The sequence below is a fragment of the Mastigoproctus giganteus genome, chromosome 8 (genome assembly GCF_048544385.1).
Source record: "Mastigoproctus giganteus isolate SK-2022 chromosome 8, ASM4854438v1, whole genome shotgun sequence".
In the NCBI taxonomy this organism is placed as follows: Eukaryota; Metazoa; Arthropoda; class Arachnida; order Uropygi; family Thelyphonidae; genus Mastigoproctus; species Mastigoproctus giganteus.
The window spans coordinates 4,658,784-4,778,292 of NC_143582.1; the positions used below are offsets into that span (position 1 = coordinate 4,658,784).

At 37.8% G+C, this 119,509-nt stretch overlaps 2 protein-coding genes across 2 annotated transcripts in view; one reads left to right on the top strand and one right to left on the bottom strand.

Moving 5' to 3' along the window:
- Positions 1-45,239, bottom strand: part of LOC150081214 (rab-like protein 3) — a 103,034-nt gene extending 57,795 nt beyond the window's left edge. Inside the window, exon 1 of the mRNA XM_090379428.1 lies at positions 45,048-45,239. Coding sequence (XP_090235554.1) covers positions 45,048-45,093 — 46 coding nt within the window. The 5' untranslated portion in view covers positions 45,094-45,239. The remainder of the gene's footprint in view (positions 1-45,047) is intronic.
- A 9,354-nt stretch (positions 45,240-54,593) lies between these two features.
- On the top strand, positions 54,594-110,738 carry TfIIEalpha (transcription factor IIEalpha). The gene is made up of 6 exons (XM_090378977.1): positions 54,594-54,742; positions 58,669-58,964; positions 77,085-77,440; positions 91,271-91,496; positions 105,086-105,320; positions 110,563-110,738. The coding sequence occupies exons 2-6, from the start codon at positions 58,689-58,691 to the stop codon at positions 110,736-110,738; spliced, it is 1,269 nt and encodes a 422-aa protein (XP_090235103.1). The 5' UTR covers positions 54,594-54,742; positions 58,669-58,688.
- Positions 110,739-119,509: the final 8,771 nt, after the last annotated feature.

The following is a 119,509-nucleotide window of genomic DNA, read 5'->3' on the forward strand; positions in this document are numbered from 1 at the left end:
CTGCACAGAATTTAAAAAACTGTCTGAGACCAATGTGGTCACCCTTATGAAAGCAAAAGCTTTCCCTTTACCCTTAACAGCAGTTATGTCTTTAATAAAATTCCACATTAATACAATGTGATCACAGCCACCCAGTGGATTTTATTTACAAATTCTTAATGCTTGTAAAATCACTGCTGATAACCAGATCAAGAGCTGCTTCCTCTTGTTGCCTCTCTTAACAAACTGACGAAGGATTTATTTGCACTAGTAATACTAAAAGATGACGAGTAATTGCATACCTGTTGTATGTCGTTTCTGTACAAACTGTGCCTCCCTTATGTCTGAGTGTCACCACGTCTCCTATATATCCCCACAATGTCTTCATTTGATGAATTAACCAGTACTTCAAATTTATTTACTATGCTCCTAGCATTAGTAACGGCCGCATGGTGCAAGAAAGCCTATGGCTTATGCTGCACCAGCCAAAAAAAAAAATCCGAACAAAACAATGATAAAAACAAAAAAAAAATAAAATAAATAACTAAATAATAATAATTAAAAAAAAAAAAGGAAATTAAACCTATCATCCTATGCACTTCCCTTACCCGAAAGTACTATCCAGATGACCTTTGAATTTCCCTAAACTGTCTGCCTCTACCACCCATGAAGGCAACTTATTCCAGTAATTTATAACTCGATGGTTAAAATAAAACTTCCTGCAGTCCAATCTAAACATTTCCCCCCGTAACTTGAATTTATGTCCCCTAGTTCTAGCATAATTTATAATCTTGAAAATTTTGTCCTCATTCATTTTACTGATGCCTCTCAGAGCCTTAAACACCTCAATCAAATCTCCTCTAAGGTGTCTAGTTTCCAAACTCTGCAACCCACATATTCGAAGTCTTTCTTCATAAGGACGCCCTTTTGCCGATCTCACCAGGCGAGTTACCCGTCTTTGTACCCTTTCAAGAAGCTCGATGTCTTTCTTTAGGTGCGGTCTCCATACTTGAACACAGTATTCCAAGTGTGGTCTAACATAAGCCTTATATAATGGGATTATCCCGTCCCTATCTCTACTTGCAAAAGTTCGATAGATCATCGATAGAACACCATGGGCCTTCCTTGCAACCTGTTTACAATGCTCAGAGAATTTCATGTCTGACTGTATTGTAACACCCAAGTCCCTTTCCTCCAGTACTGGGTTTAGTTGAACTACACCAAGTGAATAAGTTATTTTGGGATTACTGTTTCCCAGGTGTAATACCTTACACTTTGTTGGATTAAAGCATAGCTGCCATTTTTCTGACCATTCCTAAAGTCTATCTAGGTCTCTCTGAAGAAGCTCAGCCTGACAGTGATCATTAACTACTCTACCAATTTTAACATTATCTGCAAATTTAGAAATCACGCCCTCTATCCCTTCATCAATGTCGTTTATAAAAATTAAAAACAACAGTGGTCCCAATACTGATCCTTGGGGAACCCCACTTCTTACATCAACCCAATCTGAGGAATAGCCATTTATCACAACCCTCTGCCACCTGCCCTGAAGCCATCCTTCTATCCATCTAAGGATTTTCCCAGTGATTCCAACCTGTTCCAGCTTATAAAGCAACTGCTCATGTAGGACTGAGTCAAAAGCTTTGCTGAAATCTAAATAAACAATGTCAAAATTATTCCCTAAATCCAGCTCGTGAGTGACCCTTTCGAAATAGCGAACCAGATTTGTTAAACATGATTTTCCCTTTACAAAACCATGCTGAGTATCCTTGAGAAAGTGTGTGTGCAAGTATACATACACCTGTTCTTACTCACCCTAATATATCCCATGTATTTCCTTGTACAATGACCTACAGCATGGTCCTTGAAATCCACTTCACCTTGCTTTCCAGGCTGCTAATGCATGTACCAATAGAAGCAGTGCCAAAATCACTCTCACTTCTGCCTGTGGCTTTAGTTAACCTATTAGTTTGTGTATCCCTCCAAGGTATCAGTTTTCTGTCCCCACCTAAGCATCATTGACTGCTCTTGCATCCCTTCTATTTAAGTCTATACCATTCCTGTAGAAACAGTCTCTCCTGTTAACAATCCTAACTCATGACTTTTTTTTGTTAAGTAAATCCTCAGATCTCCTACTCCTAAGATCATTAGTGCAAATATGTATGATAATATCACCTTTTGTGCCTTTAAAAGGTGATAATTAAAAGTTAATGCGATTCACTGGCTCACTATTTCTGTGCATAGTTGTCTGTTATAACACATTCCTACTCATAATTATGTTTTCCTAGTGATTATGCCACACCAAACTGCCCCTCTCCTGTCCTGACTGTCCTTTCTGTACAAACTGCACTACCCATATTCAAATTATGCCTCTTATGTCTGAGTGAAACACCATGTCTCTTATATCTCCATAATGTCTTTTTTAGGGGTAGAATTTTTTTCAGCCTGGACTGTACTTGTTAACAGGAGAGATTGCTTCTACAGGGATGGGATACACTTAAATAGAAAGGGTGCAAGAATTTTTGCTGATGCTGTCGAGGCAGTGTTAGGTGGGTCGGAAAACTGCTAGTTGGGGGGGATACAAGGACTAATAGATTAACAGTAGCCACTGGCAGAGGTGGAAGTGATTCTTGCACTGCTTCTATTCAAATGAGCAGAAGTCTGAAAAACAAGATGCAGGATATTTCAGAGACTGCTGGTAGTCATTGCGTTACAAGTAAACACATGGGTTGTGTTAGGGTAGCTAAGAATAGAAACAGGTGCATGTATACCTGCGTGTACACCAATGCTAGGAGTTTGGTAAATAAATTTGATGAATTTGAGGTATTGCTCAAAACATCAAAGGCAGATATTGTTGGGATATCAGAGACGTGGTGTCACACAGATATAAGTAATGGGGAACTGGAATTTGGGGAATACAATGTATATAGAAAGGATAGACAGGACAGGAGGGGAGGAGGGGTTATGCTATTAATTAAGAAACACAAAGTCAAAGGAAGTGAAGCCAGTTGACATCGATGGACAGGGCAGTGTCGAGTCAGTTTGGTGTGACATAAGCATAGGGAAATCAAAATTGAGAGTAGGAGTGTGCTATAGGCCTAATGACTCTGATGAGTATAATAATATATTGTACAAGGAAATAGAGTGGGCCAGTAAATCAGAGTCTTATAATGGGGGATTTTAATTTCCCAGATATTGACTGGAATTTGTGGGTTGGTCACTCGCACACTAGCAAGGCTTTTGTGGATTTATTGGATGATTGTTTTCTACATCAGCATGTTCGTGAGGCAACAAGAGGGAGCAATACTCTTGATCTGATTATCAGTAGTGATTCTTCATGCATTAAGAACCTGCAGATAAATGAACCACTAGGTGGCAGTGATCACAGTGTGTTGAAGTGGGATTTACTCAAGGAGGTAACTACCATCAGAGGTAAAGGGAAGGGCTTTTGTTTTCGTAAAGGCGACTATGATGGTCTGAGACAGTATTTAAATTCTATACAGTGGGACCAACTGATGATGTTACCAACAGCAAACTCAAAATGGGAAGCATTCAAGGAACTAATCTTGGTGGCTACCAGGCTTTACATACCAACTAAGAAATATTGTTCAAGGTTTAGGCCTAAATGGTTGTCAGATGGACTAATGAGACATGTGGCAGAGAAGAAAAATGCATGGGATACATACAAATTAATGGGTGACATGGAAGCCTATGATAGATATAAGTTGGTCTGTAACCAAGTCACAAAGGAGATTAGGCAGGCAAAGGCAGACTACGAAAAATCCTTGGCAAAGGATGCAAAGAAAAACAGAAAGGAGTCCTTTACATACTTGAACTCGAGAAGGAAAGGGATGAATCAGATTGGTCCACTGGATATTGATGGTTCAACAGTTGAGGATCCTGCTCAGGTGGCTAACAATCTAAACGAGTATTTTGCATCTACATTCACGCATGAGGAGTTATTCAGGAAGGAGAATGATGTAGGTAAAGTAAACATTGGCAGTGAGCTGGATGATTTTGTAATAACCGAGAGGAAAGTGGAGGAGAGATTGTTGAGGATAAACATAAAAAAGGCACCTGGGGTGGATGGGATCTATCCAGTTATATTAAAGGAGGCAGCAAAGGAAGTATGCAAACCCCTAGCCATAATTATGAGAACTTCTTTGGACTCAGGGGAGGTACCCATAGACTGGAGATGTGCAAATGTAACCCCAATTCATAAAGGAGGATCAAAGGCTGACACAAGTAATTATAGACCTGTTAGTTTAACTTCTGTTCCAGGTAAATTAATGGAGGCACTGGTTAAAGAAGCACTGCAGGATCATCTAGACAAGAATTCAGTTATAGCTCAGACGCAGCATGGTTTTGTTAAGGGCAGGTCTTGCCTGACCAATTTGATTGGATACTATGATGTAGTCACAAAAGACCTGGATGCAGGGAATAACTTTGATATTATATATTTGGATCTTAGAAAGGCTTTTGATACTGTTGCACATGGAAGACTGCTGCACAAATTGGAGCAGTGTGGCATTGGAGGCAAATTGCTGCTATGGATAAGGGGATGGTTGAGTGGCAGAAGACAGAGAGTGGTAATCAATGGACACTGCTCAACGTGGACTAATGTTATTAGTGGAGTTCCTCAAGGTTCAGTGTTGGGTCCATTGTTGTTTTCGGTGTTTATGAATGATATTGATGATGGGATATCAAGTTTAATGTCTAAGTTTGCAGATGATACAAAGGTTGGCAGGGTCGTTAAGGACACTACTGACGCTATGCTGCTGCAACAGGATCTGGAAAGGTTGAACAGATGGGCTGAGAGGTGGCAAATGAAGTTTAACATTGACAAATGTAAAGTACTACATATGGGTAACAGTAACCCCAGAGCAATGTATCAACTCTGAGGTACTACACTGACAGTGGTGGAGAATGAAAAGGACCTGGGGGTAATTGTGCAGGCAGATATGAAGTTCTCTGAGCAGTGCAGACGAGCTGCAAGAGTAGCTCATGGTGTCTTGTCAATGATATACAGGAATTTTTCTAGCAGGGATAAGGAGGTGATTATTCCCTTGTATAAGGCAATGGTTAGGCCACATCTTGAGTACTGTATACAGGTCTGGAGGCCTCATTTCAAGAAGGATGTAGAGCTGCTGGAACGGGTACAGAGAAGGGCAACAAGATTAGTAAATGGAACAAAGGGTTGCTCTTACGAAGAAAGGCTTAAGTTTTGCAAATTACAGAGTCTGGAGACTAGGCACCGGCGAGGTGATCTGATAGAGGTGTATAAGGCTTTGAATGGTTTGAGCATGCTCAATGCCAATGGGATTCTTCATCTTTCTCAGAATAATCACCTCAGAGGGCATAAATTCAAATTGAGGAAGGACGGATGTCGGATAGATGTGCGGAAATTTGCCTTTGGCCAGCGGGTGGTTGGTTGGTGGAACCGACTTCCATCACTTGTTGTTGAAGTTGATAGCCTAAACAAATTTAAAGCTCCACTGGACAGGTATTTCGAACGAACGGAGGGGTGAAATGGGAGAGGGGTTTTTTTTTTTTTTTTTTTTTTGGCTGATGCTGAATAAGCTTGCTTTCTTGCATCATATGCCTCTACTAATGCTAATGCTAATGTTTGACAACTTAATCAGAATTTCCCATTCATCAAATTTATTTACTGTGCTCCAAGCATTAGTGTACATGCAAGTATACATGCAACTGTTCTTAGCATTAGTAGAGGCATATGATACAACAAAGCAAGCTTAAATAGCATTAGCCAAAAAAAGAAAAAAAAAAAAAAAAAAAAAAAAAAAACTTTCCATTTCACTCACCCATTCACTCCAAATGTTTGTCTAGTTCTGCCTTGAACTTCAATTTCAGTTTTTAACCTCCACTACAACAGATGGAAGTTTGTCCCAACTATCAACCACCTGCTGGCTAAAGGTAAATTTCCATGCATCTATTCTATAATAGTCTTTCCTCAATTTGAAAAGATGAGCAATCTGAGCAAGAGGAAGAATCCCATCAGCATTGAGCTTGCTCAAACCATTCAAGGTCTTAAAAACCTCAATTAGATCACCTCACAGGTGCCTAGTCTCCAGACACTGCAATTGCAGAACTTAAACCTTTCTTGGTAACAGCAACTCTTTGTTCCACTCAACCTTGTTGCCCTTCTCTGTGCTCATTTCAACACACTACATCCTTCCTAAAATGAGGCCTCTAGACCTATATGCAGTACTCAAGGTGTGGCCTGAACATTGCCTTACACAAAGGGACAATCACCTCCTTATTCCTGCTAGCAAGATTCCTGTATATCATTAACAACACACCATGAACTACTCTCAGGTCCTTTTCATTCTCCACTACACTGAGTGTAGTGCGACTCAGTTGGTACATTACTCTGGGGTTACTGCTACCTATATACGGTACTTTACATTTCTCAACGTTAAACTTCAGTTGCCAACTCTTAACTTTTCCAGATCCTATTGCAGCAGTGTACTATTATTAGTGACATTAACAAGCCTGCCAACCTTCGTATCATCTGCAAATTTGACATTAATCCTGATATACCTTCAACAATATCATTGAGAAAACAACAATGGGTACAACACCAAATCATGGGGTACTCCACTAATAACATTAGTCCACGAAGAGTAATGTCCATTGATTACTAATCTGCCTTCTCCCATTCAACCATCCTTTTATCCATTGCAGAAACTTGCCCTTAATGCCATTCAGCTCCAATTTGAACAATACTCTTCCATGTACAACGGTATCAAAAGCTTTTCTAAAATCCAAGTACATAATATAAAAATTATTTTTTCATCTAGTTCCTTTGTGACCACATCATAGTATCCAATCAAATTTGTCGGACAGGACTTCCCCTTAACAAACCCATGCTGTGTCTGAACTATAACCGCAAATTCGTCTAGATGATCCTGCATTGCTTCTTTAGCATTAGTAGAGGCATATGATGCAAGAAAGCAAACTTATGCAGCATCAGCCAAAAAGAAAAAAAAAAAAAATGCTCCCATTTCTCCCCTCCATTCATTCCAAATGCCTGTCCAGCTCAGCCTTAAATCTATTTAGGCTATTAGCTTTCACAACAAAAGATGGAAGCCTGTTCCACCAATCAACTACCCGCTGGCTAAAGGCAAATATCCGCACATCTATTCTACAACTATCTTTCCTCAATTTGAAACTGTGCCCCCTCATGTTCTTAGTCTGAGCAAGAGGAAGAACCCTATCACCATTCAGCTTGCTCAACCCATTCGAGTCCTTATACACCTCACCGGTGACTCCATTATTTTTCCTGGAACAGAAGTTAAACTAACAGGTATGTAATTACTTGTGTCACCCTTTGATCCCCTTTTGTGAATTGGTTGACACATTTGCACATCTCCAGTCCATGGGGACCTCCCCTGAGTCCAGGGAAGCTTTCATAATTATGGCTAATGGTTTGCTTACTTCCTTTAATATAACTGGATAGATCCCATCCACTCCAGGTGCCTTTCTTATGTTCAATTTCAACAATTTCTCCTCCACTTTGCTCTCAGTTATTACAAATCACTTAGCTCCCTGCCAGAGGTTGCTAAGCTTCTGGCATCAACTTTCTTACAGACTTCCTTATGTGTGAATGTAGATGCAAAATACTCATTTGGTTTGTCAGCTACTTCAGCAGTTTTAATTAACAATTGAACTGAAGATGTAAATTGGACCAACCTAATTAATCCCCTTTCTTCTAGAGTTTACCTAAGTAAAGAAGTCCTTACTATTTTTCTTTGCATTCTTTGTCAAAGATTTCTTGTAAACTGCTTTTGCTTGCCTAACATCCTTTGTAACTTAATCACAGACTATCTTATATTTACAATAGGCATCTGTCTCTCCTGATAATTTGTTTGTATTGTTCTTCTCTGAAACAAGTCTCATTAGTTCATCTGACATTAATTTAGGCCTAAATCTTGGACAGTATTTCTTAGTTAGTATGAAAAGCTTAGTAGCTTCCAAGATTACTTTCCTGAATTCCCATTTAGAATATTCTGTTGGTAACATCATCAGTTGGTCCCACTGTATAGAATTTAAAAACTGTCTGACACCACTGTAGTCACCTTTATGAAAGCAAAAAAGTTACGTCTTTAAGTAAATTGCACATCAATACATTGTGATCACTGCTGCTATTTTGTTATTTGGTTTTTTTTTTTTTAGGAGCATTAGCAACTAAGGCCATATTGCTCCGGGGATATGCGGTGGTCATTCCCTGACCTTTCCGCATCCTCCATATTTGGTGGTCACGGGCTCAAAACCTGGTCTAATCAAGAAGTGTGTGCTACGCACTACTGCTCCTGCCCACCTGGATACAGAGGCAGCAAGTGATCACTGCAACCTAGTGTTTCCTTTATCTGCAGATGCTTAATGCATGAAGAATCGCTGCTTACTCTTAGTTACCCTAATACATCCCAATTATTTACTTGTTCTGTGATGATACACAGCTGGGATTGAAATCCCCAAAACTGTATTTTCCAGGCTGCTGTACCTTCCAGAAGCAGTGCAAGAATCACTTTCATCTTCTTCCCCCCCCCCCACATGTGGCTGTTGCTAATTTATTAGTCTGTATAATATCAGTGTAGATGCACATTAGTTTTTTTTTTTTTTTTTATGTAAACCCCAAACACGAGAGATATTAGAACCTAGAGTACTTAGTACCGTGCTTGGGTTGGAGATTGGGAAGACAAAAGAAGATACTTGTTGATACTGGACTTGAACTTCTGTACTAATTTTCAGGAAATACGTATGAAGGAAGGTTGTTCCAGAAAACGGCAGTTGAATGAATAAACGAGGAAGATGAAAAATTGGTTCTGTGAGTTTGAAGTCGGACAGTAAATGGATGTTGGCTGGTGGCTGCACATGTTCGGACTGTTTTGCAAGAGAGAGCGGGAATTATAGAAGCCAATTCACAAGAACAGTGCCCATGGTTTGTTTGTTTTAGAGTTTTATGGCGCATTAGCATCTAAGGCTATAATGCGCAAAGTCAAAAGGATGTAGAATATAAAATTATTTGTATATTATTGTAAAAAATATATACGATATAAAACGTTCATATAGCATAAAACTATAAAAATATTCTAGATAGAATTATTTAGATTAATAAGTTGTAAAAACTTAAATAGCTGACACGTTGTCATTGTCCAATAAAATCTGTCTGAGTGTATAAGGTTCAGACAGACGGCTAAAACATAAACGGTGGTCATTATAAAAAGACGGACATTCAATTAAAATATGACAGACTGTTAAAATGGTGTCACAATTTCTACACATAGGACGATCGTCTGCCCTCAGCAGATAGCAATGTGTCAGGTGACAATGTCCTATGCAGAGTCGAGAGAGAGAGAACAACTTCCTCTTTTCGGTTCCTGCGCAGACTAGACTGCCAATGTTCAATTACAGGCTTAATCTCATATAACTTGTTTGTAGTCTGTCCATGCCATGAGTGTTGCCACTGGGATACCAGTTTTTTTCGGATTACTGGCCTGTAGTCTGTATAGGGGACTGACAGGCAAGAGTTAAATAGGTTCGCTGATTTGGCTGCAGTGTCTGCCAAATCATTTCCTGAGATCCCAATGTGGCCTGGGATCCAGCAGAAACAAACATCAAATTTGAATTCTGCAAGGAAGTGCAGCTTCTGCTGTATCTGGGTCAGGACAGGATGAGGGTTGAACCTCATTGATGATAAAGCCTGCAATGAACTCAGAGAATCGGTATATATAGTATATTTTTTGTGGTGGGTGGTTTGTATACGATCTAAGGCTAACTCAACCGCATGCAGCTCTGCAGTGAACACACTGCATTCGTTGGAGATCTGCTCAGATACCGTGGTGTCTGGGAAAACAGCTGCAGATCCGACAGACATTTCTGACCTCGAGCCATCTGTGTAGATGGGCAGGAAGTCAGCATGTTCCAAGCGCTCAGTTAAAAAGAGCTGCAGGTAGACAGTGGATGAAGTATTGTCCTTTCTCCAATTATTAAGGGAGAAGTTGCAGTTTGGGACACGAGCATGCCAGGGTGGAAAAGGTTGCCCTGGTGATGGGGCAACATTGTCTAATGTGATGTTCAAATCATTGAGTAGCCTTTGGATACGAATACCGAATGGTTGATTGGCAGTCTGGCGAATGTTGTACAGATTTTCACAACGTGGCTGAAAAACAGGTGTTCACGTCGGATGGTCTGGCAGGGATTTCAGTTTCAAAGCATACTGTAGAGACAACTGTTTCCTGCGAAGCGATAACGAGGGCTCATTCACTTCGACATAGAGGCTATGGACAGGAGAAGTTCGAAATGCTCCAGTGGCAATACGGATCGCCTGATGGTGGATGGGATCCAGCCATCAGAGTACGCTGAGTCTAGATGATGCGTATACCTGGCACCCGTAATCTATCTTAGATCGTATGAGTGCACGATAGAGGTGCATGAGGGTACATCGGTCAGCGCCCCAAGAATGTGAGGAGATTGCACGTAGGATATTCAAACCTCTCGTGCACTTCGCACGTAGTTGACAGATGTGTTCTAGAAAGGTCAGCTTTTTATCGAATGTAAGCCCCAAAAATCTAGTCTCAGGTACTACTGGGATAGCATTTTGTCCAAGCCTTAGTTCAGGTTCAGGGTGAAGATTGCGCTTTCTGCAAAAATGCATGCAAACAGTCTTTTGTGGAGAGAACCTGAACCCGTTGTTAGTTGCCCATGAGTTCAAATGGTCAATGGCACGTTGCAGTTGCCTCTCAATTACCCTCATGTTGCAGGAATGACAAAATATGCTAAAATCGTCAACATAGAGGGCACAGTTTACAGTTGGAGGAAGTTGTTCTGTGATGGAATTCACTTTAATGGCAAAAAGCGTAACACTTAAAACGGATCCTTGAGGTACTCCCTCCTCTTGGCTAAAAGAGCGAGAGAGAGAGAGAGAGAGAGAGAGAGAGTAGATCCTACACGGACTTGGAAAGAACAGTGACATTAAAAAGTTTTTAATAAAATGGGGAGATTACCTCTAAGGCCGATGCTGTAGAGGTCTTTTAAAATTCCAAATCTCCAAGTTGTGTCATACGCTTTTTCCATATCGAAGAACATTGACACCAGGTGTTCTCGTTTTAAGAAGGCATCTCGAATGGAAGTTTCAGGCCTGATTAAATGGTCCAAAGTTGACCTATTCCTACGGAAGCCGCACTGAAATCTGGAGAGGAACCCATTAGCCTCCAAATACCAGATAAGGCGGGCATTGACCATTCTCTCCAGAATTTTGCACAGACAGTTAGTCAGAGCAATAGGACGGTAGTTCATTGGGATTTTAGGATCCTTTCCTGGCTTAGGAAAGGCAAGCACGATTGCCTTATGCCAGGAATCTGGAAACTGCTCTTCTTGAAATATTCTGTTATATAGAAAAAGCAGTTGGTCCGTGGATTTTGCAGACAGATGTTTGACCATATCATAATGGATAAGATCTGGTCCGGCAGCACTTGCCTTGGTAAGAGTTAGAGCTGTTTCTAACTCTTCCATGGTAAAGGGCCCGTTATAGGGATAAGACTTTTTTGATTTAAAGTTAATTGGCTGCTTTTCACATTTATCTTTCCAGACCAGAAATTCTGGGGAGTAAGCAGATGTTGACGAGATGGCAGAGAAGGTCTCCCCAAGTACATTGGCTATTGCAGTTGGGTCTGCAATAACATATCCATTATACTTCAGGACCGATGAAGGGTGTGATGTATATTTACCCTTCATTTTCCGGATTTTGTCCCAGATAGCTTCACTGCTGGTTGACTGAGTAATGGTGGATGTAAAGCGGACCCACGATTCCTTATGGCTCTGACAACGAATATATCGCACTTTCGCACGTGCACGTTTGAGGGCTAAGAGATTGGCTGTGGTAGGATATCGTCGGAATATCCCCCAAGCTTTATTTTGTGCCTTTTTTGCTGCTGTGTATTCAGCATTCCACCAGGGTTTTGGAAATGGCGGAAACCAGGTAGATGTTTTCGGAATTGTAGCTGCAGCTGCATGGACAATTCTTTCTGTGATGTACGCCACTGCATCATTGATAGGCTCCCGACTGACTGTACTGATGTTAAAGGCTACCAGGTGTTGAAAGGTGTTCCAGTCAACCTGATCTTTGCATCGCGGTAACCTAAAAGGTGAGCATGGCATCCCTTTAAGTAGGCTGGTTATCACGGGGAAGTGATCACTTCCATAAAGATTCTCCTCTACCTTCCGGTTGATTGAAGGAAGGAGAGAGGGGGAGCATGTAGAGAGGTCGATAGCAGAGAACGTACGGATAGGCACGTGGAAAAAGGTGTTAGTTCCCACATTTAGGAGGGACAGGTCATTGTCATTGAACGTATGCTCCATGACACGTCCCCTTCCATTAACATTTGCACTATCCCACAGGGTGTTATGTCCATTAAAATCGTCCAGGAGTAAGACAGGAGTAGGCAGGCACAATGAGATCATCAAGGTCTGTCTGGGAGATATCAACCCCAGGTGGTAAATAAACTGAGCAGACTTATTAAAAAACCTACCGTAAGATGAACCACTACTGCTTCGATGTTGGTGGCGAGCGCAATAGTTTGATATGGTTGCCCAGAATTATAGCAACACCCCCATGAGCAGGTCCATCCTCAGTTCTGTCCTTTCGAATGATAGTGGTGTTACGAAGCAAAGGGTTTTCATTTGCCTTCAGGTATGTCTCTTGTAAGCAAAAGCAGACTGGCTCATGCTTTTGCAGAAGGGCCTTGATGTCATCATTGTTTCGCCGGAATCCACGACAGTTCCACTGTAGGAATTTAGCCATTATTTTGGCTTAGCGGGTCCATCAGGCGGCTTCCGAGGTGCTGAGGGCTTACCTTTTTCAGTCTTGGCTTTATCCTTCCTGGGGAAGTATGGACGCTGACCAGTGTCCATTTCCTCCTCAGCAAAGAGCTCCAAACCTGAATCTTCGGGTACCTCCTCTTGCTCGACATCCATGTTTTCTTGGGTACTAGAGGGTACTTCACCTTTCTTATTCTTTTCTTTCGCAATTGCTTTTGTTACTTGTGGAGCATTAGGAGGTACCGATATAGGAGTGGCAGCTGATTGGTCTTTCTGTGCAGGTTTTTGGGAGCTTAAAAGATAACGTGCGATGGGAGTAAATGATTCTTTTGGAGGGATGGACATGTCCGTCTGAGTTCCAATGGAACATCTCCCTGCTACCTTCTGGGCGTAGGTAGGTTTGTTGATGTTGGGAGGTTTAACCGCTTTCCTTGCCTCCTGGTACGATATGTTTAGCTCTGCCTTCAGCCGTTGAATTTCTTTTTCTTCTTTCCACCTCTGGCATGCTCGTGAGTAGGCTGGATGTTCTCCCTCACAATTAATGCAGGTGGGTTTTGCGGTTGAACATGCTGTTGTTTCGTGGTCCTTTGCACCACATCAAGCGCATGCAAGGACTCCACGGCAGGCCATTCGAGAATGTCCATATTTCTGGCATTTAAAACACCGTAAAGGATTTGGAACATGTGGACGTATGGACAGTTGATGTAGCCAGCTTTAATCTCATCAGGAGGTTTGGGCGAGTTAAAAGTCAGGATAATGCTCCTGGTTTTAACAAGTTTCCCATCCCTACGCGCACTAATTCTCTTCACGGCAATAACTCCCTGTGGTTTCAATTCTAAGCAGATTTCCTCCTCGGTTACGTCGAGAAGGTCCCATTCCGAAATGACACCTCTCGATGAATTGAATGTTCTATGTGGTGTCATTGTTATGGGTACTCCTCCGATTGATGTTGCATGGAGTAGTTGCTCAGACTGCCTGTCAGTTAAGGAGACCTCAATTAAGAGGTCTCCAGAACGGAGCCTCTTAACTGATTTGGGTGACCCTGCTAACCCATCTAACCCTTTCTGTATGAAGAAGGGCGACATTTTCCAATCGGTTTTTCAGTGGTGGAATGAATAATTAAAAATTTTGGAACAGGCCCTGATGATATTTCTGTTCGCTGCCTCTTTGTAGCAATAATGCTATCAGTATCGTTTTCTATAGTTTCAGATAGGGACCGAGTTGGGGCCCCTGAAGAAGTAAGTTTATCAGGATTCATGGAGTTTTTTAAATTGTTCAGTGCCCGGGCTCCCCACCCACCACGGAGCCCAAAGGGACGCCCACTACCCGGCATGCAATAAATGCGCTCGGGAGTGAAACGCCAGGGCTACCCAGACACTATACCCGCACCGCCGCCAGCCTGAATCCTGTCCTTCGGACCATGAGGGTAGGGGCGTGGCACTGACACGGTTGACCCTCGCCGGCGAGCCTACTAGCCGATTGATCCTAGCCGGGCCTTCCAGGACCTCCCGTCTTGTCGAAGCAGGGGCCAAAGTGGTGTATTGAAGCTGGGCCCCTCAACCACCAGGATCCCCCTTTCCGAATTTCCACGGGTCGCAGCACATGGCAAACACGCCGGATTCCATTGATGTAAGCCTGGAACCTGGACTGTGGGCGTTGGATCCCAGTGATGCTAGTCTGGAAGTCCAGCAGCATCGTGGGAGGTCCCCTCATCACGTACAGGTGCCCACATCGAGGGGGGGGTGCCCGTGGAAGTATCTGTAGAAGAGGCATGCAGCTGAAACAGTACGTCTATGAGACAGCGAGTGGAGAGAGACTGTTAGAGAAGAATCATTAATTAACCTAACTGCCCTCTTCTGAATGGAATCAAGAAGCCTGAGAGAGGTTTTGGGGGCACCACCCCCAAAACCTCTCTCAGGCAAACAATATTTCATGGTAGAGCAGATTTGCAATTTATACAGAGTGAGCAGCTGTTTGAAAGAAAAGTAAATGCCAAGAGCGAAAGAGAAAACCAAGTTTTTTAGATGCAGAGGAAGAAATATTTGTAATGCGCTTGTGCCAAAAGAGATTAGAAGTCAGGGTAATCCCCAAAAGAGATATATCATTTTGCCTAGAAATCGGATTGTCACTAAAGATAAGCATAGGAGCAGAAGAATCCTTTTTTGCGAGATATAAGACATAGCTCGCTAACTCAAGGTTAGAAATGATAGGTTAGAATTCGAATCATCAATTGATAATAATTCCAATCGCAACATCAGGTGGACTTCAATAAATATACAATAATAAAAATGAGGTAAAACAAGTCAAGTATGTGATTTTATCAATTACTTTCAAATATTTATACAATCCCTCTGCTGTGTACATTTCTGTATAATCCTCAATAAATCTAAAATCTACTTGGATAACCTGGAGCACCTTTTGACACTATATAATTTTGTCACAACTACGCTCTCAGCTGTTAAATTTAGAGTGTCGCCCATTAATGAGGAGAAAATTTCCAAAACAATGTGAGTTGGTGATAGCACTTCAAAAAGAATAAGTGGCAAATATAGTATTAGTAGTAGCAAATGATGCAAAAAAGCAAGCTTATAGAGCATCAGCCAAAAAAAAAAAAAAAAAATTCTCATTTCACCTATCAATTTGATCCAATAGTTTGTCTAATTCTTCCTTGAATTTATTCAAGATATCCACTTCCACATCACCAGACTCTGCAAATTGCAGCATCTGGAGACTAGGCACCTACAAGGTGATTTGATTGAGGTGTATAAGGCCTTGAATGGGTTGAGCAGGCTCAATTCTGATGGGATTCTTCCTCTTGCTCAGATTACAAACCTCAGGGGGGCATAAATTCAAACTGAAGAAAGACAGTTGTAGAATAGATGTGCAGAAATTTGCCTTTAGCCAGCAGGTAGTTGATTGCTGGAACAAACTTCCATCTGTTGTTTTTGTGGAAGTTGATAGAGATTAAATAAATTCAAAGAGGAACAGGACAAACATTTACTTAGACTACTGTATTTAACAATGATTCATTTTCTGCTTTAGATTTTCCATATAATTTAATATCATCCATGTATAGCAGATAGGAAATTTTTCCATCCTGCTTTGATAATTCATTATTATTGTTGTTGTTATTTTTATATTTAAATATTTTTTTAATGGTAGCTGTTACCTATGCTTATTTCCTTGATATTTTTCTATTATTTTAATGGTAAAACTAAATTGAATGTGTAGAACAGTGAAAGCATCACTGATTATTCCATTATCAGTCAGATAATGGAATAATCAGTGATGATAGTGGAGACGGGTTGCCAGAGTAGGTCATGGGGTTTTGTCAATGATATACGAGGATTTTGCAAGCAGGAATAAGGAGGTGATTATCCCTTTGTATAAGGCAATGGTCAGGCCACACCTTGAGTACTGCATACAAGTCCAGAAGCCTCATTTTAGGAAGGATGTAGAGTTGCTAGAACGAGTACAGAGAAGGGCAACAAGACTGGTGAGGGGAAAAAATTGGTGCTGTTACGAAGAAAGGCTTAAGTTTTTTTTTTTTTTTTTTTTTTTTTTTGATATGGAGGTTTGATGGCGCATAAGCTACTATGGCTATAATGCGCCTATTCATTTATAATAAAAAGAAATGAAAAAGTTTCATAAATTCAGAATTGATTAAAAAGTCCAGTTTGCTTTAAGAAGTTGAAAAATTCGGAAATATCTGCGTCATCTCCAATGAGATTCTCTAAAGTTATTGGTCTACGAAGATTAACCAGTGATAGCAGGGTTGAAGTTCTGTCTTGTTCATAGTAAGGGCAGTCAATGAGAATGTGTTTAATACTCAGATTTATATTACAAAGTGGACACTGTGGCGGGTCATTCCCTGTGAGTAAATAAAGGTGGGTCAGGTAAGTATGTCCTATTCTTACCCTTGAAAGGACTACCTCTTCTCGTCTTGATGTGCAGACACTGGAGCGCCAAATTTTTGTATCATGTTTAAATTGAAATAGTTTATTATTAATTTGAGAGTGCCATATTGCTGTCCATTTTGACAGGCATGCAGCCTGAATGGTTAATGCATAGTCTGATGGCGGAACAGGGATATCAGTTAAGTCGAAGCTAGTTGGATTTTTTGCAGCTTTATCAGCCAGTTCATTGCCCAAAATGCCAGAATGAGCTGGAATCCAGCAGAAGGTGACCAGTTGATGGCGTTCTTCAACTTTTAGTAATATGCTTTTTATTTCGTCTACAACAGAGTGTACTTTATTTAAGGAGTTACATAAAGCCAAGATTGAGCTGAGGGAATCAGTGTAAATAACATATTTTAAAGCACAGTCAGAAGAGAGATTCTGTAAAGCTAGTTTGATAGCATATAATTCAGCTGAGAAGATACTGAATTCAGATGGCAAGGATGCTGAAATAACGGTATTTGGAAACACTGCAGCTGCTCCAATGTTTGAATTAGATTTAGAGCCGTCTGTATAAATTGGAGAAAAGTCAAGATTAGCATTAGCATTAGTAGAGGCATTTGATGCAAGAAAGCAAGCTTATGCAGCATCAGCCAAAAAAAAAAAAAAAAAAAAAAAAAACCACTTCCACTTCACCCCTCTGTTCGTTCAAAATACCTGTCCAGCTGAGCCTTAAACTTATTTAGGCTATCAACCTCCACCACAAGGGATGGAAGTCTGTTCCACCAACCAACCACCCGCTGGCTAAAGACAAATTTCCGCACGTCTATCCTACATCTGTCTTTCCTCAATTTGAATTTATGCCCTCTCAGGTGATTATTCTGAGCTAGAGGAAGAATCCCATCAGCATTGAGCATGCTTAAACCATTCAAGGCTTTATACACCTCTATCAGATCACCTCGCTGGTGCCTAGTCTCCAGACACTGTAATTTGCAAAACTTAAGCCTTTCTTCGTAAGAGCACCCCTTTGTTCCATTCACTAATCTTGTTGCCCTTCTCTGTACTCGTTCCAGCAGCTCTACATCCTTCTTGAAATGAGGCCTCCAGACCTGTATACAGTACTCTAGGTGTGGCCTGACCATCGCCTTATACAATGGAATAATCACCTCCTTATCCCTGTGGGAAAAATTCCTGTATATCATTGACAATACTCCTTGAGCTACTCTTGCAGCCCGTCTGCACTGCTCAGAGAACTTCATATCTGCCTGCACAACCACCCCCAAGTCCCTTTCATTCTCTACCACTGTCAGTGTTGTACCACAGAGTTGATACGTTGCTCTGGGGTTGCTGTTTCCCATGTGTAGTACTTTACATTTGTCAATGTTAAACTTCATTTGCCACCTCTCAGCCCAATCTGCTCAACCTTTCCAGATCCTGTTGCAGCAGCATAGTGTCAGTAGTGTCCTTGACAACCCTGCCTACCTTTGTATCGTCTGCAAACTTGGACATTAAGCCCGATATACCATCATCAATATCATTTATAAATACAGAAAACAATAATGGACCCAACACTGAGCCCTGAGGGACTCCACTAATAACATCAGTCCACGATGAGCAGTGTCCATTGATTACCACTCTGTCTTCTCCCCCTCAACCACCCCTTTATCCATAGCAGCAATTTGCCTCCAATGTCACACTGCTCCAATTTGTGTAGCAGTCTTCCATGTGCAACAGTATCAAAAGCCTTTCTAAGATCCAAGTATATAATATCAAAGTTATTCCCTGCATCCAGTTCTTTTGTGACTGCATCATAGTATCCAATCAAGTTGGTCAGGCAAGACTTCCCCTTAACAAAACCATGCTGTGTCTGAGCTATAACTGAAGTCTTGTCTAAATGATCCTGCAGTGCGTCTTTAACCAGTGCCTCCATTAATTTTCCTGGAACAGAAGTTAAGCTCACAGGTCTATAATTACTTGTGTCAGCCTTTGATCCTCCTTTGTGAATTGGGGTCACATTTGCACATTTCCAGTCTATGGGTACCTCCCCTGAGTCCAAGGAAGCTCTCAAAATTATGGCTAAGGGTTTGCTTACTTCCTTTGCTGCCTCCTTTAATATAACTGGATAGATCCCATCCACCCCGGGTGCCTTGTGTTTATCTTCAACAGTTTCTCCTCCACTTTACTCCCAGTTATTTCAAGATTCTGTAACTTACTGCTAGAGTTGAATACACCTCTGGCATTCCCCTCGCTGAATAACTCCTCATGTGTGAATGTCGATGCAAAATATTCATTTAGTTTGTTAGCCACCTGAGCAGGATCATCAACACTTGACCCATCAATATCAAGTGGAACAATCTGATTCATCCCTTTCCTTCTAGAGTTTACATAAGTAAAGAACTCTTTGCTGTTTTTCTTTGCATCCCTTGCCAAGGATTTCTCGTAATCTGCCTTCGCCTGCCTAACCTCCTTTGTAACTTGGTTGCATATCAACTTGTATCTATCATAGGCTTCTGTGTCATGTGTTAATTTGTAAGTATCCCATGCATTTTTCTTCTCTGCCATATGCCTCATTAGTTCATCTGACATCCATTTTGGCCTAAACCTTGAACAATATTTCTTAGTTGGTATGTAAAGCCTAGTAGCTTCCAAGATAAGTTCTTTGAATGCTTCCCATTTTGAATTTGCTGTTGGTAACATCATCAGTTGGTCCCACTGTATAGAATTTAAATACTGTCTCAGTCCATCGTAGTCGCCTTTACGGAAGCAATAACCCTTCCCTTTACCCCTAATGGTAGTTACTTCTTTGAGTAAATCCCACTTCAGCACACTGTGATCACTGCCACCTAGTGGTTCATTTATCTGCAGATTCTTAATGCATGAAGAATCACTGCTGATAATCAAATCAAGAGTATTACTCCCTCTAGTTGCCTCCCGAACATGCTGATGTAGAAAACAATCATCCAATAAATCCACAAAAGCCCTGCTAGTGTGTGAGTATCCAGCCCCCAAATTCCAGTCAATATCTGGGAAATTAAAATCTCCCATTATAAGACACTCTGATTTACTGGCCCACTCTATTTCCCTGTACAGTTCCTTATTATACTCATCAGAGTCATTAGGCCTATAGCACACTCCTACTCTCAATTTTGATCTCCCAATGTTTATGTCACACCAAACTGACTCCACACTGCACTGTCCAGCGATGTCGACTGGCTTCACTTCCTTGGTTTTTATGTGTTTCTTAACTAATAGTATAACACCTCCCCCCTTCCAAACTTCACACTCAAAGATATCTTTGAGTGTGAGCTTCGTGAAGTTGTTTGATATTTGATGTTTGTAAAGTGTTCTTTCCCCACTGAGAGAGGTAAGAGTCACAAGTCGGTATAGGAGGTGGTACCCATGGTGGTTGAGTAGAAGTTGTTACCTGTTGTACGGAAAGGATGGAAACATTCCAAATTTGCATCAGTTCAAGAAGGCGAAGACCAGCTGACTTTACTATGCTTGGTTTATTTCTGAAAAGGTTTTCTAATGGTGGATTGACAGGTATGACTGAGTCGGATGCATGGCACAGCTTTGTATCTTGACAGCATAGTTCAATAGCAGTGTTTTCCTATGTAAAGATAGTGGGGGTTCATGGGCATCAATGTAGAGACTATGTGCTGGTGATGTTCTGAAAGCACCGAGTGAAAGTCTCAAGACACTGCGTTGAATTGGATCAAGCCAGCGAAATGCACTCAATCTGGCTGAATCGTAGATGGGAGCTCCATAATCAAGACGGGATCTGATTAATGCCCGATATAGCCAAAGCAGAGATGTGCGCCCCATGTTTGGGAGGATAAAGCTCTGAGTATATTTAACTTTTTTTTAAAGCTCTGAGTATATTTAACTTTTTTAGACAGGAAGTACGTACATTTTTTATGTGGTCTATAAAATTTAACTTATTATCAAGTGTTAATCCTAGAAATCTGATGCTATTAGTAACCGGGATGGAGACATTATAAATTTGAAGTTCAGGATCCGGATGAAGTTTGCGCTGTCTACAAAAATGGATGGCAACTGTTTTCTGCTGCGAGAGTCGATAGCCATTGAGGCTGGCCCACTGTTGTATTTTATTAAGTGATATCTGGAGCTGCCGTTCAATAGACTTCATGTTTTGGGAATGGCAGGAGATGGAAAGATCATCTGCATAAAGGTAGGTCTCAACTGTATTTGGAAGCTGATTGGTGATGGAATCTATTCTAAGAGCAAACAAAGTGGCACTCAGTACTGATCCCTGTGGTACTCCTTCCTGTATAAACGTTTTGGAGAGGGCATGTTGGTACTGAACTTGAAACTATCTGGTACGTAGGAAGTTCTGAACAAATATAGGGAGGTTGCCTCGCAGACCAAGAGAGTAAAGATCACTAAGTATGCCATGCCGCCAGGTAGTGTCAAAAGCCTTCTCGATATCTATTGAAACCATTACAAGATGTTCACGTTTAACAAAGGCATTTCGAATGGCGAATTCAGCCTTGACCATAAGATCTAAGCATGACCTATTTTTACGAAAGCCATATTGGCTATGGCTCATTAGATGTTGTGACTCAATGATCCATACAAGACTTCTGTGGACAATTTTTTCAAGGATTTTGCTCAGGCAGCTTGATAGAGAGATCGGTCTATAGCTATAGGGGTTAGTTGGATCTTTCCCAGGTTTTAGGAATGCCAAAACAGTAGAGTGATGCCAAGAAGTTGGAAAAGCATAAGCTCATACATTTGCTTTCTTGCATCACATGCCACTACTACTACTACTACTAAAAACGTTTTCTAAAAATATACGATTGTAAAAAACCAGAGGCAGGCTTAAAGCTTTGTCATCGAGATGTTGAAGCATGACATAATAAATCCCATCTGGCCCAGCAGCACCATTAGTGTGCTAATGGCATGCAGAAGTTCAGAGTGTTGCAGAGGTTTGTTATATGGAAGAGTACGTGCGGTTTGAAATTTTATGGCATGCTTTTCTCTAGTGTTTTTAATTCGTTGGAATGATGTAGAATATGCTGATGCTGCTGATATTTCAGCAAAAGTATTGCCCAAAGCATTAGCAATATCTAAGGAACTGGATAGATCTTGCCCTTTCCAGGAGAGGATTGGAGAAGGTATAGTAGGAAACTTACCAGATAACTGTCTAATTTTTTTCCATATAGTTTTGGATCAGTGTTTCTGTTAAAGGTCGATGCAAAACGGGTCCAGGATTCTTTCTTGGCTTGCCTTTGTACAAATCGTGCTTTTGCTCTTAGCTTCTTATAATTAATGAGATTGTTTGTGGTTGGACATTGCCGAAATAAATTCCAGGCTTTGATTTTTTCTTTCTTTGCTTTTGTGCATTCGTCATTCCACCAGTAATTATAATGCTTGCGACCAGGGAGATTTGATAATGGAATTGTGTCCTTGGCCACTTTTAGGAGATGTGATGTGATGTAATCTGTTACATTATCAATATTCTGGAGCTGGGTTTTTTCCTCGTCAAGAGAGATTGATGATCGAAATTTTGCCCAGTTTGCACGAACAAATTTCCATTTCCTGCGGAGTTTGTTTGAAGGAGACTGTGATATTAAAAAATTGCATATGATTGGAAGGTGGTCACTGCTCATAGGATCATTTAAAACATACCACTCTATGGTTGGGAGGAGTAATGGAGAACAAATTGAGAGATCTATTGGTGAGGTGTGTCCAGTTGGGAGTTGTATGTGAGTGTGCGCACCAGTATTGAGTAAAGTGAGGTTTTGTGACTCTAGAAAGCTTTCAACGAGTCGACCACGTGTGTCTAGTTTAGGATCGTCCCATAAGGGGTGGTGTCCATTAAAATCCCCTAAAATACAGAGAAGTGGAGGTATTTGTATGAGGAGATCTTCAAGATCTTTTAAACAGTAAGTATGGTTTGGTGGTAGGTATATTGAGACAAGTGTTATTGAAATATGGAGAGTTATATGAACAGCAACAGCTTCTATTTCAGTTTGAAGTGGAATATGTTTAGTTGGGATCTTTGAATTTATTAGGATTGCTACACCACCATGGGCAGCATTTGCTGTATTACGATCTCTTCGATAAAGACAATAGTTCTTTATTGAAGGAGAAATTTGCGAGGTTAGGTAAGTTTCCTGAAGACAAAGGGCAACTGGAGAATATCGGTTAATTAGATCACAGATATCATCAGTGTTGCAACGAAAGCCTCTGCAATTCCATTGTAAAATACAAGGCATTATTTGTTTGATTGATGGAGATGTATCTGATTGCTTTTTGAAGGTTACTGGCTTATGACGTTCTAATTTAGCATTAGAATTAGTAGAGGCATTTGATGCAAGAAAGCAAGCTTATGCAGCATCAGCCAAAAAAAAAGAAAAAAAAAAAAAAACACACTTCCACTTCACCCCTCTGTTCATTCAAAATACCTGTCCAGCTGAGCCTTAAACTTATTTAGGCTATCAACCTCCACTACAAGGGATGGAAGTCTGTTCCACCAACCAACCACCCGCTGGCTAAAGGCAAATTTCCGCACGTCTATCCTACATCTGTCTTTCCTCAATTTGAATTTATGCCCTCTCAGGTGATTTTTCTGAGCTAGAGGAAGAATCCCATCAGCATTGAGCATGCTCAAACCATTCAAGGCTTTATACACCTCTATCAGATCACCTCGCTGGTGCCTAGTCTCCAGACACTGTAATTTGCAAAACTTAAGCCTTTCTTTGTAAGAGCACCCCTTTGTTCCATTCTTTTAGATTTATCTTTTTTGGAGAAAACTGGCCGACCTGTGTCATTTCTTCTTCTGCATGGATTTCTAGAAGGGGATCTTCCTGTATGGATGTGCCATCTGTGTCCATGGTTGTATCTTGAAAATTTTTCACTACATTTGTGTTTGAACTATGAGATATGGTATCTATGACTGGAGCAGGAGATGCCACTGGTATTGTCAGAGGAGTATTATTTGCCTGGTCAGAGAACTTGGATTGTTGCTTAGAAAGAACATTTCTAGCCCAGTCAGAAATTGATTTGTTAGTGGGAACTGTTACATCAGTTTGAGTGGAGACTGTCTGAAATTTTTTTACAGCATTGGCATAGGTCATATTTTTGGTTATAGTAGGAGCGACTAATTTTCTCGCTTCTGGGTAACTTACTTTGTTCTCAACCTTGTATTTTACTATTTTTTTCTCGGTTTTCCACTTTTCATATGTCTTCGAATATGCAGGATGCAATTTGGGCAGGTCATTTTTGTAGCTGTACAATTACTTTGTATGTGATCTGAGGATCCACAATTAGGGCAGACAGGAACTCCTCTGCATACAGTTTGTGAGCTCTCCATACTTTTGGCATTTGTAACACCTTAAAGGGTTTGGAATGTAAGGTCGGATGCGGCAAAGTAAATAACCTGCTTTTACAGAGGAGGGTAAGTTGGGTGTATTGAAGGTGAGAATAATATTTCTTGTAGGTGTCAGTTGATTATCTTTTTTAGTCATTATTCTTTTTGCTTCAATTACATTCTGTCCCTGCAGTTCTTGGGTTATTTCTTCCTTGGTGACGTTCAGTAAGTCCCAACTGGATATCACACCCTTAGATGAATTTAGGGTTGTGTGTGGAGATATTTTAACTGGAATGCCAGTAAAACTTGTAAGTTGTAACAGCTTCTCGGAATGTCTGTGGTTGGTGGTTTCTACTAGTAAGTCTCCTGATTGCAGTCTCTTCACCGTCTTGGGAAATCCTGCAATACCCTCCAGATGTTTTTGTATGACAAACGGAGACAATTTATTAATGGGCTGACTAGTAAGGGAGTGGATGATTAAGAACGACGGGCAAGGTTGCTCCATCCGATCAGTCTTTTGTCTCTTTGGATTATCGTTCTCAATATCCTGATGGTCTGTGTTATCCATGATTGCTCCTTTTAGCCCTTGGCAAGTGGACTTGCTTGCCAAGATTTCCGGCCCCGCCACGGGGAGGCAGGAGCAGTGCCGCTAGGAGGCCAAGCGGTTAAAGTGTTAGTTGATTAGTGACCTAGAAAAATGAATAAAAAGAAAGGTTGTTTTTCTTTCTCTGTTCTAACTTGTGGCTTTTCAAGTGTAGAACGATTTTAAAAAAATAAGGCTTTTGATAAATGTATAAACTTAAAAATAACTTTAATCGCCTTTGAAGAGCACTTTATAATCTCACAAATATCGCTTGGCCTCGAAATACGCTTGGCACCCGGGGCCGGCTTAAGTTTTGCAAATTTCAGCTTCTGGAGGTGATCTGATTGAGGTATATTAGGCCTTGAATGGATTGAGCAGGCTCAATGCAGATGAGATTCTTCCTCTTGCTCAAATTACAAATCTGAGGGGGCATAGATTCAAACTGAGGAAAAACAGTTGTAGAATAGATGCATGGAAATTTGCCTTTAGCCAGTGGGTAGTTGATTGCTGGAACAGAATCTCATCTATCATTGTGGAAGTTTATAGCTTAAATAAATTCAAGGAGGAACTGGACAAACATTTAGAGGGAATGGGTGTGTGAAATGGGTTTTTTTTTTGGCTGATGCTACAATCTTGCTTTCTTGCATCACATGCCTCTACTACTACAACAGATGGAAAGTTGTTCCTCCAATCAGCCACCCACCCACTGCAAACTTCCATCCTCAATTTGAATTTATGTTCCCTCATGTGCATCTTCTAAGCAAGAGGAAGAATCCCATCAACATTGAGTCTGTTTAATCAATTGAAAACCTTACACACACACTTCAATGAGATTAGCTCGCAGGTTCCCAGACTCTAGATGCTGAAATTTGCAAAACTGAAGCCTTTCTTGGTAAAAGCAGCCTATTTTCCACTCACCAATCTTGTTGCCTTTCTCTTACCCATTTCAGGAGCTCTACATCGTTCCTAAAATGAAGACTCCAGACCAGCATGCAGTACTCATGATATGGCTTAACCATTGGCTTATACAATGGGATAATCTCCACCTTATCCCTGTTAGCAAAATTCCTGCATATCATTGACAAAACCCCATGAACTATTCTGGTAGCCTGACTGCACTGCTCAGAGAACTTCATATCTGACTGCACAATTAACCACAGACCTTTTTCATTTTCCACTAACCTCAGAGTAGTAACACACAGTTGGTATGTGTTACTACTCTGAGTAACTGAGTAATTCAGTAACTCTGAATTCCCTCTTTAAATATGTACAAGGCTAAGTGTTTACCTTTTTCTGTGGCAGATTACTCTGTGACTAAAGACAAATTTTCTTACATCCAGTCTACAATTATCTTTTCTTAATTTGAATCTGTTTACCTTACCTTATATGTCAACCTAGAAAGGGAAAATATAAATACATCAAGTTCACTCAACCCTTGTATGGCTTTAAATATCATAATCAAATCCCTGCAGATACCTAGTTTCCAAGCCTAGCTTACAAAACTGAAATCTCTACCTGTGTGAGATTCTTTGTGCCCATTCAAGCAAGTCAATAACTTGCTTGAAATAGGCCACCAGATCCACACATGCAGTGTTCAAGATACAGTCTGACTATTGACTTATACAACAGGACAATTACAGCAGACGCTCAATTTTCCGGAATAGATGGCAAAAAAATATTACCGGTTTATCCAAAAATACAGTAAGTCCCCGACATAGGAAAGAGATATGTTCTAGGACTTCTTAAGTAAGTCGAGTTTTACGTAACTCAGGAATAATTAATAAAATATTGCTACTATATTTGATATGCCAGAATTATAAAAAAAAAAAAAAAAAAAAAAGCACATAATATACTCAGAAGAATGAAGAAAAATAATTATATATATATTTTAATTGGTTCAATTAAAAACTTTTTTTGGGGGCAGCAGTGAAGTAGCTGGAGGGGCACCTAAGAAAAGAAGACAAAAAAGGAAGGAAAAAAAGCATGTTATTGTACTGTAAAAACTGATGATTTGTATTTCAAAGCCCTGGTTATTATAGTTGACCTCATTGGTGTTGATCGCTTCACAGCTTCTTGTATTCTGTCTTTCTGGTTTATTATTGTGTTCATTGTTGCCACTGACAAACCTGAATTCAGCACGATACTTGTTAATGTTTGGCCATTTTCAAACATCCTTATTATTTTAACTTTCTGATCCAACTTGATCGTTTCCTTTTCTGGATAGATTTACCAGTACCGCTAGTCGGCACTGTGATAACGGTCAAAATTAAATTTTCTGTAAAGAACTTTACAGGGTTAAGGCAAAAACTCACTATTATCACCCCATGCAAGCTCACATTTTACTAAAGCACATTTCTGGAGGTCACTACCATAAAACAATAAAAACAATTTGCACTTTCTGGGTTACCATTAGTAAAGGCACATGATGCAAGACAGCAAGCTTATATAGCATCAGCCAAAAAAAAAAACCTTTATTTCACCCATCCACTCGCTCCAAATGTTTGCAAGTTCTGCCTTGAAACTATATAAGCTATCAACTTCTACGACAGATGGAAGTTTGTTCCACCAATCAACCACCCACTGGCTAAAGGCAAACTTCTGCACATCTATCCTAAAACCATCTTTCCTCAATTTGAATTTATGCCCTCTCAGAGAATTATTCTGAGCAAGAGGAAGTCTCCCATCCGCATTGGCATGTTCAAACCATTCAAGGTTTAAGACACCTCAATCACATCACCTCTCAGGTGCCTAGTCTCCAGACACTGCAATTTGCAATACTTAGGCCGTTCTTTGTAAAAGCAACTCTTTGTTCCATTCACTAATCTTGTTGCCCTTCTACTCGTTCCAACAGCTCTACATCCTTCTTAAAATGAGGCCTCTAGACCTGTATAAAGTACTCAAGGTGTGGCCTGACCATTGCTTTATACAAGGGGATAATCACCTTCTTACCCCTGCTAGAATAATTCCTGTAAATCATTGACAAGACACTATGAGCTACTCTTGCAGACCATCTGCACTGCTCAGAAAACTTCATATCTGCCTGCACAATTACCCCCAGGTCCTTTTCATTCTCTATCACTGTCAGTGTGGTACCACAGAGTTGATACGTTACTCTGGGTTTATTGCTTCCCATATGTAGTACTTTACATTTGTCAATGTAAAACTTCATTTGCCCCACTCAGCCCATCTGCTCAACTTTTCTAGATCCTGTTGCAGCAGTGTAGTGACATTAACAACCATGACAACCTTCGTATCATCTGAAAACTTGGACATTAAGCCTGATACACAATCATCAATATCATTTATAAATACAGAAAACAACAATGGACCCAACACTGAACCCTGAGGGACTCCACTAATAACATTAGTCCACGAAGAGCAGTGTCCTTTGATTACCACTCTGTCTCCTCCCACTCAACCATCCCTTTATCCATAGCAGCAAATTGCCTCCAATGCCACACTTCTCCAATTTGTGCAGCAGTCTTCCATGTGCGACAGTATCAAAGGCTTTTCTAAGATCCAAATATATGATATCAAAGTTATTCTTTGATTTGTGATTACATCATAGTATCCAATCAAATTAGTCAGACAAGACTTCCCCTTAACAAACCCATTCTGAGTCCGAGCTATAACTGAAGTCTTGTCTAGATGATCCTGCAATGCTTCTTTAACCAGTGCCACCATTAATTTCCCTGGAACAGAAGTTAAACTAACAGGTCTGTAATCACCTGTGTCTCCCTTTGATCCTCCTTTGTGGATTGGGGTCACATTTGCACTTCTCTAGTCCATGGGTACCCCCTCCGAGTCCAGGGAAGCTCTCATAATTATGGCTCAGGGTTTGCTTACTTCCTTTGCCACCTCCTTTAATATAACTGGATAGATTCCATCCACCCCAGGTGCCTTTCTTGTGTTTATCTTCAACAATTTCTCCTCCACTTTACTCTCAGTTATTACAAGATTATCTAGCTTACTGCCAGAGTTGAATACACCTCTGGCATTCCCCTCCTTGAATAACTCCTCATGTGTGAATGTAGATGCAAAATATTCATTTAGTTTCATAGCTACCTGAGCAGGATCATCAACAAGTGGATCAATCTGATTCATCAACTTTCATCTAGAGTTTACATAGGTAAAGAACACTTTTCTGTTTTTCTTTGCATCCTTTGCCAAAGATTTCTCGTAATCTGGCTTCGCCTACCTAACCTCCTTTGTAACTTGGTTACAGACCAGCTTATATCTATCATAAGATGATAGATATGTGTCACATTAACATGTGACACATAGGCTTCTGTGTCACATGTTAATTTATATGTATCCCATGCATTTTTGTTCTCTGTCATGTCTAATTAGTTCATCTGACATCCATTTAGGCTTAAATCTTGAACAATATTTCTTTGTTTGTATGAAAAGCCTAATAGCTTCCAAGATTAATTCTTTGAATGCTTCCCATTTTGAATTTGCTATTGGTAACATCATCAGTTGGTTCCACCATATAGAATTTAAATACTGTCTCAGATCACCGTAGTCACCTTTACGAAAGAAAAACCCTTCCCTTTACCCTTTGGTAGTTACCTCTCTGAGTAATGGTGGTTATCTCTTTGAGTAAATCCCACTTCAGCACACTGTGATCACTGGCACCTAGTGGTTCCTTTATCTGCAGATTCTTGATGCATGAAGAATCAGCTACTGATAATCAAATCAAGAGTATTACTCCCTCTAGGTGCCTCCCGAACATGCTGCAGTAGAAAACAATCATCCAATAAATCCACAAAAGCCTTGGTAGTGTGTGTGTGTGTGTGTGTGAGTGACCAATCCACAAATTCCAGTCAATATCCAGGAAATTAAAATCCAAAAAATTTTAAGACACTAATTTACTGGCCCACTCTATTTCTCTGCACAATTGCTCATTATACTCATCAGATTCATTAGGCCTATAACACACACCTACTCTCATTTTTCCTTTCCCAGTGCTTATGTCACACCAAACAGACTCAACATTGCATTGTTCACCCACATCAATTGGCTGCACTTCCTTACATTTTATGTGTTTCTTAACTAACAGCATAACCTCTCCTCCCTTTCTGTCCTGTCTATCCTTTCTGTACACATTGTACTCCCCAAATTCCAGTTCTGCACTGCTTATGTCTGTGTGACACCATGTCTCTGATATCTCAACAATATCTGTCTTTGATGTCTTGACTAGCACTTCAAGCTTATCAAATTTATTACCTAAACTCCTAGCATTGGTGTACCGGCTTTGATGAAATATCTCCTGCTCTGCTGAAAAAGGTCCTTAACTCAATTCTAACACCACTGAAGTATATTTACAATCTTTCCGTTCAATCTGGTAAATTCCTGTCTCAATTCAAAAAAGCAGTCATTGTTCCTGTTCCTAAGGGGAAAAATTGTAACTCTATCAACAATTTTCGTCCAATAGCTCTACTCTCAGTTTTTGCAAAATTATTCGAAAAAATTCTTCACGGCAGACTCATGGGCTTCCTGGAAGTCAATCAGCTTATCCATCAACAACAGTATGCTTATCGTTCAAAAAGATCCACTGACCTGGCAATTGTTGACTTCTGCTCCAGGATCACGGACTGTCTTGAAAAGGGTCACTATGCAATAGCACTGTTTCTAGACCTATCAAAAGCTTTTGACTGCATAAATCATAATATCCTACTCAACAAGCTCAACAATCTTGGCTTGAGAGGGAAAATTAACCTTCTCCTTGAAGACTACCTTAGTGATAGGCCATTTGTCGTTAAAACAAACCAGTCTTTTTCAGACATTTCTTATTTCTCTAGGGGAGTACCTCAAGGCTCACTTCTCGGACCGATCCTATTTGTTCTTTACATTAATGAATTTCTCTCTCATCTTCCCACCTAGTAGCGTATGCCGATGACATTTCCATTCTAATCACTGATAAAGACCATAACCAACTTCAATGCAAGATCTCTGCCCTGCTCTCTGAAATGCATAGTTGGCTTCAAAAGAATCAGCTGATACTAAACCCAGAAAAATCCAAATATATGGTGTTTAGGACAAAAAATAAACCATTGAATATTGATTTCGAAATAACATACAAAGGAAAACAACTGGAAAGGGTGAATGATACCAAGTTTCTAGGAATCTGGCTAGATGACAAGCTGAGTTGGGATAAACAAATGATCACCTTACGAAAGAAAACTTCGTCACTAGCAGGAATACTCGCCCGAGCCTCTGCCTGGGTACCTCCTTCCCTTCTCAGACTAGTATTCCTTTCCTTAATACAGCCTCACTTCACATATGGAATTATCTCATGGGGTACGACCAGTCAATATAACCTTACGAGAATCAATTCAATTGTCAATCGATGTGTTCGTTCAATTTTGGGCCTTCCCTGGAATGCATCGGTGACTTCGAGATATAAGGAAGCGAGACTCTTAAGGATCTACCAACTGATACAAAAAGCTGAAGTGGTCTTTGTCTACAATGCTTTGAAAACACCAAACTTTCCTCCTCTCTTCAGATCCTTTTTTATAACAATAGAAGAAGAAGGAATAAGATATAATTTAAGAAATGAAGCGAACCTGAAGGTTCCGCTTTTCAGAAAAGCCATAGGCCAGAAAAATATAAAATACAGAGGCGCAAAAACCTGGAATAATCTATAATTTAAGAAATGAAGCAAACCTGAAGGTTCCACTTTTCAGAAAAGCCATAGGCCAGAAAAATATAAAATACAGAGGCGCAAAAACCTGGAATAATCTTCCTGAAAACATCAAAAATGCCATTTCACTAAAGTTCAAGAAGCTCCTGACTGAACACATCACCAGGGAGGTCTGATCTAAATCACCTTCCACTCAACTCCTGAACTTTCCACAATGCATACCAGTTTGGAAATTGTGTAAACAAGTTGAAGGAATAGCTGTCATAAATTGTAACATTCTATGCAATTATTTCATAATTTTTCTTTCATACTTGTTATTGTAAAAGTACTCACAATGTAATTATAAGTATGTACTGTTGTTAACCACGCGACATGTGTGGTTGGTTTACGTAGTCTCGGTAATGGAATGTAGAAACATGTCCGATTCATGATGTATCTGTTTTTATTGTTATCTTTTTCAAAGGGAATACCCCATAAAAAGCCTCTGGCTTATGGCTTATGTGTTCTCCCTCCCTTCTTGCTGTTATCTCCCAACAATTGTAACACAAAATAGGGATAAATAAATTATCAATTATCAATGTCTGTGTGACACCATGTCTCTGATATCTCAACAATATCTGTCTTTGATGTCTTGACTAGCACTTCAAGCTTATCAAATTTATTACCTAAACTCCTAGCATTGGTGTACATGCAAGTATACATGCACCTGTTTCTACTCTTAGTTAGCCTAAAAAATTGGGCTTTCCTGTTAATACAATTCATTATAATCGGTTAATGCAATTCATTATAAATCGAGTAAACTTGATTTTATTGCATTTGCCATAATATCGATAGCTGGAATTCTATGGTTTTTTACTTTATTATGGTGAATTATGTGTCCCCCTTCACTGAAATCTTTAGTCATATAAAAAAAAATATATAAATAACGTAATGTAAGTCCAAAGCTACGTACGTAAGTCGGGGACTTATTATACCCAACAATGTTCAGCAACATACGTAAAAAGTATGGCGATAGATAAAACTACTCGCATGTCCAATATGTTTCCTTTTATTTTTTACAATGTCGCATATGGTTTGGTCACCACCATTATAATCTTTCTTTAGAGATTTAACGAATGCACCGTTTTCAAACTTTCGAACAGTTTCAAGTTTTTGTTTAATTGAAAGCACAACTCTTGAGTTTGCCCATCATTTTCATGATTTCTAAACAGAAAAAAAAAAAATTCCGACAGCCCGGACATACATAACAATAAAAAATTTGTCCTTTTGCGGTGTAATGGAACACAACAATTGACGCAATGCACTAAAACAAACCAAACATTTGGATTTTTTTTTTTTTTTTTTTTTCCCTGTATATTACTAAAAGTATATTCCTGTACATTAATTGGGTGATGGAATTCTATCAGGGATAAGTAGCAATATCTCTCTTCTGGGGAAGTGCTGCTTATTTGAGGTTTAAGACTAGGAAACTAATTGTAAAGAAATACGCTATAGTGCTAACTTTGCAACCTTACTACACATTTGGAAAAACCATAGAGCAGTGCCACCGTAAGAAAACCATTTTTTTGCATCCCATAGTGAGAACAAAAGAGAAAAAAAACACATTGACTTTGACAGGATGCAGTAATGTCTTAACTATCACAGCATTTTGTTATTTTTATGATGCAATTACATTTCCAAACACTCCCTAGCATTAGCATTAGTAGAGGCATTTGATGCAAGAAAGCAAGCTTATGCAGCATCAGCCAAAAAAAAAAAAAAAAAAACCACTTCACCCCTCTGTTCGTTCAAAATATCTGTCCAGCTGAGCCTTAAACTTATTTAGGCTATCAACTTCCACGACAAGGGATGGAAGTCTGTTCCACCAACCAACCACTCGCTGGCTAAAGGCAAATTTCCGCACGTCTATCCTACATCTGTCTTTCCTCAATTTGAATTTATGCCCTCTCAGGTGATTATTCTGAGCGAGAGGAAGAATCCCATCAGCATTGAGCATGCTCAAACCATTCAAGGCTTTATACACCTATCAGATCACCTCGCTGGTGCCTAGTCTCCAGACACTGTAATTTGCAAAACTTAAGCCTTTCTTCATAAGAGCACCCCTTTGTTCCATTCACTAATCTTGTTGCCCTTCTCTGTACTCATTCCAGCAGCTCTACATCCTTCTTGAAATGAGGCCTCCAGACCTGTACACAGTACTCTAGGTGTGGCCTGACCATTGCCTTATACAAGGGAATAATCACCTCCTTATCCCTGCTAGAAAAATTCCTATATATCATTGACAATACACCATGAGCTACTCTTGCAGCCTGTCTGCACTGCTCAGAGAACTTCATATTTGCCTGCACAACCAACCCCAGGTCCCTTTCATTCTCTACCACTGTCAGTGTAGTACCACAGAGTTGATACGTTGCTCTGGGGTTGCTGTTTCCCATGTGTAGTACTTTCCATTTGTCAATGTTAAACTTCATTTGCCACCTCTCAGCCCATCTGCTCAAACTTTCCAGATCCTGTTGCAGCAGCATAGTGTCAGTAGTGTCCTTGACAACCCTACCTACCTTTGTATCGTCTGCAAATTTCGACATTAAGCTTGATATACCCTCATCAATATCATTTATGAATACAGAAAACAATAATGGACCCAACACTGAGCCCTGAGGGACTCCATTAATAACATTAGTCCGCGACGAGCAGTGTCCATTGATTACCACTCTCTGTCTTCTCCCCCACCCAGCCACCCCTTTATCCACAGCAGCAATTTGCCTCCAATGCCACACTGCTCCAATTTGTGTAGCAGTCTTCCATGTGCAACAGTATCAAAAGCCTTTCTAAGATCCAAGTATATAATATCAAAGTTATTCCCTGCATCCAGTTCCTTTGTGACTGCATCATAGTATCCAATAAAATTGGTCAGGCAAGACTTACCCTTCACAAAACCATGCTGTGTTCGAGCTATAGCTGAAGTCTTGTCTAAATGATCCTGCAGTGCTTCTTTAACTAGTGCCTCCATTAATTTTCCTGGAACAGAAGTTAAACTCACAAGTCTATAATTACTTGTGTCAGCCTTTGATCCTCCTTTGTGAATTGGGGTCACATTTGCACATGTCCAGTCTGTGGGTACCTCCCCTGAGTCCAAGGAAGCTCTCATAATTATGGCTAAGGGTTTGCTTACTTCCTTTACTGCCTCCTTTAATATAACTGGATAGATCCCATCCACCCCGGGTGCCTTTCTTCTGTTTATCTTCAACAATTTCTCCTCCACTTTACTCTTAGTTATTACAAGATTCTCTAGCTTACTGCTAGAGTTGAATACACCTCTGGCTTTCCCCTCGCTAAATAACTCCTCATGTGTGAATGTCGATGCAGAATATTCATTTAGTTTGTTAGCTACCTGAGCAGGATCATCAACAGTTGACCCATCGATATCAAGTGGACCAATCTGATTCATCCCTTCCTTCTAGAGTTTACATAAGTAAAGAACTCTTTGCTGTTTTTCTTTGCATCCCGTGCCAAGGATTTCTCGTAATCTGCCTTCTCCTGCCTAACTTCCTTTGTAACTTGGTTGCATATCAACTTGTATCTATCATAGGCTTCTGTGTCATTTGTTAATTTGTAAGTATCCCATGCACTTTTCTTCTCTGCCATATGCCTCATTAGTTCATCTGACATCCATTCTGGCCTAAACCTTGAACAATATTTCTTAGTTGGTATGTAAAGCCTAATAGCTTCCAAGATAAGTTCTATAAATGCTTTCCATTTTGAATTTGCTGTTGGTAACATCATCAGTTGATCCTACTGTATAGAATTTAAATACTGTCTCAGTCCATCGTAGTCGCCTTTACGAAAGCAATAACCCTTCCCTTTACCCCTAATGGTAGTTACCTCTTTGAGTAAATCCCACTTCAGCACACTGTGATCGCTGCCACCTAGTGGTTCATTTATCTGCAGATTCTTAATGCATGAAGAATCACTGCTGATAATCAAATCAAGAGTATTACTCCCTCTAGTTGCCTCCCGAACATGCTGATGTAGAAAACAATTATCCAATAAATCCACAAAGGCCCTGCTAGTGTGTGAGTGACCAGCCCCCAAATTCCAGTCAATATCTGGGAAATTAAAATCTCCCATTATAAGACTCTCTGATTTACTGGCCCACTATTTCCCTGTACAGTTTCTTATTATACTCATCAGAGTCATTAGGCCTATAGCACACTCCTACTCTCAATTTTGATCTCCCAATGCTTATGTCACACCAAACTGACTCAACACTGCACTGTCCAGCGATGTCAACTGGCTTCACTTCCTTGGTTTTTATGTGTTTCTTAACTAATAGCATAACCACCCCCTTCCTATCCTGTCTATCCTTTCTGTAGACATTGTACTCCCCAAATTCCAGTTCCGCATCCCTTATATCTGTGTGACACCACGTCTCTGATATCCCAACAATATCTGCCTTTGATGTTTTGAGCAATACCTCAAATTTATCAAATCTGTTTACTAAACTCCTAGCATTGGTGTACACACAAGTATACATGCACCTATTTCTATTCTTAGCTACCCTAACACAACCTATGTGTTTACTTGTACCGCAATGACTCCCAGCAGTCTCTGAAATATCCTGCATCTTGTTTTTCAGGCTTCTGCTCATTCCAATAGAAGCAGTGCAAGAATCTCTTTCACCTCTGCCGGTGGTTACTGTTAATCTATTCATCTTTGTCTCCCCCCAAACTAGCAGTTTTCCGACCCACCTAACACTGCCTCGATAGCATCAGCAAGTATTCTTGCACCCTTTCTATTTAAGTGTATCCCATCCCTGTAGAAGCAATCTCTCTTATTAACAAGTACAGTCCAGGCTGAAAAAAATTCTACCCCTTGAGCCTTGCACAATCTTTCCAGGGCCGAATTGATCGACAAGGCTCTCATCATATACTCCCCCCTATCGTGTCTGGGCAGAATTGCAGACACTTTCAAATTCAACCCTAATTCTCGGCTTTTGTTCAACAGTGACCTGTACTTGTTAAGTAATTCTGCCGGTCTCCTACTTTTAATATCATTAGTGCCAACGTGTACAACTATATCACCTTTTGTGCTCTTAAATCACCTTTTGTGCCCTCTCTAGTTCATTACACAAATATACATGGTCTCAAGTCTAATCTCAATGATGTCCATTTCCACTTACAGTCAGCTAAACCAAATGTACTTTTTCTGACAGAATCTCAGTTATCGGTTGATTCAACTACTGCTCATCTCAGTTGCCCAAATTATTCGCTATATGATTCCTTTTGCCTCAAAGGTGGTATTTGTGCATATGTCCATTCCAACATTCTCTGTCAGTCTTGTTAATTTGAAATCTCCTCTTTTCGATCTTCTCTGGCTTAAAATCTCTCTACCTCATTCTGTTGTCTCTACCGTTCTTCCAACCCCACTAATCACTTGGAACTCTTTGACTTCCTCTCTTTGCAACTTGACTTTCTCCAGTCCAACTTTCCTAACCATGAGGTAATTTTCCTTGGTGATTTTAATGTTCACAACTCCAGCTGGCTTCTGTTTTCTAGTCACACCGACTCAGCTTGTCGAGATGCTGAGGCTTTTGCAATTACTAATGACCTTGCACAGATTGTTCATTTACCTACAAGCATACCGAACAATCCTAACAATACAGACAACACGCTTCATATTTTTCTCTCAAACAACCCTTCTAAGTACACGGTCGAAGTGAGTGGTCTTTTAGGCACCTCAGCTAACAACTTGGTGATTGTCTCTTCTCCAATGGAGCATTTATCTTATGGCTATTCCCAACCTCATGTTGTTTGGCATTACAAGAATGCAAAATGGGATGACCTGAGAGATTTCTTCTTTTCCTTGGTCGGATTACTGTTTCAAAACTTCTGATGTAAACGTTTGCTCAGATCATGTCAGTAAAATTATTCTCGTAGGAATGGAATTCTTTATCCCACACTCCACTTTAAAATCTTCCTTTATCTAAACCTTATAATAGTGTGTAGTGACGAATCCACAAATTCATTTATTGAATTTGTGGATTCGTCAATCCACAAATTCAATAAATGCCTGAGCACATTTGCAATAAATGTGCTCAGGCTGTTCAAGAGAAGAATGTTGCATATCGTAATTGGCTTGTTTCCAATTCTTCAGTTTCATTGTCTGCCTAAACAAAAGCTGCAACAATTGTAAAGCAGTTATTAATCAGGCCAAACTAGATTTTGAACAGGCTAAGAGTAGAAAACTTACTTCTTGACCTAATGGTAGCCGAGCATTCTGGTCTCTTGCCAATGCTATTGGCCGCAACTTTTGCCCATCTCTGCTCCCACCTCTGTTAAAAACAGATGGTTCAGTTGTCACTTCAGCAAAGGATAAAGCTGACCTGCTAGCATCCCGTTTTTCTTCCGACTCATGTATTAATGATCTTGGCAAAACAGCTCCCACCATTTTCAACACGCTCCATTCAATGTCTCCTGTGGTCTTCCATCAAAAGGATGTCAGAAGGATTTTGACAAATCTTGATGCAAAGAAAGCTCGAGGTCCTGATGGTATTTCCCCACTTGTTCTCAAAACCTGTGTTCCTGAACTTAGTCCTGTTCTTTGCTGCTTTTTTCACTTTCTTATTCCAAAAAAAAAAAAAAGATGATTTTCCTTCTGCTTGGAAATTTGCTCATATCCAGCCAGTTCCTAAAAAGGGCAACAAATCCCTCCCACCCAATTATCGTCCCACTGCAATTACTTCTACTCTTCCTAAAGTAATGGAGAAATCAATTAACCGCCAACTCTTATATCTATCTAGAAACCTTGCATCTGATCAAAGATCGCCAGTATGGATTCCATCAGTGTTGATCCACTGGTGATTGTCTGGTTTATGTTACCCATTTATGAACAAATTCAATGGAAAAATTCGGTGAAACAGAAGCAGTTTCTCTTGACATCTCAAACGTTTTTGATCATGTTTGGCATAAAAGGTCTTCTAAACAAGCTTCCATCTTATGCTTTGCCAACTGTTTTTTATAATTGGTTATCAAGTTTTCTCTCTGATTGCTCACTGATGGTAGATGGCTCTCTCTCTTCTAACTTCTCCACTAATGCTGGTGTCCCCCGAGGTTCAGTTCTTTCCCCCACTCTTTTCCTCTTGTATATTGGCGCCTCCGTAGCCAGGTGGGAAGGAGCACACGCTTCTTGATTAGACCGGGGTTCGAGCCCGTCACCACCAAATACGGAGGATGCGGAAAGGTCAGGGAATGACCACCGCATATTCCCGGAGCAATATGGCCTTAGTTGCTAATGCTCCTAAAAACCAAAAACAAAAAACAACAACAACCTCTTGTATATTAATGACCTTCTTCCATTGACTGGAAATCCTATCCATAGTTTTGCCGATGATAGCACATTGCATTCCACTTTCCATTTTGAGAAATCTTACCCTGCTCACTCAGCTTCAACTTCTTGAATACCTGCTACAAATTCCTTAAATGCCAATCTCCAGGTAATTCTCCAGTGGAGCAAAGACAACTTAGTTGATTTCAATCCTTCTAAAACTCACTCTTATCTTATATCTTGCCAAAAGGATTCTTCTGCTCCTATGGTTATCTTTGGTGACACTCCAGTTTCTAGGCAAGATGATATCTCTTTTGGGGATTACCCTGACTTCTAATCTCTCTTGGCATAAGCACATTACAAATATTGCTTCCTTTGCATCTAAAAAAACTTGGTTTTCTCTTTTGCTCATGGCATTACTTTTCTTCCAAACAACTGTTCACTCTGTACAAATTGCAAATCCGTCCTATCATGGAATATTGTTCCCACATCTGGGGCGGCGGCCCCAAAACCTCTCTCAGGCTTCTAGATTCCATTCAGAAGAGAACAGTTAGATCAAATAATGACTCAACTCTAATAGAGTTTCTCCACTTGCTGTCTCATAGATGTACTGTTTCTTCTGCATGCCTTTATGCAGATACTACTTTTCTTCTGAATGGCTTCTATAATTCCAGCTCTCTCTCAAAACAGTCCGAACACGTGCTGCCACCAGCCAACATCCATTTACTGTCCAACTTCAAACTCACAGAACTTTTCATCTTTCCGTTTATTCATTCAACTGCCATTTTCTGGAACAACCTTCCTGCATACGTATTTCCTGAAAATTACAGTCTACAGAAGTTCAAGTCTAATGTCAACAAATACCTTCTCTCTTCTTCTCGACCTCTAACACAAGCACAGTACTAAGTACTATAGGTTCTAATACCTCTCGTGTTTGTTTCATGACAGGAAAGTGGAAGAGGTATTCCTCTTCCACTTTCCTTTCAGTCATTTAACTCCCCAATGCAGTTTGATAAACTTCTGACATCCCCTCCCTTAAAGAATTCCTCCTCATTTGTGATTTTAGAGGCAAAATATCTATTCAATTTGTCAGCAGCTTGAGCAGAGTTATCAACAGTTAATTTCCAGATATTTCTCATAATCTGCCTTAGCTTGCCTAACCTCCTTTGTGATTTAATTACAGACTAATTAGCATTAGCATTAGTAGAGGCACACGATGCAAGGAAGCAAGCTAGCTTATGTAGCATCACACAAAAAAAAAAAAAAAGCTCAGATTTCACCCCTCCATTTGTTCCAAATACCTGACCAACTCAGCCTTAAATTTATTTAGGCTATTAGCTTCCACAGCAAAAGATGGAAGCCCATTCCACTAATCAAATACCCACTGGCTAAAGGCAAACTTCTGCACATCTATCCTACAATTTTCTTTCCTCAATTTGAATTTATGCCTCCTCAGGTGATTATTCTGAGCAAGAGGAAGAACCCTTCAGCACTGAGCATGTTCAAACCATTCAAGGGTTTATACAGATCACTCAGATCACCTCGCAGGTGCCTAATCTCCAAATACTGTAATCTGCAAAACTTAAGCCTTTCTTCGTAAGAGGAACCTTTTATCCCATTCACTAATCTTGTTGCCTTTCTCTGTACTAATTTAAACAGCACTACATCCTTCTTAAAATGAGGCCTTCAGACCTGTATACAGTACTCAGGGTGTGACCTGACCATCACCTTACACAAGGGGATAATCACCTCCTTATCCCTGCAAGTAATATTCGTGTATATCATTGACAATACACCATGACCTACTCTTGCAGACAGTCTGCACTGCTCAGAAAACTTCATACCTGTATGCACAATTATCCCCAGGTCCTTTTCATTCTCTACCACTGTCAGAGTAGTACCACAGAGTTGATATGTTACTCTGGGGTTACTGCTTCCCATATGTAGTACTTTACATTTGTCAATTTTAAACTTCATTTGCCACCTCTCAGCCCATCTGCTCATCTTTTCTAGATCCTGTTGCAGCAGCATACTGTCATTAGTGTTCTTAACAATTCTGCCAAGTGTCGTATCGTATGCAAACTTGGACATTAAGCCTGATATACCACCATCAATATCATTTATAAATACATAAATCAACAATGGACCCAACACTGAACCCTGAGGGTCTCTACTAATAACATTAGTCCACAAAGAGCAGTGTCCATTGATTACCACTCTCTTGTCTTCTCCCCCTCAACCATCCCTTTATCCATAGCAGCAATTTGCCTCCAATGCCACACTGCTCCAATTTGTGCAGCAGTCTTCCATGTTCAACAGTATCAAAAGCCTTTCTAAGATCCAAATATATGATATCAAAGTTAATCCCTGCATCCAGTGCCTTTGTGACCACATCATAGTATCCAATCAAATTGGTCAGACAAGACTTCCCCTTAACAAACCCATGCAGTGTCCGAGATATAACTGAAGTCTTGTCTAGATGATCTGCAGTGCTTCTTTAACCAGTGCCTCCATTAATTTCCCTAGAACAGAAGTTAAACTAACAGATCTATTATTATTTGTGTTGCCCTTTGATCCTGCTTTGTGAATTGGGGTCACATTTGCACATCTCCCATCCATGGGTACCTCTCCTGATTCCAAGGAAGCTCTCATAGTTATAGCTAAGGATTTGCTTACCTCCTTTTATATAACTGGATATATCCCATCCATCCCAGATGCCTTTCTTATATTTATCTTCAACAATTTCTCCTCCACTTTCCTCTCAGTTATTACAAAATCATTTGGCTCACTGCCACAGTTCAGTTCATCTCTGGTATTTCCCTCCCTGAATAACTCCTCATGTGTGAATGTAGAGGCAAAATACTTATTTAGTTTGTTAGCCACCTGAGCAGGATCATCAAAAGTTGAACCATCAATATCCAGTGGACCGATTTGATTCATCCCATTCCTTCCAGAGTTTACATAGGTAAAGGTACTCAGGGCTCAGTGTTGGGTCCATTATTGTTTTCTGTATTTATAAATGATATTGATGATGGTATATCAAGCTTAATGTCCAAGTTTGCAGACGATACAAAGGTTGGCAGGGTTGTCAAGGACACTACTGACACTATGCTGCTGCAACAGGATCTGGAAAGGTTGAGCAGATGGGCTGAGAGGTGGCAAATGAAGTTTAACATTGACAAATGTAAAGTACTACACATGGGAAACAGCAACCCCGGAGCAACGTATCAACTCTGTGGTACTACACTGACAGTGGTAGAGAATGAAAGGGACTTGGGGGTGGTTGTGCAGGCAGATATGAAGTTCTCTGAGCAGTGCAGACCAGCTGCAAGAGTAGCTCATGGAGTATTATCAATGATATACAGGAATTTTTCCAGCAGGGATAAGGAGGTGATTATTCCATTGTATAAGGCAATGGTCAGGCCACACCTAGAGTACTGTATACAGGTCTGGAGGCCTCATTTCAAGAAGGATGTAGAGCTGCTGGAACGAGTACAGAGAAGGGCAACAAGATTAGTGAATGGAACAAAGGGGTGCTCTTACGAAGAAAGGCTTAAGTTTTGCAAATTACAGTGTCTGGAGACTAGGCACCAGCGAGGTGATCTGATAGAGGTGTATAAAGCCTTGAACGGTTTAAGCATGCTCAATGCTGATGGGATTCTTCCTCTAGCTCAGAAAAATCACCTGAGAGGGCATAAATTCAAATTGAGGAAAGACAGATGTAGGATAGACATGTGGAAATTTGCCTTTAGCCAGCGGGTGGTTGGTTGGTGGAACAGACTTCCATCCCTTGTGGTGGAGGTTGATAGCCTAAATAAGTTTAAGGCTCAGCTGGACCGGTATTTTGAACGAACAGAGGGGTGAAGTGGAAATGGGTTTTTTTTTTTTTTTTTGGCTGATGCTGCATAAGCTTGCTTTCTTGCATCAAATGCCTCTACTAATGCTAATGCTAAAAGAACTCTTTGCTGTTTTTTTTGCATCCTTTGCCAAAGATTTCTCATTATCTGCCTTTGATTGCCTAACCTTCCTTGTGAGTTTGTTACAAACCAGCTTATATCTATCGTAGGCTTCCATGTCACCCATTAATTTATATGTATCCTATGCATTTTTCTTCTCTGCCACATGTCTCAGTTCATCTGACATCCATTTAGGCCTAAATCTTAAACAATATTTCTTTGTTGGTATGTAAATCCTAGTAGCTTCCAAGATTAATTCTTTGAATGCTTCCCATTTTGAATTTGCTGTTGGTAACATCATCAGTTGGTCCCACTGTATAGAATTTAAATACTGTCTCAGTCCATCGTAGTCACCTTTACGAAAGCAATAACCCTTCCCTTTACCCCTAATGGTAGTTACCTCTGAGTAAATCCCACTTCAGCACACTGATCACTGCCACCTAGTGGTTCCTTTATCTGCAGATTCTTAATGCATGAAGAATCACTACTGATAATCACATCAAGAGTATTACTCCCTTTAGTTGCCTCCCAAACATGCTGATGTAGAAAACAATCATCCAATAAATCCACAAAAGCCTTGCTAGTGTGTGAGTGACCAACCCACAAATTCCAGTCAATATCTGGGAAATTAAAATCCCCCATTATAAGACTCTCTGATTTACTGGCCCACTCTATTTCCCTGTACAGTTTTTTATTATACTTATCAGAGTCATTAGGCCTATAACACACTCCAATTTATAACTACCATAGCTTTTGAATCACCCAGTCATTTATATGCATCCCATGCATTTTTCTTTTCTGCCACTTGTGTCAATAGTTCATCTGATGCCCATTTAAGTGTAAGCCTTGAACAGTATTTCTTTGTTATGAAAAGTCTAAAAGCTTCTATGATTACTTCCCATTATGCTTTCTGGCAGTAAAGCTTAACTGCCAATGTTTAAGACCAGTTATATAGTTTGTCTAAAAATCGATTGCAACAACATTCCCTGGTTTTCCTTGTTAACAACTTTGTCAAACTTAATATTATGAGCAAATTTTAATGCAAAACATGAAAATACCAACACCAAGGTCAATCCTAGGGCATGCATGTAACATCTAAGAGATGTCACTTCTTAAATTTATTTTTTTATTATTTTTTTTTTTAATTTTTAGAGTAAAATCAAATCCTCCCATATACCTTTCCTCACCAATATTCTCTATATGATGATTCAGTATTTTCTGTTTTCATTTTACTTTACTAGAGTTATGAGAATAACTGTTTGTCTTGGCATCTGATAGATGCCAGACCAGCAAATATGATTCCCACCCATTCCCATCCCCCAGAATTAGTAGCAGCATGCAAGCAGCACTCGTCCCACAACTATAATTTGTCCTCCCACTTTACCCTGAAAGATGGCATGTGGTATAAATTATGGGTAATACATCTGCACTAGAAGCATGTAATATTTTATATCTTTTTATCCATCATGTATATTTTTCAAGCTGGAAATTTGGGGATATAAAATGGAAGACAAATGAAAAAAAAAAATCTCAATAAATTTCAATAAATCTAAAAATTGAATTTTTATTTAGAAAAAAAAAAAAAAAAGTCTGCCAGGTGCCAAACAACAGGATTTGTTCAATTTTTTTTTGGAGGTGACAGGTCAAGGGTTAATAGAAAAAATAAATAAAAAATTCAGAATACTGTCCAATTATCACCAGTCTTCTACAAGCTATACATCCCTTTATCCACTATAACACTCTGCCCTCACATTTTTCCAATTTATGCATAGGCCGTTCATACTGTGATAAAAGCCTTTCTAAAATCTATATCAAACTTATTCCTGGAAACCAGTTCCTGTCTAATTACCATAATACTTTTGCAGACTATCAGAGACAACATCTTGATCTTCCCTTGTTTTGGCTCTCACAAAAACACTACTATGGAGGTGGTCATGCAATGCATTTATAGTTTCTTATGGGGGTACATAATAAATATGGTGAATTTCGGTACTTTATTTGCAAACTTGAACATATGTAGCAACCAATTAACCAATCAAATTCTCTCCAAAATCACAAAGCCCTCACTCCCGCATTTTTTGTAACCACCATCCTTCACTTGATTTCCTAAACTATGGAAATTCAATTTTCAATGCCAACAAGTTTCCTCTGGTTTCTTTAATCATTTACAAGTTCAACAACCTTTCCTGTAAGATTGCAAGTACTTGTTTATTTTGGAAATAACAGACCCAAGCACGTTGATAAAACTGAAAAACAAAATAAAAATGACAAAAAATTATTTGCTAGCTAATCTTTAGTAGTCCGTATTTCAACGTAATAGTAAAAAGAAAAAAAAAAAAAATGAAAACCCGGAAAATTTCAATAAGAATATTATCAGTAAAATGTTTCCACCCTTAAAATAGTACAAAGAAAACACTAGAAACAAATTCTAATCATTATCTCCACTTCTATGATACTCAAATCTGTTTATTAAAATAATACTAACCTGAATCTCCAACTACAATAATTTTCACTTTATCGATAGCTGCCATCACCAAATATTGTAAACAACAACAGCGTGTTTAGTTGACTTTAAACATTCACTAATGTATGGATGTATTTGCACATTTCATGTACGAATCAAGTCGAAAGACATATTAAAGAACCACGAAACTACTGAAATCATTTCAACAATTCGTTTATATTAGTTAACACGTTTTTTTTTTTTTTTTCTTGAGAAACAAACTTGCATACAAGAAGCATTAGTACCAAAATCACGCTGTAGGTAGGAGGGACTTGCCAATTTTATTATTATTATTATTATTTTTTTTTTAACTCAGTTCTAAGAGTCTGTCAAAAAGAAACCGAAGAATATACTACACAGGATAATTTTATTCCCTTCCTGTGTTTAAAAAAAAAATAATAATAAATAAGTTGTCTGGATATATCCGAAGATGATTAGAGAAATTCACAGATGTTTACAAATTGAAACTACCAGAATTGTAAGTGGTAATCCTCAAGAATCGCATTTCTGGTTACAACCAATTGGTAAAGCAACCAAGACTGAGATATTTATAGTTATCTGGCTGTTCTTCAAGAAATAATACTAAAAGAATTTAATATAATATATATTTTTTATTCAATTTTCATAAGTGATAAAATTAACAACCATTAAAAACACATCCCTTCCGTTCTTCGAAACCTAGGATGTGCTACCATCCAATTGGTATGTTATTCTCGAATTACTGCGGCTGCTTACAAAGTTGCGAAAGGACCATACCGCTAGGTCAGCCACCGGAAGGGGGGGTGGGGTTCGAGGAGTAAGAGTACCAGACACCGATTTCGAATAGTTGTTAAAAGCCAAATGGGGTTTTGCCTTATAGTTTTGCCACTGCATGAACAGTTCCTTGCATTTCACAATGCTAAAATCTACACTCAGTGATGAGTGAACAGTGAATTGTGGCCATTCATATTCGTTATCGACGATGACACATGGGGCAGTATAAAAATGCCGAGTAGCTTCGTAAGCTACAGCAATTTAATTAACGTCCTTTGGTGTAAGTCAATGCAATAAAGTACAAGTTTTAGGGCCCAGCAAAGATATCACGGAGTATCAAAAGGGCGTGATTGTGGGAACTTGCTTCCGATGCTTCCATATCCGAAAGCACATCTTGTCGGTTGCTCAGAGCCCACTGTGATTAAGTTATACAAAGGATGATGTAAAAAGGATCAAATTATATCCCGCAGAGAGAACTGGAAAGGATTACGCAAGGCATGTTCGTGGTGAGTGTAGAGAGCAGCTCATTGTAGGGGCTCAATGTTCAACAGTTGAAATCGCAATACAATATTGGGAAATCCAGCGATAACATCCCAAATGACAACCCTTTGTTCCACTGACTAATCTCAACCCCTTCTCTGTATTCGTTCTAGTAGCTCAACATCTTTCTTAAAATGAGGCCTCCAGACCAGTATCCAGTACTCAAGGTGTAGACTAACTATTGCCTTATACAAGGGGACAATCACCTCCTTGCCCCTGCTAGCGAAATTTCTATAGAGCATTGACAAGACCTCATGAGCTACTCTTGCAGCCTGCCTGTACTGCGCAGAGAACTACATATCTGACTCCAAAATTATCCCCATGGCTTTTTCATTCTCCACTACCCTGTGTCTAGTACTGCACAGTTGGTATGTTACTTTGGGGTTTCTGCTGCCCATATGCAGAACTTTGCATTTGTCAATATTAAATTTCAGTTACCACCTCTCAGCCTATCTGCCAAACTTTCTATATCGTGTTGCAGCAGTATACCGTCCATACTGTCATTAACAACCTACGTATCGTCTCCAAACTTGGACATTAAGCCTGATGTACTTTCATCAATGCCATTGATAAGTACAGAAAATAACAATGTGCCCAACATGGACCCCTGGGGAACTCCACTAATACATTAGCCCATGAAGAGCACTGTCCATTGATTACCACTCTCTTCCTTCTCCCACCCAACCATCCGAAGTACATTAATTTCCTTTTTCTCCCGAATTTTCGACAGTTTGTTAATTCCAAAACACGGACGTAATAGTCAATACAATCGAGTGAAAAAACAGTTTTTGTGACAAAAAGTATGAGTTTATCGTGTTTATGTACATTGAACAAAGTGAATATTGGTTCTTTAAGTATTTTATTGTAGATTGCATCAACAAAAGATTGAAACAATGCAATTGCATATTATTTCCATTATTATTCTTTGCGTGATTTTTCTTATACGTAGTATTGCAATTATCGTGCAAAAAAAGAGGCGAGCAAAATTGATTGCACATATGAAGTTTGAACGCTGAAAAATAGTCAGAATTTTCTAGTGCGAATGCGCTTATATCGTGGTGTGATTTTTGAACCCCGAGCATCGCGTTATAACGTTTTCACCAATATGTTAGTTAAAAAACACATAAAATCAAAGAAACTGCATCCAATTGATGTTGGTGGACAATACAATGTTGGGTCTGTTTGGTGTAGGCACTAAGAAAGGAAAAATAAGAGGAGGTGTGTGTTATAGGCCTAATGAATCTGATGAGTATAATGAGCAATTGTGCAGAGAAATAGAGTGGGCCAGTAAATCAAAGAGTCTTATAATGATGGTGGCAGTGATCACAGTGTGCTGAAGTGGGATTTATTCAAAGAGGTAACTACCGTCAGGGGTAAAGGAAAGGGTTTTTGCTTCCGTAAAGGGGAGTACAGTGGTCTCAGACAGTTTTTAAATTCTGTACAGTGGGATCAACTGACGATGTTACAAACAGTAAATTCTAAGTGGGAAGCATTCAAAGAATTAATCGTGGAAGCTACTAGACTTTATATACCGATTAAGAAATATCGTTCAAGGTTTAGGCCTAAATGGTTATCAAATGAACTAATGAGACTCGTGACAGAGAAGAAAAATGCATGGGATGCATATAAATTATCAGGTGACGCAGAAGCCTGTGGCAGATATAAGCTAGTCTGTAATCAGGTCACAAAGGAGGTTCGGCAGGCGAAGGCGGATTACGAGAAATCTTTGGCAAAAGATGCTAAGAAAAACAGCAAGGATTTCTTTACTTATATAAACTCTAAAAGGAAGAGGTGAATATGATTGGTCCACTTGACATCGATGGTTCGACTGTAGATGATCCTGCTCAGATAGCAAACAAACTGAATGACTATTTTGCATCTACATTCACACGTGAGGAATTATTACAATTTGAAAATGGAAGAAGGTTATCAAATTGTAGCAGTGTGCTTAATGATTTTGTAATAACTGAGAGCAAAGTGTAGGAGAAATTGTTGAAGTTAAACACAAGAAAGGCACCTGGGGTGGATGGGATCTATCCAGTTATTTTAAAGGAGGCGGAAAAGCAACTAAGCAAACCCTTAGCCATAATTATGAGAGCATCCTTGGACTCAGGGGAGGTTCCCACGGACTGGAGATGTGCAAATGTGTCCCCAATTCACAAAGGTGGATCGAAGGGTGACACGAGTAATTACAGACCACTTAGTTTAACTTCTGTTCCGGGTAAAATAATGGAGTCGCTGGTTAAAGATGCATTGCAGGATCATCTAGACAAGACTGCAGCAATAATTCAAACACGGCATGGGTTTGTTAAGGGAAAGTCTTGTCTGACAAATTTGATTGGTTATTATGATGTGGTCACAAAGGAACTGGATGCAAAAAATAATTTTGATATCATATACTTGGATTTCAGGAAAGCTTTTGACACTGTTGCGCATGGAAGACTACTGTACAAATTGGAGCAGAATGGTATTAAGGGTAAGTTGCTACAATGGATAAAAGGATGGTTAAGTGGGAGAAGACAGAGGGTGGTAATCAATGGGTGCTGCTCTTCGTGGACTAATGTTATTAGTGGAGCCCCACAGGGTTCGGTGTTGGGTCCACTGTTGTTTTGTATATTTATCAATGATATTGATGAAGGTATATCAGGCTTAATGTCGAAGTTTGCAGATGACACAAAGGTTTGCAGGGTTGTTAATGACAGTAATGGCAGTGTGCTACTACAACAGGAACTAGATAATTTGGGCAGATGGGCTAAGAAGTGGCAACTGAAGTTCAACCTTGACAAATGCAAAGTACTGCATATGGGTAGAAGTAACCCCAGAGAAACGTACCAACTGTGTGGTACTACACTTAAGGTGGTAGAAAATGAAAAAGCCCTGGGAGTAATTGTGCAGTCAGATATGAAGTTTTCTGAGCAGTGCAGACAGGTGCTAGGGCGGGTCATGGGGTTTTGTCAATGATATATAGGAATTTAGCTTGCAGGGAAAAGGAGGTGATTGTCCCTCTGTATAAGGCAATGGTCAGGCCACGCCTTGAGTACTGCGTACAGGTCTGGAGGCCTCATTTTAGGAAGGATGTAGATTTGCTTGAGCGTGTACAGAGAAGAGCAACACGATTGGTGAGGGGAATGAAGGGATTCTCTTACCAAGAGAGGCTTAAGTTCTGCAAATTGCAGTGGCTGGAGACTAGGCACCTGCGCGGTGATCTGATTGAGGTCTATAAGGCCTTGAATGGGTTGAGCACGCTGAATTCTGATGAGGTCCTTCCACTTGTTCAGATTACCAACCTACAGGAACATAAGTTCAAATTAAGAAAGGACAGATGTAGAATAGATGTGCGGAAATTTGCCTTTAGCCAGCGGATGGTTAATTGCTGGAACAAACTTCCATCTGTCGTTGTGGAAGTTGATAGGTTAAATAAATTTAAGTAGGTACTGGACAGGCATTTGGAGGGAATGGTGTGATTTTTTTTTTTTTTTTTTTTTGGCTGATGCTGCATAAGCTCCTACACTTGCTTTCTTGCATCATGTGCCACTACTACTACTACTACTACTACTACTACTACTTCTAATGGGGGATTTTAATTTCCCATTTCCCAGAGATTGACTGGAATTTGTGGGTTGGTCACTCACACACTAGCAAAGTTTTTGTGGATTTATAGGATGATTGTTTTCTACAGCAGCATCTTTGGGAGGCAACTAGAGGGAGTAATACTCTCGATCTGATTATCAGTGGTGATTCTTCATGCATCAAGAATCTGCATATAAAGGAACCACTAGGTGGCAGTGATCACAGTGTGCTGAAGTGGGATTTACTCAAAGAGATAACTACCATCAAGGGTAAAGGGAAGGGTTTTTGCTTTCGTAAAGGTGATTACGGTGGTTCTCTTCAAGACAAGGCGTCTTGAAGAGAACCACTCTACAGGTTTGTTGCCACCTAAGTGACGTAACAGGGCTTACCATCGAGAAGGTTTGCATGAGTGTATTTTAGGGAGGCAGTCCAACCGGACTTCTCCTAAATCTTCTGTAATAGAGAGATATTGGATCCATCAGTGTTTTTGGCTGAGTGTCTGATAACACACAGGATACCTGTCTCCCTCTAAGCTACTAGGCTTTTCATACCAACTAAGAAATATTGTTCAAGATTTAGGCCTAAATGGATGGATGGATGTGAGATGAACTAATTAGACATGTCACAGAGAATAAAAATGCAAGGAATACATATAAAATAACAGGTGACACAGAAGCCTATGATAGATGTAAGCTGGTCTGTAACCAAGTCACAAAGGAGATGACAGACATTTGGAGCGAGGGGATGGGTGAAATAAGTGTTTTTTTTTTTTTTTTTTTTGGCTGATGCTGTATATGCTTGCTTTCTTACATCATATGCCTTTGCTAATGCTAATGTGTTGTCTTAATTATTTTCTTCGTCCATTTCCTTTACTTCTTAATTATCTGCCCAAGTAGCACAGTTGCATCGTCACAGTCCTTCCCACACCGGATGGAAAAGGCCCGAGTTCGAATCCCGTCCATGACTCGCGGAATTTTAATGGGCTTTTTTCACTCTGTGGCTGAGTTAATCGGTCTCAGGATTGGACAGCAAAGTTTTTTCGCCAAGAAACTGGAGTTTTTTCGTCCAGCGAAACAGGCAAATTTACTGAGAGAAATATGTGTTTATGTATTGAATTACGGGTAAAGCTAATATAATTTTTTTTTTAACATTTCAGTAGTTTGCGAGGGTAGCACAGTGATATCGTCGCCATTCTCCCAACTCCGAGTGGAAAAGGCACAGATTCGAATCCCGTCGACGACCCAGAGGAACTTTAAAAGTTTTTTTTTTCACTCCGTGGCTGAGTTAGTCGGTCTCAGGCGTAGTTGGCAAGGGTTTTTCCCCCCAGAAACTGGGGGATTTCAGCAAAACAGGAAAATTGACCAGAGAACACCCGCGATTTACGGAGAGATAATATGTTAGAAATTATGAGGGGCACTAATACAGTATAATAATTTGAATTTTTTTTTTTATGTCTTAATCGCTGATCAGATTGGTCAGACAAAATCGCTTTTTTGCAAGCCAATGATGTGATTATCGTATAACTTTCCTGTTAAGATGACTTTGCATTACTTTGATTTTCTCCGGAGCAGAACTCAAAGCATGCTTACTGGTCTCTAATTAATCTCTTGGTGAATTGCTTCCCCTCACCTACTGTGGGAACGGCGGAGACACTTAGTATTAGTAGTGGCAAATAATGCAACAATTGTTGTTATTTAGTTTTTAGGAGCATTGGCAACTAAGACCATATTGTTCCGGCGATATGCGGTTGTCATTCCCTGACCGTTCCGCATCCCCTGTATTTGTTGGTCACGGGCTCGAACCCCGGTCTAATCTAGAAGCCTGTGCTACGCACTGTTGCTCCTGCTCAACTGGCTACGAAGGCTCCGGATTATAATAATGCAAGAAAGCAAGCTTATAGAGCATCAGCAAAAAAACAAACAAACAAACAATTCGCCATAATCAATCTGTAGGTGCCTCCACTAGCATTCTAGGAACCCAGTGATTCACACTCAAAATGGTGCTTTGGGTTTGTTTGCCTTCTTTGCTGCTTAATACATTCACTGGCAAAAAATTCGAAATCTTTTGCAATTGGGTCAACAGATAAAAAAACCACGTCGTATGCAAATGTCATTGTCACATGATATGATCACAATTTCCTTGGTATCCGATAAATATTGTACATTTTCCTGTGGCCTTCTTAGATGATCCGTTCATGGAGAAGAAAGGTTATCTTCCCAATTTTGAAAAAGGTGCTTCTATTGAAACACGTTTAGGCAGCGCCACAATGGAGAAAAACAAAATAAATCGCTGGTGTGTCGTAAACGACAATATCAAAAGAATATATTAAATGGATGACGAATCATCATCGTTGTCATCAGCCATTTTCAATCCACTGCAGGATGAAGGCCTCTCCAGCAACTTTCCAGTTGCTTCTCTTTTGAGCAATTACCATCCATATACTACCCACAAACTCATGAATTTCATCTGTCCATCTCCGTCGTTGTCTTCCAGGTTTTCTTCTAGCTCCTCTTGGGTACCATTCTGTTATTTTCTTAGTCCATCTGTCATCGTGTCTTCGAGCTATGTGTCCTGCCCAAGACCATTTTAGCTCTTTAGTTTTGATAAGAATGTCTTTTACTTGTATTTGCTGCCTAATCCATTTGTTTCTCTACTTATCTAACAGTCTGATTCCCAATATAATTCGGTCCATTCTTCTCTGTGTAGTCTCAGCTTCTCTTCCATTCTTTTGGTGAGTATTCAAGTTTCACTTCCATGAGTGATGTTGAGTAATATACATTGGTTCATTATTATACGTTTCCGACAAATTGGGATATTGCTCCTCTGTATGTGACTATATTTCCTGAATGTTATCCCTCCAAAATTTATTCCTCTCTTGACTTCCAGCCATTTATCATTATTACATCTAATGACTTGTCCCAGAGAAGTATATGACTCCACCTTTTCAATTACTGTTCCTTCAATCATTATTTCCCTTTCTATGGCATACTTGTTCATCATTACTTTTGTTTTAGCCATATTCATCTTTATTCCAAAATCCTTATTAAGTGTGCATTACTGATTAAGATTTTCCTCTAATTCTTTGGGATCGTGGCTTATGACCACAATTTCATCTGCAAATCGTAAATGGTTTAGGTACTCTCCATTCACATCGACTCCTTTCTGCGACCAGTCTAATCTTCTGAAAGCTACCTCAAGGGCAGTAGTAAACAACTTCGGAGATATTGTGTCTCCTTGTCGAACTCCTTTCTCAATTTTAAATTTCCTACTGTTTTTGTCTAGTCTACTAAAGGACGTAGCATTCTCATATATTTTCTTCAAAATCATAATATATGGAGTATCTATGCCTTGTCTTTCTAGTGCCCGAAACATTGCCTTATGCTGTATGGAGTCAAATGCCTTTTCATAATCCACAAATGTCAGTCATAATGGTATTTTATATTCATTTGCTTTCTCCATTAGCTGTGACATTACATGAAGGTGATCCACAGTTGGGAATCCTAAAGCCAGCTTCCTCTTTCGGTTGATTCTTATCAAGTATTAATTCTAATCTGTTAGTAATGATTCCTGTGAACAACTTGTAGGTGTGGGACAACAAGCTAATTGGTCTACGATTTACAATTTCTGATTTATCTCCTTTCTTATGCAGCAAAACTATGATTGCATTAGGCGTCATGCCTTTCCTAATATATTTTGTCTTGCCAGTTTTTGAAACTCTTGTCTTGAAACTCTTGATGATGTACTTTTGAATTCCAAAATGTTGGTTTTTTTCTATGGACAAGAAAGCCAACTCCACCTTCGCTCTTTTCATTGTTTCCAGTGATGTACAGCAGTATTCCACTTGATAAACCTATAAGTGATTCATTTCTTATTCTTGTTTCATCCAAGCCATCACGTTTTTTAATTCCGTTTCCAGTTCTAATATTTTTTCTTTACCGATGAGCGATGTTACGTTGTAACAGGCCAAGTTCAGTTCCCGTGCGTGGCAGTCTGGTCATACCTAGAGATTCTTAGCACCCTCTGCTTGCACTCTGATCCTCTCGCTGCCATAAGAGTGGGAGTGAAAGACGCTGGGGACTGAGAGCCATTTGTTTCGTCGTGTTGTGATGTGCTGGAGAGGTCTTTTCCTCTTCAGGCTGTTCAGGCGTCTTGAAGCGAACCGTTCTGCACGTTCGTTGCCATCAAAATGATGTAACAGGGTTTACCATCGAAGAATGTGACTCCAAGGACGAGACCGCAGGAATTTAAAACCAAAAGTTGTTCGTCAAAGCTGATGGTCTACTGTGCAGCTAGTGACGGAAAAATTCATTTTTGGCAAAAAAATATGAATTTCCAACTGAATTATGCGGGAGGGGAGCATTCAGAATAAAAATAGCTGACTCTTGCATAGAAATCTTACGTTTTCTTTTTTAATTGCCTGTTTTCTTTTTAATTAATTTTTTGTCCTTTTTTTTTTTTTTTTTTTTTTTTGAGAGTAGGGGCATTTATTCAGATGGCGCCTTAATCACTAAACGTTGTATTCAGTGTTGCTGGACTCCAGTATATCTGTGGTTTGTCATAGTTTTGTTTCGGTTTTTAGGTGATGATAAGTAGCTTTTTTGTTTTGAAACATGAAAAATATTATGACTAGGAAATTATAATGACATAGTTATCTTCTAAAGTACGTGTTTTATGGTTCGTCTGATTTTTTGTATAAATGGTTTCGAGGTAATTGTTTGAAATGTTTTGGAAATAGGTAATTAGTATGAGAAAGTCGTATACTTCCAGCATTCCATTCTGAACTTCCACCCATTTTCTTAAAAAGAAAAAAAAAGGTAACGATTTAAGGTTTTTCTTTGAATTAAAAAAAAAAGTGCTGTAAATACATAACGTATAAGTTGATCAGTGTATAACTTTTTTTTTTTTTTTTTTGGCTGATGCTGTATAAGCTTGCTTTCTTGTATCATATGTCTGCTAATGCTAATAACTAATCAACTTACACTTGGTTAGATTTAGTGACTAATGAAAAACATTTTCACTAATTCACGGTGCCCACGAAATCTGAGAAGATAGAAGTGGCCCGCAATAACTGCTATCAGACGGAAAGCTGTAACAAAAACACATATTTATTTTACTGTCGATGTGTTGCCAGACTATGGAATACCTTGTAGAATATTAAGACTAAGGCGCATTTAGGGCTAGAGCCTCAAGCTGCGAACAAATTTAGACTATGTATATAAAGTGCTTAGCATCATAATACACAGCCATTTCTGAATAAACAGAAAATTTTTAAGGTGGCATCGTTTTAGGTTATATCTCATATTGTGAATGCCTTCACAACGAGTTGCCATGATATTGCACTACTTCGAATAAGTAACGCTTCACCTAAGGAGAAGACTAGTGTTACTTATTCTCAGATAGGTACCACCACCCAGACAGCACTGTTTCAGGGCTATTTGGCCCTTCGTCAGTGAGTGGGTAGGTGCATCACTTGGGTAGGTGCATCACTTGGGTGCACCCAAGTGCATCACTTGGGTACCTACCCACTCACTGACGAAGGGCCAAAAGCCCTGAAACAGTGCTGTCTGGGTGGTGGTACCTATCTGAGAATAAGTAACACTAGTCTTCTCCTTAGGTGAAGCGTTACTTATTCGAAGTAGTGCAATATCATGGCAACTCGTTGTGAAGGCATTCACAATATGAGATATAACCTAAAACGATGCCACCTTAAAAATTTTCTGTTTATTCAGAAATGGCTGTGTATTATGATGCTAAGCACTTTATATACATAGTCTTGTAGAATATTTTAACTGGATGAAATTGACATGGACTTATATGAATGCTTGCATTAATTGGAGCGGTTATTAAATTTAGTAGTCACTGCATAAGTGACCAAATTTTTCATTACAATAGAAAGTTCATTTCTTCCACATGAAGCCTATGTTGCTGTTGCACCAGTAAACCCAAAATCAAATGAAATCAAATCAAAATCCTCCACTTGATTAACTCCAGTAATATCTTCTTTACTTTCCAATGCCTACCAACTGATAGTGATACTGAGGCTTTTGCTGTTACCCATCCTTAAACAATTTGTTTATTTGGTAACTCTAGTATCAGGTAATTCTAATTGCTGAACTAACACTCTTGATCATTTTGCATGCAAGCAACTCTACCATTAACTTTCTCATGAAGCCCTGTAACTGTTGGCTACCACTTCTCATCTTCCATATGTGATAAAGGCCTTGTTTGAGCCCTGGGTAAAATTCCAGTTTATGGCGGCACTTTGTACTTTGGCGAGGAAGAAGGTGGTTATTGACAGGTGAAGGCACCTCCCACGCACTGCTTTCCCCTTCTCCTCAGCTGCACATTACAGGCGGATGTCACGTGACATCAGTATGTCAGAGCTGAAATGAAGAAAAGAAACGGCAAAAAAGAGCAAAAAATAGGTGAATATAAATGCGATTTTTTTTTAAAACGGGTAGCAAAAGTTAACACCAGACACAACCACTGATACTCTTGCCTGTACATTAGACGATTCTGAGTGCAATAACAATGAGAATTCCTCTTTGTTGCACAAATGTCAACAAAAATGCCATTTTTTTAAATTTTAAAATAATGCACATGGAATTTTAAAAATTCCATGTGCATTAAAAATTGCTCTTTGTTAATTTTGTTTATGCACAAAATGTGTACAAAAATGCTTATTTTCAAAAATTTTTAGGGATTTCTAGTAAATTGGTATCTCTAGTGATACCAAAAATGCTATTATCTGGTGATACCAATGTTTCAAAGTCTGATAGTCAATTTAGTTAAGTCTTTGATACCACATTTAGTAATTACTTCACTGTTCATTAAATTCTTAATGCAATGGATGAGCTTGATAAAATGATACCGGTTTCCCAATGTCTGGTTTAAAGTCACTTAGCAGTAGCCTTAAATCACCATGTTTAATAATGTGCAGTTGATTTCTTTGCTTAAAGAGAAGTTGGATGACCACACTAAAACTACAGTTCCATGAAATGTGATATTGGAAATGCAACAAGGAGATTGCATTTCCATCATAAATACACATAACCAAAGGAAATAGCTTTAAAAGCAATAATAGCAGTAAAACTTTAAATACAAAGTGAGTTGGTGTTTTATCCTAGGCCCCAGCCTGGCCGATCGTAAATAAGTGATCAGTGGAGGATAAGCTATATATATATGTATGTTTTAAAGGAAGCAACAGTTTAAGATATTATTAATAATAATGGCTTGTGGACCTGGGACACTACTATATGCAGAAAGTACCCAACGACCATAACTTCTATATATGTTAGTTGTCGAGAAAGGCAATGTGCTAACGTTACGGTACTAGTAACGCTAAGTATGGAGAACAAAGGGTGAACGGAACAGAAATCACTATCATGGTGAACAAAGAAGAGTGCTAAGATAAAGGAGAAGTAATATAAGAATAACTTAGTGCCGTTTGTCCTGTGACTTCAGCTCCTTTTTCAGGGGCCATCTGCTGAAATCAGAGGAAGCAGCAATAAGTGGGTAAAGCCCCTGTTTCTGACAAGAAATACGCGCTGTACGTGAAAAGTAGGTAAAGTTAGTTAAAAAAAAAAAAAAAATTATTTTAATTTTAATCATGAGGCATGCGTATATTTCATGGCTGACCCGACAGAGGCTGGAAGTAAAGATTAAAAGAATAACAAGAATAAAAAGCAAGAAGTGGGATAACTTACTAGTGCCACAACCTATACCATGTCAGTAAGTTATCCCATTTCTTGCTTTTTATTCTTGTTATTCTTTTAATCTTTACTTCCGGCCTCTGTCGGGTCAGCCATGAAATATACGCACACCTCATGATTAAAATTAAAATAAAATTTTTTTTTTAACTAACTTTACCTACTTTTCACTTACACCACGTGCGGCATATATTTCATGTCAGAAACAGAGGCTTTACCCACTTATTGCCGCTTCCTCCTTTGATTTCGGTGGCTGGCCTCTGAAAAAGACGCTGAGATCACAGGACAAACGGCACTAAGTTATTCTTATTAATTCTTATTACTTCTCCTTTATCTTAGCACTCTTCTTTGTTCACCATGATAGCGATTTCTGTTCTGTTCGCCCTTTGTTTTCTATACTTAGCATTACTAGTACCATAATGTTAGCACATTGCCTTTCTCGACTACTAACTTATATATATATATATATATATATATATATATATATACACACACACAATAGGATTAAATATGCCAAAGAATGAAAGTATTTTATCTCACAATGGTATTCACCTCTATCAAACAAGTAATTAATTGCATTCTGGAATAAACTTTAATTGGGTCTTGTGGAAGTGAGAAGATTATGTAAATTGTAATAAAATAAATAAAATGAAGGATATATTTACATAAGAGTTAAGCCTTGCAGGACTTCCCCCCCCCCCCCTTTTTAATGCTATACAAGCTTGTTTCTTTACATTATTTTTTCAGCTCTAAACTAGGGGATATTGAATGAAACAAAAAAAAAATGAATGAAAGATGCAAGTGTTGCAATCAAGGATATTTTTATTTATTTATTTATTTTTATTATTATTTTTAATTATCTTTTTAAGGATAAAACTATATGAGCTTTATTCTCTTTCATGAGTTATTTTTTTATTTTTCAATCTTGGCAACTTCTAGGTTTAAAAATGTTGCTTGTGATTATCATATTTAAAGAAAAAATGACAAATTTTAATTGCAGATCCATTAATTATTCATAATTTCTTTCTTAGGTTCTGCATCCAGAATTGTCATGGACAGTAACGTAGTGACTGAAGTGCCATCTTCATTAAAAAAATTAGTTCGAATGGTAATGCGTATTGAATATAGTTTTGTTGTCGATATGCTCATAAAAAACCCATGCATGAAGGAAGATGATCTTGTTGATCTGCTGAAATATGAACGCAAGCAACTACGAGCTGTGATGGCACAGCTAAAAAATGATCGCTTCGTCAAAGTACGCCTCAGAATGGAAACCGGACCAGATGGAAAAGCAACTCGTCAAAATTATTATTACATCAATTACAAGGCGAGTAAATGAAGTATATTTTAATTAATAAAATTTACCCAAGGAAATTTTCCAAAATTCAGTCTTAAGGTCTGAAGGAAATGAATACTGAGATGCTATTTTATAATGTAGGATAGCCTTTCCTGTCCTACGTTATAAATCACAGCATTCATGAAAGTTAGTTATACCACGTAAAACCTCACTTTGAACTATAAAAAGCTAAGCATAAAACCAAAATTCTGAAATACTAGTCCAAAGCAATCAGAAACATTTGAGTTCATTAAAACAAACCAGACCATATTACAAAAACTTAAAACTAACTTTAAGAAAAATGACATTCTGACTGATATTCAAAAGAGAATCATTGTAATGGGAAAAAGCATTTTGGCAGAATTGCCTTTGGATAACTGTGTTTAGTTACATTCAGTCTTCCATAACAAATAGGTGGACAAATATTTTTTTACACTAATATAAGTGAGAGATGGGGGTAGAGGATGAAAATTGATGGATGGGGAAAAAGTACTTGTAGTGTCACATTGCATGATTAAACTTACCGCATTTACTGTACATGGGATGGCAGAAGCATTAGTTCTGGATGTAGCAAAGAGCAAACTAAATTGCTACAGAATGCATTGATCTCAATGTGAAATCTTTGACAGACAAGTAGTCCTCTTTAATCTTTTTGAACCACAAAAAGCCTTTGAATGACATATTGTAACTTCAAAAGCTGTTTTTAACATTCTGTGGGTGCCTTCCACTTTCCCTAATTTGAAACAACATTTGATGCATATTCGCTGCTCAGTAAAATCATTTTAAAATGCGAGAAAATCTTCCATTCGATGCATGCTAATTCAGAGTGACTGCAGATAAGCCGGTAAATCATACATTACTATGTCTAGATGGGTCAACTGAGTATGTTATGACAAGTTACAACTTGCTATGATACTGCAGTTTCAAAATAAAAAGTTAGTTCGTGAACTTTTTGATCTCACCTACTATAAAAATGAAAGATGTTGCATGATATGGTCTAAACCAACTGTTTTCAAAACCAGTAGCTTACAGTCTGTTGGGGAAGGACATAACATAGCAAATAAATTATACACAAAAGACTAACCTCTCTGGGACTATTATTGGGGTCACCAGGATGGTGACCTCCATAATAGTCACATGGAGAGGCTAGAGGAAATGACCCATTAAAGGTATTTTATTGACTACCTTTAATGGGTCATTTCCCCATTAAAGGTAGTTAATACATTTTTTTTAATTGGCTAATACAGGAGCAATTTTTGTTTATTCGAAAACAAAAATTTGTTTTTATATAATGAATATTTAATCTTACTTGTATTATTACATTATTGTGTAAAAATATAAGGACAAATATAAGGTAAGAATTTGCTTTTAGAAGTACATATGAAAGTATAATCAACGCTTGCTAAGATGATCTCTCTCTCTCTCTCTCTCTCTCTCTCTCGTGCTCTCTCTCTCTCTCTCGTGCTCTCTCTCTCTCTCTCGCTCTCTCTTCTGTGAGTTGAATTTGAAAATTCAGTGATCTATTTTTTTTTTTTTTCATCTTATTTCACAAATCTGGCATTTTCAAAGTGCAGAAGAAACAAGATCGTCTTAGCAATTTTGTATATATGTTTATATGTGCTCTCGTTGTATAAATCGAGTAGATAATATATTTTGTTTATATCAAGTGCTTAGTCTTTAAAGCACTTGCAACTTCTAACACTAAACCATGGCACTAACTTAATAGCTAATACTTTAATTTACATACTGTCTTGTAGATTATACATATTATGCGAATGGTTACAGGGCATTTCATAATGTGGTCTGTTCCCGTAGTCAATTCTGGATCTGAAAACAACAAAAAGGATTTATATAAACATGCATCTGATTATCAATGGTTATATATCTATGGCTGTTTCATTAAAAAAAAAAAAATGGCTGTAGAGTTTTCAGTCATAGAATAATATAATAATAAGAATAAACAGACACATACCTAGTAAAATGTTTATTCATGCTAGGTATATGTTTGCCTTTTATTTTTGTTATTATCTTATACCATTAAAAACTCCATAGTTTTTTTTTTATTCGAACATTCATAATTTCATAATTGTACAGACTCAGACACATGTTTATGTGAATTATTATTATTTATTTATTTTATTTTATTTTTTTCATTGTTTTCAGGTCCTGAATTGATCCTGAAAGTACTACCTACATGTTATGAAACACCCTGTTATCAATATCTTGATAATAGGGTGTTTCATAACCATATGGGGTAACAATAAACACTGGACAAATACTGACAGTGCTGAACATGATAAGAGCACAAAGTGCTGAAATGGTGGGGTATCTCTGATTATATATTTTTATTTATATTATTGGGGCATTAGAATATGTTGATTACCCATATTAACTCTTTCATGAGGGAGTTTCTGAAATGTTTGTGTGGTTTTTTGATAAGAATGAAATTTTGAAGTTCTGTAAAAATGATCTTTTTATATAGATGTTCTTAAATATTAATTTATTCTTATTTTGACACATTAAAATGAAATTATTGTCAAAAATCAAAAGCAGAATTAAAAAAAAAAAAAAAACAAAATTCGTAAAAAAAATATATATATAAAATAAATAAATAAACTTCTGCATCTCAATTACAGAGAAACTGCCTTTTTAAGCCGAAAATCGGCAAATATAGCCGACAGGTAACAATGTCTTCCTGCTCTTTTTTTTGCTGCCATCTATTAATACCATGTCTACTATTAGTTGAAAGCACTAATAAGAGACTGCAGCACATACTGGAAAAGTTCATAAGTAAATGACTGCATTGAACTTTACTCGCAATAACCTTCTGTATACTGTGCCTAGAGCCCACATGTGAAAAACATAAATCAGTGTATTCTTGCAAAAGGGTTAAAGAGAAGCAGCAATGCATCAATGTATCATTGCCTGGGGCACCAGATTACTTCAACCATTTCTATATATGTGTGCCGGCTTTTAATGATGTAAAACAACTTGGTTTTTATGTTGCTAAAAGTATCATGTATACATTTTTGTAAGTATTGTTGGTCACGCGATCTGTCATTAAAAGAAGTATTTGGCAAAATTATTCAGGGAAACAAAGCTTATAGTGTAAGCAAAAAAATAAATATTTTGCACTTCATTTGCTCATTATATCTAATAATTTGTCCAAACCTTTAAATTTATTCAAACTACTCACTTCCACAATCCTAGATGGAGAAAATAAATAGTGGGCTAATTCAAAAACTAGCAAATACTAAATGGTGGAAAAGAAAAAGTTTCTACAAACTCTCTAACAGTTGTAACAGTTGATTGTGAGAAATCATTGGCTAAGAAAGCAAAGAATAGGGCCAGGGAATTTTTCGTGTATGTGAATACATGAAGAATAGAATGTGTCAGATCAGATTTTTTCATAATGGTGGGTGTGGAAAATCTTAGATCTGATGCTGCTCATGAATAGAAAGAATACTTTTCTTTGAACAGCTTTACAGCTAAAAGATCCTTTCTAATGATAATAAGTTATGTCATGAGAGCTTCCTTGGACTCAGGGGAGGTACCCATGGACTGGAGATGTGCAAATGTGACCCCAATTCACAAAGGAGGATCAAAGGGCGACACAAGTAATTATAGACCTGTTAGTTTAACTTCTGTTCCAGGGAAATTAATGGAGGCACTGGTTAAAGCAGCACTGCAGGATCATCTAGAAAAGACTTCAGTTATAGCTCGGACACAGCATGGGTTTGTTAAGGGGAAGTCTTGTCTGACCAATTTTATTGGATACTTTGATGTGGTCACAAAGCAACTGGATGCAGGGAATAACTTTGATATCATATATTTGGATCTTAGAAAGGCTTTTGATACTGTTAAACATGGTAGACTGCTGCACAAATTGGAGCAGTGCAGCATTGGAGGCAAATTGCTGCTATGGATAATGGAATGGTTGAGATGGAGAAGACAGAGAATGGTAATCAATGGACACTGCTCTTCTTGGACTAATGTTATTATTGGAGTCCCTTAGGGTTCAGTGTTGGGTCCATTGTTGTTTTCTGTATTTATAAATGATATTGATGATGGTATATCAAGCTTAATGTCCAAGTTTGCAGACGATACGAAGGTTGGCAGGGTTGATAATGACACTAGTGACAGCACACTGCTGCAACAGGATCTAGAAAAGTTGAGCAGATGGGCTGAGTGGTGGAAAATGAAGTTTAACATTGACAAATGTAAAGTACTACATATGGGAAGCAGTAACCCCAGAGTAACGTATCAACTCAGTGGTAGAGAATGAAAAGGACCTGGGGGTAATTGTGCAGGCAGATATGAAGTTTTCTGAGCAGTGCAGACATTTAGATCATTTAATCAATGATATTTAGAAATTTTTCTAGCAGGGATAAGGAGGTGGTTATCCCCTTGTATAAGGCAATGGTCAGGCCACACCTTGAATACTGTATACAGGTCTGGAGGCCTCATTTTAAGAAGGATGTAGAGCTGTTGGAACGAGTACAGAGAAGGGCAACAAGATTAGTGAATGGAACAAAGGGTTGCTCCTATGGAGAAGGCTTAAGTTTTGCAGGTTACAGTGTTTGGAGACTAGGCACCTGCGAGGTGATTTGATTGATGTGTATAAAGCCTTGAATGGTTTGAGCATGCTCAATGCTGATGAGATTCTTCCTCTTGCTCAGAATAATCAACTGAGAGGGCATAAATTCAAATTGAGGAAAGACAGTTGTAGGATAGATGTGTGGAAGTTTGCCTTTAGCCAGCGGGTAGTGGATTGGTGGAACAGACTTCCATCTTTTGTTGTGGAAGTTGATAGCCTAAATAAATTTAAGGCTGAGCTGGACAGGTACAGGTAGTTCTCGACTTTACGAGTTAATTCTTTCCTAGCTCATAAAGTGGGAATTTATTTCACATAGACATAAGGTTAAAAATAAGAGTTACGTTCTGAACAATGAAATTAGTTAGCTAATTAGTTTATGTTTAAACAATGATTGATTTATCCAAAGAAATGAAAACATAGCCTGTAAAATCAAGCAAATTATAATAACAGAGAAATTATTTATGACTTACAAATGTTAAAGAATGTTTATTCTTCATCATCATCGACTAAATGCATACTCGTTGATCACTCATTATTGGCTCGGCACTCGTTGGTTTGTTGCACAAGGAGTCGTCTTCTTCAGAAATGTTTCAAGAGTCATTTTTTTCCAAGATAATCTCTTTTAATTTGCGAAAATAATTTTAATTAGAAATTTCACGGTTGCATGCATAAGCATTTTTTAACGCCACACACAAATTGCAACTGAGATGATTCGCACGGAGTAACAAGTTTACGGAGCTTAAAAAGCGGAATGAAGAGGAAGATTCTGAAAATGTATTTATGTTTTTTATATGATTGAAGATTTCATTTCATCATAATACCATAAAAAAACCACACAATTCCAGCTATCGGTATTTTCGCAAATGCAAGATCGAGTTTACTACCTGTTTATAATTGCTTGCATTAACAGAAAAGCCCAATAAACCGACAAGTGCAAACTGTTTTTTATTGTTTTATGATCGTGACCTACAGAAACATTCTTCAGAAAAATATCACAAATCCATTCAAAATTGGTTCTTATAACATATGATAATGATGAAAGTGTAGTGCATTTAAGGATTTGAATCTGTAACTAATACAATTTACAAACCATGCTCACGACCTCTCTAAAAATGACGTTTTACATAGATAAATAGCTTAGTTGCACAGCGAAAATTCCAACTTCGAGATCTTGGAATGAATTACCAAAAAACAATGTGTTATTGGGTTCACATTACAGTATTTTAATCCGTCTCTGGAACGGATTAATATTGTAAAGCTGGGTACACTGTATTTGTATACCTATGCATGCTTTTCGTGGTGCACCATAACCTTGCTGTTTTTGCGCGACAAAAAATTAAAATCAAATCAAATCAAACCTGTGCACGTGGTTTGAAATGCTGTATTTATGAATGTTTAACATTCATCTTTTGCAATTAATGTTCATATTTTCGATTTTGTTGATACTTGATACTTGGGGGGAATAAAACTCGTAAACCTGAGAACTCGTAAAGTGAGAACTGCCTGTATTTGGAATGAACAGAGGGGTGAAATGGGAGCGTGCTCTTCTCTGATGGAGCCTTTATTGTCTCTTCTCTAATGGAGCCTTTATCTCATAGCTATTCCCAACCTCGTATTGTCTGGCATTACAAGAATGCAAAATGGGATGACCTGCAATATTTCTTTTCTTCTTTTCCTTGTTCGGATTACTGTTTCAAAACTTCTGATGTCAACGTTTGCTCAGATCGTGTCAGTGAAATTATTCTTCTAGGAATGGAATCCTTTATTCCACAGTCTACTTTAAAATCTGGTCCTTTATCTAAACCTTGGTTTTCCAGTAAATGTGCTAAGGCTGTTCAAGAGAAGAATGTTGCATATCATAATTGGCTTGTTTCTAATTCTTCAGCTTCATTGTCTGCCGACACCAAAGCTCGCAACAATTGTAAAGCAGTTATTAATCAGTCCAAACTAGATTTTGAGCAGACTAAGAGTAGAAAACTTGCTTCTTGCCCTAATGGTAGCCAAGCATTCTGGTCTCTTGCCAAAGCTATTGGCCGCAACTTTTTCCCATCTCTGCTCCCACTTCTGTCCAAACCAGATGGTTCTGTTGTCACTTCAGCCAAGGATAAAGCTGACCTGCTAGCATCCCATTTTTCTTCCAGCTCATGTATTAATGATCTTGGTAAAACACCTCCCACCATTCCCAACGCACTCCATTCAATGCCTCCTGTGGTCTTCCGTCAAAAGGATATCAGAAGGATTTTGATGAATCTCGATGCTAAGAAAGCTCCAGATCCTGATGGTATTTCTCCACTTGTTCTCAAAACCTGTGCTCCTGAACTTACTGCTGTTTGCCACCTTTTTTCACTTTCTTATTCCAAAGGTGTTTTTCCTTCTGCTTGGAAATTTGCTCATATCCAGCCAGTTCCTAAAAAGGGTGACAAATCTCTCCCATCCAATTATCGTCCCATTGCAATTACTTGTACTCTTTCTAAAGTAATGGGGAACTCAATTAACCGCCAAGTCTTAAACTACCTAGAAACCTTCTGTCTGATCAACGATTGCCAGTATGGATTTTGTCAGTGTCGATCCACTGGTGATATTCTGGCTAACGTTACCCATTCATGGACAAATTCAATGGAAAAGTTAGGTGAGACACAAGCAGTTGCTCTTGACATCTCAAAGGTTTTCGATTGTGTTTGGCATAAAGGTCTTCTAAACAAGCTTCCATCTTATGGTTTGCCAACTGTTTTTTGTAATTGGTCATCCAGTTTTCTGTCTGATTGCTCACTGAGGGTGATGGTAGATGGCTCTCTGTCTTCTAACTTCTCTACTAATGCTGGTGTCCCCCAAGGTTCAGTTCTTTCCACCACTCTTTTCCTGTTGTATATTAATGACCTTCTTCCAATGACTGGAAATCCTATCCATAGTTTTGCTGATGATAGCACATTGCATTCCACTTTCCATTTTGAGAAAGCTTCCCTGCCCAATCAGCTTCAACTTCTCGAAAATCTGCAACCAATTCCTTAAATGCCGATCTTCAGGTAATTCTCCAGTGGGGCAAAGACAACTTAGTTGATTTCAACCCTTCTAAAACTCAGTCTTGTCTTATATCTCGCAAAAAGAATTCTTCTGCTCCTATGCTTATCTTTGGTGACACTCCGATTTCTAAGCAAAATGATATATCTCTTTTGGGGATGACCCTGACTTCTAATCTCTCTTGGCACAAGCACATTACAAATATTGCTTCCTCTGCATCTAAAAAGCTTGGTTTTCTCTTTCGCTGTCGGCGTTACTTTCTTCCAAACAGCTGTTCATTCTGTACAAATTGCAAAACCTCCCTACCATGGAATATTGTTCCCACATCTGGGGTGGTGCCACCAAAACTTTTTTCAGGCTTCTAGATTCCATTCAGAAGAGGGCAGTTAGGTTAATTAATGACTCCTCTTTAACAGAGTCTCTCCACTCTGCATCATAGACATACTGATTCTGCTGCATGCCTTTTCTACAGATACTTCCACGAACACTATTCTACTGAATGACTCTATAATTCCAGCTCTCTCTTTCTAAACAGTCCGAACATGTGGCGCCAACATCCATTTAGTGTCCAACTTCAAACTCACAGAACCAACTTTTCATCTTCCTCGTTTATTCATTCAGCTGCCATTTTCTGTAACAACCTTCCTTCATATGTATTTCCTGAAAATTACAGTCTATAGAAGTTCAAGTCTAATGTGAACAAATATCTTCTTTTCCCTTCTCAACCTCCAACCCAGGCACGGTACTAAGTACTATAGGTTCTAATACCTCTCGTGTTTGCGGTTTTCATAAAAAAAAAATATATATATATATATATATCAAAATTTAGCATTAGTAGAGCATATGATGCAAGAAAACAAGCTTATAACATCAGCAAAAAAAAAAAAAAAAAAAACCCTTCCCAATTCACCCGTCCATTCCCTCCAAATGTTTGTCTAGTTCTGCCTGGAACTTATTGAAGTTGCTGACCTCCACTACAACAGATTGAAGTTTCTTCCAAGTATCAACCACCTTCTGGCTAAAGGCAAATTTCTGTACATCTAATCTACAATTGTCTTTCCTCAGTTTGAATTTATGCCCCCTCAGGTGAGTAATTTGAGTAAGAGGAACAATCCCTTTAGCATTGAGCTTACTCAATCCATTCAATGCCTTATACAACTCGATTAGATCACCTCACAGGTAGCCTACTCTCCAGAAGCTGCAATATGCAGAACTTAAGACTTTCATGGTAACACCAACCCTTTGTATTTAGAGTTGGTGTTACCAAGAAAGGTAACCAAACTTGTTGCCCTTCTCTGTATTCAGTCCAGCAGCCTCTACATCTCTCCTAAAATGAGGCCTCCACACCTGTATACAGTACTCAAGGTGTGGCCTGACCATTGCCTTATACAAGGGGACAATCACCCCCTTATCCCTGCTAGCAAAATTCCTGTATATCAAGCATGGCCAACAACTCGATTGCGGCTTTAATTTCGGTCAGTCACGACGAATTTTAAATATATACAAAAAATAGATTAGTCAAAATCAAAATGTTATTGTGTGCTCCACTGCATATGCTTATTACTAATCCCTTGAACCATATGACTACTCTTGTAGTTGTGCAGCCGCTAGGCTTGTCTAGTGAAAATTCACACAGTTACGTTGTGGAGAGCCTAGTGTATGTATTGAATTCTTATTTAATATTAATAAGTGGACAGTACTTATACGTTAATTTAATAACCTTTGATTTAAAATGAATACTAAGAAAAAGAGTAAAACGTATCATTTTCATCATGAGTGGGAACTAGAATACTTTTTTATAATGATAAAAGAAAAATGTTGTTATTTGATTTGCAATACATCCATGGCTATACCCAAAAAAGGGTATTGTCGATCAATTCGGCCCTGGAAAGATTGTGCAAGGCTCAAGGGGTAGAATTTTTTTCAGCCTGGTCTGTACTTATTAACAGGAGAGACTGCTTCTACACGGATGGGATATACTTAAATAGAAAGGGTTCAAGAATATTTGCTGATGCTATCGAGGCAGTGTTAAGTGGGTCGGAAAACTGCTAGCTTGGGAGAATACAAGAACTAATAGATTAACAGTAGCCACTGGCAGAGGTGAAAGTGATTCTTGTACTGCTTCTATTGAAATAAGCAGCAGCCTGGAAAACAAGATGTAGGGTATTTCGAAGACTGCTGGGAGTCATTGCGGTACAAGTAAACACATGGTTGTGTTAGGGTAGCTAAGAATAGGAACAGATGCATGTATACTTGTGTGTACACCAATGCTAGGAGTTTACTAAATAAATTTGATGAATTTGAGGTAATGCTCAAAACATCAAGGCAGAGATTGTTGGGATATCAGAGACGTGGTGTCACACAGATACAAGGAATGCCAGAACTGGAATTGGGGAGTACAATGTGTACAGAAAGGAAAGACAGGATAGGAAAGGCGGAGGGGATATGCTATTAGTTAAGAAACACATTAAATCCAAGGAAGTGAAGCCAGTCGACATCGATGGACAGTGCAGTGTCGGGTCAGTTTGGTCTGGCATAAGCATTGGGAGATCAAAATTGAGAGTAAGAGTGTGCCATAGGCCTAATGAATCTGATGAGTATAATAAGAAACTGTACAGGGAAATAGAGTGGGCCAGTAAATCAGAGAGTCTTATAATGGGGGATTTCAATTTCCCAGATATTGACTGGAATTTGTGGGTTGGTCACTCACACACTAGCAAAGCTTTTGTGGATTTATTGGATGATTGTTTTCTACATCAGCATGTTCGGGAGGCAACTAGAGGGAGTAATACTCTTGATCTGATTATCAGTAGTGATTCTTCATGCATTAAGAATCTGCAGATAAAGGAACCACTAGGTGGCAGTGATCACAGTGTGCTGTAGTGGGATTTACTCAAAGAGGTAACTACTATCAGGGGTAAAGGGAAGGGTTTTTGCTTTCATAGAGGCAACTATGATGGTCTGAGACAGTATTTAAATTCTATACAGTGGGACCAACTGATGATGTTACCAACAGCAAATTCAAAATGGGAAGCATTCAAGGAACTTATCTTGGAAGCTACTAGGCTTTACATACCAACTAAGAAATATTGTTCAAGGTTTGGGCCTAAATGGTTGTCAGATGAACTAATGAGACATATGGCAGAGAAGAAAAATGCATGGGACACATATAAATTAATGGGTGACGTGGAAGCCTATGATAGATATAAGCTGGTCTGTAACTAAGTCACAAAAGAGATTTGGCAGACAAAGGCAGATCATGAGAAATCCTTGGCAAAGAATGCAAAGAAAAACAGCAAAGAGTTCTTTACGTATATAAACTCTAGAAGGAAGGGGATGAATCAGATTGTTCCACTGAATATTGATAGTTCAACAGTTGAGGATCCTGCTCAGGTAACTAACAAACTAAATGAATATTTTGCATCGACATTCACACATGAGGGGTTATTCAGCAAGGGGAATGGTGGAGGTTATTCAACTCTGGCAGTAATCTAGGTAATCTTGTAATAACTGAGAGTAAAGTGGAGGAGAAATTGTTGAAGATAAACACAAGAAAGGCACCTGGCATGGATGGGATCTATCCAGTTATATTAAAGGAGTCAGCAAAGGAAGTAAGCAAACCCTTAGCCATAATTATGTGAGCTTCTTTGGACTCAGGGGAGGTACCCATAGACTGGAGATGTGGAAATGTGACCCCAATTCACAAAGGAGGAACAAAGGCTGACATAAGTAATTATAGACCTGTGAGTTTAACTTCTGTTCCAAGAAAATTAATGGAGGCACTGGTTAAAGAAGCACTGCAGGATCATCTAGACAAGGTTTCAGTTATAGCTCAGACACAGCTTGTTTTGTTAAGGGAAAGTCTTGCCTGACCAATTTGATTGGATACTATGATGCAGTCACAAAAGAACTGGATGCAGGGAATAATTTTGATATTATATATTTGGATCTTAGAAAGGCTTTTGATACTGTTGCACATGGAAGACCTGCTGCTGCTATGGATAAAGGGGTGGCTGGGGGGGAGAAGACAGATAGTGGTAATCAATGGACACTGTTCATCATGGACTAATGTTATTAGTGGAGTCCCTCAGGGTTCACTGTAGGGTCCATTGTTGTTTTCTGTATTTATAAATGATATTGATGATGGTATATCAATCTTAATATCCAAGTTTCCAGATGATACAAAGGTTGGCAGGGTTGTTAAGGACACTACTGACGCTATGCTGCTACAACAGGATCTTGAAAGGTTGAGCAGATGGGCTGAGAGGTGGCAAATGAAGTTTAGCATTGACAAATGCAAGAGTAGCTCATGGTGTCTTGTGAATGATATACAGGAATTTTTCTAGCAGGAATAAGGAGGTGATTATTCCCTTGTATAAGGCAGTGGTCAGGCCACACCTTGAGTACTGTATACAGGTCTGGAAGTCTCATTTCAAGAAGGATGTAGAGCTGCTGGAACGAGTACAGAGAAGGGTAACAAGATTAGTGAATGGAACAAAGGGTTGCTCTTACGAAGAAAGGCTTAAGTTTTGCAAATTACACTGTCTGAAGACTAGGCACCGGCGAGGTGATCTGATAGAGGTGTACAAAGCCTCGAATGGTTTGAGCACGCTCAGTGCTGATGGGATTCTGTCTCTTGCTCAGAATAATCACCTGAGAGGGCATAAATTCAAATTGAGGAAAGACAGATGTAGGATAGATGTCCGGAAATTTGCCTTTAGCCAGCGGGTAGTTGGTTGGTGGAATGGACTTTCATCCCTTGTTGTGTAAGTTGATATCCTAAATAAATTTAAGGCTCAGCTGGACAGGTATTTCGAAAGAATGGAGGGGTGAAATGGGAGTTTTTTTGTTTTTTTTTTTTAACTAATGCTGCATAAGCTTGCTTTCTTGCATCATATGCCTCTACTAATGCTAAAGGAAATTTAGAAAGACACTTCAAAGCACCGCGTTGTAAATACCAATTGGATTTTCTACCTAATTAATGACCTTAGAAAAAAATAAATTTAAAGAACTGAAATCCAGATTATTCTTACAGAAAAATTTCTTCATGAAATTTACAGTCTAAAGCAGTAACTGTAGCATCATTTAAATTGAGTCATCTTCTTGCAAAAAGAATGCAGACCATTTTCTGATGGTCAATTCATCAAAGATGCATTTTTAGAAATAACAGATTCTCTTTTTGAAAATTTTAAGAACAAAAATGAAATTAAAAGTGCTCTTTAAGATCTGCAATTATCTCGATATACTGTGATGTGACACATCGAAATAACGAGTAAAAAAATCAGCGAACAATTGCGTGCTCATTTTGCTAAGTGTGTGCCCTTTTCTTTACAACTGGATGAATCTACAGGCACCATTGATACAGCTCAATTGCTCATTTTTATTCGTATGGTTTTTGATGATTCTGCCACTACAGAATGGTTTTGCTGGGTATAGTTTTGTTAAAAGAAAGAACTAGAGGTCTTGATATATTTAACACATTCTAAAATTTTATTGAAAACATATTTCCACTATTGGAAGAGACCAATCACCACACTTTGAAGAGGACAATCTCTTCAAAGGAGACTTTTCAAAATGCAACTCAATGAAAATGAACCAGATCTGATATTACACACAGATGTTAGGTGGCTTAGTCAGAGTAAGTTTCTACAGAGATTTTGAAATTTGCTGAATGAAATTAAAAAATTTGTTGATCAAAGGGGAGATGATAATCAGGGGTTACAAGATATGGAGTGGTTGTGTGATTTGGCTTTTTTTGCAGATTTTACCAGTAAATTAATTGATCCGAATTTGGAATTACAAGGAAAAAATAAAAATGTGAGTGATATTATTATTATTATTATTAGCATATGATGCAAGGAAGCCTGAGGCTTATGCCACGAGCCAAAAAAAAAATATTTCTGAATTACCCTGAGAGAGAGAGAGAGAGAGAGAGAGAGAGAGAGAGAGAGTCAGAAGTAGAAGGGAATCACCAAGAAAGAAGAATGATGATATCCAGCTCCTGACCCTGAGTGTGTCAAGCCCATGCTCACTAGATGTGATATGATTCATAGTATTTCTGCATATAAATATCAATTTTTAGCAATGGCTAAGGATCTCAAAGAAAAAAAATTCGATCATTTTCAAATATGCAAGGTTATTTGCAAAAATATCCTGGTTTTGAATTTAATAGTGAGAATTGTGTTTCTGAAATTGAGAAAGTTTTGAATGATTTTGAGACCAGATTCAGTGGTTTTAAAACAATTGAAGACAATATTCAATATATTTCTTCTCCATTTAATGTTGACTTAGATGCAAAACAAACTGTAGAAAAAATTGGTGAGATTTTTCACATGGAGAAAATACAGTATTACTTGAAAATGAAATTATTACATTGCAAAACGATTTCTTCCTGAAAGCCAGATCATCAGAAAAAGACGAAAATGCAGTGAAGTTTTAAATTCCTGTTTTGGTTTCACATAGATATGTGAAGCCAAAACAGGAATTTAAAAGTTCGTATTTTCGTATTTGAAACAAACAGAGACAAAGAATCGCTCTACTCTTACGGACTTGCATATAGAAGAAGATTCTTTACAGTTGACCTCATCACAGCATATTCCCGATTTTGAAAGCTTTGCAGATGACATGAACACACAAACTTCACATAAATTAAAAATTTAAATACGTATGAATTTAAAATAAGAATTTTGAATTGTATTTAATTATAAAATTTATAAACAGCATTTTTCAATATGTGTTGATTAACATTTTTAACCATGTTCAATAAAATTCATGAGATGGTAGATCGCAGTACATTTTGAAGGAAAAAAGTAGATCGCATCACAATTTATGTTGCCCACCCCTGCTGTATATCATTGACAAGACACCACGAGCTATCTTGCAGCCTTTTTGCACTGCTCAGAAAACTTCATATCTCACTGCATAATTACCCCCAAGTCCTTTTCATTCTCCGCTACCCTGAGAGTAGTACAACCCAGTTGATACGTTAATCTGGGGTAGCTGCTACCCATATGCAGTACTTTTCATTTGTCAATGTTAAACTTCAATTGCCACCTCTCAACTCATCTGCTCAACTATTCCAGATCTTGTTGCATTAGTGTACTATCATTACTGTTATTAACAATCCTGCCAACCTTCGTATCATCTTAAACATTAACCCTGATATATACCTTCATTTGCAGATGATACGAGATTGGGAGAGGGGTTAATAATTATTGCCAAGCAGTGCTCCTTCTGGATGACTTGGATAAGATTCAAAGATAGTTAAGTACCCAAGAGGAGCTAGAAGAAAACCTGGAAGACAAAGGTGGAGATGGATATATGAAATTCATGAGTTTGTGGGTAGTAAATGGATGGCCAGTGCTCAAAACAGAAGGAACTGGAAAGTTGCTGGAGAGGCCTTCATCCTGCAGTGGATTGAAAATGGCTGATGATGATGATGTTGCCATCTTTTAACTGTGTTTATGAGTAATAGTAGGAGTCATTATATTCTTTAAGACAATTTGATAGTATGAATCAGAGCTGTAATACTCAATATGACATCGCGTAATGTTGTTAAGCTTGCCTTAAAATCTCGATATTCGAATAAACAAAAATACCTTTCCCAGGTTAGGAAGCTTCACAATAAATTAAAAAATTATCTACATCCGAACGATTGGTGTGTATTGAAGAACTCCATAGATTTGCGATGGGAAGCACAGGCCTCAGAAATAAAAAACAGACACATTAATAAGTTGCAAACATTATCGGATAGGTCAAGACACGTTCATGCGAATTCTAACACATTGTCAAGGGCTTGCGACCAAGTTCATACGAGTTGGGTGACAACCCCCTCACAGACAACGTACTACCACAGAATATGTCAGCTAGTTCACGAACCCTCACCCAGTATTCAACGAACCGACATATCAACAGGTTACAAATCTTTCCTCATGTACGCTATCGCAGGACCAGATTTCACTTTTATCCAAAGGACTAAATTATAATTTACCACCTCGAAAACTACCTACCATAATTGATATTGAATTTGTACTTCATAATGTTCCACAGAAAGATGTATTTATTCAACAAGTTAACCAAGTAGTGAATAACAAAAGAAACGACTTTCTAAAATGAATACACATGACAGTCAGCTTTACGAGAACTTAGGGGGAAATAAGGACATTATTATACAGAGGGCAGATAAAGGAGATACAGTGGTAATACTAGATAAATCTGATTATATTAATAATTAGATTCAGTTGTTTCAGATACCTCCACTTATCTTGAAGTAGACCCGACACTGTTTACCAATTTGGTCAATCAGTACAATAAAACATTAACCCCGTATCGAAAAAACGACTACATTACTATGGTCCAGTTAAAGGAATTGAAGGCCAGAACATACAATATTCCTGCACTTTTCAGTCAGGTAAATTACACAAGACGGGATTTCTTATTCGACCTACTGTTTCCTACAGGAACTCGGCATTTTCATTCTTAACCACACATGTATATAACATTATAAAACCCTTTAGACAGGTAATACAATTTGGGGTTAAGAACTACGATACATTATTTAATAATCTTAAAGACTGTAGACTCGGCGACAATGACAATTTATTCTCACTAGATGTTACCTCGTTATATACGAATGTAAACGTTGAATACACATTAGATATTATTTGGGATATGTTAAATAAAAACTCGACACCGATTAATTATACGAAGCTACCTATTAAGGAAATTTTTCACTTAATTAAACTGTTAGTTGAGGCCAACTACATCACCTTTCGAGACAAGATGTACAAACAAATTTTTGTGTTAATGGGTTTGAGCCTGAGCGGCTTAATGTCAGAGATCTATCTCTCAACAATTGAGCATATACATTTGACACCTTTTCAACCCTGTATCACATACTATGTGAGGTATTTAGACGATGTTCTAGTTATTACTGATAGTAGTACTATCCAAGACATTTTTAATAATATTCATTCTAGACCCAAATTTACATTGGAAAGGGAGCATACGGATACAGATACAAAGTCATTAAACTTTCTAAATTTCACGCTTACCCAGAACTCGGATAAAATACAATTTAGCATCTATCGAAAACCTACAAACACCGGTATGCTTCTACATTATAATAGCTATCACCCGTTCACCTACAAAAGATCGATTATCTTTAATCAATTTCTAAATGCCTATAAATATTCAACAACGGAATCTGTTTTGGACTCAGAAATACAAATACATTGATTAACTAGCAGGTTCTTAAACAGGGTTATTCCATTGCCACAATAAACCGAATTAGGGTACAGGCTAAGGATAGGATACAAAATACTACACCAACCAACAATAGTAATATCAAAAAATACTTTATTTCTGTCCCATATGTTGAACAGTGGCACAAACAACTTAATAGATTCTTTAAAGATACCGAATTTAAAATTGTAGCCAGGCCAATACGGAAGTTACACACTATACTGAACAGTCGCTCGGTTCTTTCCGCGTTCGCAACACAAATTAATGATCTGGTGTACAACATTTCTTGCGGTGATTGCAACTCGTCTTACCAAGGTTCGACGCGATTTTCTCTTAATATTCGTGTAAATCAACACGAAGCCTCAGTTCGTGCTTCTCGTTCAGCAGCGTCAGAATTAGCCTTTCATGCCATTAACGAAAAACATACTTTTTTATTTAACGAGGTCAAAATACTTAATGTTCAACGTAATTATACGCGACTATTAATTGCAGAAACCGTAGAAATTAAATTACACGAGAATTCTGTTAATATTCGGCAGCCATATTTGACCTCCTATGCTTGGACCTTTACGCACATGCGCAAAAACAAATAATCACTATTTAAGTTTCAGGTTTAACCCGATTCGGTAATTTTCATTCCTGTGATCACGACATATGGTCGAAAAGCATTGTCAGCTTCAGGAAGGAAAATCGTTTTGAATATTTTCATTAGATTCTTTTGTGTTAATTTGATTTTTAATTGTTTTAAATTGATTTTAATTGTGTTAAATTGGTTTTTTAATTATTTATATTTTACTCTAATGTGTACTGGTAAGTTGTCGATTTTTTTCATTTTAATTTCTGGAGCGTATCATACAGAAGTGTTCTACGTACTATATTGAGGTAAACTCCTCTTATTATTTTACAAATCTTTAAGACAATGTGAGCATAAAAACCAAAATTAAAGAAATTTTGGTTTTTATGCTCACAAAAAAAAATCACAAAAAAATATAAAACTAATAAATTAGTTTTATATTTTTTTGTGATTTTTTTTTAAGTTTTTTTATGATAACATAAAAGTAAAACATTTTTATGTTATTTTACAAGATTTTGATTTTATTTTTGACAGTAATCTTGCTAATTTTTGGCTATATACTCAAAATAGAAAAATTTATATTTTTCTTATTTCTTTAATAATTTAATATCTTACTCCTGTTGGCTTGCATACTTTACTTTTATTGCTAGTGAAAGAAAATAACATTTTTTACTTTCAGGTATTTGTTAATGTGGTAAAGTACAAATTAGATCATATGCGTAGAAAAATTGAAACAGAAGAAAGGGACTCCACTAGCCGTGCTTCGTTTCGATGTACTGCATGTGACAAAACTTTTACTGACCTCGAAGCAGATCAGCTCTGTGATTTTACTACTGGAGAATTTCGATGCAGTTATTGTAGTTCCCCTGTTGAAGAGGATCAGAGTGCATTACCAAAAACTGATTCAAGGCTGATGTTAGCAAGATTTAATGAACAAATAGAATCACTATACACATTGCTGAGGGATGTGGAAGATATTAAACTAGCACCTGAAATATTGGAACCTGAGCCAACAGATATGAACAGAATCAAAAAGTATGCGGCATTTGTTATTTTTATTTATTTTTAGCTATTAAAGTTAAGAGGCTCATTAATATTGAAAGATTATGAAGTCTAGTAAGAAAATTGCTATATCTGCACATTTGCTTGTTTTGTTGGCATTAGTGGCAAAATGATGCAAGTAAGTAAACTTAAGCATCAGCCATAAAACAAAAATACAATAGAACTTCATAAATCCAGCATTCACTGTACTCAGCACATGATGGATTTTTTAAAATTCTAGTTTTTTAAAGGTTATGCATATAGCCTATGTATTCAAGGATAAATCCTTATTTTTATTAGATAATACAATAATTTAGATCCCTATAATCTTCACACAATGTTAAAACCAAAATTTTAATTCATTCTACCAGATTGGACCAGTAGTACAGTAGTATTGTTTTTTTTTTTTTTTTTTTTTTTTTTTATGAAAACCCAAACACAAATTGTATTGAAACTTATAGCACTTGGTACTGTACATAGTTTGAAGGTTGAGAAGATACTTGTTGCATTAGACTTGAATTTCTGTAGATTATAATTTTGTAGAGGGTTGGAGGAGGATTGTTCCACAAAATGAAAGTTGAAGAAACAAATGAGGAAGAGGAAAAATTTGTTCTGTGACTTTGAAGTTGGATGGTTAAAGGATGTTGACTGGTTGTGGCACATTCATTTGGACTACTTTGGAAGAGAGAGAACGACCGGGAATTATAATGCCAATACAAAAGAGCAGTGGAAGCATCTGTAGAAAAGGCATGCAGTAGAAACAGTATGTCTGTGAGGTGGAGAGAAACTCTATTGGAGATCAGTCATTAATTAACCTAACTGCCCCCTTTTGAATGGAATTTAGCAGCCTGAGACAAGTTTTGGAGGCACTGCCCCAGATGTGGGAACAATATTTCATGGTAGAATAGATATGTGAATTGTACAGAGTGAACAGCATTTGGAAGAGAAGTAACACCAAGAGCAAAACAGAAAACCCAGTTTTTTAGATGCAGAGGAAGCAGTATTTCTAATGTGCTTATGCCAAGACAGATTAGAAGTCAAGGTAATCTCCAATAGAAATACAGTAAACCCCCGCTATTCGCGGAGGTTACGTTCCTGAGAAATGTTGCGAATACCGAAAACGCGAATACTGAGTTATGGCTCCCATAGTAATAAAGGGGTTCCGTTCCAAAGTATGAAATATATAAGAAAAACTAGTCTAAAATTTTGTCTATGTACCTTCATAATATGACTATGTACATAGACAGTACCTAGTGAAATGCAAGCATATGGCATCGAAATGAAAATAAGAAACAATTTAATATTAAATGTAATATTTATTAGAAATTTCAAACAAATCTTTCAAACCAGCGCCTTTGCTTGCTAGCAAAAAAAAAACATCACGCCAGTGCTATCAACTAGTTTCCCTAACGTGTTGATAAAGGAGTTTTGCCTTTTCCCGAATGATGAGTGAACTTAACGGAATTTTATTTTGAGTTCGGTCTTCTATCCACAGATTTAAAGCTTTTTCCTTTTTTATAATTTAACATCACGAGTTACAGAGCAAATTTTTGAAACAATTAGCGCGTTTTCACGGAAACTACGGCGGATTTTTTCTTCCGATTTTTTGATTGATCGTACCGTTGACTCATTGCTTTTATAATGTTTTGCCACTGAGGAGACACTTTCACCATTAGAAATTTTGTCTAATAACTCAATTTTATTCGCTAATGTTATCACCTTCTTTGATATTTTCACATTTCTCTTGTTATTCGTAGTCATATTTTTGTAGGGGTTAGAAAGAACTTGTCCACAATAAAGTCACTTTCTTCCGTTAATACACTCGAAAAAGTCTGTTTTACGCTGCAAAACGGTAGATTTATCATTTTTGTAAGCATATCAATTTATAAATTGATAAATTTATTCAATTTATAAACATATAAATTAAAAGCAAACGACGAAACCTTCTATGACAAACGCATAACACATACTGAACAAGGATTAGCGAGAAACATCCACGCTCGCGATTTTGTCACCCCTCTCCCCCACCCACTGAGCGCTGTTTTGACCGGGAAAGATAATTTTAGCCACGCCCATGTTTTTTTATGGCGGAAAATATTCACGGCGCTTTAAAATTCACATTTTTTTAGGTTTCATTTTATATTAAATCGGCGATCGCGAATACGCGAAACCGCGAATACAGATACCGCGAATAGCGGGGGTTTACTGTATATGATCTTGCCTAGAAATTGAAGTGTAATTGAAGATAGGCATAGGAGCAGAAGAATCCTTTTTGCAAGAGATAAGACAGGACTGAGTTTTAGAAGGATTGAAATCAACTAAGTTATCTTTGCCCTACTACAGAATTATGGCAGTGGAGCAAAGAATTTTGGCATTTAAGGAATCGGTAGTGGATATTCAAGAAGTTGAAGCTGTTTGAGCAAGGCAAGGTTTTTCAAAGTGGGAGGTGGAATGCAATGTGCTATCATTAACAAAAAAATGGATAGGATTTCCAGTCAACGGAAGAAGGTCATTAATATACAAGAGGAAAGAGCTGAATCTTGGTGAACACCATCATTAATGCAGAAGTTATAAGGCAGAGAGCCGTCTATCGTCACCTGCAGTGAGGGTCACAGAGAAAACTGGTTGCTCGACTACAAAAAGCAGTTGGCAAACCATAAAATGGAAGCTTATTTAGATCTTGATGCCAGACACATTCAAAAGCAACTGTTTGAGTTTCACCAAAGTTTTCCATTGAATTTGTCCATAGATTAGCATTAGCTTTAGTAGGGGCATATGATGCAAGAAAGCAGGCTTATACAGCATCAGCCAAAAAAAAGAGAAATATTTCCCATTTCATGAATCCTATCACTCTTAGATGGGTAACATAAGCCAGAATATCACCAGTGGGTTGACACTGACATAATTCGTGCTGGCGTTCGTTGATCTGATGGAAGGTTTCTAGATAGTTTAGAAGTTGGTGGTTAATTGATTTCTCCATTACTTTAATAAGAGTAAAAGTAAGTGCAATGGGATGATAATTGGATGGGAGAGCTTTGTCACCCTTTTAAGGAACAGGTTGGATATGAGCAAATTTCCTAGCAGAACAGGAGTAAGTTCAGCAGCACAGGTTTTAAGAATTAGTGGAGAAATACCATCAGGACATAGAGCTTTCTTAGTGTCAGGATTGATCAAAATCCTTCTGACATCTAATATAGTTAGGGAAGGATGTTATGTGGTTGTTTTTAATTAAGATTATTGCTATAATTAATGCAACTCATATACCATGTGAAGTTAATAATATAGTTTATTAAGCTAATCGCCTAAATCACTATACAATTTAAGGTGACGTTCCAGGCATCTTACTGATACCCATCATCAGACCATGCTGCTGTCAGACTCCTCTTGCCAATGCTCCCAGAAAGTAGGTATTGGTATGCACTTAAGGTTTTTGGGAGCATCAGCAAGAGAAGTCTGACAGCAGCATGGTTGTTGTATAGTGATTTAGACGATTATCTTAATTTCACGTGGTATATGAGTGGTATTAATTATAGTAATAACCTTCTGACATCCTTCTGATGGAAGACCACAGGAGGCATTGAATGGACCATATTAGGAATGGTGGGAGGTGGTTTATGAGGGACATTCAATAAATTATCTACCTAAGTACTTCACAGAATTAGATTTCAGTGATTCATGATTTATCATGTTCCTACCTATCTCAACTTGAATCATACGAATTTTGATCAAATTATGGATTTGCTGAAATTGGAGCATTGTTCAGTCATCAAGTTTCTCATCAAAGAAGGAAATGGGCATTCATGAAAGGATGGTGGCTGTGTATGGCAACAGTGCACCTTCAGAGTACCAGGTGAAATTCTGGTCAAAACAATTCATGTGGAGTAGAGAGTCCATCGAAGATGATCCATGTCCAGGAAAGTCTGTGACAGCGACCACTCCAGAAATGTGCCAGGCTGTGGAAACCTATGTGCTGAATGACAGACGTTTAAAGGTGTCCCAAATCTCTAGTGAATATGACATATCTGAGGAATGGTTATAACCATCCTCCATGAACATTTGGGGATGAATAAGGTCAGTGCAAGGTGGGTCCCCAGATTTCTGATCCTGTGCAGAAGCAATTCAGAGTATGGTGTTGTGAGGAGAATTTAGAGCTTTATGGAAGGGATACTGAAACTTTCATGTCCAGAATTGTTACTGGTGATGAAACATGGGTTCATCACTGGGATACTGAGACCAAGCAAGAATCAGTACACTGAAAGCACAAGGGTTCTTTTGCCACCCAAAAAATTTCGGACACAACCTTCAGCTGGCAAGATTATGGCCACCATTTTTTGGGATGCTGAGGGAAGTTTGTACATTCACTACTTGGAACAGAAGCAGACAGTCACTGGAGAGTCATGTGGATCCCTACTGTACAACCTAAGGGATATCATAAAGGAAAAATGCAAAACATTCCAGAAGTGTGCTGCTTCTTAGGGGCAATGCACCAGTGCACAAGTCACATACTGTTGCTGCCGCTTTGAGAGACTGTGACTTTACAGAACTTACCCATCCACCTTACACTTCAGATCGTGGCCCCCACTGACTATTTCCTGTTTCAACACCTCAAGGTAAACTTAAGTGGACATTGGTTTGCTGATGATAATGAACTCAAGTCTCTCTTTCTGCATTCTTTGATGGACAGGACAAAGAATTTTATTTGTCTGGTATTTATTTCCTCATTGACAACAAAATGGAACAAGTATATTGAAGTTCTGGGGAGTTGCAATGAAAAATAAAAACCAGATATTTGCCTCGTTCCCATTTCCTTCATAGCTAGATAGATAATTTATTTAACAACTCTCATAACAAGATCATCACTACACAAGTTAGAAGAAAAGTAGGATGCTAGCAGGTCAGCTTTATCTTTGGCGGAAGTGATAAAAGAACCATCTGGTTTTGAACGAGATTGACAAAAGTGCAGCCATTAGCTTTGGTAAGTGATCAGAAAGCTCAGCTACCATTTGGACGACAAGAAGCAAGTTTTCTACTCTTAGTCTGTTTGAAATCTAGTTTGGACTGATTAATAACTGCTTTACAATTGTTGTGAGCTTTGGTTTAAGCAGAAAATGAATCTAGACATTTGGAAACAAGCCAATTACTATAGGCAACATCCTTAGCACATTTATTGAAAAGCAACGTTTAGGCAGTGGTCTGACCTAGGAAAAGAAGAAAATAAATCTTGCATATCATCCCATTTTGCATTCTTGTAATGGCAAACAACACCATTGGAGAAGAGACCATCACCAAGTTGTGATCTGAAGTACCTATAGGACCACTTACCTCGACCATGTACTTAGAAGAGTTGTTTGTGAGAAAAAGATCAGGCGTGTTAGCTGTCTGGTTATTGCCTAGTATTCTTTCTGGTAGGAAAATGAACAATCTGTGCGAGGCCACTAGTAATTGCAAAAGCCTCAGCATCTCGACCAGCTGGATCTGTGTGACTAGAAAATGGAAGCCACTGGAGTTGTGAACATCTAAATCACCAAGGAAAATTGCCTCACTGTTAGGAAAGTGGAGAAATTCAAGTAGCAAAGAGAGATAGTCAAAGAGTTCCAAGTGATTAGTTGGAAGAATGGTAGAAACTCTTCCATCATGCAGTATGACTGATGACTTTTGAGGTTATGATAGACATCTTGGCGAGATAAAATCTTCCTTACATTTCGAGGGTACAGCTCTAAAACGGTGTTTGCAGCTGATTACTAGTTAGTACACCGGACCGAACCTATTGGTAACTCTTTAGAAGGCATCCAGATCAGCTACTGTATAATCTTGGTACCTCTACTCTGTCAAATAGTGACTGGACGGAGTCCGAGTAGTGTGTATGCGGAGGGGCATTGTCGAGGCCACGTTATGTCAAGGATCTGGGTATATTCTTACCATGTGTACGCCATATCCAAAAATTTCATTACTTCATACAGCATGTCCACCCCCAATTTTTCTTACAATTGAATACACCATGAATTGTCAAATTAATAGAGTAAGTTTATCTGCGAAAAGATCTAAACCTTCCCAAACACTTCAGAGAGAGAGAGAGATAGAGAGATAATCTTTTATTACCCTTCACGGCCATAAAGCCAGGGGCTTACAGTTTCCCAAACTTGGGAAAATTGAACAATTATTTACAAAAAGGTAATTTTACAAAGAAAACATATTATAATACAAAGGAGAGAACTCCTTACGAGAGTTAAATCTGCTTGAGCTGGCTTAACATCGAGATAAGAGCACCAGCTCAATCAGACAGGAACAGATGCAAGGTATACATCAGTCATTGCTGATTAGTCCTACTCGTCATAATTTTTTTCCGGTAAGTCCGGTCAGCAGCGAATTTGTTCAGGTCGGCGTCCAGTGCCTGGGTTTGCTTGAGCATCTGCTGAGGAAGGAACCTATCCGAGAGATGGAGTCATGCTGAATGCGAGTAGAGCTCGGGATTGGCCCTAAGGGCAGCAGGGGGGGATCCTCCAGCCACAGGTATCCCAGAATGAAGGTGTTGCCATTATGCCTGTTATCATCTTGACTGTTGCTAGGAGGCGTTGGTCATCGATTAAGGTGGGAAGCCGTGGAATTCCGAGAGAGTTGGCAAGCTGTGTGGTACGAATCAGAGCTGGAAGGTTGTGCTTCCTAGTTCATTTCACAAATATACGTGGTCTCAATTCTAATCTCAATGATGTCTATTTCGACTTACAGTCTGCCAAACTGCATGGACTTTTTCTTACAGAATCTCAGTTATCGGTTGATTCAACTAGTGAACATCTCAGTTGCCCAAATTATTCACTGTATGATTCCTTTCGCCTCAAAGGTGGTACTTTGCATATGTCCATTACGATATTCCCTGTAAGAGACTTGGTAATTTGGAATCGCCTCTTTTTGATCTTTTCTGGCTTAAAATCTCTCTACCTCATTCTATCAAATTCATCTGTTGTCTCTACCATTCTCCCAACTCCACTAATCACTTGGAGTTCTTCGACTTCCTCTCTTCACAACTTGACTTCTCCAGTCCAACTTTCCTAACAGTGAGGTAATTTTCCTTGGCGATTTTAATGTTCACAACTCCAGCTGGCTTCCATTTTCTAGTCACACTAACCCAGCTGGTCGAGATGCTGAGGCTTTTGCAATTACTAATGACCTTGCACAGAATGTTCATTTACCTACAAGAATACCTAACAATTCTAACCATACAGACAACATGCTTGTTCTTTTTCTCACAAACAACCCTTCTAAGTACACAGTCAAAGTGAATGGTCCTTTAGGCACCTCAGATCACAATTTGGTGATTGTTTCTTCTCCAGTGGTGCCTTTATCTCATGGCTATTCCAACCTCGTGTTGTTTGGCATTGCAAGAATGCAAAATGTGATGACCTGCGAGATTTCTTTTCTTCTTTTACTTGGTCGGATTACCGTTTCAAAACTTCTGATGTCAACATTTTCTCAGATCGTGTCAGTGAAATTATTCTTGTAGAAATGGAATCCTTTATTCCATACTCCAATTTAAAATCTTGGTTTTCCAATAGATGTGCTAAGGCTGTTCAAGAGTAGAACATTGCATATCGTAATTGGCTTGTTTTCAATTCTTCAGTTTCATTTTCTTAAACTAAAGACACCAAAGCTTGCAACAATTGTAAAACAGCTATTAATCAGTCCAAACTAGATTTTGAGCAGACTAAGAGTAGAAAACTTGCTTCTTGCCCTAATGGTAGCCGAGCATTCTGGTCTCTTGCCAAAGCTATTGGCCACAACTTTTGCCCATCTCTGCTCCCACTTCTGTTAAAACCAGATGGTTCTGTTGTCACTTCGGCCAAGGATAAAGCTGACCTGCTAGCATCCCATATTTCTTCAAACTCATGTATTAATGATCTTGGTAAAACACCTCCCACCATTCCCAACATGCTCCATTCAATGCTTCCTGTGGTCTTCCATCAAAAGGATGTCAGAAGGATTTTGACAAATCTTGATGCAAAGAAAGCTCCAGGTCCTGATGGTATTTCTCCATTTGTTCTCAAAACCTGTGCTCCTGAACTTACTCCTGTTCTTTGCCGCTTTTTTTACTTTCTTATTCCAAAGATGTTTTAACCTCTGCTTGGAAATTGGCTCATATCCAACTAGTTCCTAAAAGGGTGACATATCCCTCCCATCCAATTATCATCCCATTGCAGTTACTTCTGTTCTTTCTAAAGTAATGAAGAAATCAATTAACCGCCAACTCAACTACCTAGAAACCGATCGTCTGATCAACGATCGTCCCCTATGGATTCTGTCTGTGTCAATCAACTGGTGATATTCTTGCTTATGTTACCCATTTATGGACTAATTCAATGGAAAGGTTCGGTGAAACACAAGTAGTTGCTCTTGACATCTCAAAGGCTTTCGATCGTGTTTGGCATAAAGGTCTTCTAAACAAGCTTCCATCTTATGGTTTGCCAACTGTTTTTAGTAATTGGTTATCCAGTTTTCTCTCTGATCGCTCACTGAGGGTGATGGTAGATGGCTCTCTGTCTTCTAACTTCTCCACTAATGCTGGTGTCCACCAAGGTTCAGTTCTTTCCCCCACTCTTTTCCTCTTGTATATTAATGACCTTCTTCCATTGACTGGGAATCCTATCCATAGTTTTGCTGATGGTAGCACATTGCATTCCACTTTCCATTTTGAGAAACCTTGCCCTGCTCAATCAGCTTTAACTTCTCAAAAATCTACTACCAATTCCTTAAATGCCGATCTTCAGGTAATTCTCCAGTGGGGCAAAGACAACTTAGTTGATTTCAGTTCTTCTAAAACTCAGTCTTGTCTTATATCTCGCAAAAATGATTCTTCTGCTCCTATGCTTATCTTTAGTGACACTCCGATTTCTAGGCAAAATTATATATCTCTTTTAGGGATTACCCTGACTTCTAATCTCTCTTGGCACAAGCACATTACAAATATTGCTTCCTCTGCATCTAAAAAACTTGGTTTTCTCTTTCGCTCTCGGCGTTACTTTTCTTCCAAACAGTTGCTCACTCTGTATAAATCGCAAATCCGCCTTGCCATGGAATATTGTTCGCAGATCTGGGGTGGTGCCCCCAAAACCTCTCTCAGGCTTCTTGATTCCATTCAGAAGAGGGCAGTTAGGTTAATTAATGATTCATCTCTAACAGAGTCTCTCCACTCGCTTTCTCATAGACGTACTGTTTCTGCTGCATGTCTCTTCTACAGATACTTCCATGGGCACTGTTCTTCTGAATTGGCTTCTATAATTCCCGCTCTCTCTTTCAAAACAGTCCGTACACGTGCCGCCACCAGCCAACATCCATTTACTGTCCAACTTCAAACCCACAGAACCAACTTTTCATCTTCCTCATTTATTCATTCAACTGCCGTTTTCTGGAACAACCTTCCTTCGTACGTATTTCCTGAAAATTACAATCTACAGAAGTTCAAGTCCAATGCCAACAAATATCTTCTTTCGTCTTCTCAACCTCCAACCCAAGCACGGTACTAAGTACTATAGGTTCTAATACCTTTTGTGTGTGGGGTTTACATAAAAAAAAAAAAAAACACCTCAATAATGTAAGGGCTGCAGATTTTTGCCATGAAAAGAGGGAAGTTATCAGGACCAACAGTTGCTTTATTAGGAAGTTCATTTATGGCTTTCGTGAGGTTTTCTTTGGTAATTGTGATGGTTGTTTGAGGTGTCTTTCTTAGTAAGTTTGAAACGGATTCTTCTTTTTCTACGATTCGGTGAAGGAGATCAGTTATTCTCTTCATGTTTTCTTCTGTTGCTAATTGGTTGGACATGGGAGGTTGTCCAAATGCCTTCTTGGATCATTTGGTAAATACCTCGGCAGTAATGAGACCCTTTTTTCTGTTGTCCCGAATGATCTTTTTTCCTTGTTTGAGCTTTGATAGTACATCTGCGTAATGTGCTTGTCTTTTGAGTTTTATAAAGTGAGCACTTTTTTTTTGTACAGAATGTGGTCATTAGGATGGCCTGTCTTCATCCACTTCCTGTAAAGTCTTTGCTTTTTACGAAAGACATATTTTATCTGTGGATTAAACCAGTTTTTGGATTTTCCGGTTATCCTTATGACCTTCGATGCTCCTTCATAGGCAGTTTTTGTGAGCTTTAAGCTTTCAGCAACATTGAAGCTGGAGAGCTTCCTCTGCCGGCTTCATGCTTAGTTCTTGCCATTTGTATTCTCGAAGTTCTTTGAGAATGATGTTTGGCTTGATATATTTTAAAGAAAAGGTCGTTCTTTGCATGCCATTAAAATTTCTGCCCTCCCTCTGATTGGTTCCAGCAATATTGAGTGTGGTCTCTACAGCTATGGGTTTGTGGTCTGACTTAAAGCGAAACAAGTTATCTGCTAATCTAATGCGGAATGTATTGTAATAGACAACATCTAACCACTGATTCCCTCTAGTTGCTGGAGTAACCAGCTGTTTCAGATTCAGTTGTGCAAGATAGAGTCAAGATTTCTTTTTGCGTCGGTATGTTTTGGAATTGGCATGTTAACATCTCCTAAAAGGATCGTATCTACAGCTGGATTGAGGTTTGTAATTTTATTTTCCCATTGAAAAAGGTAGCACAGGTGGCTTCAAAATTATCTGATTGGAGAGGTGTTCCTTTGAAGACTGATATTCATCTTTATATAGGATCATGGTTCCTCCACCCCCGTTTTTCAGTTCTTCCAGTGTCAATACATTTGTATCCGAGCGGATTAGCGAAAATGTTTAGTTGTCTGTTATTGCGTAACCACATTTCAACAAGGCAAGTGTAGTCAAAGTCAGCCATTATCATGCAGGTTTGTAACATAGGAAGCTTGTTGGAAATGCTTCGAATGTTCTGGAAAAAACACCGCAGGCTGCCAGTCTCCTGTCTCAGAGAATGGGGAGGGTTTGGTTGCTACTGTGACGTTTCAGAAGGGCTATTTGATCTTATCATCCATCTATCCCTATATGGTTTCACCAGTGACCGGACCGGCCAGTCCTGAAAATTCAGTAGCAACGAGGACTGTCCCATTGGGCACATGACAACAAATGAGGCGTAAGCAGGATGCCTCGTCTTTAATTGTTTAACTTCCACTGTTAATCCAAACTCAGTTTTACACATATCTTTAATGTTACTAGGCTGCGTTGAAGGGCCTAATATGGAGATAAACATCTTCTCTCGTGTAATATTATATTTGGCCAGCCTATTCAAATCTCGGTTGGATGTGCTACGAACGTCAGTACCATGACCCTTGCGATTAGAAAAGCAAGGTGCTGTACACTGCCAGACATTATTACCAGTAGTGTGGGTCCCATTTGAGGTGTTGCCACTTGTTTCTGGCAAAGGCGAATGTGTAATACTACTGGAACTGGGGTCGTGCAGGCTGTAGGATACTTCTGCTGTCCTGTTTTTTCCTATTAAGTTTTCGCTGTTGATTTGCTCAGCAGTGATTGAAATGAAAGCATATTGAGGAGGATATGATGATGGGACGGAGCCTCTGAGGCAGCTGAGCTCTGACAGTTGTCCGCTCCATCTTCTTGTATATTGCGAGTGGCACTTGCCAAACTGCTGGACTGACAACTGGCTTTGTTATAAGTGGTAGGAGTGTAGTTGACCTCACAATGCAGAGAGCAATCAACTGCTTTGCTAATCTTTACACCTGGTTGATCACTGGATGACTGAGGGGAAGAAGGGGGGCCTGTAGTCCTTATTCTTCGTGCGGGTGTGATTTTCCAGGCTATACATCTTCTCCACCAGTCGCTTTACACTGTAGGATTTTGATATTTTGCTCTTTAAGCAGGTTGTTTTCTTCTTGCAGGGCGGATATGAGTTTATAGATGGGAAGTAATTGGTCAGAGAAGTTTGCAGAGATCTCAGCACTAAATTGCTGTAAGATAGATTCCATGAACTCACTGAGCATCTTTGTAAGCTTATTTTTAGCAACTGTAACTAGAGGTGATGTTTCAGCTTGCTGCCTTGTGGGAGACATTAGTATTCCATGCCCACAATTTTCTGGGCATGCATCACATTCAAGAATGTCTTGAATTGAGTCTTCGAGTATGGAGGAATTGTTTTGGTCCGCAGCCTTACAGAAAGAGAGGGGAGTTTCCGTTACTTCAGACAGAATTTGCTCTGTAGTTTGAATGTCTTCAACCACGTTTATCAGATCAGTTGATTCTTTTGAGCTGTCCTGTTGTTTTGCACACGAAAGGCAAATAAAATTTTGTTTCTTTGCTTTGCTAAGCTTTTTAATATTCAAGGAGGTGCAGCAGCCTCCAAAAAACTGGTCACAAATACATTAATTGTAAGAATCTCAGCTTTTAGACGTATGCTTCAAATTTTTTCAATGGGCGCGCTGCTAGCTTCAGCCATTGTCACTATGAGAGAGAAGGAAACACAATGCTCACCCTTAGTTAGCTCAGTTGGGGGTGGGTTGTAAATAGCAACAGATGCCGCTTATTGTGTTATTTACAGAAGCTCTTTCTGTTGCCCTGGGCTATCCTTGGCCTTGTACGGGAATTATCTTAACAGTGGTGGTTCAAGAGCTATATGCAACAAGCCAAAGGCAAGCAATATGCGATATTAAAAAAGTGAAAAGGTGCTTTACCTGAAAGATCGAAATGAAAAAGGACATCACCATTGGAAAGGGCTCCCTTCTGGCAATCCAAGAGTATAAGGTGTTGTTGGGTTACTCATACTTAAACATAAAATCTGAAGGACTTAACACGAGCAAATTCTTGCACCGCCACTGCACATGACCGTAACGTATAAAGGTCTCCCAGGTAGTAAACACAGTTTGGTCACAGCCTCAGTTCTGCAAATTGCAGCATCTCGAGACCAGGCACCTGCAGGGGGATCTGATTGAGGTGTTTGAAGCTTTGAATGGATTGAGTATTAGTATTAGCAATGGCCACATGGTGCAAGGAAGCCTATGGCTTATGCTATGCCATCCAAAAAAAAGAATAAAATAATAATAAGAAAATTTTAAAAAATAAAAAGTTAATAAAAGGAAAAGACAACCTATGCATTTCCTTCCTCCTGTAGGTAAGTATCCAGCTGACCTTTGAATTTCCCCAAACTGTCAGCCTCTACCATCCATGTAATTGTTATTCCAGTAATTTATTACTTGCTGGCTAAAACAAAACTTTCTTCATTCCAATCTAAACATCTCCTCCTGTAACTTGAAATTATGGGCCCTAATTCTAGAATCATTTATAACCTTGAAAATTTCGTCTTCATTCATTTTACTTATGCCTCTCAGAGCCTTAAACACCTCAATCAATTCTCCTCAAAGGTGCCTAGTTTCCATGCCTGTAGAACCCATATATTCGAAGTCTTTCCTCATATGGGTACAGTTTTGCCGATCTCACCACTTGAGTTACCTGTCTTTGGACCCTTTCAAGAAGCTCAATGTCTTTCTTTAGGTGCAGTCTCCATGCTTGAACACAGTATTCCAAGTGTGATCTAACAATAGCCTTAAATAATGAGATTATGAAGTCCTTATCTCTACTTAAATAGTTTTTAATTCATTCGTAAATTTTGGTTCAAACTTAATTTAGTTCAGAATTTTTATGATATTAAGGATTTGTCATTTACACCTATGATGCTTTTTAACTTTTAAATTAGCTCCATGTGGATATTAAAAAATCAAAGCTTATTACTTAATTAATTAAATAAAATTAAGCATTTAAGTTAAACTAATTGATAATTTCTCAAGCCATATTTTGTTGGCCTCAATCATGTAACTGCTTTGATGTTAAATTGCCTCCATTTGATCTCCAGAACTGTATTCATGTATGTATATACAAAATAATTGCAGAGACATTGGTGGTACCAAACCCAGAGTTTTACAACAACGGCCTCCTGGAGATGGTAATATTTGGAGTGGAGAAGCTACTCGTACTAGGGATTATCTCTTAACTGGTGACCAAGAAATCACTGTGAATATTGGAGAACAGCCTTTGCAAATAGCTCAACAGCAAGAAAAGAAAGACAGACCCATATGGATGACAGAAAGCACTGTACGCAAAGCTCAGAATGAACAGGTAAATTTGAAATATGTTATCTTAAGATTTTTTTCTTTGGTATTTTTTATTTTTTATTTTTTTCTATAAAATTGTAATAGAAATTGTACGATGGCTTTTTCAATGATGATGCTTTAGCTAATTCAAGATTTTTTGGGATTGAGAATTTTTTTCCATACCCTTTATTAGCTATTGTATATTTACCTAACTGAAAGCTACAAAGTAGGTTTACAGTAGCTTATAATTCTTAATTTATCTATTCCCCATTAAGCCTTTAAAAAAAAAAAACTTATCAATGAGGAAAGTTTTGCAGAAAAAGCACAGCATATCCAGACATTTCAGTAAGAAATGTTGTGTGAATTAAAATAAATTTATAATTCAAGACTACAGTTCAGATACAAGTGTAGAACAGGATATTTAAATTTGTCAATGAATGAATTTGTGTGTAGTCTGTTATCCCTTATTCTTAATGACCCAATTATCTTGTCTTCTAACTGTAAAATCCCACACCTATTGGTAATTATAAATATTACCCAGGTAGGAAGAATTGTGGAAATATACCAGATAACAACTGTTCACACCAAAGAAAGGATCTTCACATCCAGACTAAAACAGTGTGTTTCTAAACCCTCTTTTCAATGGAATATGAGATTGAAGTGGATGTTAAGAAATTAAGAATCAAGCACCTCTCATCATGTACTACACCTCCTTCCTAGTGACATGCACCACTAAATCGATCCACACTGTCTTGGACCAGAAGAATGGCTCTCTGGGAACACTGCTTTCGATTTTTAAAGAAAGATGTCACATGGGAATACAAACACATAACCCTCTATCCAATCCAACGTAGCAACCAATAGCTATGTTGAATTGGATAGAGAGTTATGGAGTGGAGTATGAATCAAATTCTGTCCAATTACAATATTTCCACAAAATTTTAGGAGCATTTAATAAGTTCCACTCTCTCCAAATACTAACTTAGTATTACTTAGTGGAATCCAGTTTCTTTGTTACTGCTTTGATACTAAGCTGTTGTTAATGGTAAGCTAATTCATAGAGTTTTGTCCCATACAGACCTAGGGCTAACATGGGATGAAGACTTAAATTCAAAGAACATTTCCAAAACACCAAGAAGACCTATGCTGCATACTGGACCATCTGCCTAGAACTTGTAGGCTGCCACTGACTGTCAAATACATTAAAAGATGGCTCACACCTATACCTTTATATGATCCTAAAATCTGGTCCTCTGCACCTGCCTCTCATCATAAATTTCTAACAATTGTCTATTGAATTATGCAGTGGCTTAACTGTTTGGGAGGGAACCTGTTCACTATCTCGAAATGTACTCGTGTAGTCACTGTAAGCATGACCTGGAAGTCTACTGTTCTCATTAAATCTTCCATGGAAGATTTAATCTCACTCCCAAAAACAAGAAATAGATAATAGCATCTCATGCTCAGGATGACACTCACCAACTTGGTCTCATTAAGAGGATGTACTGTAAAAATAACCTCAATTTCTATCTATGTAATATTGACGTAAATTTCCAAAAAAACTAATATGTACAACAGACTATTTCAACTACTTGATATAATTATTTTAAATATCATGAGAATGATATTTAAAATAAAACTTTTATAAAAAAAAAAATGTATGCTATAAATAATCAAATATTTGTATATACCCTCCTAGCCCATTATCTATACAAGGAATAAACAGATGGCAAATGAATGAATAGTTTGAGATATGCCATTCACAATACTGTTTCTCAACTGCTGGTCTATGAAACTTTTATTGCTGTATATCCTTCCTGTCAACCTGTCTAAGCTCCTCTAAACGTAGCATGAATATCCACCAGTTTGTGATTCATTTTGGTTGAGACACACTGATATAAGATGCTAAATCTTTCTAATTTTCTGTTGCACATTCATATTTTGCTTTTATATCAGTAGATGGAATAATAGTATAATCATAAAATGCAAGCAACAGAAATTGAAATGCTTGTTTTGAATACTGATTTTGAAAGAGTTTAACACCTGGCATACCGCTGAGGGTTATTGCCAATTTGCAGTATATATATATATATATATGTGTACATATAAAATATTGTAGGTAGAATGTGTTAAAGAGCTTTATGTATAGAATTGAAACTAATGAATATACCGTATACCCTGGGGGCGATATATGTTGTGAAAGAAGTGGGGGGGGGGGGAATGAACCGGAAAATAAACGCTAAGAATTGCAAAAATTGAAAAAACGACCAAGGTGAAAATAACATTGCAGTGTCTTTCATAATTTGTGTCATCATCAGAGGTCATCCACCGAAATCATGAAAAAGACAGCAATGCTCTTACTTCTGTTTCCGACATGTTCTGTATGTATACTTTACTAGCCTCTACTTCCTATGTCCTGTGAGCCATTAGTATACCGCACGCAACAGCGGGACTCTATTTTCTAACTTTACCCAATCTATTTTTCTCCTTAACAAAGTTTAGCTGCCTTTTACCGCTACTTTGTCAGCTATTATATTTCTTAACTATCCTGGCCAGTTTGGACATCATGCATTTAACCTAGCGCATCATCACTGCCCATTTCATTTCATTTCAATCAAAAACATGCACGATAATTTTTTAACACTAGGAGCAGCTAGCGTACCCACACATAAATATACTGATAACCCGCTAACTCAGTCTTTTGGTCAGTTCTGCTAGTAACGGTAAGTCCCTGTCTTACTGTCTATACCGATTTTCCTTACTTTTGGCTTTACGTTTTTCATTTTCATAGCGTTTCACTTACTTCTGTAAGGTCGGTCATCCATGATCTGTATGCAATACTTTTATTAGCACATTAACTTAATTTTTGCACAATCCAAATTTAAATTCAAAGTTAATAAAATTTTAAAATCTAAATTAGTAAAATACCACGTGGCTATTTCACGCGTGAACCTATGCATACAGAACATGTCGGAAACAGAAGTAAGAGCATTGCTGTCTTTTTCATGATTTCGGTGGATGACCTCTGATGATGACACAAATTATGAAAGACACTGCAATGTTATTTTCACCTTGGTTGTTTTTTTTTTTTCAAAAAATTTTTTGGTATTTTTTCAATTTTTGCAATTCTTATCGTTTTATTTTCCGGTTCATTCCCCCCCCCCCCCCACTTCTTTCACAACATGTATCGCTCCCAGGGTATACGGTATATTCATTAGTTTTAATTCTATACATAAAGCTCTTTAACACATTCTACCTACGATATTTTATATATACATATACACATTATGGCTGTAGGGTACGTTTTGCTATAGCAGTGTCCCTGATCCATAAGTTATGTTATTGTAATTCGGACTTGTCTGGTTTCAAACTTAATTTCCCCCCTCCCCATATCATATAGCTTCTCTCTGTCATTATTCTTGATTATTATCCTAAGCTTTGTCCAGGCTGAGCTCATGCCACCTAGAACAGCTTATACACAACCTGCATGTTATATGTTCACCGTGCCTATCCCTACTTTTGAACTTACGGTCTACACCTGGTTGCATCCACACTTCATTCACCCTTCATTGTATATATATATATTTTTTTAATTTTATATTTGTGTAACTTATATATATATGTAGTCAGAAATCAATGAAAACATACTACATGGGCAGAGTAGAATAAATTTGACCCCGGGGACACATGCTCTGTACTGTACCCCGCAACACGTCTACAATTCAATACATACACATTTTACAAAACAGAGCACAGCAGCATCTAATGCTTCTTAGATAAATATGGGATCCAAAACCTTAAATTAAACACATGCAATAATAAACTATGTTTAACCTGTCCTTGTATGCACCCACAACACATAACAAACAATACTACAAAACCTACCTTTTGTAAATCCAGCAATATTATATACCTTATAACCTGCAATACCTGTAACATAAAATACATAAACAAGTTTATTGCTTGGACAAACAAGCAATAAACTACACCTGAGACTAAATCAACACAGATCAGACATCAACAACTACCTATATAGACACAGTAATAATATGGAACAAGAAATAGAATATATGCATTTTCAATCACACAGCTTCACTAATATATACATATCCATTCTAGCGCATATTAGTAACACCAACATTAGAACTAAACAAGAAGAACTATTTATGTTAAAATTAAAAACCTTATATACCCATATGGTCTAAATAATAAATTCAACCATAAAATTATTACCAACAACTTAACAGACTGTTGTATATGTGACAAATTCAATATAATTAAATTCCACAACAAACCACACAAACGTTCTAAAATATCTAAAAATACCAACATTAAACATAAGCCTATTCTAGGCAATTTTGATGCCACCCTTAAAGACTGGGACAAAAATAATATAGATGTACAATATATACATAATTTACTTTTCAGCACTAAACACAGTATACTGAAAGCACTACACAGGTTCATACACACATTCAACTTAGAGTTCAAACATCTCTTTCATATAATAGACGATATTTGTAAATTCAGTCTAAAAAACCTACGCACTACAACAAATGAATCAATCATAATCTTAAACTTCAATAGCAAAATAATGGACAACATAAATATTAATAAACTTATTAATCATCATAATTACCTGCTTCCTAATACCAGCCAAAGCAATATAAAAGTTCGATATAAATATAAGAAACTTTTTGGAATATTAGCCTGTAACTACAAATCCATAGCAACAAATTTAATATCCTATAATACAGACATCAACAACTGCATATGCAAGCATAGTAACGTGCAACAATATATTGATCCAGACCATGGACACATCATCACTTGTAATTTAAACATAGTTACAGACCCATTGCTCAGATATATACTATCACAAGGATTCAAATTCAGGCCATGTACCAAAATAAATCTAACCACTTTCAATAAACAACTATATCAAGACCTGTTAAACTACTGCTTTCAACAAGCTTACAAACATAACACACCTATAGAGGCATACCATATGTGGATTAGCCATACATTCACTCTATTAAAACAAAAATATGCATCACCTAGTTCAAATATATATAACCAGCACAAATATCATAACTTAGCTAAATTAAAACATAAACTGCTAGAAATACACAAAAACTTCATCATCACACTTTTAGATAAAGCAGCAAACAATCATGCATTTATTTGCAACTCTTTTTATGCACATATCTTGATAACTGAACTTAACTCCAGCAATACATACAAGCCTATATCCAGTGCCTGCAATATCATTACAAAAAAACTCATAGCCTTCAATAAAAAACTAAAGCTGAACATTAGCATTAGTAGAGGCATTTGATGCAAGAAAGCAAGCTTATGCAGCATCAGCCAAAAAAAAAAAAAAAAAAACCACTCCCACTTCACCCCTCTGTTCATTCGAAATACCTGTCCAGCTGAGCCTTAAACTTATTTAGGCTATCAACTTCCATGACAAGGGATGGAAGTCTCTTCCACCAACCAACCACCCGCTGGCTAAAAGCAAATTTCCGCACATCTATCCGACATCTGTCTTTCCTCAATTTGAATTTATGCCCTCTCAGGTGCTTATTCTGAGCAAGAGGAAGAATCCCATCAGCATTGAGCATGCTCAAACCATTCAAGGCTTTATACACCTCTATCAGATCACCTCGCTGGTGCCTAGTCTCCAGACACTGTAATTTGCAAAACTGAAGCCTTTCTTCTTAAGCGCACCCCTTTGTTCCATTCACTAATCTTGTTGCCCTTCTCTGTACTCGTTCCAGCAGCTCTGCATCATTCTTGAAATGAGGCCTCCAGACCTGTATACAGTACTCTAGGTGTGGCCTGACCATTGCCTTATACAAGGGAATAATCACCTCCTTATCCCTGCTAGAAAAATTCCTATATATCATTGACAATACACAATGAGCTACCCTTGCAGCCCGTCTGCACTGCTCAGAAAACTTCATATCTGCCTGCACAACCACCCCCAGGTCCCTTTCATTCTCTACCACTGTCAGTGTAGTACCACAGAGTTGATACGTTCCTCTGAGGTTGCTGTTTCCCATATGTAGTACTTAACATTTGTCAATGTTAAACTTCATTTGCCACCTCTCAGCCCATCTGCTCAACCTTTCCAGATTCTGTTGCAGCAGCATAGTGTCGGTAGTGTCCTTGACAACCCTGCCAACCTTCGTATCGTCTGCAAACTTGGACATTAAGCTTGATATACCATCATCAATATCATTTATAAGTACAGAAAACAATAATGGACCCAACACTGAACCCTGAGGGACTCCACTGATAACATTAGTTCACGATAAGCAGTGTCCATTGATTGCCACTCTGTCTTCTCCCCCTCAACCACCCCTTTATCCATAGCAGCAATTTGCCCCCAATGCCACACTGCTCCAATTTGTGCAGCAGTCTTCCATGTGCAACAGTATCAAAAGCCTTTCTAAGATCCAAGTATATAATATCAAAGTTATTCCCTGCATCCAGTTCTTTTGCGACTGCATCATAGTATCCAATCAAATTGTTCAAGCAAGACTCCCCCTTAACAAAACCATGCTGTGTCCGAGCTATAACTGAAGTCTTTTCTAGATGATCCTGCAGTGCTTCTGTAACCAGTGCCTCCATTAATTTTCCTGGAACAGAAGTTAAACTCACAGGTCTATAAATACTTGTGTCAGCCTTTGATCCTCCTTTGTGAATTGGGGTCACATTTGCACATCTCCAGTCTGTGGGTACCTCCCCTGAGTCCAAGGAAGCTCTCATAATTATGGCTAAGGGTTTGCTTACTTCCTTTGCTGCCTCCTTTAATATAACTGGGTAGATCCCATCCACCCCAGGTGCCATTCTTGTCTTTATCTTCAACAATATCTCCTCCACTTTACTCTCAGTTATTAAAAGATTCTCTAGCTTACTGCCAGAGTTGAATACACCTCTGGTATTCCCCTCGCTGAATAACTCATCATGTGTGAATGTCGATGCAAAATATTCATTTAGTTTGTTAGCTACCTGAGCAGGATCATCAACAGTTGACCCATCGATATCAAGTGGACCAATCTGATTCATCCCCTTCCTTCTAGAGTTTACATAAGTAAAGAACTCTTTGCTGTTTTTCTTTGCATCCCTTGCCAAACATTTCTCGTAATCTGCCTTCGCCTGCCTAACCTACTTTGTAACTTGGTTGCATATCAACTTGTATCTATCATAGGCTTCTGTGTCATTTGTTAATTTGTATGTATCCCATGCATTTTTCTTCTCTGCCATATGTCTCATTAGTTCATCTGACATCCATTTAGGCCTAAACCTTGAACAATATTTCTTAGTTGGTATGTAAAGCCTAGTAGCTTCCAAGGTAAGTTCTTTGAATGCTTCCGATTTTGAATTTGCTGTTGGTAACATCATCAGTTGGTCCCACTGTATAGAATTTAAATACTGTCTCAGACCATCATAGTTGCCTCTACAAAAGCAAAAACCCTTTCCTTTACCCCTGATAATAGTTACCTCTTTGAGTAAATCCCACTTCAGCACACTGTGATCACTTCCACCTAGTGGTTCATTTATCTGCAGATTCTTAATGCATGAAGAATCACTACTGATAATCAGATCAAGAGTATTACTCCCTCTAGTTGCCTCCCGAACATGCTGATGTAGAAAACAATCATCCAATAAATCCACAAAAGCCTTGCTAGTGTGTGAGTGACCAGCCCCCAAATTCCAGTCAATATCTGTGAAATTAAAATCCCCCATTATAAGACTCTCTGATTTACTGGCCCACTCTATTTCCCTGTACAGTTTCTCATTATACTCATCAGAGTCATTAGGCCTGTAGCACACTCCTACTCTCAATTTTGATCTCCCAATGCTTATGTCACACCAAACTGACTCGACACTGCACTGCACTGTCCAGCGATGTCGACTGGCTTCACTTCCTTGGATTTTATGTGTTTCTTAACTAATAGCATAACCCCTCCTCCCTTCCTATCCTGGCTATCCTTTCTGTAGACTTTGTACTCCCCAAATTCCAGTTCTGCATTCCTTATATCTGTGTAACACCACGTCTCTGATATCCCAACAATATCTGCCTTTTGATGTTTTGAGAAATACCTCAAATTCATCAAATTTATTTACTAAATTTATCAAATTTATTTACTGCAATTAACGATTACAGCTTACCTTATATATACTTCATTCCAAAATTTCACAAAAAACCCATAGGTTTCAGATTCATAATCTCCTTCAAAAATAGTTATGTACACAAACCAGGAAAAACACTTGAACAACTACTGCAACCACTCTTAAAAAACATACATAACAGTAGAATCATAGGCAACAACCTACCAGTATTAAATTTCTTGCAGAATAATAATGTTACCAATATACAAACCTTTGACTTCCACAGCCTATTTACAAGTATCAACCAAACCAAACTAAAAATAGTACTCAAAGATATTTATGCTAAATATAAAGAGTATATAACCTTATTCCCTTGTATAAGGCAATGGTTAGGCCACATCTTGAGTACTGTATACAGGTCTGGAGGCCTCATTTCAAGAAGGATGTAGAGCTGCTGGAACGGGTACAGAGAAGGGCAACAAGATTAGTGAATGGAACAAAGGGTTGCTCTTACGAAGAAAGGCTTAAGTTTTGCAAATTACAGAGTCTGGAGACTAGGCACCGGCAAGGTGATCTGATAGAGGTGTATAAGGCTTTGAATGGTTTGAGCATGCTGAATGCCAATGGGATTCTTCATCTTGCTCAGAATAATCAGCTCAGAGGGCATAAATTCAAATTGAGGAAGGACGGATGTCGGATAGATGTGTGGAAATTTGCCTTTGGCCAGCGGGTGGTTGGTTGGTGGAACCGACTTCCATCACTTGTTGTTGAAGTTGATAGCCTAAACAAATTTAAGGCTCAACTGGACAGGTATTTCGAGCGAACGGAGGGGTGAAATGGGAGTGGTGTGTTTTTTTTTTTTTTTTTTGTTTTTTTTTGCTGATGCTAAATAAGCTTGCTTTCTTGCATCATATGCCTCTACTAATGCTAATGCTAACCTGCAATACCTATTACTGGAACAACCTACTGAACTTGTGTATCTCCAATAATTTTGTATACGACGGTAAAACAGTGTATCAACAAACCAATGGAACACCTATGGGCAGCCCTGCCTCATGCATAATAGCCAACCTATATCTATATTGGTCAGAAATCTCATTTCCACAGGACCTTAACCTCTACAGATATATAGATGACCTCATAGTGATCAGCTGCCCTAATTTCATCAAGGATTATGGACACTTATACCCCAACGAACTCATACTGGAAAAAACAAATAACAATGATACTACAGCCCATTTCCTGGATCTGAATATTAAGTTAAAGAAGAACATAGCCACCATCAACCTGTACAACAAACGTGATGCATTCAACTTTAATATAGTCAACCTCACACAATGGAATTCCAATATTTCCAAAGGAGTACATGCCAACATTATTCTAGTGCAAAGCATCAGAATAGCAACTATTTGCAACAATAATGAAACAGCTATTGATAGCATCTTAAGCCCTTAACATCTTAAGGCACAAAAAACTAAAGGATATTAATATAAATAGCATTATCGGTAAATAATTATTCCCATACACATCATATAGTGTAAATACAATACACTAGACCTCTGTGGTGTCTTGCAGTCTAGAAAACTCGTACCTACCAATTGGCCTAACACAGTGTATTAATCTTGTAATTATATTTAAGCTTAACTTTATTTCATTATACCACTCATTTACACAACTGACCTTAAATACATGATGCCACTCCCAGACATTCGTTCAGGGTCCTAACTATAGGAATGGATTTGCAACCCCAAACTACCCGAGCCCAACTACTTATCTCTACCATAATCATCTTTCTACTTTACTAGCCTCTACTTCTTCGGACTTGTCTGGTTTCAAGACAAGGGGGGGTGGGGAACATATATATAGCCTTCTTTTATAAAAATTCTTTCTCACCTTCCTTTTATTGTCACATATTGAAAACCATTTGTATTGCATAATAAAACTTTAATGGCAGAATAGTGAGTCACTCTTTATCTATTTAGAAAGGTTCAAATCTGATTAGTGATGTGAGGAACATATTTATTTAGACATTATAAGTGGAGCCTAGTTAGCTTAAGTCAGGTTGAGCTAGAGGATTTTTCTTAGATTTTATCAGTCCAAAAAACTTCCTGGCAGACATAGTTGGCAGTTGAATTGGGCATCACAGAGTAAACACTTGTTTCAGATAGTTCTAGTGGATGATAAGAGTTTTGGTTAAAAGTCTTGTGGATTAATTTTTGTTTTTGTTTAATTTCTTTAATATTTTCTAACTTTAATTTTGGTAATTTCATTTTAAGAAGTTATTTCTATAATATTTTGTAAATTTATTTCTTACCTTTTGTAATTCTATTTCTCAGTAATAGATAAATTCTGGCTACCTGTGTTAATTATTGTAATATTTTGTGAAGTAATATTTTATCCTGAAAGAGGCCTCTGAGGTCGGGAAAACTCATATCTAGGAAATAAACTCATACACCGACCATTGAACAAAATTTTTACAAATAGTATAAAAACAAATTATTTACAATAAACTAATAATTGTATGTTGCGGAATACTAAAAACTGTAATAAAAATCGTTTTGGATCGTGCACACGGATACGGGGAGTGTAAATGGCTCGAGGGTTTACGGATTGGTTCATCCAGTAAGAATACCATGAATAGAGATAGAGGCATGCGTATTCATCCCATTTTTGAAACAATTGTATTAAGTTCGGATGAACGATTTTATTTGCCACGTACCCAAGACATTTCCGCTTCCGGTTCTGACCATGTGCTGATTGAACCACATGGAGAAATACCACGTGTGGAGGTACCGTGAACCTGCTATTTAAGGAGATGTTGCAGAAAGTCATATTACTGTTGAAGAAGAGAGCTGACGCTCTCGAAAGCTCCAGGTTTTTAGCGCTTTTAATTTTATATTTTAGCTTATTTTATGGTAAACGATTTTTATTACAGTTTTTAGTATTCCGCAACATACAATTATTAGTTTATTGTAAATAATTTGTTTTTATACTATTTGTAAAAATTTTAGTTACAGTAAAAATTTTGTTCAATGGTCGGTGTATGAGTTTATTTCCTAGATATAAGTAATATTTTTATTATTATTATTATTATTCTTCCTCCCTTAATAATGGTTGCTACACCATCCATTTTAAATGCTTTGTTACATTGAATACATGCCACAGACTATATAAGCAATTAACTCATGACTCATAAAGGAATGACCATCAGTGATTTCCTTATGAGTCATGAATTCATTGCCCATATAGCCTGTAGCACGTATTCCAAGGTCAACCTAGTAGATAATACTAGCTCACCTAATATTTCTCTTTTTTTTTTTTTTTTTTTTTTCTGGTACCAATGTAAGGCATGTACTTGATCTTAAATTAAAACTTAATGTGTTACTAGATAAAATTGAGTCACTGAAAAAAACGAATGGATCTAGTGTCTAGATCCCCTCGCTTTTTCAGTGATTCTAGCATCTATGAACAGTAAACAGTAAAAGAACTAGTGTGAACTGTGTATACAGTAATGTTAGGAGTGTTGTCAATAAAATGACTGAATTCAAAATCCTAGTTAGGACAACTAACAGTGAAATAATGACTAACAAATAAACGACTTTCACTATGGCATGTATTTAGGAAAGATAGGCAAGATTGAGGGGCAGAGGATTCTTTGCTTCTTATCAAAAACGCAGATTGAGCACAATAAAAGCTTACCCAGATTCAGAACTTATGCCATCATAGAATCTACTTGATATGAGATAGGTTGAAAACAAAGGTAAAATGAGAGTTCTGTAGACCAGAAGATTGTGAAGAGTATGATGAAAGTCTCTACATGCAGATGGAATGGGCAAGGAAGTTGAATGCCTCTTGTTATGGGTAATTGTAATTTGTCTCTTATTGATTGGAGAAAGTGGGAGGAAAACCCATTCTGGAGGACAAAATTTTGAAATCTGCTGGGTGATTGTTATTTGTATCAGCATGTTAGGAAAACTACTAATGACGAGAATATTCCAAACATGGTCACACCCATGATCCAGGTAACATAAGGACTGACAGTGTAGGAACCCTTAGTAGAGGTTTATCTCACAATTCTAAGTTAGCCAATAAAGAAGGAGATTGTAGTTGTTAAATATAAAGCATGGGCTTTAATATCAGAAAAGGAAACTGTGACAGTTAAAAAAAAGCACAGCCTCCTTTCCTGAATAGAAGCCCAGTTTATGACCTCTATAAGCTGAGCATAGTAGCACAATGAGAATGAATACATTAGAATTATGGAATTCCTTTAAAGCAGTATTTACAGTAGAGACAATAATGCATAATACCAGTAAGGAAATATAGCACAAAGAGAATGCTGAGATGGATGAATAATGAGCTAGCCAATTAATAAAGTAGAAAAAGATGTTATTATTATATTAATACCACAGAAAACAACCACGTAACGTCCTTCCCTACTATATGAGAAAAAGATGGCCACGTTAAAGAGAGATGACAAGTACTGACTCCTATAATGGTTACATATTTATCTGTAATAGTACTACAGAAATTGTATGCTTGCAAAAGCCCATTATGCAAATAACTGGCTAAGATAGCAAAGAATGAAGCCAAGGAATTGTTCGCAATGGAATACAAGAGAAAGGAATGAATCAGATCAGGCCTTAAACCAAAATGATGGGCAGGGGAAATATTTAACTGGGCTGATGTTGCTTGCAAATTTAGTTTTGCATTATCATTATTTGTTTATGTTAATTTATATTATTTGGGATTCTAAATGATATATACTGAAGGTTTAGTGTCAGAAAATGTTAACTACAAAACCATTTTGTAGTAAATGTTTCTATAATTAACCAAGAAAACATCATTTTACATTTTCTTGGTTTACCGTAAATGTGCTTATAGCCCAAGCTAACTTGTAAACTACCTACCGAAATACATTTCTATGACATGATATGCACTGTTATTTGTATAAAGTTAAACTAAAGTTGTCTCAAAGCAAAAATGCAATTTTGTAGTTAATGTTGTCTGACACTAACCCCATGATACTAAAATTGCAACAAAGTCAATCTGATTGACTCACATATATCGTAAAAATGAGTAGGGCTGTGATATGTATTAGTGAATAGTGCCACTTTTGGATGTTTTCACAGTGCCCATCTACTGCTTCCTTAGATTTCTCTCCCCTACCCTGAATAACAAAGCCATCCCAGGGAGCAGTGCCACCTGGTAATGCTACACTAGCAATAATGAGTAATGCTACACTAGCAATATGTGTTTAAGGTTCAAAAGATGGTTATTGATTTGGACTTTAATTTCTGTAGATTGCCATTTTCAGCTTGAAATGTTTTGCTCTCTTTATTGTATATTAGTAGTTAATTCATTAATATTAGTGTAGAATAAATAACCTAAATAACAAGAGACTGGAAACTGTCTACATAATGTAATTCTAACAAATAAATATTGTTTAACATAATTCATTAACTGTGTGCAGTGTTTGTTTGTTTTTATGTACAGTTTGCAGAACATCCCTTCCAAGTTAGGAAAGAAAAGGCTGTCAGTAATAACTCCACACCAGAGTTTTCTGAAATGTTTGGTCAGAATCATGATGATATAATGAAAGCTCTTCTTGCCCATGAACAGAAAGGTGTTGGGTCACAACCTGTAATTCCTGGGAGAGGAAGTGGAGAAGAAAGTGACACAAGTGAATCAGATGAGGAAATGAAACATCCAGAACCGTTACTCTCAGCAGGTGCGAACAGCTTTTGTAAAAAATTTCATTTAATATTTTTCACTATTTAAACGATTTGATTAATTTTATTTGGCTGTCAGGTAATATTTTTTGTATATATATATATATATTTTTTTTTATGAAAAGGTGAATATAACAAGTACTTCTCATCTTAAAATATCACCAGGGCATCACATAAAAAATCTAAAGATTGCTCTTTTGTGGATATGAAATACGATTAGCACAACTTAGCTAACCACTTAAACAGTTTGGTGACGTTTTGTTACTTGTCATCAGACTGGGTAGGATTGCTGTGAAATGGAACACTACTGGGACTAAAACTACTTTTCCATTCCAAGTATATTAATATTACAAAGTTAATTTTAAATAACTTTAATATACCTGTTAAAGAGTAACAAACAATAATGGAAAAGTATTACTGTTTATTTTCAAACTCATCAAACATTATCACAAACAGTCTGTGTGCCGCTTACCAGTGGGAAGTAGGCACCAGCAGCATGCTTCCCATTGGTAAGAAGAAGTGCTCCAGGCCATCTTGTGAACAAGTGCAATTTCAGTCCTCTGTTAGTATGAATCTCTATTCACTAGGGATTCATAGCAACAAAAAGAACAGTGCCCTGTCAGTATTTCTGTGGCCAATAGGTCATTTCTCAGTCTGCTTAAGGTAGGAATTCGTTATTTGAATTTCATATGGCTTCAGCACTTTTAATTTGTTACTGTGAATAGGTCATTTCTCAGTCTGCTTAAGGTAGGAATTCGTTATTTGAATTTCATATGGCTTCAGCACTTTTAATTTGTTACTGTGTACTCCTAGTTACAATAATTCAGTTCTTAGTTCCAGGTGGTATGTTTAAATAATTCATATTATTAACAAGGGATAGATGCAACATCATTAATTATCCAAATTCCCCTTCCTCAGCTCTACTACTTTGTTCGTTTAAGGCAAAAGCTGAAGCATTGTTTATTTTATTTTTTTTTTAGTTTAATTGTATGCTTAAATTTGTCTATGCTGAAACATGGAGAAACAGAAAGTAAGAAAACTTCCTATGATCCAATTTAAACTCTTTCTCAGTAATTTGAATTTATGGCCACTAGTTCTGGAATCATACATGATACTGAAAATTTCACCTTCATTCATATACCACCCCTTCCCAGAGTCTTATAGACTTTAATCAGGTCCCCTCTAGGGTGTCTGGATGCCAAACTTAATAGCCCACATATTCAAAGTCCTTTTTCATATGAGTTCTCTTTTGCCATCTCATCAAGCAGGTTGCCTGCATTTGGGCTCTTTTAAGGCTTGAAGTCTTTTGTTTTAGGTGCAGTCTCTCCATACTGAGAGATTGCAATCTCCATGTGGAGATTGCACCTAAAACAAAACAAAAAGTATTCTAAGTGCAGTTTTACAAATTGTCTTGCAGTGGAATTGTGACTTCACTATTTCTACAAACAAATGTTTGCTAAATCATCAATAGGACCCTGTGCACCTTCCTTGCCACCTGTCTACACTGCTTGGGGAACTTTGTGTTCACCCATTTTGTAACTCCTAAATCTCTTCTGTTTTTATTTCATCTCCACCAAGTATATCAGTTGTTTTGGGTTGCTCTTCCCAAAGTGTAAAACCTTGCAATTGCCACCTTAAAACATGACTACCACTTCTGACAATTCTTGAAGCCCATCCAAATCAACTTGAACTGCTGCTTGGCATTCTCAGTCACCACTCTCCCAGTTGTCACATCATCTGCAAATTTTGACATAACACCTATCGCTTTGTCAGTGTCATTTATGAAAACCAGAAAGAACGGTGGTTCCAAAACCAAATCTTGGGGGGGGGGGGGAAATACTCCTAATTAAACCAATCTGGAGAGTACCGATTAACCACTTTTGTCCTTCATTTGCCCTGCAATCTGAGGCTTACCTGTGATTCCATTCCAGTATGTTCCAGCTTATACAGTAAGTGACCTCTTGTGAGGGATTGAGTCAAGTGCATTGCTAAATTCCAAATAAACAATGTCGAAATTATTTCCTACATCTAGCTCATGAAAAGCTCTGTCGAAATAGCCTAACCAGATTAGTTAAACATGATTTCCTGTAATAAAACCATGTTGTGTATCCATTATAATTCCCTTTCTATCTGAATGTCTTCATATTTCATTCTTTATCATCCATCATTTTCCTTATTGCTGAAGTCAGACTGACTGCTCTGTAGTTATCCACTTTACTCTTAGAACCACCTTTATACACTGGTGTTCAAAGAAAATGCTTCACCTAGGAATTTCACATTTCTAACCCTTTTTGCAATGGTATGTTACATTAATGACTAGCATCACAAATAGAAATATAAACAAAAGATATTTATTAGTAGTTAAGGCAAAGCTAAGTAATATTTGACAGGTGCTCTCAAAATATTCCAAAATGAGCATTTGCAACCTTTATATAACAGTTTTGGTAAACACGACAATTATGGCTGAAATGTTATCTGATGCCCTCAATTTGCTTCAATTTATCATTTTAAATGGAAAACAAAATAAAAAGTTTACCAGGTGCAAACTAATATTTAGTTGAACTGCCTCTGGCCCTGATGACAACAGCACACCGTCAAAGCATTGACAAGATCAATTTCTGAAGATAATCAACTGATAGTTTGTAGTTCCAAACACTAATTATGGCTTCCTGAAGTTCACAAAGAGTCTTTGGTTTCTTTCTGGCAACTGCAGATTCCACATGATGCCAAAAGTTCTCTATAGGATTCAGGTCCTGGCTATTTCCTGGCCAGCTAACAGTTGTAATGGACCGTTCTTCCAACCATTTTTTCACCTGTAACAAATATAAACACATTACTGTCGAACCTCTAATGCAGAAATGAAGCTGAGGTAACTACAGGAGTGCTCACTTACACTTTTCGCCCGATGACAAGGAGCAGAGTCATCCTGAAAGATGCAGTTACTTGGCAAGTTGAAATGGTCTAAATGGTTGGCAGCAATTTGCCTTCCAATATAGCCAGGTATCCATTGGCATTTATGAAACCTTCTATAAACTGCTGGTGACCTACTCTGCGATACGAAACGCACCCCCATATCATTTGGCTGGTAGGGAATTTCACTGTAGACACCATACAGTCTGGATGGTATTCTTCACCACATCTACGGCAAATTGTTTGTCTCCCATCAGAGGCATGCAGGTTGAATTTCTTCTCATCTGAGAAAATAACTGACTTCCACTGCTCGGGGTCCATTTGACATGCTCCTTACACCAAATTAATCCGGCCTTTTTCATTTTTTGTGTGAGGAGGATCTTCTTCTTAGGACAACAGGCTACAAGTCCATTTTTGGAGAGGCATCTTACTGCACTTGCTACCACTCCTGTATTTTCTTCCCATTCTCTTTTCAGCTCAGACAAAGAAGCTTTACGGTTTTTAAGGCATAGCTTCAAAATGCAGCTCTGTTGTGGCATAGAGACTCATTTGCATTTGGTTCCTTTTTTCCTATCAGCAGAACCAGTATTCTCGAATTTGGAAAGAAATCTACTCACTGTCAACTGATTACAAGACACTATAAGCAATATGACGAGAAGAACTTCCTTCCTCACACAAAGCACAATAACATTCTTGCAGAGCGTGCTTATATAACTGAAAGTAGCAGCTGATGAAATATTGCCATATACTTATGTCATTCAGACAACAATTACAATTTTAAGGGGTGATGTACTTTCTTTGAACACTAGTGTATATGTTGGCACTTCTCCAAATTCAAAAAAGTAATCGATCTTAAATATGACTGTTGGTTCACTAGTAGTTGTATATTTTTTAATGTCATCTTGGTAATGTTTATAACAATAAAAATTGTTTGTTTATCTTAAAAATTTCTTACCTTGGTTTTTTTTTTTTTTTTTTTTTTTTTAATTCCAAAATTTTACCGCTTTCATGACTGCATGTGTGCTTGTGTGATCAGTTCTTGGAATATGTATAGCCCTACAACAGTGAATTTATTTTCCTAATGCAGATGGGCTATAGGTAGTGAGTTGCTATGGCAGCATTTTCTGTGTAATGAGTTTCTTTGTGGATTTAAATTTTGTAAAAAAAACACTTGTACCCCTCGTATAACACGGTAGTTTGGTTCCTATAAAATCTCATGTAGTGTGAAACCGTGTTATGTGGGACTGCGAATCGGTACAAAGCTAACAAAAATACACCTTTTTTTATAACTATCAGAAACTAAATTTTTATTAAAAATAGTAATATCCAAATACTGAGTGCCTTTTCCATTTTCTCAATTATTAATGCTCTGGGACAAACTGTCATATTTGTGGAAATGAAAGATCCTGCAGCAACAGCAGTTCTAATTTTTATGTTCGTTTTTCTTTATGATCCAGATTGTTGCTTCATTTGAATTTAAACTTTCAGCAATGTATGATACCTTTCCCCATTTTTAAGATATTCCAAAATTTGTATCTCTGATTCTATGGAAAGTTTCTATTGAGCGGTGCTTTTTTACTTTCTTTAAGCATAATTTAGGTCTGGGATTTAATTCACAACAAAAAAATTATTCCAATACGATTCTTAAGAACAAAGTTTAGTAATACCCAGAAAAATTTATAAATGATCAAATAAAAACCAACCAAAATAACTTTACAAAAACCTTAAGTCATGAACTGCATGCTTTGAAGTCACAAATTTTTATGGTCTGTCTCAAACAAGCACAAGTTCAATAGCACAAAGCCTAACACGGGGATTTCCCTTTTTTTTTTTTTTTTTTTTTTTTTTTTTTTAGAACGAGTAGCAAGTCAACAGTGGGAATTCACAAAAAGAATGGAAATGTTGAAAAATTACATCCAACATAATATCACAGTTTCCCCTGCACAAAAGCTCATTTGATGCAGTAGTATCCACAACCCCTATTATATACATTGTTTATCAGAAATTCTGAGAGGGTATTCAATTTTGGCTTTTGTATGGTGAAATAAGACAACTGATACTAATTGGTACTAGTTTTTATTCCAATTTTTAACACCGAACACATCTGAAAATTTTTTTTTTTTTTTTTGCAGTTACTGACTTAGAGCAATATCATTAAGATAAATAGAAAAATTTAAATCTTGACATTGTCATGTCATGCTTATTATATCATTTGCACAGTAGACAAACTCGGAGATTTTAGTGGAAATAGTATAGGCTGCTAATATTATTATTATTTTGGATGTATATTATATGTCCTCTTATAGTTAAATTGATTTTTATTTACCCCAGATGTTCCTGAAATGGAAAGTGATGATGATGATGATGATGTCCCTATGATTACAATCGGAAATGAACGCATACGTTTGCAAAATGTCACACAAGAACATATTCAACGGATGACCAATAGTGAAAAAGATCTGTATATAAAGTTGACACAAGATGTGTATGCTCAAATGTATGAATAAAGAATTTTATTTATTGTTTAAATTCCATACATGATATTTTCACATGTTTATACCAATGTACATATAAATTTTTAAATTAAAATACCATTATTCATTAACGTGTATTTCCGGGAAAGTATATGTTGTGCTGTAATAAGGTATTGAATGAATATTTATTTACAGATAATGGTTTATAAAATGACATTTGCAATCACAGATGAAGAATATAGAAGGATGATAAAATAATATGTATAAATGTATTGTTAAAAACCATAATAATCTGTACAGAGGCTAGCCAAAAAAAAAATAAGAATAAGAATTTATTTATATTTTGGAAAAGCCTTTCTTCAAATATAACCAGAAACAAAAAAAAAATAATAATAAAAATCTAAATTAGCAGCTGGCACTTTGATTCTATATTACTAAATAAAAAAAATTCCAAACTTGCAAATGTGCAACATTATTTTAACTGCTTAGCTCATATTTGCTTGTCTATTCTGTTGAATACATAATGCTAATATAGTGAAGTTAAGGCACTTAAGCACAACAAAACTTTTTTTTCTGTGGCTGTACTTAATATGGTAAAAAAATAGTATGCCTTTAGTTATTATTATTAATTTTAACTCTTCATTTATCATGTAGGGTTTTTTATGGAGCCATTGCAGTTTTCTGCAATTTTGCAATGTATCACATCTGGTGAGTATGGGCTTGGTACACACCCAGGGTCCTGAGTTGAATTGAATATATCATCATTCTTCTCTTTCTTGGTGTTTCCTACCCCCCCCCCCCCCCACACACACAGGCTAACTCAGAATTTTTTTTTGTGGCTGGTGCAGCATACGTCTCAGGCTTCCTTGCACCATATGACTAATAATAATAATCTGTAAACCAGGCTCTGTTATATGATTATGGATTGCTATACAGCAAACTTGCAAATTTGTTTGGGACTTTGTGGTTATTCTTCTCAAATAATTAGTTTTTGCAGTGCCTTTCAATCAAATTGAATAAGATGAGGAGGACAATAAAATAAAATTATTTTTACAGCATCATGCTTTGATGCCATTATTCAAGAGGATTTGAAAAATTACTCGTCATCAACGGGAATCAGACTGAGAACTCTTCATGTGAGTTGCAAATCGTAATAACATGCCAACTAAGGAGGACTTTACAGGAAGCAGATTCTTATAAAGCATTTACCCCACGTTCAGTTTTTATGCCCCCAACCCCAATGATTTAGATGAATGAAACCATCTACCATTGTGAATGTGGACACCACGTTCGTTATTTCGTTTTTAGGAGCATTAGCAACTAAGGCCATATTGCTCTGTGAATATGCGGTTGTCATTCCCTGACCTTTCCGCATCCTCCGTATTTGGTGGTGACGGAATCAAACCCCGGTCTAATCAAGAAGCATGTGCTACGCACTGCTGCTCCTTCCCACCTGGCTATGGAGGCGCTGTGAACACCACAGTGCACTAGTTGGATACAGCGGTCATATTACAGAAACCCCTTTGGAGTTATGCAAGATTACAGCAGATGTTTGCTGTAATTTTGCATAACTCAGAAGAGAGGGAAAGGTGGTCTGTAATATAAATTTCAAACTTGAAAATTCAAAAAAATATATTTTTTTTATTTTATTTTTTTTTTTTTTATACATTTCATTTTGCATTTGAATTTGAGAGAATTTTAACCTTTGAAAAAAAAAAAGCCTATTCTTAAGAAGTGATGATATTCAGGTGTTAGAATTCTCTCAAATTTAAATGTAAAATGAAATATAATATTGGCTGCTTATAAGAAGCAAAATATAATATTATCTACTTAATTTCCATATTAATGAATTTAGACACGTTTCCTTATTTCTAAGACAGTCTTATAACTAATTGTGCTTGGAAAAATGCATTTTAGTTATCATGAGCATGAAGTAAAATTTCTTTAATAGCAAATGTTTTATGCAAACCATAGAGAAACGATTATTTATAGATGGGAAGCTTGTCTTTTCTTCATAGGCAATCACAACAATGTACATTTTGCCTCCTAATTCTAGAAGCTAAAGAATTAGAGTTGGCACAGACAAATGTATGCAGATTGTCATAAGCATAAAATAGCTTCTTTAGAAATTATATTGACAACTGTTTTATACTCTTTTGACCTTTTTACTAAATTGCATTGATTTGATATTGTTATTTAGTGATGTAATTTACTCATTCATTATACAGTTATTTTAATATATTTGCAAAGTATTTATTTTCGCCTAAGCTCCCATGAAAAGATTGTTAACACATCTGTCTTGTGAACATTTAAACTCGGGTGTTGAAGAGAACATTATAATCAACTTAAATTGTAAACTCTTGAAGTATCTAGAGTTGCTGTAAAATTTTTATTTTTTATTATTTTTGGTGGATGGAAGAATAATAACATTCACAAATCTAACAGTAGATAGAAAGCTAATAAGTATTTCTAGATCAGAATTAATTCAGATTTTGTGTACTCAGTTTTAAAGATGATCAATAACTAAGTAATATATTTCTCTGTAATGAAACCTTACAAATATTCATTGAAAATTATATTTTTCTATTATTGATATAGAAAATGGAATGTTAAATGTATCACTAAACTAATGCAGAAAATTAATGCTACAGTTAGGGTTATACATAGTAAAGTGTGAGTCTCTTACCTGAGAACCAAGGTACCTCGATAATCAAAATAATCATACAAATAAGAAACATTTTCAGAGTTCACAAGTGCATATATCCCCTCGAAGAGGTAGTGTTTGCAAACTCCAGTCTTTATTTTTCATTATGACAGTAGCATTCATGCCTTGGTGGGTGAGAGGATCCATTTCCTTGATCTGGAAGTCATGCATTTGTAATGAGGATGTGATGCTTTCTTATTTTTATAATTTTATTATATTTTGCTGTCATTGTCACTCCAAGTATAGCATTAATTTGCCACATTAGTTTTGTGGTATATTTTGTGTTCCTTTTCTACAATAGACTTTCACGCATAATCATGTTTTATCTTTATGGTGAATTTTCATTTATTTATTTGAATAATCCATTGAAAAGTTATTTTTTTAATAAAATGCTTTGAACTCAGTTATCTGTGGTAAATACATTTCTTCATGCAATCAGATAAAATCCATATAAAAATCTCTGAAATCATGGATACTGCACCTGGTAACCCTCTCTGGATTTCCCCTTCACAGCATGTATCTTGAAATTTAAATAAACCAATTAAAATGGGGATATTAGAATATATTTTAATAAGTTAAAATTAAAAATTGTGAAAAATTTTACTGAATGAATGGCAAGGGGAATAAATGAAACTGATGAAAACCCAAAGTAACCTGAGAATGGTTCATTAACAAGTGTAATTTGACAATCCAGTGACAATTGTTGATGACTATTGTCGGAGGAATAGGACCAGGGTATGTCTGCCAGAGGCAAAGGTTGAAGATGTTATAGAGCAGATATCTTTTAAGGACAGAAAAGATAATGTTATTGACACTACTAATAATATTAAGAGTAGTACATCTGCTGACTTAACAAGTACAGGGCAATGTTGAGGAAAAACTCACAGGTTAATGTTAAATTCAAATCTGTTTCCAATTCTGCCCACACATGAGAGGAGGGAGTATATGATAAGAACCTTGTCAATCAATTTATCCTAGGAGAGAGAGAGTGCAAGGTTCATGAGGTGGAATTTTTCTGTGTGGACTGCATGTTAACAGGAGAGACTACTTCTATACAGATGGGATACACTTTAATAGAAAGGGTGCAAGAATATTTGCTTAAATAGAAAATGTGCAAGATTATTTGCTGATGCTATCGAGGCAGTGTTAATGGGTCTGTAAACTGGTAGCCGGGGAGGGGGGGGATTCACAGACTAAAAGATTAACAGTAGCTGCAGGCAGAGGTGAAAGTGATTCTTACACTTCTATTATAAAGAGCAGCAGCCTAGAGAGCAAGTTTCTGTGGATTTCAGAGCTGTTAGGAGTCAATGTGGAACAAGTAAATATATGGGCTGTGTTAGGGTAACTAAGAGTAAGAACAGGTGCATGTATACTTCCATGTACACCAATCCTAGAAGTAAAGTAAATTTAATAAATTTGAAGTGTGGATCAAGACATCAAAGGCAGATATTGTTGGGATATCAGAGACAGGTTGTCACACATAAGCAATGTAGAATTGGAATTTGGGGAGTACATTGTGTACAGAAAGGATAGGAAGAGAGGAGGGGTTATGCTGTTAAGAAATGCATAAAATCTAAGGAAGTGCATCCAGTTGACATGGGTGGACACTGCAACGTTGAGTCTGTTGGTGTGACAAACACGGAAAGAAAAATGAGAGTAGGAGTGTGTTATAGGCATAATGACTGACCAGTACAACAAACAGTTAAGCAGAAAAATAGAGTAGGCCAATAAATCAGAATGTCTTGTAATGGAGGATTTTAACTTTCCAGATATTGACTGGAACTTGTGGGTTGGTCACTTACACGCAAGCTAGACTTGTGTATTTATTGGAGAATTGTTTTCTACAGAAACATTCTCTTGATCTGATTATCAGCAGTGATTATTCATGCATTAAGAATTTGCAGATAAAGGAACCACTAGGTGACTGATCACAGTGTACTGATATGGGATTTACTTAACAGATTTAACTATCGTCAAGGGGTTTTTGCTTTTGTAAAGGTGACTACGGTGGTCTCAGACAGTTTTTAAATTCTATACAGCAGGGAGGCACCTCTGTAGCCAGGTGGGCAGGAGCAGCAGTGCATAGCACAAGATTCTTGATTAGACCAAATATGGAGGATGCGGAAAGGTCAGGGAATGACCATCGGATATCCCCGGAGCAATATGGCCTTAGTTGCTAATGCTCCTAAAAAAACCAAACAACATAACATATACAGCGGGAACAACTGATCATGTTACCAATAGTGAATTCTAAATGGGAAGCTTTCAGGGACTTAATCTTGGAGTCTACTAGGCTTTTCATACCAACTAAGAGATACTATTGAGGGTTCAGGCCTAAATGGATGTCAGATGAATTAATGAGGCCTGTGGCAGAAAAGAAAATTGCATGGGATCCATATAAATTATCAGGTGACAGAAGCCTATGGCAGATATAAGCTAGTCTGTAATCAAGTCACAGGCATTTAGCAGGCAAAGGCAGATTACAAGAAATCTTTGGCAAAGGATGCAAAGAGTTCTTTAATTTTGTAAACTCTAGAAGGAAGGGATGAATCAGATTAGTCTACTTAACATAAATGGTTTGACTATTGATGATCCTGCTCAAAAAGCTGATAAACTGAATGAGTATTTTGCATCTACATTCACACGTCAGGAGTAATTCGAGCAGGGGAATAGCAGAAGTTTATCAAACTAATGGAGCTAATTGATTTTGTAATAACAGCAAAGTAGAGGAGAAATTGTTCAAGTTAAACATAAAAAAAAAGGAAACTGATGTGGATGGAATCTATTCAGTTATATTGAAGGAGGGAGTGAGGGAAGTCATCAATCCCTTTGCCATAATTGCAACAGTATCCTTAGATTCAGGGGAGGTCCCCATGGACTCGAGATGTGCAAATATGTCCCCAATTCACAAAGGGGATTCGAAGGGTGACATAATTAGAGACCTGTTGGTTTAACTTCTGTTCTGGGGAAAATAATGAGTCACTGATTAAAGAGGTAATACAGGGCCACCTTGACAAGACCAGTAATAGTTCAGACACAACATGGGTTTGTTAAGGAGAAGTCTTCTCTCACCAATTTGGTTTGACACTACGATGTGGTCGCAAAGGAGCTAGATGCAAAAAATAATTTTGATATCACACTTGGATTTCAGGAAAGTTTTTAATACTGTTGCACATGGAAGACTGCTGTACAAATTGGAGTGGTGTGGCGTTAAGGAATGTTGCTGGAATGGATGTGTCGGTGGGAGATGGCAGAGAGTGGTAATAAATGGACACTGCTCTACGTGGACTAATGCTATTAGTGCAGTCCCCCAGGGTTTGATGCTGTGCCCATTGTTGTTTTATGTATTTATCAATGACATCGATGAAGGTATATCAGGCTTAATGTCCAAGTTTGCAGATACCAAAGTTGGCAGGGTTGTTAATGACACTAAAGACAGTATGCTACTGCAATAAGTTTGAGAAAAGTTAGGCAGATGGGCTGAGAGGTGGCAACTGATGTTTAACATTGACAAATGCAAAGTACTGTATATGGGTAGCAATAAGCCAAGAGAAACGTACCAACTGTGTGGTACTACACTCAGGGAGGTGTAGAATGAAAAAGACCTGAGGGTAATTGTGCAGTCAGATATGAAGTTCTCTTAGCAGTGCAGATGGGCTGCCAGAGCAGGTCATGAAGTTTTGTCAATGATATATAGGAATTTTACTTGCAGAGAAAAGGAAGTAATTATCCCTTTGTATAAGGCAATGGTCAGCCCACACGAGTACTACGTACAAGTCTGGAGGCCTCATTTTTGGAAGGATCCTAAAATGAGGATCTTAAGTTCTGCAAGTTGCAGCATCTGGAAACTAGGCACCTGCGAGGTGATCTGATTGAGGTGTATAAGACCTTGAATAGCTCAATGCTGATGGAATAATTCTGCTTGCTCAGATTAAGAGCCTGAGGGGGACATAGATTCAAATTGAGGAAAGACAGTTATAGAATAAATATGCGGAAGTTTGCCTTTAGCCATTAGGTAGTTGATTGCTGGAACAGACTTCCATCTGTTGTGGAAGTTGATAGCTTAAATAAATTTAAGGTGAACTAGATAAACATTTGGAGCTACTGGATGGGCAAAATAGGAAGGTTTGGGGGGTTTTTTTGGCTAATACTGTATAGGCTTGCCTTGCTTTCTTCAACCATGAATGGAACAAATGGTTGCTCTTATGAAGAAAGGCTTAAATTTTGCAAATTACAGTGTCTGAAGACTACGCATTGGCGAGGTGATCTTATAGAGGTGTATAAAGCCTCGAATGGTTTGAGCATGCTCATGCTGATGGGATTCTTCCTCTTGCTCAGAATAATCACCTGAGAGGGCATAAATTCAAATTGAGTAAAGACAGACGTGGGATAGATGTGCGGAAATTTGCCTTTAGCCAGGGTATTTGGTTGGTGGAACAGACTTTCATCCCTTGTTGTGGAAGTTGATAGGCTAAACAAATTTATGGCTCAGCTGGACAGGTATTTCGAACGAACGGAGGGGTGAAGTTGCAGTGGGGTTTTTTTTTTTTTTTTTTTTTGGCTGATGCTGAATAAGCTTGCTTTCTTGCATCATATGCCTCTACTAAATGCTAATGCTAATCATGGTATGAGTTTTGTTTTGTTGGTATGTACTGGGTCTGCTCATACCCTTAGAAGGTCATGTTACTTCCGATGAATATCTGTGCCGCATCGCATCATCTTCACACTGTAATGCTATATTTTTACCTGAATTGTGACGATTTCTTTCAAAACAACAACGCAACTATCGACTACGTAAAAATTGCATCTGAATGGTTCAATAGAGTTCACAAGATTTTCCCAGATCTGAATCTAATTAAGAATGTTTGGGATACGTTGAAAAGGTCAGTTCGTTATTACGATTCTCTGCCGATAACAATACAGTTTCTAATTTTTCTGACCATCCTTGAAGCCTATACAAGATATTCTGAAGAAGTACAGCTCATTAACTACTCTCTTAATCGTTACCATTATCTGCATCCCTTAATCGATGTCATTTATGAAAATCAGAAGGAACAGTTGTCCCACAACCGATACTTGGATCACCCTTCTAATGTTAGCCGAATCCGAAGATTAGCCATCAATCACAATATCCCCTCTGGCCTGCAGCATACCTCCGCAATGAATTCCTTGCAATTGTCAGAATAGATAACTAGGTTAAATATAATTTTCTCTGATAGAAACCATGTTGTATATTCTTCAGAATGCAATTTATATCTAAATAGCATTGACTGTATTCTTTATCATTGGCTCCATGATTTTCCTTCCACTGATATCAGCCTTTGTGAGTAGCATATAGTTATAATCCCCATCCTACACCGGATAAAAATGGTCTGTGTTCGAGTCCCATCAAAGACGCGAGGAAATTTTATGGGCTTTTCATCGCTGTTTGTCGATTTCAGGTGAGTGCATGGTTTTCCTCTCCGAAAATCCAATTTTTCGTTGAGCAAATAGCAAAATGCCCTAAGAATACAAGCTATTAGAAACACTATACTACTGTTCCTCCAACACAAACACCACAGAAGCCAGACCAAAACTAAAGTAGGCCATTGTGATCTAAAGTATAGTAACCTACTTCGCTCTTATGTGTAGTGTTTCGCTAGCACTTTTTCAACTCATAGGAATCTCTCCCATATCTAATCAATCTGTCCTTAGCCTTGCTGCATTCCCAAAATTACTAGGTGTATTCATCAACTCCGGAAACTTACTTGCCTTAATGTTCGAAAATTTTTCTAATAAACAATCATATGTAATTTCATTATCGGTAATTTCAGACTACTCAGCCTGTTTTCACTATGTTGGTATTTGCGTATGTAGATTGATGCGAAGCACGTGTTTAATTTTATTTATTTATTTATTTAAGTTTTATTTTATTTTGCTGTTTAATTTGTTTTGATCTTTTATTTATTAATTCTGCTAATTTTTTTATTATCATTATTTATTTTGTAATTTTATTTTATTATATTACTGTCCATTGTAAAACCCCTGGCTGGCAGCATGCCGTAATGGGTGCATTGTATCGTGTCGTTACAATTCAGATCAATATCCGTTCAAGAAAGAT

Bases quoted from the DNA above. Each gene is read 5' to 3' on its own strand.
- TfIIEalpha (XM_090378977.1), top strand. From the start codon at position 58,689: ATGGACAGTAACGTAGTGACTGAAGTGCCATCTTCATTAAAAAAATTA. The intron at 91,497-105,085 runs GTAAATTTGAAA...TTTTATGTACAG, and splicing joins GCAAAGCTCAGAATGAACAG to TTTGCAGAACATCCCTTCCA. The intron at 105,321-110,562 runs GTGCGAACAGCT...TATTTACCCCAG, and splicing joins AGAACCGTTACTCTCAGCAG to ATGTTCCTGAAATGGAAAGT.